The sequence below is a fragment of the Staurois parvus genome, unplaced genomic scaffold (genome assembly GCF_062004578.1).
Source record: "Staurois parvus isolate SC_StPar_1 unplaced genomic scaffold, SC_StPar_1.0 ptg001146l, whole genome shotgun sequence".
Classification (NCBI taxonomy): Eukaryota; Metazoa; Chordata; class Amphibia; order Anura; family Ranidae; genus Staurois; species Staurois parvus.
The window spans coordinates 2,327,465-2,471,643 of NW_028318942.1; the positions used below are offsets into that span (position 1 = coordinate 2,327,465).

Sequence of the window (144,179 nt, forward strand, 5' to 3'; positions counted from 1 at the left end):
TCACCTGACCACACTGACAGTCAGAACACCTTGGCTGTTGTTGCGGCCATCTCCATTATGCAAAGCTTTTTATACATGCTATGTCTGTGAGTATGTTTTTATCTTTTACACCTTTGAATATATTTTGGATAATGCTCTAGGTGTTTGCCCCACCTGTCTGCTCTTTTCCCAGTGGTCGATTTACCCCATCTGAGGAGGTCTGCATCCCCGAAGCATTATCTGTAAGCCACTCCTGTCCTAGTTCCCTTGGCCTCTCTTTGGCAAATTATTTCCTGGAGAGCTGGAAAGTACACACGGTTTTCCTATTAGACAACCCAGCAAACTCTTACTTCACACACTAAAAAAAAAAAAAGAAACAGCTGTATATTAAATATTTATATGCAAAATAAAATTGTCAATACAGTAAAACAAAAATAGCAATATAAAAAAACTAAAATACAAGTGACTAAAACCCACTCTAGTCCCCCTTTAAGCAGACATGATCTTCACATTACCTTTAGTGAAATTAAAATCTGTTAATGCAATACAGCATATCAAAATAAAGACCAACAAGCAAGATAATATTCATAGCCTTACCGTTTATTATTCTTAGCAGATAAATGTATGGGAAATACTTGTTGAGTATACCCCATTACTACTGGATATACAAACGAGAATGTATGGGAGATACTTGTTGAGTATACACCATTACTACTGGATATACAAACGAGAATGTATGGGAGATACTTGTTGAGTATACACCATTACTACTGGATATACAAACGAGAATGTATGGGAGATACTTGTTGAGTATACCCCATTACTACTGGATATACAAACGAGAATGTATGGGAGATACTTGCTGAGTATACACCATTACTACTGGATATACAAAGGAGAATGTATGGGAGATACTTGTTGAGTATACACCATTACTACTGGATATACAAAGGAGAATGTATGGGAGATACTTGTTGAGTATACACCATTACTACTGGATATACAAACGAGAATGTATGGGAGATACTTGTTGAGTATACCCCATTACTACTGGATATACAAAGGAGAATGTATGAGAGATACTTGTTGAGTATACCCCATTACTACTGGATATACAAAGGAGAATGTATGAGAGATACTTGTTGAGTATACCCCATTACTACTGGATATACAAAGGAGAATGTATGAGAGATACTTGTTGAGTATAAACCATTACTACTGGATATACAAACGAGAATGTATGGGAGATACTTGTTGAGTATACCCCATTACTACTGGATATACAAAGGAGAATGTATGGGAGATACTTGTTGAGTATACACCATTACTACTGGATATACAAACGAGAATGTATGGGAGATACTTGTTGAGTATACACCATTACTACTGGATAAACAAAGGAGAATGTATGGGAGATACTTGTTGAGTATACACCATTACTACTGGATAAACAAAGGAGAATGTATGGGAGATACTTGTTGAGTATACACCATTACTACTGGATATACAAATCCATGTGAATGTGTTTCTGTTTTTTTTTGTTTTTTTTTAATAGATCAATGAGAGAGTAAAACAAAAAGTTCTAGGTATTATTTAAATATGGATTTAATTGACGACATTGACCTTTCTTTAATTACAGTTAAATAGAAGAGCAACAGATGGCACAAAGAGAAAATCTACCGGTTCTGGAAGTAAGCTGGCATCACTACAGGACCCAATGTGAATTTGATGGAGCATGTATACAAAAGTTCACACATTTGTACATACAGTACATTTATAATGAATAAATCTACATCGGATCATGTTCGTGTTTGCAATTACTTTTAAAATGACAAAATAACAATTGGTAATTTTGTCCCAATTGATATCTACCCTTTGGTATTTTGATTGGCTTTGTCAGGAATATGGGAGCTAATTTTGGCATCTTATGGTTTTAGTTTGATTTACATTCATTCTATAGTGATAATTCTTGTAACTATTTCTTTATGTTTCCCTTTCGTACTTATTATTTTGAAGGAGTAGCTGGATATTTCTTTTGTGCTGTATATGACAGTCTGAACTGATTTTTCCCTTTTCCTCATTAAAAATAAAATATATTAAAGCATTGATCCTTCTGTGTTATTATTTTTGAGTGACATAGTCCCTGTTTCCTCAAGATGCAGCCTCACTTAACCATTATCCGCCCGGCCAATGGCTGTTTGGCAACTTCAAAAGTGCTTCGGCATTCCGGGTGCACGCCATTTGGCATCCTCCCGCACATGTGCAGTTTGCGCTCCTGCAGAGCCGCGTAGCGGCGCGATCTGTCACCGGCCGTGTACCTCGGACACGGCCGATGACAGATCTGAGTACCGGCCCCCGTTGCTGGTACCATGTGACCTGCTGTGACCAATCACAGCAGGTCACATGACAGTTGTATACAATGGATGGCTTCATTCATGCCATCCATTGTATACTAGTGCCTAGCTGTGAATGGTCACAGCTAATCACATGCACATGTCATGTGATTAGCTGTGACCAAGTCACAGCTAAGCACAAAAAAAAACCTGAATGAATCGATTTCATTCAGGTAAATGCTTGCTTATAGCAAAGTAATTCTTTGCTATAAGCAAATTGTGTAAAAAAAAAAAAAAATACAAATCACTTCCCCAAAGTAGTACAATGTTACTATGGTAACATTGTACTACTTTGGTCATAGTAAAATATGAAAAAAAAAATCTTAAAAAAAAATAAAAATAAAAAATAAAAAATGAAAAATTATAAAAGAAAAAAAAAAATATATATATTTTTTTTTTCATACTGTCACCAGTCAGTGTCCCTGTTCACCGCCATGCCAGTTATATGATGATGCTGTACTGCACTGGTGACAGTATGTAAAAAAAAAATAGTGAAAATAACTTTTTTAATTCTCCGAAAAATTATGACAAAAAAAATACAACTTCAAAAAACTCGCTATGCCTCTTATGAAGTACGTCGGACTGTCTACTCTGCAAAAAGGGGTCATTTGGGGGATATCTGTACTATTCTGACATTCTTGGACCTCAAGAAATTAGATTGGCTGTCAGTACTTCAGGATTGATCAATATTCAGATATATACCATAGATTGTGAACTCTATAACTTTCCTACAAACTAAATAATACATCCTAATTTGGGTTATTTTCACCAAAGACATGTAGCAGAATACATCTCGGCCTAAATTTATGAAGAACAATTATTTATTTGTAAACTTTTATAACAGAAACAAAGAAAAACTTTTTTTTTTCCAAATTTTTTTTTTTTTTGTTAATGTAGCAAAAAATAAAAACCCCAGCGGTGATTAAATACCACCAAAAGAAAGCTCTAGTTGTGTGAAGAAAATGATACAATTTTAGTTTGGGTACAATGTTGTATGACCGCGCAATTGTCATTCAAAGTGTGAGAGCGCTGAAACCTGAAAAATGGCCTGGGCAGGAAGGTGTAAAATTGCCCGGTATTGAAATGGTTAACCTCCCTAGCGGTCTGATTCTGATTTCTGTGCTGAAATCAGTAAATTTTTTTGCATGGAAATATGTCTTTTTTTATTGTAGGCCTGTAATTTTTAGGAATAACTCACTGACATCTGTCCGAACAAGAGTCTAGTAAACATCCCGGGTAGGATAAAACTTGAAACACGAAATCATAAATTATAATTTCATAAATAATCATAAAAATAATAATATAATAATTTTAATTCAATAATATAATCAAACCAAAAACACTGAAATTTGAAATATAGCGCCAAATTCTCACATCGCTGAGCAAAGTCGCAAAATCGTTTTCAGTGTCTGATGACGAATTTCCCCCACAAATCATTATCACTCAATTCTGCAAGTGGTTCTGATTTACTATCGCTGTTCTCTAGCCGGTCTAAAACCGCTTTTGACCTAAAGGGACGCTTTTTGGACGCCATGGACTTTTTTAAGTTTCCAGGCAGAAAGAACAGTCAAAATGCAGGCAGGGCGCAGGACAAAGCACTCGGGACAAAATATATGTGAAATGGTTTGATACAGGAATGTTTTACTATGTCAAATTAATTTCTAAGAAAATGACAGTTTCTAAAAATTTTTAAATTTGCCGCCGTTCCAGCCCCCATACGTCCCGACGTTTGCAGGGACCGGAACACGGAATCCAGATGCCGGCATTGGCCAGAGGAGATGGCCGGGGACGCTGCAGGGGACACATCGCGGGAGCGCAGGACAAAGTACGCGCTGCAGGGAATCCCTGAGCAGTGCCGCATGGTAAGCCCGAGTGTAGCTCGAGGTTACTGCTTTGGTACCGAAACTTTACCTTGAGCTACACTCGGGAATACCACCAAGGAGGTTAAAGTGAACATTAAAATGCAAAGTCCATTTATTCGGTCCAGCTCCTTCCTCTGTGAGATGCACTGCCAAATGGTAGATGAAAAATGAACCTGTAAAACAATAAGGTAGATTATGTACTTATCGGACCTAGGGGAGGGTGAACTCACATTCCTTCTAGTAAAATCCCAGGAAAAGCAGAGCAGCCAAAACCTTGCAAGAAAATCTTCCTGTACAGTAATTGAGTGTCTTCTTGTTAGATTAGGGGTACTTATCACTTCCCAGCAATCTTGCAAAAAGAATAGGGCCATCACACCATGCAAGGTGGAACAAGGGATGAAGAAAGCATGGAATCCAAGTTTCTTATTTACACATGCGGGCGGGGCCAATTGGTTGGAACCCAAGGTAGAGAAAAGGCACACCAAGACCAAGTAGAATGGCACAGTTATTATTTGGTTAAGTGGAAGTAACAATTAGGTGGAGAACAGCAGCAAGGTATTTTCTTAACACTCTCAAGCAAGTTGGTAACAGCTTCTCACTGACACAGCCACTCTCAGCAATGTTATTGGCACAGCAGACTAGTCATAACCAGGGGCGGACTGACAACTCATGGGGCCCCCGGGCAATAGGGGATCATGGGGCGCCTGTGTCCTTGCCCAAACTCAAAAAAGCCTATGAAAAAGGTACCAGAAGCATCTCATGGGGCCCCCTACTGACCCCGGGCCCTCGGGCAGTGCCCGAGTTTCCAAATGGTCAGTCCGCCCCTGGTCATAACACTTATGGTGACACCTTGATGCGGCTTACATTACCGGAACAGCATCTGGTTTTAGAGGGGCGGATGTCAGCACATAGGATGGCTTCTAGCAGGGTGCCATGTGCTCAGTCATGTAGCTTCCTGACTTCAGAGTTTCTGGCCACAAGGGTCACACAGTAGACTTTCTGAGGCCAACAGAAAAAACATGACTGCCAATTAAAGAGGCAGAGAGTGCTGCCAGCCTCTTCTCAGAAAAAGACAAAAACTTGGCTGAGACAGAGCAGCTCACTTATGATGTCCTCTGAGTCCTCAGAGACAGTACAAATCACAGCTCATATGTTAAAAAACAAAATTCCTCAGTCCTGCTGTTCATTGCTCCCCTCACAGTCACCACAACAAAAATTCTTGAATCAATTACCTCAAAATCAGCCGGGGCAATCCCAGGTATTGTCCCACATGTTGCAATGACCACCTAAAGGGTTCCTGGATTTTTAAGGTCCTCCTAGCATTGCTATTGGTAATATGGCCTACAGCTGCCCCAAAGCAGTCACAACATCCACTCTGAGACAGGTTCTTTTTGGGGGTGGGGGCTTTGGGGCGGGGGTGGTGAGGTCGGGGAAGTGGATTTTGAGTTCAGCTGAATGGGGGTTTTTTAGGGTGGGGGGATTGAGGGTGGGGTGGTGAGTTCGGGAGGGCTGTTTTTGAGTTCGGCTGAAATAGTTTTTTTTTTGGGGTGGGTGGAGTGGGGCGGGGGTTGGTGAGGTCAGGGGAGGGGCTGTTTTTGAGGTCGGCTGAAATAGGTTTTTTTTGGGGGGTGGGGGGAGTGGGGCGGGGGTGGTGAGGTCGGTGGGGCGGATTTCGAGGTCGGCCGAGATTGTTTTTTTTTTTGGGGTGTGGGCAGATGGGCAGGGGTGGTGAGGTCGGGAAGGTGGATTTTGCGATCAGCTGAAATAGGTTTTTTTTGGAGTGGGATGAGTGGGGTGGGGATAGTGAGGTCGGGAAGGTGGATTTTGAGGTTGGATAAAATAGTTTTTTTTTGGTGTGGGGGGATTGGGGCGGAGGTGGTGAGATCGGGGGGGGGGCTGTTTTTGAGGTCAGCTGAAAAAGTTTTTTTTTTTGGTGGGGAGAGTGGGGCGGGGGTGGTGAGGCCGGGGCGGGGGGCAGATTTTGAGGTCGGCTAAGATAGGTTTTTTTTTGGGGTGGGGGTAGTGGGGCAGGGGTAGTGAGGTCGGGGAGGAGGATTTTGAGGTCAGCTAAAAAAGTTTTTTTTGGGATGGGGATGAGGTCGGGGGAGCGAATTTCAAGGTCGGCTGAAATAATTTAATTGGGATGGTGGTGAGGTTTGGGGGGACGGGTTTTGAGGTCAGCAGATTTTTTTTTTTTTAGGTGGTGAGTTCGGGGGGGCAGGTTTCAAGTTCGGCTGTGATAGTTTTTTTGGGGGGTGGGGGGTGTTGCAGGGGTAGTGAGTTCAGGGGGTAGGTTTCTAGGTCGGCTGAGATTGTTTTTTTGGGGGTGGGGGGGTGGGGCTAGGGTGGTGAGCTCGGGGTGAAGGGTTTCAAAGTCGGCATAGATGTTTTTTTTGGGGGGGGTTGGGGGTGGTTCAGGGGTGGTGATTTCGGGGGGGGGGGTTTCGAGGTTAGCTGAGATAGTTTTTTGGGGGTTGTCAGGGTGAGGCGGGGAAGATGAGGTCAGGGGCGGGTTTTGAGGTCAGGTGAGATAGTTTTTTTGGGGGATTGTGGGGGTGGGGCGGAGTGTTGAGGTCGGAGAGGCTGGTTTTGAGGTCGGTGGAGATAGGTTTTTTTTTGGGGGGGTGGGGGTGGGGCGGGGGTGGTGAGGTCGGAGGGGCTGGTTTCGAGGTCTGCGTAGATAGGATTTTTTTTGGGGGTGGGGTGGGGTGGGGCGGGGGTGGTGAGGTCGGAGGGGCTGGTTTCGAGATCTGCGGAGATAGTTTTTCTTTGGGGTGTGGGGGTGTTGTGGGGGTGGTGAGGTCTCGGGTCGGGTTTTGAGGTCAGCTGAGATAGTTATTTTTTTGGTTTTAGGGGAAGTGGCATGGGTGGTTAGGTCGGGAGGGCAGGTTTTGTGGTCGGCTAAGATAGGTTTTTTTTTTTGCGGGGGTGGTGAGGTTGGGGTGGTGAGGTCAGGGGGTGGGTGTCGAAATCGGCTGAGATAATTTTTTTTGGGTGGTGGTGAGGTGGGGGGGCGGGTTTCTAGGTCGGCTGAGATAGTTTTTTTGGGGGGGTGGGGCGGGGGTGGTGACTTCTGGGGCGAAGGTTTTGAGGTCGGCTGAGATACCTTTTTTTTGGGTGGTGGGGTTGTGGGGAGGGGCTGGTGAGGTCAGGGGGAAGGGTTACGAGGTCAGCTGAGATAGGTTTTTTTTTTTGGGGTGGGGCGGGGGTGGTGATTTTGGTTGGGCGGGTTTTGAGGTCGGCTGAGATAGTTTGTTTTGGGGGGTGTGTGGGAGGGATGGGGAGGCGTGTTTTGAGTTCGGCTGAGAAAGGTTTTTTTGTGGGGTGGGGCGAGGGTGGTGAGGTTGGGAGGACGGGTTTCGAGGTCGGATGAGATGGTTTGTTTTTTTGAGGTGAGGGGTGGTTTGGGGGTGGTTAGTTCGGGGGGCGGGTTTCGAGGTCAGCTGAGTTTTTTTTGGGGGGGGGGGTGGTGTGGGGGTGGTGAATTTGGGAGGGGCGGGTTTCGAAGTTGGCTGAGATAATTTTTTTTGGGGTGGTGGGGGGGTGGGGCGGGGGGTGAGGTCTGGGGGGTGGATTTTGAGGTCGGCTGAGATAGTTTTTTTTGGGGTGGGGTTTTGGGGCAGGGGTGGTGAGGTCGGGGTGCCGGTTTTGAGGTCGGCTGAGTTTTTTTTTGGGGGGGTGGGTGGTGGGGCGAGGTTGATGAGGTCAGGGGGGTGGGTTTCAAGGTCAGCTGAGATAGGTTTTTTTGTGTGGGAGGAGGGCGGGGCAGGGGTGGTGAGGTCGGCTGAGATAGTTTTTTTTTGGGGTAGGGGTGGTGAGGTCGGAGTGGCGGGTTTTGAGGTCGGCTGAGATAGTTTTTTTTGGGGTGGGGTTGGTAAGGTCGGAAGGGCGGGTTTTGAGGTCGGACGAGATAGTTTTTTTTGGGGTGGGGCAGGGGTTGTGAGGTCGGGGGGGCGGTTATTAGGTCGGTTGGTTGGTTGCCCCCTTAGGCAACCCTGGTATGTGTGTGCTGTTTGTGGATGCCTCAACTGGGCCAGCTGAGAGGACTGGTTGCTTAGAGTTACTGGAGCTGGTTAAGGGGGCCTGTCATCCATGGTGTTTGTCTGGTATCGCATAGAGAAAGTGTCTGGAGGGCATTGGACATAGGCAGCCAATCATCTGAAGACATTTGTGAGTACAGACAAGTGTGAGCGATCCTAGAGATTGTGTGTTTTGCAACTCTTTTGGTGTGTTAAAGAGTCAGCTGTGTTTAAAGGGGGCATAGTGTTCAGTGTCCTGAAGAGCTTCGTCTATGTAATTCATGGTGAAAGGACTTTGCTTGGACTGTCCAGAGAGGAAGATTGATCCCCTCAAGTTGCTGCTTAAAAAGAAGTTCCAGGCTCCCCCCCCAAAAAAATGAAAAGTCAGCAGCTACAAATACTGTGGCTGTTGACTTTTTATTTGACCCTTGGATGACCAATAGTAGTGGGCCCTCCTACAGTGATCACATCGAACACACTGGGTTTAAGCCCAAATCTACATTCCATCCACATTGGGCAAAAGGCAATTACATCTCCTCCTTTTATTAAGTGGTATATGCATACTTCAGAACAATGGGCCACAGATCTAGCCTAGAAAATTGTGCCCAAATGACCCCGAGGGACAAACACTCGTTGGAATTATTAAAAAAGAATTCTGATGTGGTCATTAGACAGGTGGATAAAGGAGGGGGTTTAGTCATCATGGATAAAGAGGCCTATTTGGCAGAGGCATACAGACTTCTGGGTGACACGGATACGTATGAACGACTTTCTGGAGATCCTATTATAATTTATAGAGCCACTCTCAAAACTTTATTGGACACTGCAGTCAAGGAAAAAATTCTTACCAAACAAGAGTTGGCGTTCCTTTATAGACCTTTCCCAATGACATCTCACTTGTATCATATCCCTAAGATACACAAGAATGCCACAAACCCTCGGGGAAGGCCCATTATATCAGGGATTGACAGCCTCACCAGCAATTTGGGCAACTACATTGATCACTATTTACAGAGGTTGGTAGTAGAGTTACCCTCTTATGTGAGGGATTCAGGTCATATATTGGAAATTCTCTCTAATTATCGGTGGGAAAACAGCTACAAGTGGGTCTCCTTAGACGTGTCATCTCTATACTGTATATGAGTATTCGTCATGAATTTGGTCTTCAGGCAGTACAACACTTCCTAGCCATGGACCACTCTTTACATCCCTCCAAGATCACGTTCCTCTTAAGATGCATTGAGTTTACCCTCACCCATAATTATTTCACCTTTATGGAAAAATTCTATAGGCAGACCAGAGGCACAGCCATGGGAGCAAATTTGCCCCTGGCTATGCTAACATTTTTATGGGATTTTGCGAGCAGAATTACATCTGGCAACATAACCCATTTGGTGCGAATTTAGTACTATACACTCGGTACATAGATGATATCCTCATCATATGGGATGGTGACCTTACCAGACTAAAGGAATTAATTTCCTATTGTCAATCCAACCCATAGGGGATTGAATTCACCTATGTGGTAGATGATTACAACATTGTGTTCCTAGATTTGGAACTAAGAGTGGGATTTGATTCACGGATAATTTCCAAGACGCATTTCAAACCCACACCCGGGAACGCATATTTCATGCTAAGAGTCACCATCATCCCAGATGGATTAAGAACGTCCCTTTTGGGCTATTCTGCAGACTAAGGAGAACATGCACCCTTTCACAAGATTATGACACTCAGAGTATGCTTTTGAGGAAAACATTTCTAGAAAAGGACTATGCAGCCACCAATATTGAGGAGGCATATCATAAATATAGATCATTTTATTCTGAGACTAACATTCCATCTGTCGATTCCCATGTTGTAGTGAAGGCCAATGCTCCCAAAACCGATAGGGAAACACACAATGCCGCTTTCTGCACAAGATACAATCAGAAGGCTTTTAATATTCAGAGGATTTTGAATACATATTGGGGCATTTTGGCCCAAGACCCTCACCTTTCTGCACACCTGCCGTCTCGGACTGAAGTCATCTTCCGATACCCACGGGATCTGAGGAGCATGATTGCTCCCAGTAGGGTCAAATCCACCAAAACACGGCCTATTTCTGTATGGAATACTATCTTTGTTTGTGCTCCTGCTGGCCCGGTCTATATCCCACTGTTAGGTGTCTTTCATTTACCTATTCTATATAGAATTTCATGTCATATTTTCATGATTTTCATGATTTTTATTTTTTCCATTTTTATTTACTATTTTTATCTTTCTATTCTATATAGTATTTCATGTCATATTTTCTTGATTTTTATTTTTTCCATTTTTATTTATATTCTTTCCATTTTTATTCATATATTTTTTTTCAATTATATTATTTATTTCATTTTATTTAATTATTTATTGTATATTGCAATGTTTGCCATTCATTGGTGGCGCCTTTCCGGCGCCACTCGGGGAGTCTCACTTTCCTTTCATTTCATCCTTAGAATGATGTGCATTTGGATCAGTGTTGGGCGGCCTGGCTCCCTGGCACATGCACGGTCCATGCTTGGGTGCAGCGCGCGTGCGCTGTTCACATGTGGTGTGGTGCGCATCGCGGTCTGTGTGACATGTGGCGCGCATGCACCGACGGGCCGCGTCGCGCCCGCATCATGGAGCCTGATATGACCCTGCCTACCAGCATGGCGGAGTGTTTGGACGCCTCGCTGGTTCCATTCACTTCATCTATTTTTCAGTTGTCCTATGGTGTCTTGCACATGTTCATGTTCACCGGGCAACGGCCGCATTGTTTGTACACTGCCTTCCATCCATTGCTGTGCAGCGTCCTGGCGTTCAATATGTATGGCAGTCTGTATGTATTTTATAACATAAATCAAAAATGCAGCGCTACAAAACCAAGATACTTAATGAAGACAAATAGATGATTCATGTGAATAAATGACTGAACAAACGTGATAGTTCATAAAATAGGGTGACTTTTAGTGTTCTCCTCTCTGTTCTGCACTCCTGGTGCTCAGGCGTTTGTGCAAAATAGTGCTGAAAGAATGCACACTCACCAGAACGCCCAGGGAAATGAGCGTTTTGTTAATATGTATTCCCCTCAGGGACATCAGCTGGTCAGGATAGGGTAGTATGCTAGCCTCCCTCAAGAGCTCCTGGATGTTTCTGTGTGATCCCTTGGTAGGTAGCCTGTGGACTTCTCCTTGAAGATCACATACGTTCCTTACCCAGCGATGACTGCAAATGAATACTATCCAAGGGAGTCAAAACAAGGACGCCTCCATAGTGTAGTAGGTGATTACAAAGGGTTTTATTAACAAATAAAGCATCCAAGGTACACAGCGGTGTATATAAAACAACGGACTGACCGTCCAATGGTAAAGATGGCCGCCGGAGCTCCACGATGCTCCGGCGGCGTGACGGCACGGCGTTCCTGGCTCCTCCTACGCGTTTCGTGCACACGCACGTCGTCTGGGGGGATTTGCCAATGAACGCCGAGCCGTGCGTCGTCCATTTATATGCTAGGCGCATGCGCAGTAAAGAAGGCGCCATATTCTAGAAGTGTGAACTGAAGACATCCAGATACCGATATGGGCACCATTTTTCGTTGGTTTTATTGCTTATACATACTGTTACAACAACAGCATGTATAGCCAGCCGGCTGTCATTATCAATAACAGCACTACAACCCCATAAAGGTCTCTCTTCGGTATTTAATCCAAACGCCAATTTCATATATATTAATTTTATATGGTAATGAGGTAGGTGCCTTCCAATTAACCAAATTAAAGGGCAAATCGATAGTATATATAGCACTAGCATATAAACCACTTCATAAAAATCCATATACATATAGTGTTCATTAACATTAAAACCAGGGTAGCTACTAATAAGCAATAAAAAATAATAAAAACACTGGACATACATAAGTCCATACTAAAAAATATACATAAAATTATAAAATGGTGCAGATGGCTATATCCTTTTAATTGTTTTTGTTAGCCAGTCCCAATCAGTGACACTAAAATATATAAAAAGCTAAACCAAGGTACAATAAGAAGAAAATTACGATAAAATCATATCATCACATCCTATTCTCTTAGTATGGCGATAAACATACATAAAATACAGTGGAAAGAGGATCCATAGAGTTCTAACTATTATTAATAAAACAATTTAGATCTATGTCTATATTATGGCCTTTTGGGTGTAGAGTCTGAAGCTCATATATCCAGCGTGTTTCAAGTTGTGAGACCCCCCGCAATTTGTTTACCCCCCTCCAATGGGGTTGTACTATATCTATCCCAACAAACTGTAAAGATGATGGGTCATTATTGTGCTTACGTTTAAAGTGATAAGACAATGAGTGATCTGTATACCCCTTTTTAATGTTGTTGATATGTTCTCTCAGCCTATCGCGTAGGCGTCTGGTAGTACGTCCCACATACTGGAGTTTGCAAGAACATTCAAGGAGATATACTACATTTTTGCTATAGCAGGTTATACATTTGTCTAATTTATACGTTCTTCCTGTAGTACATGAAGAAAAAGTGAATTGTTTCTGTTTCCTTACGTTATTCGTCGTACAAATAACGCACTTGTTACAAGGAAAAAAACCTGTTATGTTTGGTGCAAACGAGATCTTTTCTGGGGGGTTAATAACATTTGGTGCTAATCGGTGTCTCAATGCTGTAGCCTTTTTATATATAACCTCCGGCTTTGCTGGAAGAATTTTAGAAAGGATGGGATCCGCCAACAAGACATTCCAATTTTTATTGATAATGTGTTTAATGGCCCTATGCTGTATAGAATATGTGGTTAAAAAAGGGCAAGATAGTGCCTTACTGGTCATTCTTTTATCCTCCAGTAATGCACTCCTGTCCATATTAGCCACTTGTTGGATAGTGTCATCAATTTTATGCTGAGGATATCCTTTTTCCAGGAATTTCATTTTTAAAGTGTCAGCTTGCATGTAATACGTATCCAATTTAGTACAATTCCTGCGGATTCTTGTAAATTGACCTTTCGGAATGTTTGCAAGCCACGCAGGGTGGTGACAACTTTCTAGCGGGATGAAACTATTCCTATCGGTTTTTTTGAAGAAGGATTCAGTAATGACCATACCATTATCATTAAATAATGTCAAGTCCAAGAAATGAATATCTGTACAGATATTCATTTCTTGGACTTGACATTATTTAATGATAATGGTATGGTCATTACTGAATCCTTCTTCAAAAAAACCGATAGGAATAGTTTCATCCCGCTAGAAAGTTGTCACCACCCTGCGTGGCTTGCAAACATTCCGAAAGGTCAATTTACAAGAATCCGCAGGAATTGTACTAAATTGGATACGTATTACATGCAAGCTGACACTTTAAAAATGAAATTCCTGGAAAAAGGATATCCTCAGCATAAAATTGATGACACTATCCAACAAGTGGCTAATATGGACAGGAGTGCATTACTGGAGGATAAAAGAATGACCAGTAAGGCACTATCTTGCCCTTTTTTAACCACATATTCTATACAGCATAGGGCCATTAAACACATTATCAATAAAAATTGGAATGTCTTGTTGGCGGATCCCATCCTTTCTAAAATTCTTCCAGCAAAGCCGGAGGTTATATATAAAAAGGCTACAGCATTGAGACACCGATTAGCACCGAATGTTATTAACCCCCCAGAAAAGATCTCGTTTTCACCAAACATAACAGGTTTTTTTCCTTGTAACAAGTGCGTTATTTGTACGACGAATAACGTAAGGAAACAGAAACAATTCACTTTTTCTTCATGTACTACAGGAAGAACGTATAAATTAGACAAATGTATAACCTGCTATAGCAAAAATGTAGTATATCTCCTTGAATGTTCTTGCAAACTCCAGTATGTGGGACGTACTACCAGACGCCTACGCGATAGGCTGAGAGAACATATCAACAACATTAAAAAGGGGTATAAAGATCACTCATTGTCTTATCACTTTAAACGTAAGCACAATAATGACCCATCATCTTTACAGTTTGTTGGGATAGATATAGTACAACCCCATTGGAGGGGGGTAAACAAATTGCGGGGAGTCTCACAACTTGAAACACGCTGGATATATGAGCTTCAGACTCTACACCCAAAAGGCCATAATATAGACATAGATCTAAATTGTTTTATTAATAATAGTTAGAACTCTATGGATCCTCTTTCCACTGTATTTTATGTATGTTTATCGCCATACTAAGAGAATAGGATGTGATGATATGATTTTATTGTAATTTTCTTCTTATTGTACCTTGGTTTAGCTTTTTATATATTTTAGTGTCACTGATTGGGACTGGCTAACAAAAACAATTAAAAGGATATAGCCATCTGCACCATTTTATAATTTTATGTATATTTTTTAGTATGGACTTATGTATGTCCAGTGTTTTTATTATTTTTTATTGCTTATTAGTAGCTACCCTGGTTTTAATGTTAATGAACACTATATGTATATGGATTTTTATGAAGTGGTTTATATGCTAGTGCTATATATACTATCGATTTGCCCTTTAATTTGGTTAATTGGAAGGCACCTACCTCATTACCATATAAAATTAATATATATGAAATTGGCGTTTGGATTAAATACCGAAGAGAGACCTTTATGGGGTTGTAGTGCTGTTATTGATAATGACAGCCGGCTGGCTATACATGCTGTTGTTGTAACAGTATGTATAAGCAATAAAACCAACGAAAAATGGTGCCCATATCGGTATCTGGACTTCTTCAGTTCGCACTTCTAGAATATGGCGCCTTCTTTACTGCGCATGCGCCTAGCATATAAATGGACGACGCACGGCTCGGCGTTCATTGGCAAATCCCCCCAGACGACGTGCGTGTGCACGAAACGCGTAGGAGGAGCCAGGAACGCCGTGACGTCACGCCGCCGGAGCATCGTCGAACTCCGGCGGCCATCTTTACCATTGGACGGTCAGTCCGTTGTTTTATATACACCGCTGTGTACCTTGGATGCTTTATTTGTTAATAAAACCCTTTGTAATCACCTACTACACTATGGAGGCGTCCTTGTTTTGACTCCCTTGGATAGTATTCATTTGCAGTCATCGCTGGGTAAGGAACGTATGTGATCTTCAAGGAGAAGTCCACAGGCTACCTACCAAGGGATCACACAGAAATATCCAGGAGCTCTTGAGGGAGGCTAGCATACTACCCTATCCTGACCAGCTGATGTCCCTGAGGGGAATACATATTAACAAAACGCTCATTTCCCTGGGCGTTCTGGTGAGTGTGCATTCTTTCAGCACTATTTTGCACAAACGCCTGAGCACCAGGAGTGCAGAACAGAGAGGAGAACACTAAAAGTCACCCTATTTTATGAACTATCACGTTTGTTCAGTCATTTATTCACATGAATCATCTATTTGTCTTCATTAAGTATCTTGGTTTTGTAGCGCTGCATTTTTGATTTATGTTATTTTAAAGGTGTATGGTTACCTGATGTACAGCTGCTGCAAATAGGTGCGCTCGTGTGCACATTTTTCTTTACCTGTATGTATTTTATGCATTATACAGGTTGCTGTTCGTTACATGACATTATATGCCACTTTGATTGTTTTGGTGTTTTTTCTTTTGTTTGTTTTTTTTTTGTTTGTTTGTTTGCTCTGTCATTGGGCCGTTGGGAGTGGGTGGGAGGGTCTATTTCACCCTCCTTTTGGCATTTCTTTGGTATATAGGCTTGTGGCCAGTAGGTTCATTTCTAGCTCTGAGGAAGGGGGTTCAGCTCCTGAAACGCGTTAAGTTATCCGCATCAAAGACACGGCACTTTTGCGATTGTTTTTGTAGACCACATACACTGCTTTTAATATCGTTGGTTTGTGAGTATACATCCAATTGTCTATTTAATAAACACGTGGTATACCACGGTAATGCACGATGAGAGTGAACCCTTGTCTGTTCTTTTTTATATAAGGACACTTACCTGTCATGGGGTCTAGCGCCATTGTCAATGGGACTAGTTCTTCACTAGCCTCTGGCTTCCCAGCTCTGGCATCTTCAGTAAGGGAAACTGGAAGTGAAGCCTTTCATGCCTTTTGTGATGGGTCCCATAGTCTTCTGGGACCTGGGAAGTGTCCCAGAAGGCTGCAGGGCGAAGATTGGGGGTCAGAAGTGGGAGCAGGCTAAATCCATTTAACACCTAGTCTATCCCTTTTTTTGTGCAAGGACGTAGCTCATAGTTCTTCAGAAGAGAAAGTGTGCATCTATTTGTATATAGTTTTGGAGTATTCCACTCAATTCTGTATCCCCATCCAAGTTACTCAAAAATAAAAACACCAAAAAGAATACCCCCTGTACTGTTCATTGAGACAAAAGAATGACAGACCATGTGCCTGGCTGCGGGGCAACTACTGGGAAAAGAATTCTGGGCAATCAAAAACAAATGTTATGTAACCACTAAACAGCTCATCCACTCCCTCATCATATCACGACTCGACTACTGCAACTCCCTCCTCACTGGCCTGCCTCGCCGCTGGCTATCCCCGCTTCAGTCCATCCTGAATACGGCAGCCAGACTCATTCACCTTTCCAACCGCTCCATCTCCGCCACCCCCCCTCTGCCAATCCCTCCACTGGCTTCCGATTGCGCAACGGATCAAATTCAAAATCCTAACACTGAAGTACAAAGCCGTCCACCACACTGCCCCGAACTACATCGCCGACCTAATATCCAAGTACCACCCAACACGCACACTCCGATCCTCACAAGACCTCCTTCTCTCTAGTTCCCTGGTCTCCTCCTCCCATGCCCGCCTCAAGGACTTCTCCAGGGTGTCACCCATCCTCTGGAACTCCCTGCCCCAACCCATCAGATTATCACCTACTCTCCTCACCTTTAGGCGCACCCTGAAAACCCATCTCTTCAGGGAAGCCTAACCCACCCCCTGCTAACTTGCCGACCTCCTCCACTCTTCCTACCACTCCATCCCCCACAGCTATCTCCTCCTGTGCCACCATCCCCTCTCTCCTAGATTGTAAGCTCGAAAGAGCAGGGCCCTCGATCCCCTCATGTTCGATCCCCTCATGTTTTGCATTGTATTGTTGTTGTTCTGTCACATGTTCTGTCCCCCTTTGTAATGTACAGAGCTGAGCGAACTATTGGCGCTTTATAAATACTGTATAATAATAATAATATTGTATTTTTTATTGATCTGAATCAAAAACTATAGTCTTGAAATGTGCACCTCAAGAGAATTCCAAAAGTTACTCCCCGCAGACTCTCATGTCCATCAAGCCAAGGGATGTGGGGAAGGGGCACTTGTAAGGTACCCTCCCCATGCTGAGAGCATGTGGTATGGTATGGTTCAGGAGAGGAGTTAGCACTCACTGGCCACCATACTTCCCTGGACAGCTAGATAAGGGTCTTGTATGGAACTTGGGGATTTGGCCACACAATTTCTTTGTTTTGTGTTTTTTTTTTTGTTCCCTACTTGTGCAGATTTAGGCAAGCATGTTATTTAAATGAATTGTGTATTTTCAATGTTGCTCTTAAAACCTGATTAAACAAAAGTTCCATGCTGAACAGTATTTAAAATTTTTTTGCACTAGTACGTGTCCCCCAAGGCAGTGTCTAGCCAGCTACTGTATCTTTTTGATTAATAAAAAACTTGTAAATAGTAAGATTAAGCTCCCACACACTTCAGTGAGGTTTGAGGTGCTAAGTTTGGGGTTTGCAGTTTTTCAATTATTGGGTGAACTTTGCATGGTTCAGCTTTAAAGAAGACCATATGTCTGCTAATACGTGCATACAATGCAGATATACTGTACAGTAAATCTTCACAGATGCACTGATCCCAAAATAAGAACTTACCTCCATAAAAAAATACGTCTTTGAAACGTATCTCTTTCCTACCCTACTCTGTTGTATATGTTTAGATGAATAACACAATAGGTAACTTTTTTCTTTAAGTGTACCAACATCCTATGTATAGCTAATAAACCAGATACAGTTTGAAGAACGTTTGGGACTTTTAGGTACTAAATTTTCTTACAACAAAAAAAAACTTGTTAAAATGAAATTGTCTTGATTGTATCTTTTTTAACCACATTTTTTGCTATTTAGCACTGCACTACTGATAACTGATAATTGCGCAGTCCTGCAATGCTGCACCAAAAAAAAATGTATATCATTTTTTCACAAAAATAGAGTTTTCTTTTGGTTGTGTTTGATCACCACTGGGTTTTTTTATTTCTTGGTATATAAACGAAACAATACCAAAAATGTTGAAAAAAAAACCCCCAATCTTCTCTCTTTATGATTTAAAACATATCCAATAAAAAAATCAAATAATAAAATTTCTTCAAAAAAATGTATTCTGCTACATGTTTTTGGTAGAAAAAAAATCTCAATAAGTGTATATTTATTGGTTTTTGTTAAAGATATAGCGTCCACAAACAATGATATATATACTAGAATTTTTATTTATTTTTAAACTAGTAATGGCGGTGATCATCCTCCTAGCTCCCTTGTTTCCTCCTCCCTGGTCATCTCCAGGACTTTTCCAGAGCCTCCCCCATCCGCTGGAACTCTCTACCCCAATCTATCAGACTATCGTCTACTATGCCCACTTTTAGGCAATCTCTGAAAACCGTTCTCTTCAGGGAACCCTATCCTGCCTTCAGCTAATAACGGAATCTTCTATTCATTCTACCAGTCCATCAGCCATAATTATTACCTTTTGTACCACCAGCCCCTTCCTCTTAGATTGTAAGCTCCCAGGATCAGGCCCTCCTATCCCTCTTGTATTGAACTGTATTGTTGCTGTATTGTCTCCCTTTATTTTGTAAAGCGCTGAGCAAACTGTTGGCTCTATATAAATCCTGTATTATAATAATAATAATAATAATATAGTCAGATTCCAATAACAAACGGACACTAACTGACACTGGGTGGGAATTGACTTACTGACTGACACCAGTCACACTAATACAGTGATGAGTGATAATACTGTACACAGTCACTGTACTAATGACACTTGCTGGAAGGGGTTAACATCTTGGGGTAATCAAGGGGTTAAGTGTGTGCCTAACAAGCATTAATGTGTGTTATATGTGCTGATTTTTGCTAAAAATCTCTTTGTTCCTTCCCCCTGCTGTGCAGGGAAAAGACACACGTCGTTTTTGCCAACACAGGGCTCTGGACTGTGACTGGACAGAACTGATCAGCAGATCCCAGCCATGAATCATTGGCCAAGACCTGCTGACAAAATCCCTCTGTATCTAGTCACAGCGAGAGACTGCGGGGGAGAGGGGGAGCATGCACGTGCCCTGAACCCGGAAGAAGGGAGCAAAATACAGATACATCACTGTGACAGTAGGAGCCGCCCTTTTGCAGTACAATGAGGGTGGTTGGCCCTGAAGTGGTTAAAAAGGAAAGGAGATGAATAGCTCTTTCTATTTCTGTTCAATTACATATACAGCACTCCCTAAATTTTAACATTGCAAATCCTCATGTACAGTATATATGCCCTTAACCATCAGAAATACTCAAAGCATAATGTGTTAAAACTACAGCTGATTTTATATCCACAACTGTGCGATGCAGGAAATTCTCAATATGTTTCCCTTGACCAATGATCCACTTCTTCAGGACTAACACAGAGGTATCTGCAATGAAAATCACAATGGAAATTCAATTTCTTACATTAATGTATTTCTGTAGATATAAGAACAAATACTGTATATCGAAACTAATTCTTAGTACTTACTTAAACCTAAACCTAGTACTTAAACTTAAACCTAGGCGGCATTCCCCAAGATCTAGGAATTTATTGTGATATCTCTTTATAGACTCTGGTAATCCTTAATGAGCTCCAATATGATGAGACAGGTAATAACAGAAGATTCCTAGTACCAAATGTACATGGGGTAGGGGAGTACTAAAGGATAGTGATAGGAAAATATTGTAAGTTCCTAAAGGGTATGTTGTAGGCTCTGCAGGTCAGGGCTTCTGGAGCCCTCCCACCCTTCTAGAAACTGCTGGTACTTTTTAAAAGAGGGGTGGATTTGCATGTTTGATGGAATCTGGCCAGTCCCCAGGCAGGAGGTCTGGCATGGTGGCTAGGTCAGCCTTTAAATGTGAGAGGGCCTGATGAATAGGGGAGTAGGGTGGAAGATGGAGTGAAGAAGTACTGCTGGTGAGGAGCCAAGGAGGGCACACCAGAGGAGCGGGTCTGCCTACAGGCTGAAGCTGGACAGAAGGACCTCCACTGTCCCACAGTCTACCCAGGAGAGACAGCCTGTAAGCAGGAAAGGAGCCAGCCCAGCATAAGGCCTGAAAACAGCTTCAACAATTAAGCTACATAAACAGAACAGTGTGAGTACTTCTACACTCTTTGGGCTAAAGAAGGGAGAGGGCGGTCAAGTGCAATACCCAACTAGTTCTCTCTGGGACTACTCAATTTGTTTGTCTTGGAATCCCTTGCTCACAGACACTCTCAAGACAGCCAAGTAGAAGAGGAAATTTTCATCTAGGGTTTGAGGAGGTTCACTAAAGGGGACCAAGTGCTCCTTACCAAGACTGTGTGCTGATTTTTGTTCTTTTTGTGCTAAGAAATTGTTCTCCAGGTTTTTAAACTTCATTGGACATCCTATACACCCCTAGACCCCATCCAAGTTGTGAACCTCTAATAAAACAACAAAAACAAAGCAAGCTCATGGACTGTTTACTGACTTTGGATGAAAGTGTGGAAAATGCAATTTGCCTGGGTGAGCAGAGCTTAGGAGAACCCAAAGTCTTAAGAAAATAGCTTTACACAGAATTTTCTACGATAGTAAGTTTTCATTTTGGGATCAGTGCATTTGTGCAGCTTTATATCTGCATTGTATGCACAGACATAGCAGACATATGGTCTTCTTTAAAGCTGAACTTCAGACAGTAGTGATGAGTGAACCAAGCAAAAATCACTGAACAACTAAAAAAAACTGCAAACCCCAAACGTAGTGTGCCAACCTCACAGAAGTGTATGGGATCATAATCTTGCTAATTGCTATAAAAGCACCTTGAGGAAAGAGGGACTATGTCACTCAAAAATAATAACACAGATGGATCAATGCTTTAATATATTTTATTTTTATGAGGAAAAGGGAAAAATCAGTTCAGACTTTCATATAAAGCACAAAAGAAATGTCCAGCTACTCCTTCAAAATAATAAGTACGAAAGGGAAACATAAAGAAATAGTTATAAGAATTATCACTATAGAATGAATGTAAATCAAACTAAAACCATAAGATGCCAAAATTAGCTCCCATATTCCTGACAAAGCCAATCAAAATACCAAAGGGTAGATATCAATTGGGACAAAATTACTAATTGTTATTTTGTCATTTTAAAAGTAATTGCAAACACGAACATGATCCGATGTAGATTTATTCATTATATATGTACTGTATGTACAAATGTGTGAACTTTTGTATACATGCTCCATCAAATTCACATTGGGTCCTGTAGTGATGCCAGCTTACTTCCAGAACCGGTAGATTTTCTCTTTGTGCCATCTGTTGCTCTTCTATTTAACTGTAATTAAAGAAAGGTCAATGTCGTCAATTAAATCCATATTTCAATAATACCTAGGAGATTTTGTTTTACTCTCTCATTGATCTATTAAAAAAAACAAAAAAACAGAAATACATTCAAATGGATTTGTATATCCAGTAGTAATGGTGTATACTCAGCAAGTATCTCCCATACATTCTCCTTTGTATATCCAGTAGTAATGGTGTATACTCAACAAGTATCTCCCATACATTCTCCTTTGTATATCCAGTAGTAATGGTGTATACTCAACAAGTATCTCCCATACATTCTCGTTTGTATATCCAGTAGTAATGGTGTATACTCAACAAGTATCTCCCATACATTCTCGTTTGTATATCCAGTAGTAATGGTGTATACTCAACAAGTATCTCCCATACATTTTCGTTTGTATAACCAGTAGTAATGGCGTATACTCAACAAGTATCTCCCATACATTCTCCTTTGTTTATCCAGTAGTAATGGTGTATACTCAACAAGTATCTCCCATACACTCTCCTTTGTATATCCAGTAGTAATGGTGTATACTCAACAAGTATCTCCCATACATTCTCCTTTCTATATCCAGTAGTAATGGTGTATACTCAACAAGTATCTCCCATACATTCTCCTTTGTATATCCAGTAGTAATGGTGTATACTCAACAAGTATCTCCCATACATTCTCGTTTGTATATCCAGTAGTAATGGTGTATACTCAACAAGTATCTCCCATACATTCTCCTTTCTATATCCAGTAGTAATGGTGTATACTCAACAAGTATCTCCCATACATTCTCCTTTGTATATCCAGTAGTAATGGTGTATACTCAACAAGTATCTCCCATACATTCTCCTTTGTATATCCAGTAGTAATGGTGTATACTCAACAAGTATCTCCCATACATTTTCGTTTGTATAACCAGTAGTAATGGTGTATACTCAACAAGTATCTCCCATACATTCTCCTTTGTATATCCAGCAGTAATGGTGTATACTCAACAAGTATCTCCCATACATTCTCCTTTGTATATCCAGTAGTAATGGTGTATACTCAACAAGTATCTCCCATACATTCTCCTTTGTATAACCAGTAGTAATGGTGTATACTCAACAAGTATCTCCCATACATTCTCCTTTGTATATCCAGTAGTAATGGTGTATACTCAACAAGTATCTCCCATACATTCTCCTTTGTATATCCAGTAGTAATGGTGTATACTCAACAAGTATCTCCCATACATTCTCCTTTTTATATCCAGTAGTAATGGTGTATACTCAACAAGTATCTCCCATACATTCTCCTTTGTATATCCAGTAGTAATGGTGTATACTCAACAAGTATCTCCCATACATTCTCCTTTGTATATCCAGTAGTAATGGTGTATACTCAACAAGTATCTCCCATACATTTTCGTTTGTATAACCAGTAGTAATGGTGTATACTCAACAAGTATCTCCCATACATTCTCCTTTGTATATCCAGTAGTAATGGTGTATACTCACCAAGTATCTCCCATGCATTCTCGTTTGTATATCCAGTAGTAATGGTGTATACTCAACAAGTATCTCCCATACATTCTCCTTTGTATATCCAGTAGTAATGGTGTATACTCAACAAGTATCTCCCATACATTCTCCTTTTTATATCCAGTAGTAATGGTGTATACTCAACAAGTATCTCCCATACATTCTCCTTTGTATATCCAGTAGTAATGGTGTATACTCAACAAGTATCTCCCATACATTCTCCTTTGTATATCCAGTAGTAATGGTGTATACTCAACAAGTATCTCCCATACATTTTCGTTTGTATAACCAGTAGTAATGGTGTATACTCAACAAGTATCTCCCATACATTCTCCTTTGTATATCCAGTAGTAATGGTGTATACTCACCAAGTATCTCCCATGCATTCTCGTTTGTATATCCAGTAGTAATGGTGTATACTCAACAAGTATCTCTCATGCATTCTCCTTTGTATATCCAGTAGTAATGGTGCATACTCAACAAGTATCTCCCATACATTCTCCTTTGTATATCCAGTAGTAATGGTGTATACTCAACAAGTATCTCCCATACATTCTCCTTTGTATATCCAGTAGTAATGGTGCATACTCAACAAGTATCTCCCATACATTCTCGTTTGTATATCCAGTAGTAATGGGGTATACTCAACAAGTATCTCCCATACATTCTCCTTTGTATATCCAGTAGTAATGGTGTATACTCAACAAGTATCTCCCATACATTCTCCTTTGTATATCCAGTAGTAATGGTGTATACTCAACAAGTATCTCCCATACATTTATCTGCTAAGAATAATAAACGGTAAGACTATGAATATTATCTTGCCTGTTGGTCTTTATTTTGATATGCTGTATTGCATTAACAGATTTTAATTTCACTAAAGGTAATGTGAAGATCATGTCTGCTTAAAGGGGGACTAGAGTGGGTTTTAGTCAATTGTATTTTAGTTATTTTACATTGCTATTTTTGTTTTACTGTATTGACAATTTTATTTTACATATAAATATTTAATATACAGCTGTTTCTTTTTTTCAGTGTGTGCAGTAAGAGCTTGCTGGGTTGTCTAATAGGAAAACCGTGTGTACTTTCCAGCGCTCCAGGAAATAATTTGCCAAAGAGAGGCCAAGGGAACCAGGACAGGAGTGGCCTATAGATAATGCTTCGGGGAAGCAGACCTCCTCAGACGGTGTAAATCGACCACTGGGAAAAGAGCAGACAGGTGGGGCAAACACCAAGTGCATTATCCAAGAGTTATTCAAAGGTGTAAAAGACAAAAACATACTCACAGACATAGCATGTATAAAAAGCTTTGCATAATGGAGATGGCCGCAACAACAGGCAAGGTGTTCTGACTGTCAGTGTGGTCAGGTGACTGACGCATTTCGGGGACGAGTAGCTCTGAGGAAAGGGACTCGTCCCCGAAAAGCATCAGCCACCTGACCACAATGACAGTCAGAACACCTTGCCTGTTGTTGTGGCCATCTCCATTACGCAAAGCTTTTTATACATGCTATGTCTGTGAGTATGTTTTTGTCTTTTACACCTTTGAATATATTTTGGATAATGCAGTAGGTGTTTGTGCCACCTGTCTGCTCTTTTCCTTGTCTAATAGGAAAGCCTAGTGCTGTACTTGTTTAATGAAATGGAAGATCATTCAGCTGTGCGTGTAACTTGAGATCCTGCTATTAAAATCTGTATTTACACCATAGCAGTATAAAAAAATGTATGCAACATTTTTTTTATTAAACTAGCTAAAAGAGATAAAAAAAGTGTTTTTTTTTAAATTATCTTTTGCTCCTGATCATAATAAATAACTACAAGCACAGGTAACCTTATAAAACGTCAGTTGTGTTCATGTAGTCAGATCTGACCATAGACCTGCAGAGTCAGGGAAGCACAACGAATGTGTAGTTCAAGAAAGCTGGAAGTACAACCTACATTTGTGATGAGCCAACATGGCTGCCCCTTATGTACACATAACTACAAACTATTAAAACATACGAGATTTCTAAAATTATACTAATACGATTGTTTACAGTAAGCTTATCATATGTATGTATATAAAATCCTGCATTGAATTGTTGCCATGTGACTGGCTGATTAGCAATTTGTGTTACCAAGCAATGAAACAAGTGTACCTAATAAACTGGCCAGTGAGTGTAATTCAAGGTAAATGTGCTTTTTAACCAAATGAGACTTCTATTTTCCTTTAATTTCCATTGCTAATATTAGACATAAGCAGATAGCTACTCACTGAAGGTGTAGGAGATTTGGAAGCCCTTCGCCTGGTCAGACGCGTCACTGTGGAATACGAGAACCATAGAATTGCCTTTGGAGTACAACACAGGGATGCTGAGATCACCACAGAATGGACCCCTTTGTTTACCATCCATGAAGAGTTTTAGATAGTCATGTATACAGAACCTGGCATACTCTACATGGAAATCACTGATGGTCAGAGCAATCTGAAAAAGAAATAAAATTATGACTAACATGACACCATATCACCAATCTACAACTGTCAATCTACTTTCTATGTCATTCACCTGTGTACAATAGACTCAAGAAACTGATCAGCACCCTCCCTTCCTCTCCCTTGTGGTCCTGTTACTCCCAATCAGGATGGCAGGAATTAGCCCAGGGCTGCAAAGTCATGTATAGCTTGAAAAACAGCTTACAAGGTCACACCGCCATTGATCAACCAGTTTCACAAAATACCATCTGCACTTCATGCCATCACTGGGAAATCATCCAGAAAGTCTTGATGGTGTTTACTAAAGGCAAATATATGGTTCACTCTTCAAGAGCAGTTGCTCCAGAGCTTAGTAAATGAGCTTTGCTGACTTCCATCATCCAATCATGTGCAAGCAAAATGCAGGGGTTTTTTTTATTGTCTTTGAACATTATTGGGTATTTTTTGCAAAGTGAAGCTTTACCTCATTTACTAAGCTCGGGAGCCACTGTACTTGCAGAGTGCAACTGCAGTTTGCAAAGTGCAGTGTCTATTTGCCATTAGTAAATCATCTTCATAGTCCTAGAGAAATCTACTTTAGATTTACCAACAGCCATGTAGCGTAATGCTCTCACCCAGGGTTTCTTTACCAGGGTTCCTCCAGAGGTTGCTAGGGGTTCCTTGAGCGATGAGCAATTTCTGCCTTTGAGATAAATGCCTTCTGACACCATTAATATGTTCAACTGCCTGTAAGGGGGTAACTCTTTCCAATGACTACAAATGTGAGGAGCATTCTTCCCATTGACCATCAGATTAATGTGTCATGAGTTGTAGATATAGTAATTTTTAGCAGGGGTTCCCTGAGACTGGAAAGTTATTTCAAGGGTTTCTATGTGTTGAAAAGGTTAGGAAAGGCTACTCTAAACAATACATTCCATTTACATTCATTCAGGTAGGCCCTAGTGAATGCTGCTGAATTTAAATGGGTTTGTACATTTAGACTAATGTGTCTGTCCAAGATTAAAGTTTTGTTTGTGTGTCAATTTTAGAAAATTATGGTGTCCAGTAATTAGGGAGAATTATTGAGGTATCTTGTTTACCTTATATCCAACAGGAGCTGTGATGGTGTAGTTACAGTTCATGTATGGACTGTAGTTCCCTGGATAGCCCGGAGATGCAAAGCTGCCTTGAGAGTTAAAGAAGGTTCCTCCACACTGAACTGTGAGAATATAGATATAGTAAATACAGTAAGGAGATCTATAATAGTACGAAGGTCTTCAAAATGTTTCAGCACATATATATCTGTATATATATATATTTTTTTTTAAAGTGTGGAAACCTTTTGAAGAACCCCCATATATGGCATCATTTTATGTTTATGTATGTATTGTATATGCATTGTTCATCCTCTCTTTCAGAGTTCCAGGTTAGTCTTTTTCTGGGACTCCACTCTCCAACCCTCATGGCAGAATGCAGACCTAGTGATCTGCCTCTCAGGACCAAATACTGCATCGGTGCAAGAAGGGAGAGAGCCACATGCTCTACCTTACCCAGAAGTGTAGTGATGAGAGGTTACTGTAGTTGAGGGCTACCATGCAAACCTACTATTTTGTCCTAAATTGGGAAAGTACATCAAAGCCCCAATTTGTGCTGCTGTAAAATTTATTGATCCTGCTCTCCCCCATTGCACTGCTTGAGTTAAATGCTTCTTTAGTCTACAAGGAGATAAATACGTTGAAATGCTTACCATATTTCTCCCTCCCACAGGCTTCCTCCATGCTGTGAGAATGGTCCCTGAAGATGCTTCTTTTTGCTGTTTCTCTAGCCAAAGACTTTCAGATGTCATCAAGTACTACACAGGATCAGCAGTCATGAATTGTTTTTGTACTTATTCCAAACTGCCCTAAGCAAAAGCAAGCATTGATCCCATGCAGTGCTGGGGGAAGGGAGTCTGGTCCCTGCACTCTACCCCAGATAATTTTGAATGACATGGTCAACCCTATAGAAGTCTATGGGGATTTGCCAACCTCTTAGTTTTGCAGTGGGGCAGAGAGCAGGGATATACAGCCAGAGAGATGATTTATACAGCATCTGATCCAAAATAATCCGTAGAGGTAAGTGTTATCACTCCTACAGTGGATCCACATACACATTGAACAATCTGTCAGCAATTTATAGTGCGAGGGCCTGACCGACTGGTTTATTCTGATTGTATATACTAAAGTAAGTGACTTTATGGATTGCTTCAAAGGTTGCAAACAGAAGTTAAAGGACATCAGACTGATGTGTCAATAGTCCCTCCTCGGCCCTACATCTATGATTCTTCAGTGTCTTTCTCTGAAAACTTTTACTACCAATAAAATAAATCAGCATACCTGAGCTATATGTAGCTTGGAAGCCGACCCCGCCAACAGCCCCGTCACTGACAAGCTCGACCAGCATATGACTTGTGGACGCGATGAGTGGAGGGATGGTTATACTGCCGCACATTTTATCCAGCAAAATAGGAGAGTTCTTAGAGGGACCATCATAGATCCTCATGTAGTCAGATTCACAGTTAGGAGAGGACTGGATATTAAAGCTATTGAAATTTAGTGAAGCCTAAAAAGTGACACAAAAGAAAATGTATTATCTACAGTAAACCTTAAGCTTCACATATTTGTAACTGCAAACTGCATTATTACGTAGTTGCAAACTAATGCAATCAAGGACTCAATAAATGCTTGAACCGCTCCTTAATGAAGTGCCCTCTAGGTAGGTAGGCTTTGTTGGGGTTATTTAGACAGAGGCTGGGTAGCAGCCTGGGATGAGTCAGCCTGGGAGTGAGGTAGTGAGTTCACCTTGGGACAGGCTGGGAGGATCTCCAGGTCAGGGCTTCTGGAGCCTTCCCATACTTCTAGAAACAGGAGGAACTTTCTAGAAGAGGGGCAGAGGAGGGGAGGAAGCCTAGATCTGCTTGTTTAGGGGAACTTGGCCATTTCCCAGACAGGAGGTTGGGCATGGAGACCAAGGACAACCCTTAAATGTGGCATAGGCTATGGAGCAGGGGAGTTGGGTTGAAGATGAACTGAGAGAAGGCTGGAGTGTGGAGCATGGGAGGGGGCTCCAGGGAGGGGAACCTATCTACAGGCAGTATGCTGGAAAGGAGGATCTCCACTGTCCAATGTCTCTTAGGGAGGACATTCTGAGCAGCAGGGAAGGAGTCAGCCCAGTGAAAGGCCTGAAAGCAGCTACCAACCCACCATGCTGACAGAACAGGACAACAGTGTGAGTACTCCTATACCCCCTGGGCCAGATAAAGGGAGAGGGTGGCCAGGTGCAAGACCCAACTAGTTCTCATTCAGGACTACTTAAATGCTAGATTTTGGAATCCCTTGCCCAGGAATACCCTCAGAGCAGCTGAGTGAAGAAGAAGGATTCACCCGGAGTCTGGGGAGGCACACCAAGTGGACTTTGGAGCTCCTTAAAGAGACAGTGCTTTATTTTGCAGATCTCACAAACATGTATGTGGATGAAATCCAAATTAAAGTCAGGCACTGTCCCTATCTAACATGAAAAACAAATTATCCCATCTTCCAAACAAGGTAAAGAATGGAATAAAATAAAGGGACTTTGAATGAGTCGAAATTCGATGTATAACCACAGATTAGTAGATAAAACTATATCAAAGTTTTTTATTACAAATAACACTACACAAACATGTTAAAACATCAACCTTAGAGCTGTATACAATATATCATTGGACATATTAAATGCTGGTTTGTATGCCACATGTGAAGAAGTATCTGTTCCGATGATAGAAGAAAGAAGGAGGGCGTTCAGAATCAACACGTTTCACTACCACTGCTTCATCAGGATTCCCACCAGTAGAAGAATTTACTACTACTACTACTACAACAACGTTATAAATCAAAATAAATTTGAATCTACTATATAATCAATATACTATAATAATTATACATATTATAACAATTCAATAACAATGGAGACAATGGAGAAATTGTCTCCATTATCTCCATTGTTATTGAATTGTTATAAATATGTATAATTACTATAGTATATTGATTGTATAGTAGATTTAAATTTATTTTCATTTATATAGTTGCTGTAAATTCTTCTGCTGGCGGGGATCCTGATGAAGCAGTGGTAGCGAAACGCGTTAATCCTGAACGCCCTCCTTCTTTCATCTATAATTCATTGCTGGTAGTTTCTTCAATGAGAAAAATAGGCTTAAACAAGACACATTTGGGGGAAGAAACTTTTAACGGAAGTCTTTAGTTTAATACAATATTGAATAAAGTCGAAGAAACCTTTGATCTAATGCTATTGGGTTGATTTATTAAAGGCAAATAGACTGTGCACTCTGCAAGTACAGTTGCTCCAGAGCTTAGTAAATGAGGTAAAGCTTCCCTTTGGCTAGAATACCCAATCACATACAAGGAAAATAAAAAAAACAGCTTTTTTTTCTTGCACATGATTGGATGATGGAAGTCAGCAGAGCTTCTGCTCATTTACTAAGCTCTGGAGCAACTGCACTTGCAGAGTGCAATTGCACTTTGCAAAGTGCAGTCTAATTGCCTTTAGTAAATCAACCCCTACGTCTTTGGATGTTGCAATATCATTACTATTGGTAACATACTTGTAAGACCCATGTTGTTCCTGCTAAAATCTCCATTCCAACAATCTCCTCACTACCAGATGTGGGGTAAAAGAAATTTAGCACATCAGAGTGGCCAGCATAGACTCCCAGCCATGAAGTGGTCATGATAGTCTGAAGACTATAAAGTGTGCCATATTGAAGGGAAGTATTATTTCAACATATGGAGACATTGGTGGTTAAAGCAGAATGAGGTTCAGAGACATTACATCTTACAGGGCCTACTCCCAACCTCTGGCCTAGCCATAACGTCAAACCACCACCATCTCTAAAAGTCTTTCACCGTGGCAAAATAGAACAAGACAAAGCGCTGTAGTCTTATATTTATTTCAATGTACAAAAGTGTGATGTTCAGGTAGGTAGTATTTGGAACATTTCCTTGGCTGTACACTAGGCAAGTCTCATTTTTTTTAAAAGGTAAATTTCAGGTGATCTACAAAACAATCTTCAGATGGGAGTTTGTTTTCACAGCTAAGTTGCTAGACATTTAGGGGTTTATTTACTAAAGCTGGAGAGTCCAAAATCAGACTCCCTTCTGCATAGAAACCAATCAGCTTCCAGGTTTCATTGCCAAAGCTTCATTGAACAAGCTGAGGTTAGAAGCTGATTGGTTTCTATGCAGAAGGAAGTCTGATTTTGGACTCTCCAGCTTTAGTAAATAAACCCCTTAAGGTCAACATTTTGCATGTCTTCATTCCTGTTTCCTTACCTGCCCTGATGAAGCCCTGATCAACCAAACGCAGTCAGCATTATCAGGATAAGCAAAGGGATAGTTGGCAGAAGTGAAAATTCCTGTATTACTATTAAGCAAAGTAGAGCAGACATCTGAGAAGTAAGAAATAGACATATACATTGTATTTAGTTACTGGAGGAATAGATTAATAATCATATTAATAATGGATTTGTGGGAAACAGGAGAGGGGGTATTAACCTTCTATTAGATTAAAACTGCTGTCGTTTTGAACTTATAATCAAATAAACCTTGAGCTTAACCCCTTTATGATGAAAAAGTAATCCTTCAACGGATAAGTTCACATTTTGACCAAAAATAATAAATGCACATATTTTTGCAGGTAATAAAAATGTATTTTTAATATCATGTGTAGGAGGAACCTGTAAAGTATTGCTCCAGTGACTGGTGGATTGCTGGTGCCATGCAGGTCTCTTTCAGACCTGTCAGCATATCTCCTTGCCAGTACGGGATGTACGGGCACGCAGATATACTGACAGGAAGATACAATGAACTACTATGGTGCTCCACAGCGCCATGGAAGTTCATTGAGAGCTTCAAACCCACAGCCGCTAAGGCTATCGGGACTTGTGGTTCATTCATTCACAGAAAACTGAGTGAATGACAGGGCTAGCTGAGCCCCACATGGCCACACGGTTTTTAAAAAGTGACAGCTGGTACGGGGAACTTCTGCCCTTACTGCTGTCACCGGGCAGTGGGCAGTGGCTACAGCAATTTGGAACATATTACAAGTTCCCCCTAAATGAATTTGATATGCATGGGATTACCACTTATGAGTACATTATTTTTTGTGTGCCCCCCTAGTTGGGCCCAGAAATAAAAGTGAACATTTTGTTTTTGTTAAAACATTTTTTTCCAAACTGTAAAAATTAAGTTAAAATGCAATTATAAAAAGTATAATTTCTAATGTTTAAAACTCAAAAAATTGGAATGTACAGAAACTTACTGCATTGATAAAGTCGGTTAATTTTAAGGACATCCAAGGCACTCAGCCCAATTCTCTGTCCAATAGGCACATTGGGGTCAGGCTTGGGGACAATTGTGGGTTGGTTTGAAGTGTTGGTGAATGCATAGCTGGAAAGTGTTGAATGGAGATAAAATCGACATATTACCATTAAAATATGTTCTCATTTATGGGTAATTCAATAGCTAACACAAAAGTCATGACTTACGCATCATAATGCATCACTGAACCGTAGTCATATGGACTGCCCAGGTTATTGGTGTCCGCTTTAGCAAAATCACCCTGGTATCCTGTAACAAGACAAAAGCAGTGGTAATGTCTCTTTTTAGAAAACAAGGCTAAATTCTCTTTGTGTAAATGTCCCCATTACCTTCAGAGATATACTGGTAATTGATGTCAACATAATTGTCACGATCACTTCTGGCGTGTTCATGGTGGAAGCCCAGGGCATGTTGTAGTTCATGTTGTATAATCCCCCTATAGACGCAGCCACCACCCAATGAAACTGTCTGCCTTCCACCAGTTCTTCCAATATATGAGTAACAGCTAAAAATAGTAAATATACAGTTCAAAAGAGTTATGCTTTAATATAATTTAGGAACTAAAGACAACTGGTTTAATTGACACAATGATTGAATCTGAGCTACAGAAAGAAAGCAATCAACATCAGTTTGTACTAAGCCTTTAAACTTTCTAACTCATAACGGCAGGTGTATCCCTATACATGAGCCCAACTCTAGTAAGGACTATGGTGTTTGGGAGATAAGTAACATTGTGCTGGCTCCAAGTACTGGATCCACTGCCCACTTTTGGACAGATGCAGTTTGTTTTATTTTGATTGTAACTATGGGTTTTTTAGGTGGAATCCTTTGAGTTTGTTGACACTCAGCCCTACTCCCCCTCAGTCACTACCATTCTTCTACTAGCTACTCAATGTATGCAGTGCTGGGATACAAATCCTACGCCCCTGTGCTGTTTCTGCTAGGTACAAAGAGAAAGGAGACCACCAAGAACACCTTGTTGTTGGCCTGTGACTTTCCTTTATATCTACAAATGTACAGAGGAGTTCTATAGTGTTTTTGGAGGAAATAGAAAAAGAGGAACTGTCATGCACAGATAGGTGCAGTAAAGTATAAGGTGTTAAAGTTTTAGATGCTCCCTACCGTCTAACTATATGTAGAGAAATCTATCGGACAATAGACAAGACAACCTTACCCATCTTCAGGTGAGATGTTGAGATAATTGTCTCCCATTGTAAAAGGCACAAACCTCACACAAGTCAATGACTCAAACTCTGTCATGGCGAGTGCAATCATATTCAGGTCATAGGGACCTGGAAACAGAGATAGAAGGTTGGGTTTCTACAAATAACAAATAGCAATGAATGTTTCACTGTAAGAGAATGAAGAGGGAACTCACTGTATTTGGATGATATGATGTAGGGAACAGGAACAATGCCATCATCGCTTTTAGGCCAAAGGCAAGAAGTACAGTTGATGGCGCTGCGGTCAGTCTGTATCAGAATGTCACCTCCATACAGGAGTGTTTCACTATCTAAAAATACAAAGTTTGCTTACAGTTAATGCACTAAAATGTATTAGATTTAACCTGCCCATACACTGTGAGCTGACTGAAGTTTGCAATATGGGTGGCTGTGCTGGCTCTGAAGAAGAAGGGATCTCCCTTTGAAACTCGTCAGCTTCACCCGGACAGTCTCCCCTCTCGATGGGATTCGCACGTGTCTCCTATTCCAGTGTTTCGATTTTGGATTTTATATGCCTTATATATTGCCAATTTTGTGAGTATATATTTTAATTCAATAAATTCACTCTTTTTTGCTGAGGTAATGCTCAAGGTTGGTGCGATTTTGTTTTTGTTCTTCTTTACAGTTTATATCGGGCTTTCCCAGCCTTGTGTTAGAGCTGCACAACCTTTGATGGGTTAATGGACAAACTTTCCATCCGCCCACTACTGATCTGGGTCCCTGAGCGCAGGAAGTGTTGTTTTTGTTTTTGCTGGCCCCCTTCCACCTGACGAACTTTGATTGAAAATTCAAAGAATCCAGACAGAAAATTTTCAAACTAACAGCAGCTGCACCTAATCAGATGCAGTACAATACAAGTACAGGGGCGGACTGACCATTGGGGAACTCGGGCACTGCCCGAGGGCCTGGGGTTAGTAGGGGGCCCCATGAGATGTCCCTGGTACCTTTCATAGGCTTTTTTGGGTGTGATTTGAGTGTGGGCGAGGACACAGGGGCCCCATGATCCCCTATTGCCTGGGGGCCCCATGAGTTGTCAGTCCACCCCTGAATGTAGGAGTATACAACAGAATACAATAGGCACAGAGGGAGACTTGTACATCTGGAGGAATCTGTTAGACTCAACTTTTTTCATTAGAATTCCCTATTGTCTATTGGATTGCAGGATGGCCCTAGTACTCTCATATTGCAGTAAAGAATCCTATGATTTAGAATAATTACCTTTATTAGCGTGCAATATCTTGCTGAAGATCCCTTCATGGACTTCTGAGCCTCTACTCTTTGAGGCTACAAATACAAAATACCCATTAGGCACATTTTGTCAAATAATTGCAACCAAAAAAAAAAGTGAATAATTTTGTGTAAATTTTGAGCCCATTATAAAAATGTAATTATATAATAATAAAAAAGGGTAGCTCTAAAAAACTGGCCCTGATTTGTGAAACTTCTGGTTGGATAACCTTTTAAACTTGTAGTTTGTGGGTGAAGTTCCCTGAATGCCATTATAACCATCACCTAAGTTAAGGGGAGAAGGCTTTAAAGAGACCCTGTTGCAGGACCATTATTTTTAATAAAAAACATACATATGATTATAAGTGCATTCAACATATTTTAGGCATACCATTAACTATAAAAACCTCCCTTGTGTAAACAGCCGAAAGCTCGGCCGGAGTTGCATCTTGTACGTGATGTCAGCATAATCAGAGCTTTTGCTCAAGTGACATTTTATAGCTTTCCTCTTTATTCCTCCACTGGTCAGCTATATAAAAGTTTATGAGGGGAGGGACAGAGATGCTGGGCCAGCACAGACAGTAATTGGACACTCCCAGAAGAGGAGAAGGCTATGAGAAGCAATACGGGAGAGGACTGTGCTATGGAAAAGACTCTCAGATTAGTCACATTTTCATTACAAGTTCAAAGCCACATTACATGTGAATATTAAATCATTTATGTAAATAAACTACTGCAAATAAGCTTTTAAAATAATTGATTTATTATGATTTTATCTGCATTGTTTTTAATTGGTGAAAGGGTCTCTTTAAGGTAAGGGATCTTTACCCTCAGGGCTATTAAAATGTGGAATAGTCTTCCTCAAGGGTGGTTCTAGATGGACAAAGAAAAATTATTTTAAAGATTCTCTGATTGGGCTGATCAGGACCAATGGAGTTTTTATTTTTAGGAATTAAGATTTCGGATTAGGAATTGTATCAACAAAACATCTAAAAGAGAACAGAAAGAAAACAAATTTCTATTCTTTAAAGAAGAATGTTAAAAAGCTTACCAGCTTTGTTCACTCCAGGTAGATGGTACTGAAAATGGAATGTTTTGTATCAATATCTTATTTCAAATTAATGCAATGATAACAGATAACAACCCCCCAATCTCCATCTGTCAGAGTCCTCCTCAACCCTCCTGCAAATTTCTCAGCATTAGGGTAATATCCTTTTTTAAACAGATGTTATCACAACAGTCATCATTGGAAGATTATACCGTACCCTCTGCTCAACTATAATATTATGGATTTCCCATCACTTTCTGTCCTAGTGGCAATGGCCAGGACAATGGTCTAATCTCCCTACAGGGGACCCAGGCAGTAACAAGAAACTGACTGTTAAAATCTGCCAGGATTCCTGACCCCTCACCACTTTATTCAAAACTAAAGGGAAACAATTTTTGTTAGCGTTACACTTCACTACTAGCTAATATTGTCAGTAACTGATTAGATATTATACTTTCCTAAATCTAGTTTTCCCCTGTCCCCTGTACTGTTCATGCCAGATCATCATCTCACCTGTATTGGTGCCGATAGAGGTAGACTGGTCACCAGCCCCGTAACACAGCCCAGAAGCAGGAGGAAGACCTGGTCATTCATCTTGTTCAGAATTCTCCTTCCCTGTAATGTGAATTATCTTCTCTCGGAAGCTTGGTGTGACACATTCATCCTCTGGATCACCTTTTATACAGTTACCAGAGAAGATCTGACCAATCATGGGACAGGAAAGCAAATTTTAAGCATGACCTAGGTGGACGTTTCAGGGAATTAGAAATGTATAATTATTTTACGTGTGACATTATGGTTATTATTACCTAATTATTATCTTGATATCTCGCTGTCCAATTTGTAATTGATTGTCATGGTCTCACGATAATTGTCTATAATGATATAGAAAGGTTCTTGTATAAGTGATATAATCATCAACTGTTTTTTCCAGCTTAAATCTAAATGAATGGGGACCGGCAATGCATTGTTAGGGTCATGGTTATACCGATTGTACAAGATAATTCATTACTACAGTGCCACGAGCAAAAACCCATAGTAGACCAACAGAGATAATCCCTTTTCTAATATGAAACTTGATCCTACAAAAAAAACCTGATTGCTTAATCTGAGTAAACCTGGTCTTCACCAGAACTTCCACAGGCTACAGTTGAGTATTTAGTTATAATTTATTCCAGGTATATTGCACCATCAGTTCAGGCAGTGATTTAGATACTATACATTCCCGTCAGTTCTAGCTCTGAAGAAGATCACAATCTCACATACTAGGGACACATACCAATGCTTGATTACTGCCAGTACCAGTACAAGGCTCAGTCAGCACCAATGCCTGTTTACAGCCAGTACCCACGTCTGATTAGAAACAGTACCAGTACTTGACAACCAGTACCAGTGCAATCCATTACCAATGCCTGATTACAGGCAGTACCAGTGACAACCCCTATCGACGCCAGATTATAACTAGTACCAGTGCTCTATTATAAGTGTTACAGGGTGCTGCGCTACTTAAAGAATAATAAGTTAAAAAAATGTAATTCAATAATGTAATCAAACCAAAAACACCGAAATTTGAAATATAGCGCCAAGTTCGCACATTATTGAGCTTAGTCACAAAATCGGTTTCAGTGCCTGATGACGAATTTCCCCACGAATCATTATCACTCAATTCTGCAAGTGGTTCTAATTTACTATCGCTGTTCTCTAGCCGGTCTAAAACCGCTTTTGACCTAAAGGGACGCTTTTTGGAAGCCATGGACTTTTCTCAGTTTCCACGCAGAAGGAAGAGTAAAAATGCAGGCAGGGCACAGGACAAAGCACTCGGGACAAAATGTATGTGAAATGGTTTGATACAGTAATTTTAGTATCAGATTTTAGTGTATTGAGTGAATGTCCCGTACGTCCCGATGCTCGCAGGTAACGGAACCCGGATGTTGGCATCGGCCGGAGGACATGGCCAGGGAAGCTGCAGGGGGGACATCACGGGACCGCAGGACAAGGTAAGTGCTCGAGGGATCCCAGAGCAATGCTGCAGGGTAAACCTCAGTGTAGCTTGGGGGTTACCGCTTCTGGTACTGACAGTTAACCCCGAGCTACACTCGGGAATACCGCCAGGGGGGTTAAGTAGCGCAGCACCCTGTCATGCTTATTATTGATTTTTCACTATTTTGGAAATAGTTAGGTGTCTGCGGCCACTTTATTTATTTTTTGGGGGTCATTTGGGGTAGGAAGGTAGCTCAGGAGGATCATCTCTATACTATGCCAGTTCTCTATTACAGACAGTTATTCCAAAAACCTGTGGAAAAATTAGTTTCAAAAATACTCACCATGCCTCTTAAGTAAGTGGTATTCCCTATTAGCTTCTAAATTTCTTTTTAATATTCAAATTGTCCCCTAATATGAAGAGTATCTGCAGACAGAAGACTATAAAGCCCTGGTACCCAACCTGTGATTTGGAAGTCACATGTGGCCCTTTGGTACTTATTGTGGGGCCCTCAGGATCCTTGTAGACAGAAGATGTTTTTGTGCTTGCTCAATAAATTGACGGAAAAATATTTTTAGAACGGGCTTCTGATAGATAAATAGTAAGTTTTATTTGTTTCACACAATTTGACTTTTTTTCTCTGCTGTCCATCCCTTTTCTCTTTTTGTGTTTTTTTTTAATCTTTTATAATGGATTTTGTTGAAGGAGATATTAAATGTGGCACAAGTCATGAAGGGGCTGTGGGGAGGACAAATATGAAAGCACTGATTTGTAAAAGGAATATAATAGCCGTGATCTCCATCAATGACATATAATGTTTCTTCAGTCTATGACTGTCTGCTCAAGCATGTCTGCAGTCCCCAGCAACTCCAATCTCCAGTCAGTCTCTAACCATCACCTGTTTACATATTCTGACTATGGGGGTCAATTCATTAGGAGTTAAAAAAAACGACTGAAAAAATGGGCAGCACAGTGGTTACATGGTTATGGGCAAAACAGTGGTTACATGGTTATGGGCAAAACAGTGGCTAAATGGTTAGCACTTTCGCCTGCCAGTACTAGGGTCTTTGGTTTGAATCCCAGCTACAGCACCTCCTGCCTGGAGTTTGCATGTTCTCCCTGTGCCTGCGTGGGTTTCCTCCGGGTACTCCGGTTTCCTGGCACACTCCAAAGACATGCTGGTAGGTGAATTGGCTCCGGTCTAAATTGTTCCTAGTATGTGTATGTTTGAATGTAAGTTAGGGACCTTAGATTGTACGCTCCTGGTGGGTTAGGGACTGATGTGAATGTACAATATATATTGAAGGACTGCGTAAATTGATGGCGCTATATAAGTACCTGGAATAAATAAATAAAAAATGTGTTAAAATAATTCATGTGGTTAATCTTTTGCAAATGCGCAATTCACAAAGAATTGTGCGGTAAATAATTCTTGTGGTAAAATTAGTAATTACCGCATATTTTGAAGTTGCAATTTATCGCACGGTAGCTGGTTGTTGAGGAGGCCAGCCGCGGCGTCCTTAACAATGGTTGACTCATCAGCTGTCAGCGGGTTTCCAGCTGACAGCTGAATGTAAACAAAACATGCCGGCAATTAAAAATTATGAAGAATAAATAGCGTGGGGGGTCCCTCATCCATGCCAGGCCCTTGGTGCCTGGTAAGGATTTTAAGGTAAACCTCACGCCAACATTAAAAAAAAAGTCCCTCAGGTCTGGTGTGGATTTTGGGGGAACCCCACACCAAATTTTTTTTTAAAAATGGTGCTGGGGTCCCCCCAAAATCCATACCAAACCTAAGGGTCTGGTATGGATTTGGGGGGGACCCAACTCTTTTTTTTTTGTTTTGACATAGGGTTCCCCTTAAAATGCATACCAGACACAAAATGCCTGTTACGGATTGGGGGGACTCCCACGCTGCATCTGAAAAAATATCGCCAACAAAACCCTGGTGATAAATATCACATCTTTTTTTTATCATTCTGTTCCATTTGTGAATTGGACTTAACAGCTTACCGCATGTTTTTTGCAATATTTACTGACATTTTTCATTCTGTGTTAAATATCACAAAATCACGATTTTTTTTTATTTGTGAATTGAGCATTTTTCTAACCGCATGTGATAATTTATGCAAATGAGGCACATGACCTTGTTATTGCATGTGGTAATCTTTAGTGAATTGACTCCAATTTCCTGTAGCGTGTCTGTAGGATTACATTCCTTGAAAGTTATGGAAACACAGAAACTTGCCTTGGATCAGAATGAAGCTGAATGGTTGTATAACCAGAAATGAGTTGTATCATACATAAAAAGTTACACAGAGCAATGAAACCAATACAAACAATATAAATGATTTGGAACATACCCTGGAGGTGTAGCTGGTTGCTAAACACTGAATACTATCTATGGCTATTGGCCATGCTGCCACCTTCTGCTAGGCTTGGGGAACCAGAAACTGCAAAAAAAGAAAGAGAAAGAGAAGCGCCAAACAGCCTCACAGTGTAGTAATATTTTATTCAGTAAAGAAATCTTAAAATCTGTAAATATTGCACTCACAGGTCAAGAAGGATAATGGGCATACAACCGAGCAGAGAAAGTCCCATAAGAAGAGGATCAGTTAGCTCCAGCTGTCGCTAATGAACCGGCCACCACCGCTGCAGGGGAGACGCTAATAATGCTGGATAGAATGGATGCCTCTGCACAGGATCACCCATTGATTTATGATGTAATATTTTTTATTTGATTATGAATTTTCTGTTCCAAATCATTCCAGACGTGCTGATATTGGATCAATAATGATAATCGACATTTCATTTTACTTCAATCTATTTATAATCAATTATATTCTATATATATATATATATATATATATATATATATATATATATATATATATATATATATATCTAGCAATATTTTATTTCATTCATGTATTAGATTTTTTTTCTTTTTATCACTATCCACATTATGGATATGGTTTCATTTTACCTTACTCTCTTCCCCATGATAAATACATTCTATCTGGGAACTACCTATGGAACAGCCCGGTCCACCATGCTGTTCTTTAAGTACAGTATAGCATATATCACTTATACAAAAGGGTTTTCTATATATGAAATTTATTTATTCACATATATATTTTGATTTGCAAATTACATCTGAAATAAGCCAGCACACCTCATATTCCTGTGTAGAAGCGGAAAACCCAGATACTCCTGCGCTTAGGGATGGACTCAATGTCATTAGGACCTCATAACGAAATTCTTGGGATATGCACGCCTTGCTGCGCTCAAAAGACCGGGGGAGTCCAAATATACTGAATAGAGAAAAACAAACAGAGGGCGCACCGGCCTAGTGCATTGCCTTAAAAATGTCTTTATTAAATGTTAATTGACAATCTGTGAGTACAATGTCTACCTTTCACCTCATATTCCTATAGGTATGCTCATATGTAATATATATATATATATTTTTTATTAATTTTTTTAATAATAGCAAGAAAAAAAAAACTTAGGAAAAATATTGATATGAAACTTATTTACATACATTTGTTAATAATATATTTTTTTAAGTCCAGAGTTACTATCCATGAATGTATTTGTCATTGCATAGAGATTAAATTATATCAAATTATTGTATATACACACATAAGGATTACCCATCACAATGCCATCAATTGGTTATTTCGTTTGCTCTATTTTTATGTATTTTGTAACTCAAACTTAATATGCAATAGATTTTTCATATGCTGCATAGATCACACAACAACCGGCAGCATCTGGTAGGATGACTAAGGGTGATTACCCACACTATGTGGCACTATATAACGCATTACATTGTTTCACCTGTTTCACTTTGTTGATATCACATAGTATGTATGCAGCTTTTTAATATTTTGGTATACACTAGTGCAGTGCACTTATTGGTATATACTGTATCTACCATCACTGCTGGACAAGTATTTAAATTTCGGAGGTTGCTGTTAGTTTGACAAAGAAAGGATATAATTTACTGTCTGTATTTTATGATTCTTTATGGTTGATCCCAAGCAGCAAGAGATTTGCATGGCAATCCTGTGTAGAGCTGTCCTTTCCAGCCAGCTTCTCCCCCGCAGTGATGGTGGCCGGCTCATTAGCGGTGGCTGGAGTTGGCTGCTCGGATCCACTGGGTATAGGACTTTCTCTGCTCGGTTATATGCCTATTCTCCTTGACTTGTGAGTTCAATATTTACTGGTTTTGACATTGCTTTAGTGAACAAAATATTATTACACTATGAGGCTGTTTGCCACCCCTCTATCCCTTTTGTTTTTTTTACTGAAGATTATGCCCCTTGGTTATGTCAGGAACAGCACTTGAGGCCCCCTATATCAATTTGACCACCATTGATAAAAAGGGTATTTCTTTCTAGATCATTTTAGTATCACTGTGAGAGTGCATTTTTGTACTTACCTGTAAAATCCATTTCTTGGATTAGGCGTTTGAAAAAGCAGCTTTATTAACCCTTACACATAAGGGGTATGCACCACCTACAGGGGATTGGACACTGGCAAAAAATACAGGAAATTCTCTCCTATAGAATCCCTTTCCTGCAGGAAGTATCTCAGTTTTGTAGCATGCCATACACCCCAACATGGAGGGGAAGGACCTCTGTGTCTCCTGATATACTAAAAAAAATGGATTTTACAAGTACATAAATCCAGTTTTCTCTATCTTACATCACGGGATGTGCGCCGTCCATGATGGTGATCTTTCAGAATCTGTCTGGTCCATCCTTGTAGTGATGGATAGGGAGGAGAAAAAGCAAAGAAAATTTCAAATTCCTGAATTGGTGGAGCGGCTTTTGGGAGCCCTTACAACTGAGGATTGCGAGAGGTAAGTACAGCTGGGAACCGGGGTGGGGAGGTGGTCAGGTGTTAGGTCACGTTTACATATTTTCTGTGAAGGCGAACTAACCCTTTAAAGATTTACATATACACTGCTCAAAAAAATGAGAGGAACACTTTGAAAACACATCAGATCTCAATGGGAAAAAATCCCCTGCTGGATCTCTATATTGATATGAACTGGGTAATGTGTTGGGAACATAAGGATGCCCCATCGTTTGATGGAAATACAAATTATCAACCTACAGAGGACTGAATTCAAAGACACCGAAAATCAAAGTGAAAAAATGATGCAGCCTTCTAGTCCATTTTGCTGAAATTTCATTGCAGCAACTCAAAATGGTCCTCAGTAGTTTGTATGGCCCCCATGTGCTTGTATGCATGCCTGACAATGTCGGGGGAGGCTCCTAATGAGACCACGGATGGTGTCCTGGGGGATTTCCTCCCAGATCTGGACCAGGGCATCACTGAGCTCCTGGACAGTCTGAAGTGCAACCTGGCAGCATCGGATGGACCGAAACATGATATCCCAGAGGTGTTCTATTGGATTTAGGTCCGGCTAGCGTGGGGACCATTCAATGGTATCAATTCCTTCATCCTCATAAAAATGCCTGCATACTCTCGCCACATGAGGCCGGGCATTGTCGCGCACCAGGAGGAACCCAGGGCCCACTGCACCATGGTAGAGTCTGACAATGGGTCCAAGGATTTCATATTGATACCAAATGGCAGTCTAGCCTGTAGAGGTCTGTGTGTTCCTCCATGGATATGCCTCCCCAGACCATCACTGACCCACCACCAAAATGATCATTCTGAACGATGTTACAGGCAGCATAACCTTCTCCGCGGCTTCTCCAGACCCTTTCACATCTGTCACATGTGCTCAGGGTGAACCTACTCTCATCTGTGAAAAGCACAGGGCTCTAGTGGCGGACCTGCCAATTCTGGTGTTCAATGGTAAATGCTAATCGAGCTCTATGGTGCAGGGCAGTGAGTACAGGACCCACTAAAGGACTTTGGACCCTCAGGCCACCCTCCATGAAGTCTGTTTCTGATTATTTGCTCAGAGACATTCACACCATTGGCCTGCTGGAGGTCATTTTGTAGGGCTCTGGCAGTGCTCATCCTGTTCCTCCTTGCACAAAGGAGCAGATGCCGGTCATGCTAATGGATTAAGGACCTTCTACGACCCTGTCCAGCTCTCTTAGAGTACCTGCCTGTCTCCTGGAATCTCCTCCATGCTCTTGAGACTGCTGGGAGACACAGCAAACCTAGAAATGGCATATATTGATGTCCCATCCTGGAGGGGTTGGACTGCCTGTGCAACCTCTGTAGGGTCCAGGTATGGCCTCATGCTACCAATCGTGACACTGACCGTAGCCAAATGCAAAACTAGCGAAAAACAGTCAGAAAAGATGAGTAGGGAAAAAATGTCAGTGGCCTCCACCTGTAATTCCCATAATCCATAAGAGAACAGATCATTATCTAGGCATGCAACCTAGCTGGCTAGGAAAGTGTGTGTGTTGGGGGGGGGGGAGTGAGTATTAACTCCTCTCCTAAACCATACCAGGTCACATGTAATTTGGAGGGTACCTTGCATGTTGATGGGGACAAAGGCCTCTTCAACATATCCCTGGATTGATGGATATGAGGGTCTATGAGGAGGGAGTTTTGGAATCTGGAAGCACTTTAAGGACTTCTGTGGTGTTAGGCAAAGGTTTGGCTTGAGTGAATGGACTAAATCTGGCCATTTAATTCCCTCATTTGGCTGACCTCAAACAGCTAGAGCTTGTGTTAAACCCTTCATCTGCCCAAACCCAAATACAATTCATATTAACAAGGAGCAGGCTGATAACATATTATAATAATTAGGGCTGGGAGATTTTTAGTTGGCATTTCCCAATAGTGGTTACAATTACGCTATGCTTACTGCAGTGCAGTTCTTTTCAATAGAATATACCTCATGGGGGTTTAAATCTGTACTCAGTGTGAAATTTAATACATGATCTATAGATTTCAAAGTTCTATAATTCACACTATGTAAAAAATTGTTACATTCCCCTATGAGTTGATTTCTAAATGTCTTAGAATTCTTTTATAGATGATAAACTCTCTTTGGGTGTATATTTCAAGGCTACAAATTTTGATTGAGATAAAAAAAAATATTCATAAATGTTTTTTTATTTCATTTATTTTAATATTTTGCACACAATAAGCTTTTTGAATCTTTCTAGGGTATTCTGTAGGGCCAGGACAAAATGTTTTGTGCCTGCATTTAGAATTTATTGCTTACTATCAAAAGGAATAATTTTCAACTTTTGTATTTTTTTTTCTAATCTGAGATGCTGGCTAATGAAAACCTAGCCCGGGTGACGACGGTGCTGGACCCCTGGACAGGCAAGTGTCCTCATATTAAAGTATTTTTAGCTGCTGACTTTTAATTTTTCTTTTATGTGGGGGGAGACTGGAACCCCTCTTTAAGTCCAATGCTGGTCATGGCTTGAAGGCACACTATTAATGCTTTTCATTTTCAGCTTAAAGCTAAATTCCAGGTATTGATATCTTTTCATACAACTTTGTTACATTTTTCTAGCTTGGACCAATGTAAGTATACTGTACATGTTCCATACCTTGAAGCTGGAAATCACTGTATTAGCAACCACTACTACAGTGATCCTGACTGTCTTCCACATCCCATGCCAAGTGGTTGCCCTACAGTGTAGTGAATACAGGGGATCACTTGATAGGCATGGTGCCATTCAGAGAACACTTTGCATGTTCTTAATGGATGCAAAACATTCTTGATTGGAAAAGGTGAACATCGTGACACGTGACAGTACATGACCCAGAAGTAACAATCATTGTAGCAGTGGAGACTCTTACAGTAATTTTAAGCTTGTAGGGCGGATTGGCCAGGTATGGAATATACAGACATACATAGGTCCAAGCAGGACCAATGTAACTATGCAAAAATATTCTGGAATTCTCCTGGGCCATGAAAGGGCCTAAATGGGGTTTTCTTCACTGTTTTGGGTAATCTGTACACCCTGTCAATCTCTCCTCTGGACTTTGAGCCAATAAAACCTGCAAGTAAAGATTGACAGAGTGGATGTTGTGACTGCTTTGGGGCAGCTGTAGGCCATATTACCAATAGCAATGCTAGGAGGACCTTAAAAATCCAGGAACCCTTTAGGTGGTCATTGCAACATGTGGGACAATACCTGGGATTGCCCTGGCTTATTTTGAGGTAATTGATTCAAGAATTTTTGTTGTGGTGACTGTGAGGGGAGCAATGAACAGCAGGACTGAGGAATTTTGTTTTTTAACATATGAGCTGTGATTTGTACTGTCTCTGAGGACTCAGAGGACATCATAAGTGAGCTGCTCTGTCTCAGCCAAGTTTTTGTCTGTTTCTGAGAAGAGGCTGGCAGCACTCTTTGCCTCTTTAATTGGCAGTCATGTTTTTTCTGTTGGCCTCAGAAAGTCTACTGTGTGACCCTTGTGGCCAGAAACTCTGAAGTCAGAAAGCTACATGACTGAGCACATGGCACCCTGCTAGAAGCCATCCTATGTGCTGACATCCGCCCCTCTAAAACCAGATGCCGTTCCGGTAATGTAAGCCGCATCAAGGTGTCACTATAAGTGTTATGACCAGGGGCGGACTGACCATTTGGAAACTCGGGCACTGCCCGAGGGCCCGAGGTCAGTAGGGGGCCCCATGAGATGCCCCTGGTACCTTTTTCATAGGCTTTTTTGAGTTTGGGCAAGGACACAGGGGCCCCATGATCCCCTATTGCCCGGGGGCCCCAGGAGTTGTCAGTCCGCCCCTGGTTATGACTAGTCTGCTGTGCCAATAACATTGCTGAGAGTGGCTGTGTCAGTGAGAAGCTGTTACCAACTTGCTTGAGAGCAACCTTGCTGCTGTTCTTCACCTGTTAATTGTTACTTCCACTTAACCAAATAATAACTGTGCCATTCTACTTGGTCTTGGTGTGCCTTTTCTCTACCTTGGGTTCCAACCAATTGGCCCCACCTGCATGTGTAAATAAGAAACTTGGATTCCATTCTTTCTTCATCCCTTGTTCCACCTTGCATGGTGTGATGGCCCTATTCTTTTTGCAAGATTGCTGGGGAGTGATAAGTACCCCTAATCTAACAAGAAGACACTCAATTACTGTGCAGGAAGATTTTCTTGCAAGGTTTTGGCTGCTCTGCTTTTCCTGGGATTCTACTAGAAGGAATGTGAGTTCACCCTCCCCTAGGTACGATAAGTACATAATCTACCTTATTGTTTTACAGGTTCATTTTTCATCTACCATTTGGCAGTGCATCTCACAGAGGAAGGAGCTGGAACGAATAAATGGACTTTGCATTTTAATGTTCACTTTAACCTCCTTGGTGGTATTCCCGAGTGTAGCTCAAGGTAAAGTTTCAGTACCAAAAGCGGTAACCCCGAGCTACACTCGGGCTTACCATGCGGCGTTGCTCAGGGATTCCCTGCAGCGCGTACTTTGTCCTGCGCTCCTGCGATGTGTCCCCTGCAGCGTCCCCGCCCATCTCCTCCGGCCAATGCCGGCATCTGGATTCCGTGTTCGGGTCCCTGCAAACGTCGGGACGTGCGGGGGCTTGAACGGCGGCAAATTTAAAGTTTTTTAGAAACTGTCATTTTCTTAGAAATTAATTTGACATAGTAAAACATTACTGTATCAAACCATTTCACATATATTTTGTCCCGAGTGCTTTGTCCTGTGCCCTGCCTACATTTTGACTGTTCTTTCTGCCTGGAAACTTAGAAAAGTCCATGGTATCCAAAAAGCATCCCTTTAGGTCAAAAGCGGTTTTAGACCGGCTAGAGAACAGCGATAATAAATCAGAATCACTTGCAGAATTAAGTGATAATGATTTGTGGGGAAATTCGTCATCAGACACTGAAAATGATTTTGCGACTTTGCTCAGCGATGTGCGAACTTGGCGCTATATTTCAAATTTCAGTGTTTTTGGTTTGATTATATTATTGAATTAAAATTATTATATTATTATTTTTGTGATTATTTATGAAATTATATTTTATGATTTCGTGTTTCAAGTTTTATTCTATCCGGAATGTTTACTAGACTCTTGTTCGGACAGATGTCAGTGAGTTATTCCTAAATATTACACCCTACAATAAAAAAAAGACATATTTCCATGCAAAAAAATTTACCGATTTCAGCACAGAAATATGGACATAATCAGACCGCTAGGGAGGTTAAGTGAAGCTGCACCTTGAGGAAACAGGGACTATGTCACACAAAAATAATAACACAGATGGATCAATGCTTTAATATATTTTATTTTTATGAGGAAAAGGGAAAAATCAGTTCAGGCTGTCATATACAGCACAAAAGAAATATCCAGCCACTCCTTCAAAATAATAAGTACGAAAGGGAAACATAAAGAAATAGTTATAAGAATTATCACTATAGAATGAATGTAAATCAAACTAAAACCATAAGATGCCAATATTTGCTCCCATATTCCTGACAAAGCCAATCAAAATACCAAAGTGTAGATATCAATTGGGACAAAATTAATAATTGTTATTTTGTCATTTAAAAGTAATTGCAAACACGAACATGATCCGATGTAGATTTATTCATTATATATGTACTGTATGTACAAATGTGTGAACTTTTGTATACATGCTCCATCAAATTCACATTGGGTCCTGTAGTGACGCCAGCTTACTTCCAGAACCGGTAGATTTTCTCTTTGTGCCATCTGTTGCTCTTCTATTTAACTGTAATTAAAGAAAGGTCAATGTCGTCAATTAAATCCATATTTAAATAATACCTAGGACATTTTGTTTTAATCTCTCATTGATCTATTAAAAAAAACAAAAAAACAGAAAAACATTCAAATGGATTTGTATATCCAGTAGTAATGCTGTATACTCAACAAGTATCTCCCATACATTCTCGTTTGTATATCCAGTAGTAATGGTGTATACTCAACAAGTATCTCCCATACATTCTCCTTTGTATATCCAGTAGTAATGCTGTATACTCAACAAGTATCTCTCATACATTCTCGTTTGTATATCCAGTAGTAATGGTGTATACTCAACAAGCATCTCCCATACATTCTCGTTTGTATATCCAGTAGTAATGGGGTATACTCAACAAGTATCTCCCATACATTCTCGTTTGTATATCCAGTAGTAATGGGGTATACTCAACAAGTATCTCCCATACATTCTCGTTTGTATATCCAGTAGTAATGGTGTATACTCAACAAGTATCTCCCATACATTCTCGTTTGTATATCCAGTAGTAATGGGGTATACTCAACAAGTATCTCTCATACATTCTCGTTTGTATATCCAGTAGTAATGGTGCATACTCAACAAGTATCTCCCATACATTCTTGTTTGTATATCCAGTAGTAATGGTGCATACTCAACAAGTATCTCCCATACATTCTCGTTTGTATATCCAATAGTAATGGTGTATACTCAACAAGTATCTCCCATACATTCTCGTTTGTATATCCAGTAGTAATGGTGCATACTCAACAAGTATCTCCCATACATTCTCGTTTGTATATCCAGTAGTAATGGGGTATACTCAACAAGTATCTCCCATACATTCTCCTTTGTATATCCAGTAGTAATGGTGCATACTCAACAAGTATCTCCCATACATTCTCCTTTGTATATCCAGTAGTAATGGTGTATACTCAACAAGTATCTCCCATACATTCTCCTTTGTATATCCAGTAGTAATGGTGTATACTCAACAAGTATCTCCCATACATTCTCGTTTGTATATCCAGTAGTAATGGTGTATACTCAACAAGTATCTCCCATACATTCTCGTTTGTATATCCAGTAGTAATGGTGTATACTCAACAAGTATCTCCCATACATTCTCGTTTGTATATCCAGTAGTAATGGTGTATACTCAACAAGTATCTCCCATACATTCTCGTTTGTATATCCAGTAGTAATGGGGTATACTCAACAAGTATCTCTCATACATTCTCGTTTGTATATCCAGTAGTAATGGTGCATACTCAACAAGTATCTCCCATACATTCTCGTTTGTATATCCAGTAGTAATGGTGCATACTCAACAATTATCTCCCATACATTCTCGTTTGTATATCCAGTAGTAATGGTGCATACTCAACAAGTATCTCCCATACATTCTCGTTTGTATATCCAGTAGTAATGGTGCATACTCAACAAGTATCTCCCATACATTCTCGTTTGTATATCCAGTAGTAATGGGGTATACTCAACAAGTATCTCCCATACATTCTCGTTTGTATATCCAGTAGTAATGGTGCATACTCAACAAGTATCTGCCATACATTCTCCTTTGTATATCCAGTAGTAATGGTGCATACTCAACAAGTATCTCCCATACATTCTCCTTTGTATATCCAGTAGTAATGGTGTATACTCAACAAGTATCTCCCATACATTCTCGTTTGTATATCCAGTAGTAATGGTGTATACTCAACAAGTATCTCCCATACATTCTCGTTTGTATATCCAGTAGTAATGGTGTATACTCAACAAGTATCTCCCATACATTCTCGTTTGTATATCCAGTAGTAATGGTGTATACTCAACAAGTATCTCCCATACATTCTCGTTTGTATATCCAGTAGTAATGGTGTATACTCAACAACTATCTCCCATACATTTATCTGCTAAGAATAATAAACGGTAAGACTATGAATATTATCTTGCCTGTTGGTCTTTATTTTGATATGCTGTATTGCATTAACAGATTTTAATTTCACTAAAGGTAATGTGAAGATCATGTCTGCTTAAAGGGGGACTAGAGTGGGTTTTAGTCAATTGTATTTTAGTTTTTTTATATTGCTATTTTTGTTTTACTGTATTGACAATTTTATATTACATATAAATATTTAATATACAGCTGTTTCTTTTTTTCACTGTGTGAAGTAAGAGCTTGCTGGGTTGTCTAATAGGAAAACCGTGTGTACTTTCCTGCGCTCCAAGAAATAATTTGCCAAAGGGAGGCCAAGGGAACCAGGACAGGAGTGGCCTACAGATAATCCTTCGGGGAAGCAGACCTCCTCAGACGGGGTAAATCGACCACTGGGAAAAGAGCAGACAGGTGGGGCAAACACCAAGTACATTATCCAAGAGTTGTTCAAAGGTGTAAAAGACAAAAACATACTCACAGACATAGCATGTATAAAAAGCTTTGCATAATGGAGATGGCCGCAACAACAGCCAAGGTGTTCTGACTGTCAGTGTGGTCAGGTGACTGACGCATTTCGGGGATGAGTAGCACTGAGGAAAGGGACTCGTCCCCGAAAAGCATCAGCCACCTGACCACACTGACAGTCAGAACACCTTGCCTGTTGTTGTGGCCATCTCCATTATGCAAAGCGTTTTATACATGCTATGTCTGTGACTATGTTTTTGTCTTTTACACCTTTGAATATATTTTGGATAATGCAGTAGGTGTTTGTGCCACCTGTCTGCTCTTTTCCTTATCTAATAGGAAAGCCTAGTGCTGTACTTGTTTAATGAAATGGAAGATCATTCAGCTGTGCGTGTAACTTGAGATCCTGCTATTAAAATCTATATTTACACCATAGCAATATAAAAAAATGTATGCAACATTTTTTTTATTAAACTAGCTAAAAGAAATAAAAAAAGTGTTTTTTTTAATTATCTTTTGCTCCTGATCATAATAAATAACTACAAGCACACCTTATAAAAAGTCAGTTGTGTTCATGTAGTCAGATCTGACCATAGACCTGCAGCGTCAGGGAAGCACAACGAATGTGTAGTTTAAGAAAGCTGGAAGTACAACCTACATTTGTGATGAGCAAACATGGCTGCCCCTTATGTACACATAACTACAAACTATTAAAACATACGAGATTTCTAAAATTATACTAATACGTTTGTTTACAGTAAGCTTATCATATGTATGTATATAAAATCCTGCATTGAATTGTTGCCATGTGATTGGCTGATTAGCAATTTGTGTTACCAAGCAATGAAACAAGTGTACCTAATAAACTGGCAAGTGAGTGGAATTCAAGGTAAATGTGCTTTTTAACGAAATGAGACTTCTATTTTCCTTTAATTTCCATTGCTAATATTAGACATAAGCAGATAGCTACTCACAGAAGGTGTAGGAGATTTGGAAGCCCTTCGCCTGGTCAGACGCGTCACTGTGGAATACGAGAACCATAGAATTGCCTTTGGAGTACAACACAGGGATGCTGAGATCACCACAGAATGGACCCCTTTGTTTACCATCCATGAAGAGTTTTAGATAGTCATGTATACAGAATCTGGCATACTCTACATGGAAATCACTGATGGTCAGAGCAATCTGAAAAAGAAATAAAATTATGACTAACATGACACCATGTCACCAATCTACAACTGTCAATCTACTTTCTATGTCATTCACCTGTGTACAATAGACTCAAGAAACTGATCAGCACCCTCCCTTCCTCTCCCTTGTGGTCCTGTTACTCCCAATCAGGATGGCAGGAATTAGCCCAGGGCTGCAAAGTCATGTATAGCTTGATAAACAGCTTACAAGGTCACACCGCCATTGTTCAACCAGTTTCACAAAATACCATCTGCACTTCATGCCATCACTGGGAAATCATCCAGAAAGTCTTGATGGTGTTTACTAAAGGCAAATATATGGTTCACTCTTCAAGAGCAGTTGCTCCAGAGCTTAGTAAATGAGCTTTGCTGACTTCCATCATCCAATCATGTGCAAGCAAAATGCAGGGTTTTTTTTTATTGTCTTTGCACATGATTGGGTATTTTTTGCAAAGTGAAGCTTTACCTCATTTACTAAGCTCGGGAGCCACTGTACTTGCAGAGTGCAACTGCAGTTTGCAAAGTGCAGTGTCTATTTGCCATTAGTAAATCATCTTCATAGTCCTAGAGCAATCTACTTTAGATTTACCAACAGCCATGTAGCGTAATGCTCTCACCCAGGGTTTCTTTACCAGGGTTCCTCCAGAGGTTGCTAGGGGTTCCTTGAGCGATGAGCAATTTCTGCCTTTGAGATAAATGCCTTCTGACACCATTAATATGTTCAACTGCCTGTAAGGGGGTAACTCTTTCCAATGACTACAAATGTGAGGAGCATTCTTCCCATTGACCATCAGATTAATGTGTCATGAGTTGTAGATATAGTCATTTTTAGCAGGGGTTCCCTGAGACTGGAAAGTTATTTCAAGGGTTTCTATGTGTTGAAAAGGTTAGGAAAGGCTGCTCTAAACAATACATTCCACTTCCATTCATTCAGGTAGGCCCTAGTGAATGCTGCTGAATTTAAATGGGTTTGTACATTTAGACTAATGTGTCTGTCCAAGATTAAAGTTTTGTTTGTGTGTCAATTTTAGAAAATTATGGTGTCCAGTAATTAGGGAGAATTATTGAGGTATCTTGTTTACCTTATATCCAACAGGAGCTGTGATGGTGTAGTTACAGTTCATGTATGGACTGTAGTTCCCTGGATATCCCGGAGATGCAAAGCTGCCTTGAGAGTTAAAGAAGGTTCCTCCACACTGAACTGTGAGAATATAGATATAGTAAATACAGTAAGGAGATCTATAATAGTACGAAGGTCTTCAAAATGTTTCAGCACATATATATACCTGTATATATATATTTTTTTTTAAAAATGTGGAAACCTTTTGAAGAACCCCCATATATGGCATCATTTTATGTTTATGTATGTATTGTATATGCATTGTTCATCCTCTCTTTCAGAGTTCCAGGTTAGTCTTTTTCTGGGACTCCACTCTCCAACCCTCATGGCAGAATGCAGACCTAGTGATCTGCCGCTCAGGACCAAATACTGCATCGGAGCAAGAAGGGAGAGAGCCACATGCTCTACCTTACCCAGAAGTGTAGTGATGAGAGGTTACTGTAGTTGAGGGCCACCATGCAAACCTACTATTTTGTCCTAAATTGGGAAAGTACATCAAAGCCCCAATTTGTGCTGCTGTAAAATTTATTGATCCTGCTCTCCCCCATTGCACTGCTTGAGTTAAATGCTTCTTTAGTCTACAAGGAGATAAATACGTTGAAATGCTTACCATATTTCTCCCTCCCACAGGCTTCCTCCATGCTGTGAGAATGGTCCCTGAAGATGCTTCTTTTTGCTGTTTCTCTAGCCAAAGACTCTCAGATGTCATCAAGTACTACACAGGATCAGCATTCATGAATTGTGTTTGTACTTATTCCAAACTGCCCTAAGCAAAAGCAAGCATTGATCCCATGCAGTGCTGGGGGAAGGGAGTCTGGTCCCTGCACTCTACCCCAGATAATTTTGAATGACATGGTCAACCCTATAGAAGTCTATGGGGATTTGCCAACCTCTTAGTTTTGCAGTGGGGCAGAGAGCAGGGATATACAGCCAGAGAGATGATTTATACAGTATCTGATCCAAAATAATCCGTAGAGGTAAGTGTTATCACTCCTACAGTGGATCCACATACACATTGAACAATCTGTCAGCAATTTATAGTGCGAGGGCCTGACCGACTGGTTTATTCTGATTGTATATACTAAAGTAAGTGACTTTATGGATTGCTTCAAAGGTTGCAAACAGAAGTTAAAGGACATCAGACTGATGTGTCAATAGTCCCTCCTCGGCCCTACATCTATGATTCTTCAGTGTCTTTCTCTGAAAACTTTTACTACCAATAAAATAAATCAGCATACCTGAGCTATATGTAGCTTGGAAGCCGACCCCGCCAACAGCCCCGTCACTGACAAGCTCGACCAGCATATGACTTGTGGACGCGATGAGTGGAGGGATGGTTATACTGCCGCACATTTTATCCAGCAAAATAGGAGAGTTCTTAGAGGGACCATCATAGATCCTCATGTAGTCAGATTCACAATTAGGAGAGGACTGGATATTAAAGCTATTGAAATTTAGTGAAGCCTAAAAAGTGACACAAAAGAAAATGTATTATCTACAGTAAACCTTAAGCTTCACATATTTGTAACTGCAAACTGCATTATTACGTAGTTGCAAACTAATGCAATCAAGGACTCAATAAATGCTTGAACCGCTCCTTAATGAAGTGCCCTCTAGGTAGGTAGGCTTTGTTGGGTTTTTTTAGACAGAGGCTGGGTAGCAGCCTGGGATGAGTCAGCCTGGGAGTGAGGTAGTGAGTTCACCTTGGGACAGGCTGGGAGGATCTCCAGGTCAGGGCTTCTGGAGCCTTCCCATACTTCTAGAAACAGGAGGAACTTTCTAGAAGAGGGGCAGAGGAGGGGAGGAAGCCTAGATCTGCTTGTTTAGGGGAACTTGGCCATTTCCCAGACAGGAGGTTGGGCATGGAGACCAAGGACAACCCTTAAATGTGGCATAGGCTATGGAGCAGGGGAGTTGGGTTGAAGATGAACTGAGAGAAGGCTGGAGTGTGGAGCATGGGAGGGGGCTCCAGGGAGGGGAACCTATCTACAGGCAGTATGCTGGAAAGGAGGATCTCCACTGTCCAATGTCTCTTAGGGAGGACATTCTGAGCAGCAGGGAAGGAGTCAGCCCAGTGAAAGGCCTGAAAGCAGCTACCAACCCACCATGCTGACAGAAAAGGACAACAGTGTGAGTACTCCTATACCCCCTGGGCCAGATAAAGGGAGAGGGTGGCCAGGTGCAAGACCCAACTAGTTCTCATTCAGGACTACTTAAATGCTAGATTTTGGAATCCCTTGCCCAGGAATACCCTCAGAGCAGCTGAGTGAAGAAGAAGGATTCACCCGGAGTCTGGGGAGGCACACCAAGTGGACTTTGGAGCTCCTTAAAGAGACAGTGCTTTATTTTGCAGATCTCACAAACATGTATGTGGATGAAATCCAAATTAAAGTCAGGCACTGTCCCTATTATCTAACATGAAAAACAAATTATCCCATCTTCCAAACAAGGTAAAGAATGGAATAAAATAAAGGGACTTTGAATGAGTCGAAATTCGATGTATAACCACAGATTAGTAGATAAAACTATATCAAAGTTTTTTATTACAAATAACACTACACAAACATGTTAAAACACCAACCTTAGAGCTGTATACAATATATCATTGGACATATTAAATGCTGGTTTGTATGCAACATGTGAAGAAGAATCTGTTCCGATGATAGAAGAAAGAAGGAGGGCGTTCAGGATCAACACGTTTCACTACCACTGCTTCATCAGGATTACCACCAGTAGAAGAATTTACTACTACTACTACAACAACTTTATAAATCAAAATAAATTTGAATCTACTATATAATCAATATACTATAATAATTATACATATTATAACAATTCAATAACAATGGAGACAATAGAAAAATTGTCTCCATTATCTCCATTGTTATTGAATTGTTATAAATATGTATAATTACTATATTATATTGATTGTATAGTAGATTTAAATTTATTTTCATTTATATAGTTGCTGTAAATTCTTCTGCTGGCGGGGATCCTGATGAAGAAGTGGTAGCGAAACGCGTTAATCCTGAACGCCCTCCTTCTTTCATCTATAACCGGAATTCATTGCTGGTAGTTTCTTCAATGATAAAAATAGGCTTAAACAAGACACATTTGGGGGAAGAAACTTTTAACGGAAGTCTTTAGTTTAATACTATATTGAATAAAGTCGAAGAAACCTTTGATCTAATGCTATGGGGTTGATTTATTAAAGGCAAATAGACTGTGCACTCTGCAAGTACAGGTGCTCCAGAGCTTAGTAAATGAGGTAAAGCTTCCCTTTGGCTAGAATACCCAATCACATACAAGGAAAATAAAAAAAAACTGCTTTTTTTTCTTGCACATGATTGGATGATGGAAGTCAGCAGAGCTTCTGCTCATTTACTAAGCTCTGGAGCAACTGCACTTGCAGAGTGCAATTGCACTTTGCAAAGTGCAGTCTAATTGCCTTTAGTAAATCAACCCCTACGTCTTTGGATGTTGCAATATCATTACTATTGGTAACATACTTGTAAGACCCATGTTGTTCCTGCTAAAATCCCCATTCCAACAATCTCCTCACTACCAGATGTGGGGTAAAAGAAATTTAGCACATCAGAGTTGCCAGCATAGACTCCCAGCCATGAAGTGGTCATGATAGTCTGAAGACTATAAAGTGTGCCATATTGAAGGGAATTATTATTCCAACATATGGAAACATTGGTGGTTAAAGCAGAATGAGGTTCAGAGACATTACATCTTACAGGGCCTACTCCCAACCTCTGGCCCAGACATAACGTCAAACCACCACCATCTCTAAAACTCTTTCACCGTGGCAAAATAGAACAAAACAAAGCGCTGTAGTCTTATATTTATTTCAATGTACAAAAGTGTGATGTTCAGGTAGGTAGTATTTGGAACATTTCCTTGGCTGTACACTAGGCAAGTCTCATTTTTTTTAAAAGGTAAATTTCAGGTGATCTACAAAACAATCTTCAGATGGGAGTTTGTTTTCACAGCTAGGTTGCTAGACATTTAAGGTCAACATTTTGCATGTCTTCATTCCTGTTTCCTTACCTGCCCTGATGGAGCCCTGATCAACCAAACGCAGTCAGCATTATCAGGATAAGCAAAGGGATAGTTGGCAGAAGTGAAAATTCCTGTATTACTATTAAGCAAAGTAGAGCAGACATCTGAGAAGTAAGAAATAGACATATACATTGTATTTAGTTACTGGAGGAATAGATTAATAATCATATTAATAATGGATTTGTGGGAAACAGGAGAGGGGGTATTAACCTTCTATTAGATTAAAACTGCTGTAGTTTTGAACTTATAATCAAATAAACCTTGAGCTTAACCCCTTTATGATGAAAAAGTAATCCTTCAACGGATAAGTTCACATTTTGACCAAAAATAATAAATGCACATATTTTTGCAGGTAATAAAAATGTATTTTTAATATCATGTGTAGGAGGAACCTGTAAAGTATTGCTCCAGTGACTGGTGGATCGCTGGTGCCATGCAGGTCTCTTTCAGACCTGTCAGCATATCTCCTTGCCAGTACGGGATGTACGGGCACGCAGATATACTGACAGGAAGATACAATGAACTACTATGGTGCTCCACAGCGCCATGGTAGTTCATTGAGAGCTTCAAACCCACAGCCGCTAAGGCTATCGGGACTTGTGGTTCATTCATTCACAGAAAACTGAGTGAATGACAGGGCTAGCTGAGCCCCACATGGCCACACGGTTTTTAAAAAGTGACAGCTGGTACGGGGAACTTCTGCCCTTACTGCTGTCACCGGGCAGTGGGCAGTGGCTACAGCAATTTGGAACATATTACAAGTTCCCCCTAAATGAATTTGATATGCATGGGATTACCACTTATGAGTACATTATTTTTTGTGTGCCCCCCTAGTTGGGCCCAGAAATAAAAGTGAACATTTTGTTTTTGTTAAAACATTTTTTTCCAAACTGTAAAAATTAAGTTAAAATGCAATTATAAAAAGTATAATTTCTAATGTTTAAAACTCAAAAAATTGGAATGTACAGAAACTTACTGCATTGATAAAGTCGGTTAATTTTAAGGACATCCAAGGCACTCAGCCCAATTCTCTGTCCAATAGGCACATTGGGGTCAGGCTTGGGGACAATTGTGGGTTGGTTTGAAGTGTTGGTGAATGCATAGCTGGAAAGTGTTGAATGGAGATAAAATCGACATATTACCATTAAAATATGTTCTCATTTATGGGTAATTCAATAGCTAACACAAAAGTCATGACTTACGCATCATAATGCATCACTGAACCGTAGTCATATGGACTGCCCAGGTTATTGGTGTCCGCTTTAGCAAAATCACCCTGGTATCCTGTAACAAGACAAAAGCAGTGGTAATGTCTCTTTTTAGAAAACAAGGCTAAATTCTCTTTGTGTAAATGTCCCCATTACCTTCAGAGATATACTGGTAATTGATGTCAACATAATTGTCACGATCACTTCTGGCGTGTTCATGGTGGAAGCCCAGGGCATGTTGTAGTTCATGTTGTATAATCCCCCTATAGACGCAGCCACCACCCAATGAAACTGTCTGCCTTCCACCAGTTCTTCCAATATATGAGTAACAGCTAAAAATAGTAAATATACAGTTCAAAAGAGTTATGCTTTAATATAATTTAGGAACTAAAGACAACTGGTTTAATTGACACAATGATTGAATCTGAGCTACAGAAAGAAAGCAATCAACATCAGTTTGTACTAAGCCTTTAAACTTTCTAACTCATAACGGCAGGTGTATCCCTATACATGAGCCCAACTCTAGTAAGGACTATGGTGTTTGGGAGATAAGTAACATTGTGCTGACTCCAAGTACTGGATCCACTGCCCACTTTTGGACAGATGCAGTTTGTTTTATTTTGATTGTAACTATGGGTTTTTTAGGTGGAATCCTTTGAGTTTGTTGACACTCAGCCCTACTCCCCCTCAGTCACTACCATTCTTCTACTAGCTACTCAATGTATGCAGTGCTGGGATACAAATCCTACGCCCCTGTGCTGTTTCTGCTAGGTACAAAGAGAAAGGAGACCACCAAGAACACCTTGTTGTTGGCCTGTGACTTTCCTTTATATCTACAAATGTACAGAGGAGTTCTATAGTGTTTTTGGAGGAAATAGAAAAAGAGGAACTGTCATGCACAGATAGGTGCAGTAAAGTATAAGGTGTTAAAGTTTTAGATGCTCCCTACCGTTTAACTTTATGTAGAGAAATCTATCGGACAATAGACAAGACAACCTTACCCATCTTCAGCTGAGATGTTGAGATAATTGTCTCCCGTTGTAAAAGGCACAAACCTCACACAAGTCAATGACTCAAACTCTGTCATGGCGAGTGCAATCATATTCAGGTCATAGGGACCTGGAAACAGAGATAGAAGGTTGGGTTTCTACAAATAACAAATAGCAATGAATGTTTCACTGTAAGAGAATGAAGAGGTAACTCACTGTATTTGGATGATATGATGTAGGGAACAGGAACAATGCCATCATCGCTTTTAGGCCAAAGGCAAGAAGTACAGTTGATGGCGCTGCGGTCAGTCTGTACCAGAATGTCACCTCCATACAGGAGTGTTTCACTATCTAAAAATACAAAGTTTGCTTACAGTTAATGCACTAAAATGTATTAGATTTAACCTGCCCATACACTGTGAGCTGACTGAAGTTTGCAATATGGGTGGCTGTGCTGGCTCTGAAGAAGAAGGGATCTCCCTTTGAAACTCGTCAGCTTCACCCGGACAGTCTCCCCTCTCGATGGGATTCGCACGTGTCTCCTATTCCAGTGTTTCGATTTTGGATTTTATATGCCTTATATATTGCCAATTTTGTGAGTATATATTTTAATTCAATAAATTCACTCTTTTTTGCTGAGGTAATGCTCAAGGTTGGTGCGATTTTGTTTTTGTTCTTCTTTACAGTTTATATCGGGCTTTCCCAGCCTTGTGTTAGAGCTGCACAACCTTTGATGGGTTAATGGACAAACTTTCCATCCGCCCACTACTGATCTGGGTCCCTGAGCGCAGGAAGTGTTGTTTTTGTTTTTGCTGGCCCCCTTCCACCTGACGAACTTTGATTGAAAATTCAAAGAATCCAGACAGAAAATTTTCAAACTAACAGCAGCTGCACCTAATCAGATGCAGTACAATACAAGTACAGGGGCGGACTGACCATTGGGGAACTCGGGCACTGCCCGAGGGCCTGGGGTTAGTAAGGGGCCCCATGAGATGTCCCTGGTACCTTTCATAGGCTTTTTTGGGTGTGATTTGAGTGTGGGCGAGGACACAGGGGCCCCATGATCCCCTATTGCCCGGGGGCCCCATGAGTTGTCAGTCCGCCCCTGAATGTAGGAGTATACAACAGAATACAATAGGCACAGAGGGAGACTTGTACATCTGGAGGAATCCGTTAGACTCAACTTTTTTCATTAGAATTCCCTATTGTCTATTGGATTGCAGGATGGCCCTAGTACTCTCATATTGCAGTAAAGAATCCTATGATTTAGAATAATTACCTTTATTAGCGTGCAATATCTTGCTGAAGATCCCTTGAGGTACTTCTGAGCCTCTACTCTTTGAGGCTACAAATACAAAATACCCATTAGGCACATTTTGTCAAATAATTGCAACCAAAAAAAAAAGTGAATAATTTTGTGTAAATTTTGAGCTCATTATAAAAATGTAATTATATAATAATAAAAAAGGGTAGCTCTAAAAAACTGGCCCTGATTTGTGAAACTTCTGGTTGGATAACCTTTTAATCTTGTAGTTTGTGGGTGAAGTTCCCTGAATGTCATTATAACCATCACCTAAGTTAAGGGAGAAGGCTTTAAGGAGACCCTGTTGCAGGACCATTATTTTTAATAAAAAACATACATATGATTATAAGTGCATTTAACATATTTTAGGCATACCATTAACTATAAAAAACCTCCCTTGTGTAAACAGCCGAAAGCTCGGCCGAAGTTGCATCTGGTACGTGATGTCAGCAGAATCAGAGCTTTTGCTCAAGTGACATTTTATAGCTTTCCTCTTTATTCCTCCACTGGGCAGCTATATAAAAGTTTATGAGGGGAGGGACAGAGATGCTGGGCCAGCACAGACAGTAATTGGACACTCCCAGAAGAGGAGAAGGCTATGAGAAGCAATATGGGAGAGGACTGTGCTATGGAAAAGACTCTCAGATTAGTCACATTTTCATTACAAGTTCAAAGCCACATTACATGTGAATATTAAATCATTTATGTAAATAAACTACTGCAAATAAGCTTTTAAAATAATTGATTTATTATGATTTTATCTGCATTGTTTTTAATTGGTGAAAGGGTCTCTTTAAGGTAAGGGATCTTTACCCTCAGGGCTATTAAAATGTGGAATAGTCTTCCTCAGGGGTGGTTCTAGATGGACAAAGAAAAATTATTTTAAAGATTCTCTGATTGGGCTAATGGAGTTTTTATTTTTAGGAATTAAGATTTCGGATTAGGAATTGTATCAACAAAACATCTAAAAGAGAACAGAAAGAAAACAAATTTCTATTCTTTAAAGAAGAATGTTAAAAAGCTTACCAGCTTTGTTCACTCCAGGTAGATGGTACTGAAAATGGAATGTTTTGTATCAATATCTTATTTCAAATTAATGCAATGATAACAGATAACAACCCCCCAATCTCCATCTGTCAGAGTCCTCCTCAACCCTCCTGCAAATTTCTCAGCATTAGGGTAATATCCTTTTTTAAACAGATGTTATCACAACAGTCATCATTGGAAGATTATACCGTACCCTCTGCTCAACTATAATATGATGGATTTCCCATCACTTTCTGTCCTAGTGACAATGGCCAGGACAATGGTCTAATCTCCCTACAGGGGACCCAGACAGTAACAAGAAACTGACTGTTAAAATCTGCCAGGATTCCTGACCCCTCACCACTTTATTCAAAACTAAAGGGAAACAATTTTTGTTAGCGTTACACTTCACTACTAGCTAATATTGTCAGTAACTGATTAGATATTATACTTTCCTAAATCTAGTTTTCCCCTGTCCCCTGTACTGTTCATGCCAGATCATCATCTCACCTGTATTGGTGCCGATAGAGGTAGACTGGTCACCAGCCCCGTAACACAGCCCAGAAGCAGGAGGAAGACCTGGTCATTCATCTTGTTCAGAATTCTCCTTCCCTGTAATGTGAATTATCTTCTCTCGGAAGCTTGGTTTGACACATTCATCCTCTGGATCACCTTTTATACAGTTACCAGAGAAGATCTGACCAATCATGGGACAGGAAAGCAAATTTTAAGCATGACCTAGGTGGACGTGTCTGGGAATTAGAAATGTATAATTATTTTATGTGTGACATTATGGTTATTATTACCTAATTATTATCTTGATATCTCGCTGTCCAATTTGTAATTGATTGTCATGGTCTCACGATAATTTTCTATAATGATATAGAAAGGTTCTTGTATAAGTGATATAATCATCAACTGTGTTTTCCAGCTTAAATCTAAATGAATGGGGACCGGCAATGCATTGTTAGGGTCATGGTTATACCGATTGTACAAGATAATTCATTACTACAGTGCCACGAGCAAAAACCCATAGTAGACCAACAGAGATAATCCCTTTTCTAATATGAAACTTGATCCTACAAAAAAAACCTGATTGCTTAATCTGAGTAAACCTGGTCTTCACCAGAACTTCCACAGGCTACAGTTGAGTATTTAGTTATAATTTATTCCAGGTATATTGCACCATCAGTTCAGGCAGTGATTTAGATACTATACATTCCCGTCAGTTCTAGCTCTGAAGAAGATCACAATCTCACATACTAGGGACACATACCAATGCTTGATTACTGCCAGTACCAGTACAAGGCTCAGTCAACACCAATGCCTGTTTACAGCCAGTACCCACGTCTGATTAGAAACAGTACCAGTACCTGACAACCAGTACCAGTGCAATCCATTACCAATGCCTGATTACAGGCAGTACCAGTGACAACCCCTATCGACGTCAGATTATAACTAGTACCAGTGCTCTATCATAAGTGTTACAGGGTGCAGCGCTACTTAAAGAATAATAAGTTAAAAAAATGTAATTCAATAATGTAATCAAACCAAAAACACCGAAATGTGAAATATAGCGCCAAGTTCGCACATTATTGAGCTTAGTCACAAAATCGGTTTCAGTGTCTGATGACGAATTTCCCCACGAATCATTATCACTCAATTCTGCAAGTGGTTCTAATTTACTATCACTGTTCTCTAGCCGTTCTAAAACCGCTTTTGACCTAAAGAGACGCTTTTTGGAAGCCATGGACTTTTCTCAGTTTCCACACAGAAGGAACAGTAAAAATGCAGGCAAGGCACAGGACAAAGCACTCGGGACAAAATGTATGTGAAATGGTTTGATACAGTAATTTTAGTATCAGATTTTAGTGTATTGAGTGAATGTCCCGTACGTCCCGATGCTCGCAGGTAACGGAACCCGGATGTTGGCATCGGCCGGAGGACATGGCCAGGGAAGCTGCAGGGGGGACATCACGGGACCGCAGGACAAGGTAAGTGCTCGAGGGATCCCAGAGCAATGCTGCAGGGTAAACCTCAGTGTAGCTTGGGGGTTACCGCTTCTGGTACTGACAGTTAACCCCGAGCTACACTCGGGAATACCGCCAGGGGGGTTAAGTAGCGCAGCACCCTGTCATGCTTATTATTGATTTTTCACTATTTTGGAAATAGTTAGGTGTCTGCGGCCACTTTATTTATTTTTTGGGGGTCATTTGGGGTAGGAAGGTAGCTCAGGAGGATCATCTCTATACTATGCCAGTTCTGTATTACAGACAGTTATTCCAAAAACCTGTGGAAAAATTAGTTTCAAAAATACTCACCATGCCTCTTAAGTAAATGGTATTCCCTATTAGCTTCTAAATTTCTTTTTAATATTCAAATTGTCCCCTAATATGAAGAGTATCTGCAGACAGAAGACTATAAAGCCTTGGTACCCAACCTGTGATTTGGAAGTCACATGTGGCCCTTTGGTACTTATTGTGGGGCCCTCAGGATCCTTGTAGACAGAAGATGTTTTTGTGCTTGCTCAATAAATTGACGGAAAAATATTTTTAGAACGGGCTTCTGATAGATAAATAGTAAGTTTTATTTGTTTCACACAATTTGACTTTTTTTCTCTGCTGTCCATCCCTTTTCTCTTTTTGTGTTTTTTTTTAATCTTTTATAATGGATTTTGTTGAAGGAGATATTAAATGTGGCACAAGTCATGAAGGGGCTGTGGGGAGGACAAATATGAAAGCACTGATTTGTAAAAGGAATATAATAGCCGTGATCTCCATCAATGACATATAATGTTTCTTCAGTCTATGACTGTCTGCTCAAGCATGTCTGCAGTCCCCAGCAACTCCAATCTCCAGTCAGTCTCTAACCATCACCTGTTTACATATTCTGACTATGGGGGTCAATTCATTAGGAGTTAAAAAAAACGACTGAAAAAATGGGCAGCACAGTGGTTACATGGTTATGGGCAAAACAGTGGTTACATGGTTATGGGCAAAACAGTGGCTAAATGGTTAGCACTTTCGCCTGCCAGTACTAGGGTCTTTGGTTTGAATCCCAGCTACAGCACCTCCTGCCTGGAGTTTGCATGTTCTCCCTGTGCCTGCGTGGGTTTCCTCCGGGTACTCCGGTTTCCTGGCACACTCCAAAGACATGCTGGTAGGTGAATTGGCTCCGGTCTAAATTGTTCCTAGTATGTGTATGTTTGAATGTAAGTTAGGGACCTTAGATTGTACGCTCCTGGTGGGTTAGGGACTGATGTGAATGTACAATATATATTGAAGGACTGCGTAAATTGATGGCGCTATATAAGTACCTGGAATAAATAAATAAAAAATGTGTTAAAATAATTCATGTGGTTAATCTTTTGCAAATGCGCAATTCACAAAGAATTGTGCGGTAAATAATTCTTGTGGTAAAATTAGTAATTACCGCATATTTTGAAGTTGCAATTTATCGCACGGTAGCTGGTTGTTGAGGAGGCCAGCCGCGGCGTCCTTAACAATGGTTGACTCATCAGCTGTCAGCGGGTTTCCAGCTGACAGCTGAATGTAAACAAAACATGCCGGCAATTAAAAATTATGAAGAATAAATAGCGTGGGGGGTCCCTCATCCATGCCAGGCCCTTGGTGCCTGGTAAGGATTTTAAGGTAAACCTCACGCCAACATTAAAAAAAAAGTCCCTCAGGTCTGGTGTGGATTTTGGGGGAACCCCACACCAAATTTTTTTTTAAAAATGGTGCTGGGGTCCCCCCAAAATCCATACCAAACCTAAGGGTCTGGTATGGATTTGGGGGGGACCCAACTCTTTTTTTTTTGTTTTGACATAGGGTTCCCCTTAAAATGCATACCAGACACAAAATGCCTGTTACGGATTGGGGGGACTCCCACGCTGCATCTGAAAAAATATCGCCAACAAAACCCTGGTGATAAATATCACATCTTTTTTTTATCATTCTGTTCCATTTGTGAATTGGACTTAACAGCTTACCGCATGTTTTTTGCAATATTTACTGACATTTTTCATTCTGTGTTAAATATCACAAAATCACGATTTTTTTTTATTTGTGAATTGAGCATTTTTCTAACCGCATGTGATAATTTATGCAAATGAGGCACATGACCTTGTTATTGCATGTGGTAATCTTTAGTGAATTGACTCCAATTTCCTGTAGCGTGTCTGTAGGATTACATTCCTTGAAAGTTATGGAAACACAGAAACTTGCCTTGGATCAGAATGAAGCTGAATGGTTGTATCACCAGAAATGAGTTGTATCATACATAAAAAGTTACATAGAGAATGAAACCAATACAAACAATATAAATGATTTGGAACATACCCTGGAGGTGTAGCTGGTTGCTAAACACTGAATACTATCTATGGCTATTGGCCATGCTGCCACCTTCTGCTAGGCTTGGGGAACCAGAAACTGCAAAAAAAGAAAGGGAAAGAGAAGCGCCAAACAGCCTCACAGTGTAGTAATATTTTATTCAGTAAAGAAATCTTAAAATCTGTAAATATTGCACTCACAGGTCAAGAAGGAAAATGGGCATACAACCGAGCAGAGAAAGTCCCATAAGAAGAGGGTCAGTTAGCTCCAGCTGCCGCTAATGAACCGGCCACCACCGCTGCAGGGGAGACGCTAATAATGCTGGATAGAATGGATGCCTCTGCACAGGATCACCCATTGATTTATGATGTAATATTTTTTTATTTGATTATGAATTTTCTGTTCCAAATCATTCCAGGCGTGCTGATATTGGATCAATAATGATAATCGACATTTCATTTTACTTCAATCTATTTATAATCAATTATATTCTATATATATATATATATATATATATATATATATATATAAATCTAGCAATATTTTATTTCATTCATGTATTAGATTTTTTTTCTTTTTATCACTATCCACATTATGGATATGGTTTCATTTTACCTTACTCTCTTCCCCATGATAAATACATTCTATCTGGGAAATACCTATGGAACAGCCCGGTCCACCATGCTGTTCTTTAAGTACAGTATAGCATATATCGCTTATACAAAAGGGTTTTCTATATATGAAATTTATTTATTCACATATATATTTTGATTTGCAAATTACATCTGAAATAAGCCAGCACACCTCATATTCCTGTGTAGAAGCGGAAAACCCAGATACTCCTGCGCTTAGGGATGGACTCAATGTCATTAGGACCTCATAACGAAATTCTTGGGATATGCACGCCTTGCTGCGCTCAAAAGACCGGGGAGTCCAAATATACTGAATAGAGAAAAACAAACAGAGGGCGCACCGGCCTAGTGCATTGCCTTAAAAATGTCTTTATTAAATGTTAATTGACAATCTGTGAGTACAATGTCTACTTTTCACCTCATATTCCTATATGTATGCTCATATGTAATATATATATATATATATTTTTTATTAATTTTTTTAATAATAGCAAGAAAAAAAAAACTTAGGAAAAATATTGATATGAAACTTATTTACATACATTTGTTAATAATATATTTTTTTAAGTCCAGAGTTACTATCCATGAATGTATTTGTCATTGCATAGAGATTAAATTATATCAAATTATTGTATATACATACATAAGGATTACCCATCACAATGCCATCAATTGGTTATTTCGTTTGCTCTATTTTTATGTATTTTGTAACTCAAACTTAATATGCAATAGATTTTTCATATGCTGCATAGATCACACAACAACCGGCAGCATCTGGTAGGATGACTAAGGGTGATTACCCACACTATGTGGCACTATATAACGCATTACATTGTTTCACCTGTTTCACTTTGTTGATATCACATAGTAAGTATGCAGCTTTTTAATATTTTGGTATACACTAGTGCAGTGCACTTATTGGTATATACTGTATCCACCAACACTGCTGGACAAGTATTTAAATTTCGGAGGTTGCTGTTAGTTTGACAAAGAAAGGATATAATTTACTGTCTGAAGCACGTATTTTATGATTCTTTATGGTTGATCCCAAGCAGCAAGAGATTTGCATGGCAATCCTGTGTAGAGCTGTCCTTTCCAGCCAGCTTCTCCCCCGCAGTGATGGTGGCCGGCTCATTAGCGGTGGCTGGAGTTGGCTGCTCGGATCCACTGGGTATAGGACTTTCTCTGCTCGGTTATATGCCTATTCTCCTTGACTTGTGAGTTCAATATTTACTGGTTTTGACATTGCTTTAGTGAACAAAATATTATTACACTATGAGGCTGTTTGCCACCCCTCTATCCCTTTTGTTTTTTTTACTGAAGATTATGCCCCTTGGTTATGTCAGGAACAGCACTTGAGGCCCCCTATATCAATTTGACCACCATTGATAAAAAGGGTATTTCTTTCTAGATCATTTTAGTATCACTGTGAGAGTGCATTTTTGTACTTACCTGTAAAATCCATTTCTTGGATTAGGCGTTTGAAAAAGCAGCTTTATTAACCCTTACACATAAGGGGTATGCACCACCTACAGGGGATTGGACACTGGCAAAAAATACAGGAAATTCTCTCCTATAGAATCCCTTTCCTGCAGGAAGTATCTCAGTTTTGTAGCATGCCATACACCCCAACATGGAGGGGAAGGACCTCTGTGTCTCCTGATATACTAAAAAAAATGGATTTTACAAGTACATAAATCCAGTTTTCTCTATCTTACATCACGGGATGTGCGCCGTCCATGATGGTGATCTTTCAGAATCTGTCTGGTCCATCCTTGTAGTGATGGATAGGGAGGAGAAAAAGCAAAGAAAATTTCAAATTCCTGAATTGGTGGAGCGGCTTTTGGGAGCCCTTACAACTGAGGATTGCGAGAGGTAAGTACAGCTGGGAACCGGGGTGGGGAGGTGGTCAGGTGTTAGGTCACGTTTACATATTTTCTGTGAAGGCGAACTAACCCTTTAAAGATTTACATATACACTGCTCAAAAAAATGAGAGGAACACTTTGAAAACACATCAGATCTCAATGGGAAAAAATCCCCTGCTGGATCTCTATATTGATATGAACTGGGTAATGTGTTGGGAACATAAGGATGCCCCATCGTTTGATGGAAATACAAATTATCAACCTACAGAGGACTGAATTCAAAGACACCGAAAATCAAAGTGAAAAAATGATGCAGCCTTCTAGTCCATTTTGCTGAAATTTCATTGCAGCAACTCAAAATGGTCCTCAATAGTTTGTATGGCCCCCATGTGCTTGTATGCATGCCTGACAATGTCGGGGGAGGCTCCTAATGAGACCACGGATGGTGTCCTGGGGGATTTCCTCCCAGATCTGGACCAGGGCATCACTGAGCTCCTGGACAGTCTGAAGTGCAACCTGGCAGCATCGGATGGACCGAAACATGATATCCCAGAGGTGTTCTATTGGATTTAGGTCCGGCTAGCGTGGGGACCATTCAATGGTATCAATTCCTTCATCCTCATAAAAATGCCTGCATACTCTCGCCACATGAGGCCGGGCATTGTCGCGCACCAGGAGGAACCCAGGGCCCACTGCACCATGGTAGAGTCTGACAATGGGTCCAAGGATTTCATATTGATACCAAATGGCAGTCTAGCCTGTAGAGGTCTGTGTGTTCCTCCATGGATATGCCTCCCCAGACCATCACTGACCCACCACCAAAATGATCATTCTGAACGATGTTACAGGCAGCATAACCTTCTCCGCGGCTTCTCCAGACCCTTTCACATCTGTCACATGTGCTCAGGGTGAACCTACTCTCATCTGTGAAAAGCACAGGGCTCTAGTGGCGGACCTGCCAATTCTGGTGTTCAATGGTAAATGCTAATCGAGCTCTATGGTGCAGGGCAGTGAGTACAGGACCCACTAAAGGACTTTGGACCCTCAGGCCACCCTCCATGAAGTCTGTTTCTGATTATTTGCTCAGAGACATTCACACCATTGGCCTGCTGGAGGTCATTTTGTAGGGCTCTGGCCTCATGCTACCAATCGTGACACTGACCGTAGCCAAATGCAAAACTAGCGAAAAACAGTCAGAAAAGATGAGTAGGGAAAAAATGTCAGTGGCCTCCACCTGTAATTCCCATAATCCATAAGAGAACAGATCATTATCTAGGCATGCAACCTAGCTGGCTAGGAAAGTGTGTGTGTTGGGGGGGGAGTGAGTATTAACTCCTCTCCTAAACCATACCAGGCCACATGTAATTTGGAGGGTACCTTGCATGTTGATGGGGACAAAGGCCTCTTCAACATATCCCTGGATTGATGGATATGAGGGTCTATGAGGAGGGAGTTTTGGAATCTGGAAGCACTTTAAGGACTTCTGTGGTGTTAGGCAAAGGTTTGGCTTGAGTGAATGGACTAAATCTGGCCATTTAATTCCCTCATTTGGCTGACCTCAAACAGCTAGAGCTTGTGTTAAACCCTTCATCTGCCCAAACCCAAATACAATTCATATTAACAAGGAGCAGGCTGATAACATATTATAATAATTAGGGCTGGGAGATTTTTAGTTGGCATTTCCCAATAGTGGTTACAATTACGCTATGCTTACTGCAGTGCAGTTCTTTTCAATAGAATATACCTCATGGGGGTTTAAATCTGTACTCAGTGTGAAATTTACTACATGATCTATAGATTTCAAAGTTCTATAATTCACACTATGTAAAAAATTGTTACATTCCCCTATGAGTTGATTTCTAAATGTCTTAGAATTCTTTTATAGATGATAAACTCTCTTTGGGTGTATATTTCAAGGCTACAAATTTTGATTGAGATAAAAAAAAATATTCATAAATGTTTTTTTATTTCATTTATTTTAATATTTTGCACACAATAAGATTTTTGAATCTTTCTAGGGTATTCTGTAGGGCCAGGACAAAATGTTTTGTGCCTGCATTTAGAATTTATTGCTTACTATCAAAAGGAATAATTTTCAACTTTTGTATTTTTTTTTCTAATCTGAGATGCTGGCTAATGAAAACCTAGCCCGGGTGACGACGGTGCTGGACCCCTGGACAGGCAAGTGTCCTCATATTAAAGTATTTTTAGCTGCTGACTTTTAATTTTTCTTTTATGTGGGGGGAGACTGGAACCCCTCTTTAAGTCCAATGCTGGTCATGGCTTGAAGGCACACTATTAATGCTTTTCATTTTCAGCTTAAAGCTAAATTCCAGGTATTGATATCTTTTCATACAACTTTGTTACATTTTTCTAGCTTGGACCAATGTAAGTATACTGTACATGTTCCATACCTTGAAGCTGGAAATCACTGTATTAGCAACCACTACTACAGTGATCCTGACTGTCTTCCACATCCCATGCCAAGTGGTTGCCCTACAGTGTAGTGAATACAGGGGATCACTTGATAGGCACTGTGCCATTCAGAGAACACTTTGCATGTTCTTAATGGATGCAAAACATTCTTGATTGGAAAAGGTGAACATCGTGACACGTGACAGTACATGACCCAGAAGTAACAATCATTGTAGCAGTGGAGACTCTTACAGTAATTTTAAGCTTGTAGGGCGGATTGGCCAGGTATGGAATATACAGACATACATAGGTCCAAGCAGGACCAATGTAACTATGCAAAGATATTCTGGAATTCTCCTGGGCCATGAAAGGGCCTAAATGGGGTTTTCTTCACTGTTTTGGGTAATCTGTACACCCTGTCAATCTCTCCTCTGGACTTTGAGCCAATAAAACCTGCAAGTAAAGATTGACAGAGTGGATGTTGTGACTGCTTTGGGGCAGCTGTAGGCCATATTACCAATAGCAATGCTAGGAGGACCTTAAAAATCCAGGAACCCTTTAGGTGGTCATTGCAACATGTGGGACAATACCTGGGATTGCCCTGGCTTATTTTGAGGTAATTGATTCAAGAATTTTTGTTGTGGTGACTGTGAGGGGAGCAATGAACAGCAGGACTGAGGAATTTTGTTTTTTAACATATGAGCTGTGATTTGTACTGTCTCTGAGGACTCAGAGGACATCATAAGTGAGCTGCTCTGTCTCAGCCAAGTTTTTGTCTGTTTCTGAGAAGAGGCTGGCAGCACTCTTTGCCTCTTTAATTGGCAGTCATGTTTTTTCTGTTGGCCTCAGAAAGTCTACTGTGTGACCCTTGTGGCCAGAAACTCTGAAGTCAGAAAGCTACATGACTGAGCACATGGCACCCTGCTAGAAGCCATCCTATGTGCTGACATCCGCCCCTCTAAAACCAGATGCCGTTCCGGTAATGTAAGCCACATCAAGGTGTCACTATAAGTGTTATGACCAGGGGCGGACTGACCATTTGGAAACTCGGGCACTGCCCAAGGGCCCGAGGTCAGTAGGGGGCCCCATGAGATGCCCCTGGTACCTTTTTCATAGGCTTTTTTGAGTTTGGGCAAGGACACAGGGGCCCCATGATCCCCTATTGCCCGGGGGCCCCAGGAGTTGTCAGTCCGCCCCTGGTTATGACTAGTCTGCTGTGCCAATAACATTGCTGAGAGTGGCTGTGTCAGTGAGAAGCTGTTACCAACTTGCTTGAGAGCAACCTTGCTGCTGTTCTTCACCTGTTAATTGTTACTTCCACTTAACCAAATAATAACTGTGCCATTCTACTTGGTCTTGGTGTGCCTTTTCTCTACCTTGGGTTCCAACCAATTGGCCCCACCTGCATGTGTAAATAAGAAACTTGGATTCCATTCTTTCTTCATCCCTCTGTTCCACCTTGCATGGTGTGATGGCCCTATTCTTTTTGCAAGATTGCTGGGGAGTGATAAGTACCCCTAATCTAACAAGAAGACACTCAATTACTGTGCAGGAAGATTTTCTTGCAAGGTTTTGGCTGCTCTGCTTTTCCTGGGATTCTACTAGAAGGAATGTGAGTTCACCCTCCCCTAGGTACGATAAGTACATTATCTACCTTATTGTTTTACAGGTTCATTTTTCATCTACCATTTGGCAGTGCATCTCACAGAGGAAGGCGCTGGAAATGGACTTTGCATTTTAATGTTCACTTTAACCTTTCCCGAGTGTAGCTCAAGGTAAAGTTTCAGTACCAAAAGCGGTAACCCCGAGCTACACTCGGGCTTACCATGCGGCGTTGCTCAGGGATTCCCTGCAGCGCGTACTTTGTCCTGCGCTCCTGCGATGTGTCCCCTGCAGCGTCCCCGCCCATCTCCTCCGGCCAATGCCGGCATCTGGATTCCGTGTTCGGGTCCCTGCAAACGTCGGGACGTACGGGGGCTGGAACGGCGGCAAATTTAAAATTTAAAATTTTTTAGAAACTGTCATTTTCTTAGAAATTAATTTGACATAGTAAAACATTACTGTATCAAACCATTTCACATATATTTTGTCCCGAGTACTTTGTCCTGTGCCCTGCCTACATTTTGACTGTTCTTTCTGCCTGGAAACTTAGAAAAGTCCATGGTATCCAAAAAGCATCCCTTTAGGTCAAAAGCGGTTTTAGACCGGCTAGAGAACAGCGATAATAAATCAGAATCACTTGCAGAATTAAGTGATAATGATTTGTGGGGAAATTCGTCATCAGACACTGAAAATGATTTTGCGACTTTGCTCAGCGATGTGCGAACTTGGCGCTATATTTCAAATTTCAGTGTTTTTGGTTTGATTATATTATTGAATTAAAATTATTATATTATTATTTTTGTGATTATTTATGAAATTATATTTTATGATTTCGTGTTTCAAGTTTTATTCTATCCGGAATGTTTACTAGACTCTTGTTCGGACAGATGTCAGTGAGTTATTCCTAAAAATTACAGCCTACAATAAAAAAAAGACATATTTCCATGCAAAAAAATTTACCGATTTCAGCACAGAAATATGGACATAATCAGACCGCTAGGGAGGTTAAGTGAAGCTGCACCTTGAGGAAACAGGGACTATGTCACACAAAAATAATAACACAGATGGATCAATGCTTTAATATATTTTATTTTTATGAGGAAAAGGGAAAAATCAGTTCAGGCTGTCATATACAGCACAAAAGAAATATCCAGCCACTCCTTCAAAATAATAAGTACGAAAGGGAAACATAAAGAAATAGTTATAAGAATTATCACTATAGAATGAATGTAAATCAAACTAAAACCATAAGATTCCAATATTTGCTCCCATATTCCTGACAAAGCCAATCAAAATACCAAAGTGTAGATATCAATTGGGACAAAATTAATAATTGTTATTTTGTCATTTAAAAGTAATTGCAAACACGAACATGATCCGATGTAGATTTATTCATTATATATGTACTGTATGTACAAATGTGTGAACTTTTGTATACATGCTCCATCAAATTCACATTGGGTCCTGTAGTGACGCCAGCTTACTTCCAGAACCGGTAGATTTTCTCTTTGTGCCATCTGTTGCTCTTCTATTTAACTGTAATTAAAGAAAGGTCAATGTCGTCAATTAAATCCATATTTAAATAATACCTAGGACATTTTGTTTTAATCTCTCATTGATCTATTAAAAAAAACAAAAAAACAGAAAAACATTCAAATGGATTTGTATATCCAGTAGTAATGCTGTATACTCAACAAGTATCTCCCATACATTCTCGTTTGTATATCCAGTAGTAATGGTGTATACTCAACAAGTATCTCCCATACATTCTCCTTTGTATATCCAGTAGTAATGCTGTATACTCAACAAGTATCTCTCATACATTCTCATTTGTATATCCAGTAGTAATGGGGTATACTCAACAAGTATCTCCCATACATTCTCCTTTGTATATCCAGTAGTAATGCTGTATACTCAACAAGTATCTCTCATACATTCTCGTTTGTATATCCAGTAGTAATGGTGTATACTCAACAAGCATCTCCCATACATTCTCGTTTGTATATCCAGTAGTAATGGTGTATACTCAACAAGTATCTCCCATACATTCTCGTTTGTATATCCAGTAGTAATGGGGTATACTCAACAAGTATCTCCCATACATTCTCGTTTGTATATCCAGTAGTAATGGTGCATACTCAACAAGTATCTCCCATACATTCTCGTTTGTATATCCAGTAGTAATGGGGTATACTCAACAAGTATCTCCCATACATTCTCGTTTGTATATCCAGTAGTAATGGTGCATACTCAACAAGTATCTCCCATACATTCTCGTTTGTATATCCAATAGTAATGGTGTATACTCAACAAGTATCTCCCATACATTCTCGTTTGTATATCCAGTAGTAATGGTGCATACTCAACAAGTATCTCCCATACATTCTCGTTTGTATATCCAGTAGTAATGGGGTATACTCAACAAGTATCTCCCATACATTCTCCTTTGTATATCCAGTAGTAATGGTGCATACTCAACAAGTATCTCCCATACATTCTCCTTTGTATATCCAGTAGTAATGGTGTATACTCAACAAGTATCTCCCATACATTCTCGTTTGTATATCCAGTAGTAATGGTGTATACTCAACAAGTATCTCCCATACATTCTCGTTTGTATATCCAGTAGTAATGGTGTATACTCAACAAGTATCTCCCATACATTCTCGTTTGTATATCCAGTAGTAATGGTGTATACTCAACAAGTATCTCCCATACATTCTCGTTTGTATATCCAGTAGTAATGGTGCATACTCAACAATAATCTCCCATACATTCTTGTTTGTATATCCAGTAGTAATGGTGTATACTCAACAAGTATCTCCCATACATTCTCGTTTGTATATCCAGTAGTAATGGTGCATACTCAACAAGTATCTCCCATACATTCTCGTTTGTATATCCAGTAGTAATGGGGTATACTCAACAAGTATCTCCCATACATTCTCGTTTGTATATCCAGTAGTAATGGTGCATACTCAACAAGTATCTGCCATACATTCTCCTTTGTATATCCAGTAGTAATGGTGCATACTCAACAAGTATCTCCCATACATTCTCCTTTGTATATCCAGTAGTAATGGTGTATACTCAACAAGTATCTCCCATACATTCTCGTTTGTATATCCAGTAGTAATGGTGTATACTCAACAAGTATCTCCCATACATTTTCGTTTGTATATCCAGTAGTAATGGTGTATACTCAACAAGTATCTCCCATACATTCTCGTTTGTATATCCAGTAGTAATGGTGTATACTCAACAACTATCTCCCATACATTTATCTGCTAAGAATAATAAACGGTAAGGCTATGAATATTATCTTGCCTGTTGGTCTTTATTTTGATATGCTGTATTGCATTAACAGATTTTAATTTCACTAAAGGTAATGTGAAGATCATGTCTGCTTAAAGGGGGACTAGAGTGGGTTTTAGTCAATTGTATTTTAGTTTTTTTATATTGCTATTTTTGTTTTACTGTATTGACAATTTTATATTACATATAAATATTTAATATACAGCTGTTTCTTTTTTTCACTGTGTGAAGTAAGAGCTTGCTGGGTTGTCTAATAGGAAAACCGTGTGTACTTTCCAGCGCTCCAAGAAATAATTTGCCAAAGGGAGGCCAAGGGAACCAGGACAGGAGTGGCCTACAGATAATCCTTCGGGGAAGCAGACCTCCTCAGACGGGGTAAATCGACCACTGGGAAAAGAGCAGACAGGTGGGGCAAACACCAAGTACATTATCCAAGAGTTGTTCAAAGGTGTAAAAGACAAAAACATACTCACAGGCATAGCATGTATAAAAAGCTTTGCATAATGGAGATGGCCGCAACAACAGGCAAGGTGTTCTGACTGTCAGTGTGGTCAGGTGACTGACGCATTTCGGGGACGAGTAGCTCTGAGGAAAGGGACTCGTCCCCGAAAAGCATCAGACACCTGACCACAATGACAGTCAGAACACCTTGCCTGTTGTTGTGGCCATCTCCATTACGCAAAGCTTTTTATACATGCTATGTCTGTGAGTATGTTTTTGTCTTTTACACCTTTGAATATATTTTGGATAATGCAGTAGGTGTTTGTGCCACCTGTCTGCTCTTTTCCTTGTCTAATAGGAAAGCCTAGTGCTGTACTTGTTTAATGAAATGGAAGATCATTCAGCTGTGCGTGTAACTTGAGATCCTGCTATTAAAATCTGTATTTACACCATAGCAGTATAAAAAAATGTATGCAACATTTTTTTTATTAAACTAGCTAAAAGAGATAAAAAAAGTGTTTTTTTTTAATTATCTTTTGCTCCTGATCATAATAAATAACTACAAGCACAGGTAACCTTATAAAACGTCAGTTGTGTTCATGTAGTCAGATCTGACCATAGACCTGCAGCGTCAGGGAAGCACAACGAATGTGTAGTTCAAGAAAGCTGGAAGTACAACCTACATTTGTGATGAGCCAACATGGCTGCCCCTTATGTACACATAACTACAAACTATTAAAACATACGAGATTTCTAAAATTATACTAATATGTTTGTTTACAGTAAGCTTATCATATGTATGTATATAAAATCCTGCATTGAATTGTTGCCATGTGATTGGCTGATTAGCAATTTGTGTTACCAAGCAATGAAACAAGTGTACCTAATAAACTGGCAAGTGAGTGGAATTCAAGGTAAATGTGCTTTTTAACCAAATGAGACTTCTATTTTCCTTTAATTTCCATTGCTAATATTAGACATAAGCAGATAGCTACTCACAGAAGGTGTAGGAGATTTGGAAGCCCTTCGCCTGGTCAGACGCGTCACTGTGGAATACGAGAACCATAGAATTGCCTTTGGAGTACAACACAGGGATGCTGAGATCACCACAGAATGGACCCCTTTGTTTACCATCCATGAAGAGTTTTAGATAGTCATGGATACAGAATCTGGCATACTCTACATGGAAATCACTGATGGTCAGAGCAATCTGAAAAAGAAATAAAATTATGACTAACATGACACCATGTCACCAATCTACAACTGTCAATCTACTTTCTATGTCATTCACCTGTGTACAATAGACTCAAGAAACTGATCAGCACCCTCCCTTCCTCTCCCTTGTGGTCCTGTTACTCCCAATCAGGATGGCAGGAATTAGCCCAGGGCTGCAAAGTCATGTATAGCTTGAAAAACAGCTTACAAGGTCACACCGCCATTGTTCAACCAGTTTCACAAAATACCATCTGCACTTCATGCCATCACTGGGAAATCATCCAGAAAGTCTTGATGGTGTTTACTAAAGGCAAATATATGGTTCACTCTTCAAGAGCAGTTGCTCCAGAGCTTAGTAAATGAGCTTTGCTGACTTCCATCATCCAATCATGTGCAAGCAAAATGCAGGGTTTTTTTTTATTGTCTTTGCACATGATTGGGTATTTTTTGCAAAGTGAAGCTTTACCTCATTTACTAAGCTCGGGAGCCACTGTACTTGCAGAGTGCAACTGCAGTTTGCAAAGTGCAGTGTCTATTTGCCATTAGTAAATCATCTTCATAGTCCTAGAGCAATCTACTTTAGATTTACCAACAGCCATGTAGCGTAATGCTCTCACCCAGGGTTTCTTTACCAGGGTTCCTCCAGAGGTTGCTAGGGGTTCCTTGAGCGATGAGCAATTTCTGCCTTTGAGATAAATGCCTTCTGACACCATTAATATGTTCAACTGCCTGTAAGGGGGTAACTCTTTCCAATGACTACAAATGTGAGGAGCATTCTTCCCATTGACCATCAGATTAATGTGTCATGAGTTGTAGATATAGTCATTTTTAGCAGGGGTTCCCTGAGACTGGAAAGTTATTTCAAGGGTTTCTATGTGTTGAAAAGGTTAGGAAAGGCTGCTCTAAACAATACATTCCACTTCCATTCATTCAGGTAGGCCCTAGTGAATGCTGCTGAATTTAAATGGGTTTGTACATTTAGACTAATGTGTCTGTCCAAGATTAAAGTTTTGTTTGTGTGTCAATTTTAGAAAATTATGGTGTCCAGTAATTAGGGAGAATTATTGAGGTATCTTGTTTACCTTATATCCAACAGGAGCTGTGATGGTGTAGTTACAGTTCATGTATGGACTGTAGTTCCCTGGATATCCCGGAGATGCAAAGCTGCCTTGAGAGTTAAAGAAGGTTCCTCCACACTGAACTGTGAGAATATAGATATAGTAAATACAGTAAGGAGATCTATAATAGTACGAAGGTCTTCAAAATGTTTCAGCACATATATATATCTGTATATATATATTTTTTTTTAAAAATGTGGAAACCTTTTGAAGAACCCCCATATATGGCATCATTTTATGTTTATGTATGTATTGTATATGCATTGTTCATCCTCTCTTTCAGAGTTCCAGGTTAGTCTTTTTCTGGGACTCCACTCTCCAACCCTCATGGCAGAATGCAGACCTAGTGATCTGCCGCTCAGGACCAAATACTGCATCGGAGCAAGAAGGGAGAGAGCCACATGCTCTACCTTACCCAGAAGTGTAGTGATGAGAGGTTACTGTAGTTGAGGGCCACCATGCAAACCTACTATTTTGTCCTAAATTGGGAAAGTACATCAAAGCCCCAATTTGTGCTGCTGTAAAATTTATTGATCCTGCTCTCCCCCATTGCACTGCTTGAGTTAAATGCTTCTTTAGTCTACAAGGAGATAAATACGTTGAAATGCTTACCATATTTCTCCCTCCCACAGGCTTCCTCCATGCTGTGAGAATGGTCCCTGAAGATGCTTCTTTTTGCTGTTTCTCTAGCCAAAGACTCTCAGATGTCATCAAGTACTACACAGGATCAGCATTCATGAATTGTGTTTGTACTTATTCCAAACTGCCCTAAGCAAAAGCAAGCATTGATCCCATGCAGTGCTGGGGGAAGGGAGGTCTGGTCCCTGCACTCTACCCCAGATAATTTTGAATGACATGGTCAACCCTATAGAAGTCTATGGGGATTTGCCAACCTCTTAGTTTTGCAGTGGGGCAGAGAGCAGGGATATACAGCCAGAGAGATGATTTATACAGTATCTGATCCAAAATAATCCGTAGAGGTAAGTGTTATCACTCCTACAGTGGATCCACATACACATTGAACAATCTGTCAGCAATTTATAGTGCGAGGGCCTGACCGACTGGTTTATTCTGATTGTATATACTAAAGTAAGTGACTTTATGGATTGCTTCAAAGGTTGCAAACAGAAGTTAAAGGACATCAGACTGATGTGTCAATAGTCCCTCCTCGGCCCTACATCTATGATTCTTCAGTGTCTTTCTCTGAAAACTTTTACTACCAATAAAATAAATCAGCATACCTGAGCTATATGTAGCTTGGAAGCCGACCCCGCCAACAGCCCCGTCACTGACAAGCTCGACCAGCATATGACTTGTGGACGCGATGAGTGGAGGGATGGTTATACTGCCGCACATTTTATCCAGCAAAATAGGAGAGTTCTTAGAGGGACCATCATAGATCCTCATGTAGTCAGATTCACAGTTAGGAGAGGACTGGATATTAAAGCTATTGAAATTTAGTGAAGCCTAAAAAGTGACACAAAAGAAAATGTATTATCTACAGTAAACCTTAAGCTTCACATATTTGTAACTGCAAACTGCATTATTACGTAGTTGCAAACTAATGCAATCAAGGACTCAATAAATGCTTGAACCGCTCCTTAATGAAGTGCCCTCTAGGTAGGTAGGCTTTGTTGGGTTTTTTTAGACAGAGGCTGGGTAGCAGCCTGGGATGAGTCAGCCTGGGAGTGAGGTAGTGAGTTCACCTTGGGACATGCTGGGAGGATCTCCAGGTCAGGGCTTCTGGAGCCTTCCCATACTTCTAGAAACAGGAGGAACTTTCTAGAAGAGGGGCAGAGGAGGGGAGGAAGCCTAGATCTGCTTGTTTAGGGGAACTTGGCCATTTCCCAGACAGGAGGTTGGGCATGGAGACCAAGGACAACCCTTAAATGTGGCATAGGCTATGGAGCAGGGGAGTTGGGTTGAAGATGAACTGAGAGAAGGCTGGAGTGTGGAGCATGGGAGGGGGCTCCAGGGAGGGGAACCTATCTACAGGCAGTATGCTGGAAAGGAGGATCTCCACTGTCCAATGTCTCTTAGGGAGGACTTTCTGAGCAGCAGGGAAGGAGTCAGCCCAGTGAAAGGCCTGAAAGCAGCTACCAGCCCACCATGCTGACAGAACAGGACAACAGTGTGGGTACTCCTATACCCCCTGGGCCAGATAAAGGGAGAGGGTGGCCAGGTGCAAGACCCAACTAGTTCTCATTCAGGACTACTTAAATGCTAGATTTTGGAATCCCTTGCCCAGGAATACCCTCAGAGCAGCTGAGTGAAGAAGAAGGATTCACCCGGAGTCTGGGGAGGCACACCAAGTGGACTTTGGAGCTCCTTAAAGAGACAGTGCTTTATTTTGCAGATCTCACAAACATGTATGTGGATGAAATCCAAATTAAAGTCAGGCACTGTCCCTATCTAACATGAAAAACAAATTATCCCATCTTCCAAACAAGGTAAAGAATGGAATAAAATAAAGGGACTTTGAATGAGTCGAAATTCGATGTTTAACCACAGATTAGTAGATAAAACTATATCAAAGTTTTTTATTACAAATAACACTACACAAACATGTTAAAACACCAACCTTAGAGCTGTATACAATATATCATTGGACATATTAAATGCTGGTTTGTATGCAACATGTGAAGAAGTATCTGTTCCGATGATAGAAGAAAGAAGGAGGGCGTTCAGAATCAACACGTTTCACTACCACTGCTTCATCAGGATCCCCACCAGTAGAAGAATTTACTACTACTACTACTACAACAACGTTATAAATCAAAATAAATTTGAATCTACTATATAATCAATATACTATAATAATTATACATATTATAACAATTCAATAACAATGGAGACAATGGAGAAATTGTCTCCATTATCTCCATTGTTATTGAATTTTTATAAATATGTATAATTACTATAGTATATTGATTGTATAGTAGATTTAAATTTATTTTCATTTATATAGTTGCTGTAAATTCTTCTGCTGGCGGGGATCCTGATGAAGCAGTGGTAGCGAAACGCGTTAATCCTGAACGCCCTCCTTCTTTCATCTATAATTCATTGCTGGTAGTTTCTTCAATGAGAAAAATAGGCTTAAACAAGACACATTTGGGGGAAGAAACTTTTAACGGAAGTCTTTAGTTTAATACTATATTGAATAAAGTCGAAGAAACCTTTGATCTAATGCTATTGGGTTGATTTATTAAAGGCAAATAGACTGTGCACTCTGCAAGTACAGTTGCTCCAGAGCTTAGTAAATGAGGTAAAGCTTCCCTTTGGCTAGAATACCCAATCACATACAAGGAAAATAAAAAAAACAGCTTTTTTTTCTTGCACATGATTGGATGATGGAAGTCAGCAGAGCTTCTGCTCATTTACTAAGCTCTGGAGCAACTGCACTTGCAGAGTGCAATTGCACTTTGCAAAGTGCAGTCTAATTGCCTTTAATAAATCAACCCCTACGTCTTTGGATGTTGCAATATCATTACTATTGGTAACATACTTGTAAGACCCATGTTGTTCCTGCTAAAATCTCCATTCCAACAATCTCCTCACTACCAGATGTGGGGTAAAAGAAATTTAGCACATCAGAGTTGCCAGCATAGACTCCCAGCCATGAAGTGGTCATGATAGTCTGAAGACTATAAAGTGGGCCATAATGAAGGGAAGTATTATTTCAACATATGGAGACATTGGTGGTTAAAGCAGAATGAGGTTCAGAGACATTACATCTTACAGGGCCTACTCCCAACCTCTGGCCTAGCCATAACGTCAAACCACCACCATCTCTAAAAGTCTTTCACCGTGGCAAAATAGAACAAGACAAAGCGCTGTAGTCTTATATTTATTTCAATGTACAAAAGTGTGATGTTCAGGTAGGTAGTATTTGGAACATTTCCTTGGCTGTACACTAGGCAAGTCTCATTTTTTTTAAAAGGTAAATTTCAGGTGATCTACAAAACAATCTTCAGATGGGAGTTTGTTTTCACAGCTAGGTTGCTAGACATTTAAGGTCAACATTTTGCATGTCTTCATTCCTGTTTCCTTACCTGCCCTGATGGAGCCCTGATCAGCCAAACGCAGTCAGCATTATCAGGATAAGCAAAGGGATAGTTGGCAGAAGTGAAAATTCCTGTATTACTATTAAGCAAAGTAGAGCAGACACCTGAGAAGTAAGAAATAGACATATACATTGTATTTAGTTACTGGAGGAATAGATTAATAATCATATTAATAATGGATTTGTGGGAAACAGGAGAGGGGGTATTAACCTTCTGTTAGATTAAAACTGCTGTAGTTTTGAACTTATAATCAAATAAACCTTGAGCTTAACCCCTTTATGATGAAAAAGTAATCCTTCAACGGATAAGTTCACATTTTGACCAAAAATAATAAATGCACATATTTTTGCAGGTAATAAAAATGTATTTTTAATATCATGTGTAGGAGGAACCTGTAAAGTATTGCTCCAGTGACTGGTGGATCGCTGGTGCCATGCAGGTCTCTTTCAGACCTGTCAGCATATCTCCTTGCCAGTACGGGATGTACGGGCACGCAGATATACTGACAGGAAGATACAATGAACTACTATGGTGCTCCACAGCGCCATGGTAGTTCATTGAGAGCTTCAAACCCACAGCCGCTAAGGCTATCGGGACTTGTGGTTCATTCATAAAAAGAAAACTGAGTGAATGACAGGGCTAGCTGAGCCCCACATGGCCACACGGTTTTTAAAAAGTGACAGCTGGTACGAGGAACTTCTGCCCTTACTGCTGTCACCGGGCAGTGGGCAGTGGCTACAGCAATTTGGAACATATTACAAGTTCCCCCTAAATGAATTTGATATGCATGGGATTACCACTTATGAGTACATTATTTTTTGTGTGCCCCCCTAGTTGGGCCCAGAAATAAAAGTGAACATTTTGTTTTTGTTAAAACATTTTTTTCCAAACTGTAAAAATTAAGTTAAAATGCAATTATAAAAAGTATAATTTCTAATGTTTAAAACTCAAAAAATTGGAATGTACAGAAACTTACTGCATTGATAAAGTCGGTTAATTTTAAGGACATCCAAGGCACTCAGCCCAATTCTCTGTCCAATAGGCACATTGGGGTCAGGCTTGGGGACAATTGTGGGTTGGTTTGAAGTGTTGGTGAATGCATAGCTGGAAAGTGTTGAATGGAGATAAAATCGACATATTACCATTAAAATATGTTCTCATTTATGGGTAATTCAATAGCTAACACAAAAGTCATGACTTACGCATCATAATGCATCACTGAACCGTAGTCATATGGACTGCCCAGGTTATTGGTGTCCGCTTTAGCAAAATCACCCTGGTATCCTGTAACAAGACAAAAGCAGTGGTAATGTCTCTTTTTAGAAAACAAGGCTAAATTCTCTTTGTGTAAATGTCCCCATTACCTTCAGAGATATACTGGTAATTGATGTCAACATAATTGTCACGATCACTTCTGGCGTGTTCATGGTGGAAGCCCAGGGCATGTTGTAGTTCATGTTGTATAATCCCCCTATAGACGCAGCCACCACCCAATGAAACTGTCTGCCTTCCACCAGTTCTTCCAATATATGAGTAACAGCTAAAAATAGTAAATATACAGTTCAAAAGAGTTATGCTTTAATATAATTTAGGAACTAAAGACAACTGGTTTAATTGACACAATGATTGAATCTGAGCTACAGAAAGAAAGCAATCAACATCAGTTTGTACTAAGCCTTTAAACTTTCTAACTCATAACGGCAGGTGTATCCCTATACATGAGCCCAACTCTAGTAAGGACTATGGTGTTTGGGAGATAAGTAACATTGTGCTGACTCCAAGTACTGGATCCACTGCCCACTTTTGGACAGATGCAGTTTGTTTTATTTTGATTGTAACTATGGGTTTTTTAGGTGGAATCCTTTGAGTTTGTTGACACTCAGCCCTACTCCCCCTCAGTCACTACCATTCTTCTACTAGCTACTCAATGTATGCAGTGCTGGGATACAAATCCTACGCCCCTGTGCTGTTTCTGCTAGGTACAAAGAGAAAGGAGACCACCAAGAACACCTTGTTGTTGGCCTGTGACTTTCCTTTATATCTACAAATGTACAGAGGAGTTCTATAGTGTTTTTGGAGGAAATAGAAAAAGAGGAACTGTCATGCACAGATAGGTGCAGTAAAGTATAAGGTGTTAAAGTTTTAGATGCTCCCTACCGTTTAACTTTATGTAGAGAAATCTATCGGACAATAGACAAGACAACCTTACCCATCTTCAGGTGAGATGTTGAGATAATTGTCTCCCGTTGTAAAAGGCACAAACCTCACACAAGTCAATGACTCAAACTCTGTCATGGCGAGTGCAATCATATTCAGGTCATAGGGACCTGGAAACAGAGATAGAAGGTTGGGTTTCTACAAATAACAAATAGCAATGAATGTTTCACTGTAAGAGAATGAAGAGGGAACTCACTGTATTTGGATGATATGATGTAGGGAACAGGAACAATGCCATCATCGCTTTTAGGCCAAAGGCAAGAAGTACAGTTGATGGCGCTGCGGTCAGTCTGTACCAGAATGTCACCTCCATACAGGAGTGTTTCACTATCTAAAAATACAAAGTTTGCTTACAGTTAATGCACTAAAATGTATTAGATTTAACCTGCCCATACACTGTGAGCTGACTGAAGTTTGCAATATGGGTGGCTGTGCTGGCTCTGAAGAAGAAGGGATCTCCCTTTGAAACTCGTCAGCTTCACCCGGACAGTCTCCCCTCTCGATGGGATTCGCACGTGTCTCCTATTCCAGTGTTTCGATTTTGGATTTTATATGCCTTATATATTGCCAATTTTGTGAGTATATATTTTAATTCAATAAATTCACTCTTTTTTGCTGAGGTAATGCTCAAGGTTGGTGCGATTTTGTTTTTGTTCTTCTTTACAGTTTATATCGGGCTTTCCCAGCCTTGTGTTAGAGCTGCACAACCTTTGATGGGTTAATGGACAAACTTTCCATCCGCCCACTACTGATCTGGGTCCCTGAGCGCAGGAAGTGTTGTTTTTGTTTTTGCTGGCCCCCTTCCACCTGACGAACTTTGATTGAAAATTCAAAGAATCCAGACAGAAAATTTTCAAACTAACAGCAGCTGCACCTAATCAGATGCAGTACAATACAAGTACAGGGGCGGACTGACCATTGGGGAACTCGGGCACTGCCCGAGGGCCTGGGGTTAGTAGGGGGCCCCATGAGATGTCCCTGGTACCTTTCATAGGCTTTTTTGGGTGTGATTTGAGTGTGGGCGAGGACACAGGGGCCCCATGATCCCCTATTGCCCGGGGGCCCCATGAGTTGTCAGTCCGCCCCTGAATGTAGGAGTATACAACAGAATACAATAGGCACAGAGGGAGACTTGTACATCTGGAGGAATCCGTTAGACTCAACTTTTTTCATTAGAATTCCCTATTGTCTATTGGATTGCAGGATGGCCCTAGTACTCTCATATTGCAGTAAAGAATCCTATGATTTAGAATAATTACCTTTATTAGCGTGCAATATCTTGCTGAAGATCCCTTGAGGTACTTCTGAGCCTCTACTCTTTGAGGCTACAAATACAAAATACCCATTAGGCACATTTTGTCAAATAATTGCAACCAAAAAAAAAAGTGAATAATTTTGTGTAAATTTTGAGCTCATTATAAAAATGTAATTATATAATAATAAAAAAGGGTAGCTCTAAAAAACTGGCCCTGATTTGTGAAACTTCTGGTTGGATAACCTTTTAATCTTGTAGTTTGTGGGTGAAGTTCCCTGAATGTCATTATAACCATCACCTAAGTTAAGGGAGAAGGCTTTAAGGAGACCCTGTTGCAGGACCATTATTTTTAATAAAAAACATACATATGATTATAAGTGCATTTAACATATTTTAGGCATACCATTAACTATAAAAAACCTCCCTTGTGTAAACAGCCGAAAGCTCGGCCGAAGTTGCATCTGGTACGTGATGTCAGCAGAATCAGAGCTTTTGCTCAAGTGACATTTTATAGCTTTCCTCTTTATTCCTCCACTGGGCAGCTATATAAAAGTTTATGAGGGGAGGGACAGAGATGCTGGGCCAGCACAGACAGTAATTGGACACTCCCAGAAGAGGAGAAGGCTATGAGAAGCAATACGGGAGAGGACTGTGCTATGGAAAAGACTCTCAGATTAGTCACATTTTCATTACAAGTTCAAAGCCACATTACATGTGAATATTAAATCATTTATGTAAATAAACTACTGCAAATAAGCTTTTAAAATAATTGATTTATTATGATTTTATCTGCATTGTTTTTAATTGGTGAAAGGGTCTCTTTAAGGTAAGGGATCTTTACCCTCAGGGCTATTAAAATGTGGAATAGTCTTCCTCAGGGGTGGTTCTAGATGGACAAAGAAAAATTATTTTAAAGATTCTCTGATTGGGCTGATCAGGACTAATGGAGTTTTTATTTTTAGGAATTAAGATTTCGGATTAGGAATTGTATCAACAAAACATCTAAAAGAGAACAGAAAGAAAACAAATTTCTATTCTTTAAAGAAGAATGTTAAAAAGCTTACCAGCTTTGTTCACTCCAGGTAGATGGTACTGAAAATGGAATTTTTTGTATCAATATCTTATTTCAAATTAATGCAATGATAACAGATAACAACCCCCCAATCTCCATCTGTCAGAGTCCTCCTCAACCCTCCTGCAAATTTCTCAGCATTAGGGTAATATCCTTTTTTAAACAGATGTTATCACAACAGTCATCATTGGAAGATTATACCGTACCCTCTGCTCAACTATAATATGATGGATTTCCCATCACTTTCTGTCCTAGTGACAATGGCCAGGACAATGGTCTAATCTCCCTACAGGGGACCCAGACAGTAACAAGAAACTGACTGTTAAAATCTGCCAGGATTCCTGACCCCTCACCACTTTATTCAAAACTAAAGGGAAACAATTTTTGTTAGCGTTACACTTCACTACTAGCTAATATTGTCAGTAACTGATTAGATATTATACTTTCCTAAATCTAGTTTTCCCCTGTCCCCTGTACTGTTCATGCCAGATCATCATCTCACCTGTATTGGTGCCGATAGAGGTAGACTGGTCACCAGCCCCGTAACACAGCCCAGAAGCAGGAGGAAGACCTGGTCATTCATCTTGTTCAGAATTCTCCTTCCCTGTAATGTGAATTATCTTCTCTCGGAAGCTTGGTTTGACACATTCATCCTCTGGATCACCTTTTATACAGTTACCAGAGAAGATCTGACCAATCATGGGACAGGAAAGCAAATTTTAAGCATGACCTAGGTGGACGTTTCAGGGAATTAGAAATGTATAATTATTTTACGTGTGACATTATGGTTATTATTACCTAATTATTATCTTGATATCCCGCTGTCCAATTTGTAATTGATTGTCATGGTCTCACGATAATTTTCTATAATGATATAGAAAGGTTCTTGTATAAGTGATATAATCATCAACTGTGTTTTCCAGCTTAAATCTAAATGAATGGAGACCGGCAATGCATTGTTAGGGTCATGGTTATACCGATTGTACAAGATAATTCATTACTACAGTGCCACGAGCAAAAACCCATAGTAGACCAACAGAGATAATCCCTTTTCTAATATGAAACTTGATCCTACAAAAAAAACCTGATTGCTTAATCTGAGTAAACCTGGTCTTCACCAGAACTTCCACAGGCTACAGTTGAGTATTTAGTTATAATTTATTACAGGTATATTGCACCATCAGTTCAGGCAGTGATTTAGATACTATACATTCCCGTCAGTTCTAGCTCTGAAGAAGATCACAATCTCACATACTAGGGACACATACCAATGCTTGATTACTGCCAGTACCAGTACAAGGCTCAGTCAACACCAATGCCTGTTTACAGCCAGTACCCACGTCTGATTAGAAACAGTACCAGTACCTGACAACCAGTACCAGTGCAATCCAGTACCAATGCCTGATTACAGGCAGTACCAGTGACAACCCCTATCGACGCCAGATTATAACTAGTACCAGTGCTCTATCATAAGTGTTACAGGGTGCAGCGCTACTTAAAGAATAATAAGTTAAAAAAATGTAATTCAATAATGTAATCAAACCAAAAACACCGAAATGTGAAATATAGCGCCAAGTTCGCACATTATTGAGCTTAGTCACAAAATCGGTTTCAGTGTCTGATGACGAATTTCCCCACGAATCATTATCACTCAATTCTGCAAGTGGTTCTAATTTACTATCACTGTTCTCTAGCCGGTCTAAAACCGCTTTTGACCTAAAGAGACGCTTTTTGGAAGCCATGGACTTTTCTCAGTTTCCACACAGAAGGAACAGTAAAAATGCAGGCAAGGCACAGGACAAAGCACTCGGGACAAAATGTATGTGAAATGGTTTGATACAGTAATTTTAGTATCAGATTTTAGTGTATTGAGTGAATGTCCCGTACGTCCCGATGCTCGCAGGTAACGGAACCCGGATGTTGGCATCGGCCGGAGGACATGGCCAGGGAAGCTGCAGGGGGGACATCACGGGACCGCAGGACAAGGTAAGTGCTCGAGGGATCCCAGAGCAATGCTGCAGGGTAATCCTGGGTGTAGCTTGGGGGTTACCGCTTCTGGTACTGACAGTTAACCCCGAGCTACACTCGGGAATACCACCAGGGAGGTTAAGTAGCGCAGCACCCTGTCATGCTTATTATTGATTTTTCACTATTTTGGAAATAGTTAGGTGTCTGCGGCCACTTTATTTATTTTTTGGGGGTCATTTGGGGTAGGAAGGTAGCTCAGGAGGATCATCTCTATACTATGCCAGTTCTCTATTACAGACAGTTATTCCAAAAACCTGTGGAAAAATTAGATTCAAAAATACTCACCATGCCTCTTAAGTAAATGGTATTCCCTATTAGCTTCTAAATTTCTTTTTAATATTCAAATTGTCCCCTAATATGAAGAGTATCTGCAGACAGAAGACTATAAAGCCCTGGTACCCAACCTGTGATTTGGAAGTCACATGTGGCCCTTTGGTACTTATTGTGGGGCCCTCAGGAGCCTTGTAGACAGAAGATGTTTTTGTGCTTGCTCAATAAATTGACGGAAAAATATTTTTAGAACTGATTTCTGATAGATAAATAGTAAGTTTTATTTGTTTCACACAATTTGACTTTTTTTCTCTGCTGTCCATCCCTTTTCTCTTTTTGTGGTTTTTTTTAATCTTTTATAATGGATTTTGTTGAAGGAGATATTAAATGAGGCACAAGTCATGTTAAGGGGCTGTGGGGAGGACAAATATGAAAGCACTGATTTGTAAAAGGAATATAATAGCCGGGATCTCCATCAGTGACATACAGTCATGGCCGAAATTGTTGGCACCCTTGATATTTTTCCTGAAAATCAAGTATTTCACACAAAAAAGGTATTGCATTAACACATGTTTTGCTATACACATGTTTATTCCCTTTGTATGTATTGGAACAAATATAAAACAGAGGCAGAAAAGCAAATATGACATAATGTCACACAAAACCCCAAAAATGGGCTGGACAAAAGTATTGGCACCCTTAACTTAATATTTGGTTGCACACCCTTTGGAAAACATAACTGAAATCAGTCGCTTCCTATAACCATCAATAAGCTTCTGACACCTCTCACCCGGAATTTTGGACCACTCTTCCTTTGCAAACAGCTCCAGGTCTCTCTTATTGGAAGGACACCTTTTCCCAACAGCAATTTTAAGATCTCTCCACAGGTGTTCAATGGGATTTAGATCTGGGCTCATTGCTGGCCACTTCAGAACTCTCCAGCGCTTCTTTGCCATCCATTTCTGAGTGCTTTTTGACGTATGTTTGGGGTCATTGTCCTGCTGGAAGACCCAGGATCTTGGACGCAAACCCAGCTTTCTGACACTGGGCCCTACAGTGCGACCCAAAATCCTTTGGTAATCCTCAGATTTCATGATGCCTTGCACACAGTCAAGGCACCCAGTGCCAGAGGCAGCAAAACAACCCCAAAACATCATTGAACCTCCACCATATTTTACCGTAGGTACTGTGTTTTGTTCTTTGTAGGCCTCATTCCGTTTTCGGTAAACAGTAGAATGATGTGCTTTACCGAAAAGCTCTATCTTGGTCTCATCTGTCCACAAGACGTTTTCCCAGAAGGCTTTTGGCTTACTCAAGTACATTTTGGCAAACTGTAGTCTTGCTTTTTTATGTCTCTGTGTCAGCAGTGGGGTCCTCCTGGGTCTCCTGCCATAGCGTTTCATTTCATTTAAATGTCGACGGATAGTTCGCGCTGACACTGATGCTCCCTGAGCCTGCAGGACAGCTTGAATGTCTTTGGAACATGTTTGGGGCTGCTTATCCACCATCCGGACTATTCTGCGTTGCAATCTTTCATCAATTTTCCTCATCCGTCCACGACCAGGGAGATTAGCTACAGTGCCATGGGTTGCAAACTTCTTGATAATGTTGCGCACTGTGGACAAAGGCAAATCTAGTTCTCTGGAGATGGACTTGTAACCTTGAGATTGTTGATATTTTGCCACAATTTTGGTTCTCAGGTCCTCAGACAGTTCTCGTCTCCTCTTTCTGTTGTCCATGCTTAGTGTGGCACAGACAGACACACAATGCAAAGGTTAAGTGAACGTCTCTCCTTTTTATCTGCTTTCAGGTGTGATTTCTATATTGCCCACACCTGTTACTTGCCCCAGGTGAGTTTACAGGAGCATCACATGCTTGTAACATTCTTATTTATCCGCAGTTGTGAAAGGGTGCCAATACTTTTGTCCAGCCCATTTTTGGAGGTTTGTGTGACATTATGTCGAATTTGCTTTCTTTCCTCCCTTTTTTTGTTTTGTCCCAATACACACAAAGGGAATAAACATGTGTATAGCAAAACATGTGTTAATGCAATACGTTTCGTGAGAAATACATGATTTCCTGGAGAAATATCAAGGGTGCCAACAATTTCGGCCATGACTGTATATAATGTTTCTTCAGTCTATGACTGTCTGCTCAAGCATGTCTGCAGTCCCCAGCAACTCCAATCTCCAGTCAGTCTCTAACCTTCCCCTGTTTACATATTCTGACTATGGGGTCAATTCATTAGGAGTTAAAAAAAAGGCTGAAAAAATGGGCAGCACAGTGGTTACATGGTTATGGGCAAAACAGTGGCTAAATGGTTAGCACTTTCACCTGCCAGTACTAGGGTCTTTGGTTTGAATCCCAGCTACAGCACCTCCTGCCTGGCGTTTGCATGTTCTCCCTGTGCCTGCGTGGGTTTCCTCCGGGTACTCCGGTTTCCTCCCACACTCCAAAGACATGCAGGTAGGTGAATTGGCTCCTGTCTAAATTGGCCCTAGTATGTGTATGTTTGAATGTAAGTTAAGGACCTTAGATTGTACGCTCCTGGTAATTTAGGGACTGAAGTGAATGTACAATATATATTTAAAGCACTGCGTAAATTGATGGCGCTATATAAGTACCTGGAATAAATAAATAAAAAATGTGTTAAAATAATTCATGTGGTTAATCTTTTGCAAATGCGCAATTCACGAAGAATTTTGCGGTAAATAATTCTTGTGGTAAAATTAGTAATTACCGCATATTTTGAAGTGGCAATTTATCGCACGGTAGCTGGTTGTTGAGTAGGCCAGCCGCGGCGTCCTTAACAATGGTTGACTCATCAGCTGTCAGCGGGTTTCCAGCTGACAGCTGAATGTAAACAAAACATGTCGGCAATTAAAAATTATGAAGAATAAATAGCGTGGGGGGTCCCTCATCCATGCCAGGCCCTTGGTGCCTGGTAAGGATTTTAAGGTAAACCTCACGCCAAAATTTAAAAAAAAAGTCCCTCAGATCTGGAGTGGATTTTGGGGGAACCCCACACCAAATTTTTTTTAAAAATGGCACTGGTGTCCCCTCAAAATCCATACCAAACCTAAGGGTCTGGTATGGATTTGGGGGGGACCCAACTCCTTTTCTTTTGTTTTGGCATAGGGTTCCCCTTAAAATCCATACCAGACCCAAAATGCTAAGTTAAGGATTGGGGGGACCCCCACTATGCATCTGAAAAAATATCGCCAACAAAACCCTGGTGATAAATATCACATCTTTTTTTAACATTCTGTTACAATTGTGAATTGGACTTAACAGCTTACCGCATGTTTTTTGCAATATTTACCGACATTTTTCATTCTGTGTTAAATATCGCATAATCGTGATTTTTTTTTTTATTTGTGAATTGAGCATTTTTTTAACCGCACGTGATAATTTATGCAAACGAGTCACATGACCTTGTTATTGCATGTGGTAATCTTTTTGTGAATTGACTCCAATTTCCTGTAGCGTGTCTGTAGGATTACATTCCCTGAACGTTATGGAAACACAGAAACTTGCCTTGGATCAGAATGAAGCTGAATGGTTGTATAACCAGAAATGAGTTGTATCATACATAAAAAGTTACACAGAGCAATGAAACCAATGAAACCAATGCAAACAATAAAAAGTATTTGGAACATACCCTGGAGGTGTAGCTGGTTGCTAAACACTGAATACTATCTATGGCTATTGGCCATGCTGCTGCCTTCTGCTAGGCTTGGGGAACCAGAAACTACAAAAAAAGAAAGAGAGAGAGAAGAGCCAAACAGCCTCACTGTTTAGTAATATTTAATTCAGTAAAGAAATCTTATACAACCGAGCAGAGAAAGTCCCATAAGAAGAGGGTCAGTTAGCTCCAGCTGCCGCTAATGAACCGGCTACCACAGGGGAGACGCTAATAATTCTGGATGGAAAGGATGCCTCTGCACAGGATCACCCATTGATTTATGATATAATATTTTTTATTTGATTATGAATTTTCTGTTCCAATCGTTCCAGACGTGCTGATATTGGATCAATAATGATAATCGACATTTCATTTTTACTCCAATCTATTTATAATCAATTATATTCTATATCTTTCAATATTTTATTTCATTCTTGTATTAGATTTTTTTTCTTTTTATCATTATCCACATTATGGATATGGTTTCATTCTACCTTACTCTCTTCCCCATGATAAATAAATTCTATCTGGGTATTACATATATTTATATATATTTTTTTTTATATTTTTTTTTTAATATAAAACTTTTATTTATTTTTTTATAGCGAGAAAAAGGAAAAATATTGACATGAAACCTATTTACATACACTTGTTTTTCATATATTTTTTAAGCCCAGAGTTACTATCCATGAATTCATTTATTGTCATTGCATAGAGATTAAATTATATCAAATTATTGTATATACATACATAAGGATTACCCATCACAATGCCATCAATTGGTTATTTGGTTTACTCTATTGTTACGTATTTTGTATGGCAGCATCTGGTAGGATGATTAAGGGTTATTACCCACACTATATGGCACTATATAACGCAGCATATTGTTATTTCACCTGTTTCACTTTGTTAATATCACATAGTATGTCTTCAGCTTTTTAATATTTTGGTATACACTAGTGCAGTGCACTATTTAGTATATACTGTATTTACCAACACTGCTGGAAAAGCATTTAAATTTCGGAGGTTGCTGTTAGTTTGACAAAGAAAGGATATAATTTACTGTCTGAAGCACGTATTTTATGATTCTTTATGGTTGATCCCAAGCAGCAAGAGATTTGCATGGCAATCCTGTGTAGAACTGTCCTTTCCAGCCAGCTTCTCCCCCGCAGTGATGGTGGCCGGCTCATTAGTGGTGGCTGGAGTTGGCTGCTCGGATCCACTGGGTATAGGACTTTCTCTGCTGGGTTATATGCCTATTCTCCTTGACTTGTGAGTTCAATATTTACTGGTTTTGACATTGCTTTAGTGAACAAAATATTATTACACTATGAGGCTGTTTGCCACCCCTCTATCCCTTTTGTTTTTTTACTGAAGATTATGCCCCTTGGTTATGTGAGGAACAGCACTTGAGGCCCCCTATATCAATTTGACCACCATTGATAAAAAGGGTATTTCTTTATAGATCATTTTAGTATCACTGTGAGAGTGCATTTTTGTACTTACCTGTAAAATCCATTTCTTGGATTAGGTGTTTGAAAAAGCAGCTTTATTAACCCTTACACATAAGGGGTATGCACCACCTACAGAGGATTGGACACTGGCAAAAAATACAGGACATTCTCTTCTATAGAATCCCTTTCCTGCAGGAAGTATTTCAGTTTTGTAGCATGCCATACACCCCAACATGGAGGGGAAGGACCTCTGTGTCTCCTGATATACTAAAAAATGGATTTTACAAGTACATAAATCCAGTTTTCTCTATCTTACATCACGGGATGTGCGCCGTCCATGATGGTGACCTTTCAGAATCTGTCTGGTCCATCCTTGTAGTGATGGATAGGGAGGAGAAAAAGCAAAGAAGATTTCAAATTCCTGAACTGGTGGAGCAGCTTTTGGGAGCCCTTACAACTCAGGATTGCGAGAGGTAAGTACTGCTGAGAACCGGGGTGGGGAGGTGGTCAGGTGTTAGGTCACGTTTACATATTTTCTGTGAAGGTGAACTAACCCTTTAAAGATTTACATATACACTGCTCAAAAAAATGAGAGGAACACTTTGAAAACACATCAGATCTGAATGGGAAAAATCCCCTGCTGGATCTCTATATTGATATGAACTGGGTAATGTGTTGAGAACATAAGGATGCCTCATCGTTTGATGGAAATAAAAATGATCAACCTACAGAGGACTGAATTCAAAGACACCGAAAATCAAAGTGAAAAAATGATGCAGCCTTCTAGTCCATTTTGCTGAAATTTCATTGCAGCAACTCAAAATGGTCCTCAGTAGTTTGTATGGCCCCCGCCTGCTTGTATGCAAGCCTGACAATGTCGGAGGAGGCTCCTAATGAGTGCGCGCTGGTGCCTTACCTCCCCATCATCCTTACGACTGCGCCATACCTTTGCAACCCAGTGCCACTCCTCCGCGTGGCAGGGTGTATCCTCTTTCAGTTGCGGAGAATCAGGCCATGGAGGAGTACGTTGCGGATGCACTTTCCAGGGGGCACTTTCATAAGTCTACTTCCCCAGCAGGAGCGGGCTTTTTCTTCGTAAAGAAGAAGGGTGGTGAATTGAGGCCTTGCATTGATTATAGGGGTCAAAAACAGCCCCCCCCCGACCTCACCACCCCCGCCCCACTCCAAAAAAAAAACCTATCTCAGCCAACCTCGAAATCCGCGTCCCCCGACATCACCACCCCCGCCCCACCCCCCCTACCCCGCAAAAAACCTATTTCAACCGACCTCAAAAACAGCCCCCCCGACCTCACCACCCCCGCCCCACTCTCTCCACCCCAAAAAAACCCTCTTTCAACCGCTATTCGAAATCCGCCTCCCCCGACCTCACCACCCTGCCCCACTCCCCCCACCCCCCAAAAAAACCTTTTTCAGCCGACTTCGAAATCCGCCTCCCCCGACCTCACCACCCCGCCCCACTCCCCCCACCCCCCAAAAAAAAACCTCTTTCAGCCGACTTCGTAATCCGCCTCCCCCGACCTCACCACCCCGCCCCACTCCCCCCACCCCTAAAAAAACCCTTTTTCACCCGACCTCAAAATCAACCCCCCAACCTCACCACCCCGCCCCACTCTCCCCACCCCAAAAAAACCTATTTTAGCCGACCTCGAAATCCACCTTCCCCGACCTCACCACCCCCGCCCCCCCAAAAAAAAAAACTATCTCAGCTGACCTTGAAACCCGCCCCCCCGACCTCTCCACCCCCGCCCCATCCCCCAAACCAGAAAAAAAAATTTTCAGCCGACCTCGAATCCCGCCCCATCGACCTCACCACCCCCACCCCACTCCCTCACCCCAAAAAAAAACAAACTATCTCAACAGACCTCGAAACCTGCCTCCCCGACCTCACCATCCCCGCTCCACACCCAAAAAAAAAAAAAAAAACTATCTCAACCGATCTCGAATCCCGACCTTCGACCTCACCACACCCGCCGCACCACCACACCCCCAAAAAAATAACTATCTTAACCGATCACAAAACCCATCCCCCCAACCTAACCACCCCACACCCCAAACCAAAACAGAAACTTTCTCAGTTGACCTCAAAACCCTCCCCCCCGACCTCACTCACTACCCCCGCCCCACCCCCCAAACCAAAACAGAAGCTATCTCAGTTGACCTCGAAACCCACCCCACGACCTCACCACCCCCGCCCCACCCCCCAAACCAAAACAGAAGCTATCTCAGTTGACCTCGAAACCCTCATCCCCGACCTCACCACCCCCGCCTCACCCCCCAAACCAAAACAGAAGCTATCTCAGTTGACCTCGAAACCCGCCCCCCTGACCTCACCACCCCAACCCCTCACCCCAAACCAAAAAAAAACAAAAAACTATCTCAGCCGACCTCGAAACCCTCCTCCCGACCTCACCACCCCCGCTCCACCCCCCCAAAAAAAACAAAAAACTATCTCAGACAATCTCACATCCCGCCTCCCCCAACCTCAACACCCCTGCCACACCCCGCAAACAAACAAAAAAAACTATCTCAGCCGACCTCGAAAAGCAGCCCCTCACACTCACCACCCACGCCTCACCCACACCCCCCCAAAAAAACCCTATCTTGGCCAACCTCGAAACCCTTCCCCCCCCCGACCTCACCACCCCCGCCTTACCTCCTAAACAAAAAAAAAAAAAAAAAAAAAAACCTATCTTTGCAGACCTTAAAACCCACCCCTTCAACCTCACCACCCCTACCCCACACCCCCAAATAAAAAGACTATCTCAGCCGACCTCAAAACCCACCCCCCGACCTCACCACTTCCGCCCCTCCCCCCTAAAACGAAAAAAAAAACAAACTCTCAGCCGACCTCGAAACGTACCCCCTGAACTCACTACCCCCGCCCCACCCCCACACCCCAAAAAAAAAAAATCTTAGCCGTCCTCGAAACCCTCCCCCCTGACCTCACCACCCCCGCCCCACACCCCAAAAAAACCTATCTTAGCCAACCTCGAAACCCACCCAACAACCTCACCACCCCCGCTCAACCCTCTCAAACCAAAAAAAAAAAAAAAAAACTATCTCTGCTGACCTTGAAACTCGCCCCTTCGACCTCACCACCCCCTCCTCACCCCCACACCTCCAAAATAAAAGACTATCTCAGCCGACCTCGAAACCTGCCCCCCTGAACTCACCACCCCCGCCCAACCCCACACCCCAAAAAAAAAAAATCTCAGCTGATCTCGAAACAGCCACCCCAACCTCACCACCCCCGCCCCACCCCCCAAATGAAAAAAAAAATAAGCCGACCTCGAAACCCACCCCCCCCCCGACCTCACCACCCCCACCCCACCCCCCCCAAACCAAAAAAATAAAACTCTCAGCCGACCTCAAAACCTGTCCCTCTGACCTCACCACCCTCGCCCCACCCCCACACCCCCAAAAAAAATAATCTTAGCCAACCTTGAAACCCGCCCCCCCCCGAACTCACCACCTCCCCCTTACCTCCCAAACAAAAACAAAAAAAAACTAACTATCTCAGCCGATCTCGAAACCTGCCCCCCTGGACTCACCTCCCCCGCCCCACCTCCCCAAATGAAAAAAAAACTATCTCAGCTGACCTAGAAAACCTGCCCCCACGACTTCACCACCCCCCACCCCAAAAAAAAAAAAAAAAAAAAACTATCTTAGCTGACCTCGAAACGCGCCCCCCCCCCCCCCCGACCTCACCAACCCCCCAATCCAAAACTATCTCAGCCTTTCTCGAAACCCACCCCCCAACCTCACCACCCTTGCCCCACCCCCTCAAACCAAAAAAAAAAAGATCTCAGCCGACCTTGAAACCCGCCCCCCGACCTTACCTCCCCCGCCCCACCCCCCCAAACCAAAGAAAAAAATTATCTCAGCCGACCTAGAAAACCCGCCCCCACGACCTCAGCACCCCCGCCCCACCCCCACTGTCAGGGATCCTACCAGCGGTAGCCTCTAGCGCTCCACAGAGCGGCATCCCCCAAGGCGTGGAATCTATGCCCCAACCTGCTTGTTCACCAGGGCCCCTCATGGTGGGGATGGACTTGGAGCAGGCCGAGACCAGGTCCCGGCCCTTGGGCTCACCCAGCTGCGGTAGAAGCACCGTTGGAGGTGTATAGCAGGTGAGAGCCTGATGTGAGGAGGTAACAAGAGCAGCGTCGGGCAGGCCGGATCGGTAACGGTGGTGGCAGCATGGTACAAAATCAGCAGGCAGAGGGATAAACAGGTCTCAAGCCGGGTTCGGTAACAGGAGATCAGAATGTACAGGGTTAAGCAGGAGAATGGTCAACCAAGCCAGGGATCAGAGCAGGAGACGGACAGCAAATCAGGGTCAGGCAGGGTCGGCAACAAGACAATCTACAATGCAGGAACTCAGGATACAGGTAAGACCATACGGCAACTAAACACAGTCCTGACCTGTTTTAAATAGGGCGCCCTGTGCCCTGATTGGTGCCAGGCTCACGTCCGCGATTGCGAGTGCGCATGTGCGAGCGCCGCTGCAATCGCGGGTGCCCTGGTCCCAATGCTCGCACGCTAGTGTGGCCTGGCACACCGCGCATGCGCAGACTTGAGCGTGATCGTGGCCAGCTCTGGGGTCCCTGACACCCACACCCCCAAAAAAAAAAAACTAACTTAGCCGACCTCGAAACCCGCCCCCCTGACCTCACCACCCCACCCCCCAAACCAAAAAAAAAAACTCTCTCAGCCTTCCTCAAAACCCACCCTCCAACCTCACCACCCCCGCCCCACCCCCCCAAACCAAAAGAAAAAAACCATCTCAGGTCGACCTCGAAACCCGCCCTCCTGACCTCACCACCCCCGGGCCCACCCCCACACCCCCACACCCCCCAAAAAAAAAAACAATCTTAGCCAACCTTGAAACCTGCCCCTCGACCTCACCACCTTGCCCCACCCCCAAACAAAAAAACTCTCAGCCGATCTCGAAACCCGCCCCCCTGACCTCACCTCCCCTGCCTTACCTCCCCAAACAAAAAAAAAAAAACTATCTCAGCCCCCATGACCACAGCATCCCCGCCCCACCCCCCCAAAAAAAAAAAACTATCTTAGCCGACCTCGAAACCCACCCCCCTGACCTCACCACCCCCCGCCCCACCCCCCCAAAAAAAAAAAAAAACTATCTCAGCCTTCCTCGAAATTTGCCTTCCAACCTCACCACCCCTGCCCCACCCCCCCCAAACAAAAAAAAAAAGATCTCAGCCGACCTCGAAACCTGCCCCCCCTCCCCGACCTCACCACCCCCACACCCCAAAAAAAAACAAAACAACTATCTCAGCCAACTTGAAACCCACCTCCCCGACCTCAACACCCCCACAACCCAAAAAAAAAAAAAACTATCTCAGCCGACCTCCAAACCCACCCCCCCGGCCTCACCTCTAGGAGAGGCCGTTGGTTATTGTCCTGTAGGCTGATGGGGAGGTGGTGTTCACAGTGTTGTTGCTTTGTAGCGAGACACAGCGATTTTCTGAAGCCTGTGGCTGCTTTTCTGCAGTCTTTGCTTATGAATTTTGGTCTCCCACTGGTATGAATTCATTGGGTTTTTTTTGTTCAACAGCGACTGTATCTGCCCCTATTGTGGACAGTTTCCCCTTTGTTGGGGAATATTTCTTCCAACCAAATTTGAATATTTTTTTGGAGCCATCCCCATATAGGTGGATTAAAATTGTTGTGAGAGGTAGGTTGATATTTCACAGGAGCTATATATTTTTTGTATTATACTATACTTGCAGCATTACCCACTCGTCCCCCTGCTTGATCCGTACGAGGTTGTACGCCGCCCTAAGGTTGAGTTTGGTAAAGACCGTTCCTCCCCTGAGGCGGTCCAACAACTCGGTAATCAATGGGATAGGGTAGGCATTCTTGATGGTGATTCGATTGAGACCCCTATAATCGATGCAAGGCCTCAATTCACCACCCTTCTTCTTTACAAAGAAAAAGCCCGCTCCTGCTGGGGAAGTAGACTTACGAATGTGCCCCGGGAAAGTGCATCCGCAATGTACTCCTCCATGGCCTGATTCTCCGCAACCGAAAGAGGATACACCCTGTCACGCGGAGGAGTGGCACAGGGTTGCAAGGGTATGGCGCAGTCGTAAGGACGATGGGGAGGTAAGGCACCAGCGCGCACTTTGTCAAACACGTCCAGGTACTCCCCATAGTCGGTGGGCAACACAGAGTCCGAGGAGGCATACAACACCTTAACCGGCCCACGGATGCACCCGGCCCCACGCTGTGGAGACCACGAGAGAATCTCGGCCATTCGCCAATTAAAGGTTGGATTGTGCTTCTGGAGCAAGGGATACCCCAAAACCACGGAATAGTGCAGGGAAGAAATCACCTGAAAACAGGCCAACTCCCTGTGAACAGCCCCAATAGCTACTTCAACGGGCAGGGTCTCGTGGGTAACCTACGGCGGTTGCAGGGGCCTGCCATCTATTGCCTCGAGAACCAATGGGGTAACTCGAGCCTGCAGTGGAATGGAGTACAGGGCAGCAAACGAGCTGTCCATAAACAACCCGCTGGCCCCAGAGTCTACTAACGCATGGGCCGTCACCGAGCCCTTCGCCCAAAAGAGGACAACGGTGATCAGTGGTTTATCTTTGCGGGACGCCGGGGACGAGGAAACGCCACCCAAGATCTGTCCCCAACAGGATCTCAGGTGCAAGCGTTTCCCGGACGGACCGGACAGGACTGCCGAAAGTGCCCACCAAGGCCGCAGTACAGGTAGCGACCCTCCTGACGCTGAGCGGCCCGCTCCCCTTTGGAAAGGCGAGCAAACCCCAGCTGCATGGGCTCACCGCCAGACAGGCCATCCCCAGGAGGCGTGGGAGGAGAGGGAGGAACGGGTGGGACAGAAAACGCAGGCGCCAGTCGGTTGGGAGGCCTCCGCAGGCGCTCCTTGAGTGAAGGCCTCTCCCTGAGCCTGGTGTCAATCAGGATTAGGAAGGAAATTAGTGTTTCCAGCTCCACAGGCAGTTCCTTGGCTGCAATCTCGTCCTTCAACGCATCTGAAAGGCCATGAGAAAAAGCAGCCACCAGAGCCTCATTGTTCCAGTCCACCTCTGCCGCCAGGGTACAAAACTCTATTTTTTTTTATTTATTTTTTTTCCGCAAACGTGCAAACTACAACGAAAAACCCGTAAGTGTTTCACAAAAAAGTGCAAGTGCAAAAACACCACACAAAAACTGCACTTAGGGGTGTGCTTTGTCCTACCCCCGAAGGGGTTGGACCACTACCCTGATCCCCCGGGGCACGAAGCTCCTGACAGGGACAAGGTTCCCATTTGGTCCTCCTGGCCAAAAGGCCTGGTGGACCACCATTCCTTATTCCCAGCCGAAGCCGGACATCCAGTACTAGGCCAGGGGGTTCTCCCGAAGAGAAAACCCCCTAGGGACAGGGGAGGAAGGAACCAAAAGGCCACACATCCTCCCCCTAGACTTCAGGGCAGGCCCGAGGACCCACACCCTCCATCATGTGAAGAAAACACACACATAAGTAAAAAGTGACAAATGTGGGAGTGTAAAAATAAATAAATAAATAATTAAATAAATCTATAAAAATAATAAAAAAGTGGTACCGTGCCAAATTGTGCACAGACCAGGCCCTGAGGCCCGTAGCAAAAATTGCCCTGGTCCTAGCCAAAAGGCCTGGTCCTTAGGGCGCTGTGCAAAAAGAATGTAAAAACAATGACCATGTGCCATGTTCACACAGTGGGGTTCCACACCCAGGTGTTACTAGTGGCACCCCTGAGAGCGTCTACTCAGGGGGCACCGAGTTTGCGGACTTTCTGCCTCCTCAGCCCCTGGCCAGACCAAGGTAGATCCGTCCAAATCAGGAGGTACTGGGTCTTTCCAGTTTTCCCGGAGGAATTACTCCCAGGGCCCCAGCTTAACGTGTGGCGCTCCCCGGTTTCTGTCCCTCCGGTACTAGCCTTCCGGACCCCCATCATACCAGTGAGGGTACTATACAACAGCCATCCCCGCAAAGCTAGAATGGCCGGGAGCACCCCCACTGGACACTGATAAGAACAGATACTACACTTGATCTTAGCCAAAAGGCCGTGAACCCTGATGCATGGACATGAGCAGCTTAACAGCCGAGGCGGAGCGAGCCGGCACATCGAATACCCTACGGAAGGCGTCGATAAAACCGGAAAACTAGTGAATCACCGGTCACTCCTCTCCCATAAGGGATTTGCCAGGGCCAAGGCCTTGTCTGAGAGCAGCGAGATTAGGAAGCCCACCTTTGACCTCTCAGTAGGAAAAGCGTGGGGTATTAACTCAAAATTAATGCCCACCTGGTTGAGGAACCCACGACACTGACTCGGCTCACCCCCAAAGTGCTGTGGAAGAGGGGCTGAACCAGTCATACCTCTGGGCACCGCGGGCACAGCGGCAGCCGCAGCGGTAGGCGCAACAACCAGAGCAGCAGTGGGGGCGACCACCAGAGTGACAACCAGCCTAATAGCACCAGGAGCAAGGTGCGCGGTGCGTGCAAGCAGAGTCTGCAACGCCTGAGTGAACTGATCCAACAAGAGATCCTGTTGATCAAGTCTGGCGACTAACATGGGAAGCGAAGGCATACCTGCACCGCCAGGATTCATGGCATTCGTGTAATGTCAGGGCAGGAGCTGTGGAATGGACAAGCAGGCCTAATGGCAGGATCACACACCGACTGACGACAACCACCACCCACAGACTGGAGTCCCTCAGGGCGCGGAGTCTAAGCCCCAGGCTGCCCTTCACCAGGGCCCCTGATGGTGGGGATGGACTTGACGCAGCCAGGGACCAGGTCGTGGCCCCCGAGTAACCCCAGCTGTGGTAATGGCCGCCGCCAATGGCGTATAGCTGGTGGGAACCAGATAAGAACGATAGCGTAGTTGAACAGGCCGGGTCGATAACAGCGGGATAGACAGTACAGAGCGGTAGCCAAGAATACACAGGTCACAAGCCGGGTTCAGCAACGGGGGGTCAGAAAAAAGGATAAGGCTGAGAATAGTCAGTCAAAGCCGAGTCAGTTTCCAGGAGAGCCACGAGAGTAGAACAGGAGCTTGCAACAACACAATAATACAGGACACGAATGCAAAGAGCAAGTGCAGACAACAGGCTTAAATATGATCAACCACACCCCTCTGGGGGATGGACCGCAGAGGCCTGAAAGCATAAAAGACTCCCTCCATGCTTTGCAGAAACCCAAGATGGATGCCAGCACATGGAGCAGCAGCACCTCTGGGAAAAGGTAGGACCTTGACATGTTTTGATTCAGAAGTGTTCTATTTTTACTCTTATTGAATTTTTTGGATTTTTAATTTTGATTAATAATAAAAATTGTAAATTTTAGCTTTTTTGTTGTAATTATTATAGATGTCACCTTAAAAAATCCCGTTATCTCCCTTGAATTTGGGAAGGTTCCTCTTTTTTTTCCCCACTCTCCTTTTTTCTTGGTATTCATAGAGAAGCCAGATTTCCGTTGACTTCCTCTACCGCTACGGTTGAGTGCCACCTACACTCAGGTTCCTTCCTTAAGTGACATATCAGCATGGATGTCACTCCACTTCCTCAAACTCAATCTTTCCAAAACTGAGCTCTTAGTATTCCCCACAGCCCGTGCCCCCCCCCGACTTCTCCATCAAGATCAATAACACAATCATCAGTCCCTCCCCTTATGCCAGGGTACTAGGTGTAATCCTAGACTCCCATCTGTCCCTTCAGCCCCAAAACCAATCACTGTCCAAATCTTGTAGACTTCACCTTCGCAACATCTCCAAGATACGCCCGTTCCTAACCTTGGAAACCACTAAGCAATGTATTCACTCCCTTGTTGTATCTCGCCTTGACTATTGTAACTCCCTCTTCATTGGCCAACCTCATCGCAGGCTATCCCCTCTTCAGTCTATCATGAATGCTGCTGCCAGACTCATCCACCTTACTAACCGTTCTGTATCTGCCACCCCTCTCTGCCAATCCCTCCACTGGCCTCCACTCAGTGTCCTCCTCCCCTCTCTGCCAATCCCTCCACTGGCTTTCCATTGCCCAACGGATACAATTCAAAACACTAACAATAACATATAAAGCCATTTATAACTCTGCCCCAAATTACATCATTATTATTATTATTATTATACAGTATTTACAGTATATAGCGCCTAAAGGTTTGCTCAACGCTGTACATTATAGTGGGGGACAGAACATGAGATAATACAGCAACAAACAATACACGAGGCGTACAAGGGCCCTGCTCTTTCGAGCTTACAATCTAGGAGGGAGGGGATAGTGGCACAGGAGGAAGTGGCTGTGGGGGATGGAGTGGTAGGAGGAGTGGAGGAGATCGGCTGTTAGGTGAGGGTAGGGTAGGCTTCCCTGAAGAGATGGGTTTTCAGGGTGCACCTAAAGGTGAGGAGGGTAGGTGACAGTCTGATGGATTGGGGTAATGAGTTCCAGAGGATGGGGGAAGTCCTGGAGAAGTCCTTCAGTCGGGCATGGGAGGTGTAGACCAGGGAGCTAGAAAGCAGGAGGTCTTGTGGGGAGCGAAGATTACGGGTTGGGTGGTATTTGGGTATCAGGTCGGTGAGGTAGTTTGGGGCAGCGTTATGAATGGCTTTGTATGTCAGTGTATGTATGTATGTATGTCAGTGTTAGTAGTTTGAATTTGATGCGTTGGGCAATCGGGAGGCAGTGGAGGAAATGACAGAGGGGGGTGGCAGAAGCGGAGCGGTTGGTAAGGTGGATGAGTCTGGCCACAGAGTTCAGGATAGACTGAAGCGGGGATAGTCTGTGGTGAGGTAGGCCGGTGAGGAGGGAGTTTCAGTAGTCCAGGCGTGAGATAATAAGGGAGTGAACGAGTTGTTTAGTAGTGTCTGGGGTTAGAAACGTACGTATTTTGGAGATGTTGCGGAGGTGAAGCCTGCATGAGCTTGCCAACGATTGGACATGGGGTTGGAAGGACAGGTTTGAATCTGTAGTGACACCTAGGACTTTGGCTTGCGGGGAGGGACTGATGGTGGTGTTGTTGGTCGTGATGGAGAGGGTGGGGAGCGCGGGCTGGGGGGAAAATTAGGAGCTTGGTTTTGGAAAGGTTCAGTTTGAGGAAATGTGTCAGAGCCTGGGATCGAACCTGGACCTTCTGTGGTGGGAGGCAATGTTTATTCTCACTGAACCACCTGGAATGCTAGATAGCTTCCTTGACAATTCTTTGGATGATCCTGCCTTGGCCCTGTTTTGTCTTGAACTTTGAACTCCTTGCTCCTCCCATGAACTTCCTATAAGAGACAGGTCCATGCATTTCCTCCTTGCCAGATTATTGTCCCTTCCCAGCCAATATCCCGCTCATCATTCCTGCTGCTGTCTACATCTTTGTTACCGACCTTTGGCTTGCTACTGACAACGATTTTGCCTCATCCTATCTACTACCATTCGTGACCGACCCTTGGCTTGTGACTTACTCTGCTTCTGTTTGAGCCCTAAACTGTTTGATCCGCTATTGGCTTCCAGCTTGCTCATTCCCTGGTGGGGTGATCCTGAGATCTGCGACCTAGTATTAACACGCAGCCCAATCCATTTCCACCATTAGGAGCTCTGGTGAAAACCGGTTAATACTTAGACCCCACACCTCAGGTGAGCCTGTGTCATTCCCAGGGTGACCCGCTGGTGTACCTATCCTGCTGGTTTCAGGTAAGCCTTACACTGCTGTAGCAACTGGTCTCTGAACCTGACCCAGACTGCGACAGAAAAATCTGGCCCAAAACATGGAGGCCGCTATAGCAAATGCCATGACTCCTGTCAGGCAGCAAATTTCAGAGCTGCAAGAGTTTGGTATTACCTACCAAAAGAAATTTTCTGAACTGCAAGGTGTAGTAGAGAGGCAACAGGGAGAGATTCAGTCTCTAATGTTTGTTATTGGGCTTCTGACTGGGGAAGCTTGGGCCTCCCCTTATATAGAGCAAAACCATGGCATGTTGAATGATTTTGATACCTTTTTGACCGCGCTGAATCAGGTTTTTGATGATCCCAACCGTTGTGCTACTGCCAAAGCAAAATTGCATAGTCTGCGGCAGGGTAGACGCTCGGTCATTGAATACACAGCCAAATTCAGAAGTTGGATGGCAGATACCACTTGGAACCCTGCAGCACAAAAGAGCCAGTTCCGCCATGGGCTTTCTGAACAGGTAAAGGATGAGCTTGCCAGAGTAGATATTCCTAATGATCTTGAGGAATTCATCCAATTGTGTATCCAAATTGATCAAAGATTTACAGAAAGGAGGAAGGAGAGGTTGGGAATGTTTGGAGGTAAAAGGGGCATGCATCTCTCTGCTAGTCCATTTGTTCAGCAGGATTCAAGAGTCTCTCTGGGTTCTAACACTCCTGAGCCTATGCAGGTTGATGCCATCAAGAGATCCATTTCCATTCAGGAGAAAGAGAGAAGACGTTCAGAGAATTTATGTCTATATTGTGGGGATTCTGGTCATTATGCAATTAATTATCCTAACAAGGTTAGTAGAACAATTGCTGTGACTGATGTGATTGCGCCTGAACAAATAAACTCTATAAGCCAGTCTGTCTCCCCACTGATTCCTGAAGAGAATAAAGTGAACTCCCTGCTTTCTCACTTTGTTATCCCCATTAAACTTGTATCTGAAGGCCGTGAAATTTCCTGCTCAGCTATGCTGGACTCCAGGGCTGGGGGGAACATATAGAGTTTGCCCACAACTATAATATTCAAGCCAGAAATACATTTACCCCTATTGATATGGAGAGTTGATGGGTCACACTTATCTTCAGGTCCTGTTACCCATAAAACGGTTCCCCTGAAACTGTTATTTCAGGCTGACCATTGTGAGGCCATCAGCTTTCAGCCAAGTTTCACCCAAGTTTCCCATCATCCTGGGCATTCCTTGGTTCTCCACTCACAATCCTTCCATTAACTGGGGAGCACGGACTATAGATTTTATGTCCCCCCCACAGTGAAAAACATTGCAAAAAACCTTGCCAACCAAGTTCATCACCGACCAAGGAAGTGCAAGGTGATATAGTGGCTACCCAGTGATATGACAACTTGCCCACACATTACCATGAGTTCCGGGATTTCAGTGACAAGAAAAATGCAGACCAATTACCCCCTCATCGCCCATAATATTGCCCCATTGAGCTGATCCCAGGGGCAGAAATAACTTTTGGATGCCTTTTCAATCTGTCAGAACCTGAATTAAAAGTACTCAGGGTGTGGATCGATGAGAATTTGGAGAAGGGCTTTATTTGACACTCAACTTCTCCTGCGGAGGCAGCCCTGTTCTTTGTTGAAAAGAGAGACTCCACCTTGCTTCCATGCATTGACTACAGAGACATGAATAAAATCACTATTAAAAACCGCTATCCATTACCCTTGATTTCTGAAATATTGGAAAGACTTCGTTCTGCCAAGATCTTTACCAAGCTTGATCTATGAGGGGCATATAACCTTGTCCGCATTCATCAAGGAGACCAATGGAAGACCGCCTTCAGAACTAGGTATGGGCATTTTGAATCCTTGGTGATGCCGTTTGGACTTTGCAATGCCCCTGCAACGTTTCAGCATTTTATCAACGATGTTTTTCGTGATCTGTTGGACCAATTTGTAATTGCCTATCTGGATGATATCCTTATCTTTTCCGATAATTGGGAGGAGCACCGCAAACATGTTTGCACAGTCTTTGAAAGATTAAGGAAAAATAAACTTTAAATTAAATTGGAGAAATGTGAGTTTGAACAAACCCAGATCCAGTTCTTAGGCTATATCATTTCTCCAGAGGGGGTGAGCATGGATCACGAGAAGATCAAAGCAGTGGTAGATTGGTCAGCCCCTGGAAATGTTAAGGAAATTCAACGTTTTTGTCGGGTTTGCCAACTTCTACAGAAAATTTATAAGAAACTTTTCTAGAGTGATAGCTCCAATCACACAGCTGACGAAGAAAGGGGTACCCTTCGTGTGGACCCCTGAGGCATGAGCTGCATTTGAAAAGCGGAAGACTCTTTTCACTTCTGCACCAATTTTGGTACATCCCGATCCTGAACTACCCCTTATAGTGGAAGTAGATGCTTCCAATTCTGCCGTGGGAGCTATCCTGTCTCAGCAAAGTGATGAAAAGATGCAGCTTCACCCTTGTGAATAATTTTCTCGTTTGATGTCCTCAGCCGAAAGAAATTACGACATTGGGAATAAAGAGCTACTGGCAATTAAGGAAGCCTTTTCTGATTGGAGGCATCTGCTAGAAGGGGCTAATCATCCTGTAACTGTTCTCACTGACCATAAAAATCTGGAATTTATTCGTTCGGCCAAGAAATTGTCTTCTAGACAAGCACGCTGGTCTTTATTCTTTTCCAGATTCAATTTTATTATAACATATCGACCGGGATCGAGGAATGGTAAGGCTGATGCCTTATCAAGGATGCTGTCCGAGCCTCCCCTGGAGGGCAATTCCGAATGTTCTATCCTAACACAAAAGAACTTCCTAGGGCCACAAGTGCAAAGACATTCTTGGGCCTTCTCAAAGAAGGGTATGAGAATGACCCACTTCTCAGTGATCCTCCTAGGGACATAAACCTTGAGTACAGGAATGGATTTTGGATTCAAGGACATCATCTTTATGTACCTGAATCTGTTTGTGTGGAAGCTCTCAAGTTGGTTCATGATTCCAAACTTGCTGGGCATTTTGGAGTTGCTAAGACCGAAGAACTGTTATCACGTTCCTTTTGGTAGCCGGGGTACAAGAAGGATGTCAAACGCTATGTGGCCTCATGCTTGACCTGTGCACGCAATAGCATCCCTCAAGCCTCTCCTTTGGGGTTGCTTCAGCCACTCCCGGTTCCATCAAGACCATGGGGGTCTATTTCTATGGATTTTGTGGTGGATTTACCTCCCTCAAAGGGAATGACCACCATTTTGGTAGTTGTTGACCGTCTCACAAAAATGGCGCATTTTGTTCCAGTTAACGGGGTGCCCACTGCTGAACAGACTGCAGAACTGATGGTTCGAGAAGCCTTTAAACTGCATGGAATCCCTGATGATGTGGTGTCTGACAGAGGGGTGCAGTTTACTTTGAAATTCTGGAAAAGCTTTTGCTCAGCCTTGGGTGTTACAATCAATCTGTCCTCAGCTTTTCATCCCCAGTCTAATGGTCAGACTGAGAGAACTAATCAAACAATGGAACATTATCTTTGATGCTTTGTCACTTATCTTCAGGATGACTGGGTGGACTGTCTTCCCACTGCAGAGTTTGCATACAACAATTCTAAACATACGTATAATAATAACAGTGCTTTTATTGCAGTCTGTGCACTTGTGTTCCGGGGACAATTGCACCCCTCCAATTCTTGTATAGAATTATACAGTAGTAGGTGTCACAGGGACAGGAATAGAGGCAATATCTGCCCAGAGTGCTTACATTTAAAACAATAACTAAAAAACAGGTTAAGAAATGTCACCAGCACACCAAGGATTCCTCAAGAATGGGTCCAAAGCTTTCATTGGTCATATGATAAGCACAAGGCAATGCTTCGAAGCCATGCAAAGCCCCCTTCTTCAGGCCTCACTTGCCTGATGAAGGGGCCCTGCGTGGTTCCAAAACGTTTCCTTGTGTTTATTATGTGACTACAAATTGACACTTTGGACCCATTCTTGAGGAATTCTTGGTGTGCCGGTGACATTTCTTCACTTGGGCTGTCTACGGATCTCGGCCTGTAGTCACTACAGCATCCAGCTATACTGAATAGCCATCTGCAGGAACATGTGCATTGGGAATACTGGGTTTGTAATTAAAAAACAGGGTACATTGAAACATTTTGCAAAGTGTTAGATCCAAACCCCACAGTGCGGACTGGGACAAACTAGCCATGCGGGAAAGCAACCCTCGCATCTCTGACTCATATGTACAAATAAATGTAAAAATATATGTTAAAATTACTTTTTTACATGTTAAAAAAAATCTGAAGAATATATTTTAAAAAAATATATTTTTAAACATATTTTTTATATATTTTGTAATATATAAAAAAACGGATTTCAACATGCAGTATGTGTATGTATATATATATATATATATATATATATATATATATATATATATATATTATTATACAGGATTTATATAGCACCAACAGTTTGCGCAGCTCTTTACAAAATGAAGGTAGACATTACAGTTACAATGTAATTTGGTACAAGAGGAAACAGAGGATATATATATATTTGAAATATATTGAATACGGCCAAAATTGTAGTATTTCAAATATATGTCAATATATTTGGAAAGAATATTTTTAAAATATATTTAAAATATATTTTTCTTCCATGTGGGTTGTACAGGCAAAAGTTATTCTAAAGAGTCTAATTAATATGTGTTCAGTTTTAAAGGGATGAGGTGGCAATCCTAGTATAGCCACTAGCGATAATTACAGCCATCCCCGCCAGGAGAATACAATGGATCGGCGGGAGGGATTCCCCTGTCAACACTGACTGGTTGCAGGAAAGAAATTCGCTCAGTGTATGGACTGCTTAAGGCAGGCTATATACACCCACCGGCCACTTAATTAAGTACACCTCTCCAATTGCTTGATAACACAAATTGCTAATCAGCCAATCACATGGCAGCAACTCAATGCATTTAGGCATCTGGACATGGTGAAGACGACTTGCTGAAGTTCAAACCGAGCATCAGAATGGGAACGAAAGGGGATTTATGTGACTTTGAACATGGCATGGTTGTTCGTGCAAGACGGGTGGTCTGAGTATTTTAAAAAAACTGCTGATCTGCTGGGATTTTCACGCACAACCATCTCTAGGGTTTACAGAGAATGGTCTGAAAAAGAGAAAATATCCAGAGAGCAGCAGTTGTGTGGCTGAAAATGCCTTGTTGAGGTCAGAGGAGAATGAGCAGACTGGATCAAGATGATAGAAAGACAACAGTAACTCAAATAACCACTCGTTACAACCAAGGTATGCAGAATACCATCTCTGAATGCACAACACATCGAACCTTGAAGCAGATGGGCTACAGCAGCAGAAGACCACACAGTAGCACAGTGTACATAATTAAGTGACCTGTGAGTGTATTATGCAATTTTCTTTCCTTCCATTGTAGAAGGAATACCCCCATATCAGGGGGGGCATTTGACAGGTAGTGAGGAGGTAGTCACCTCCTTTCCGTCTGCTGCATATACACCCTCATCTGCTGCCTTTGCAGCTTAAAGTGAAATTAAATTCTGGTTTAAGAAAATACACTCACCGGCCACTTTATTAGGTCCACCTTGCTAGTACCCGGTTGGACCCCCTTTTGACTTTAGAACTGTTTTAATTCTTCATGGTATAGATTCAACAAGGTGTTGGAAACATTCCTCAGAGGTTTTGGCCCATATTGACATGAGTTACTGTTGCCTTTCTATCACCTCCAACCAGTCTGCCCATTCTTCTCTGACCTCTGACATCAACAAGGCATTTTCCTCCAAATACCACTCACTGGATATTTTCTCTTTTTTGGACCATTCTTGGACCCAGTAGATCAGCAGTTTTTGGAATACTCAGACCAGGCCGTCTGACACCAACAACCATTCCACTTTCAAAGTCACTTAAATTTCCTTTGTTCCCCATTCTGATGCTCGGTTTGAACTTTGGCAAGTCGTCTTCCCCACGTCTAGATGCCTAAATGCATTGAGTTGCTGCCATGTGATTGGCTGATTAGCAATTAGTGCTATCAAGCAATTGAACAGGTGGACCTAATAAACTGGCCAGTGAGTGTATATCCTATTCAACTATGTATCATTAACTCAGAAAAGTCCCTTCTATTGCTTTCAGCCTCCTCCAATTCTTTGTTTTTCTTAGTTCTGATCTCACTTCCTGTTACGGGATGGCTATGTTCGTTTTTTATGGTCCCACTATAGGATGGTAGCCACCTTCTCTTGCTGTCTCCCAAGGTAGACTATGGACTATGGAATCAGTAGTGCACTGTTCTTTCAGATGACACAACTGTATGGTTTTACTGCTATTCCTCCAACGTTAAAGTGTACACGAGGCCTAAGAGTAAAACTATTTTTTATCCCCAAAAAATGTTATTCTACTTACAGTACTCAATAAAAAAAAACTTTTAATAAAAATTTTGTTCCACTTTTTACTGTATTATATTATATAAATAAAAATGTTTTCGTGTTAACACCTCTGTCAGTTTTTTTTTTATGTTTTTGCTCATTTTCACTGTTAATGTTGCACGAATTTCAGAGCCAGTGGAAAGGAATGCCGATGGTCATATCATGCAGAGTGTGAAACAAACACAAAACTTTTAGAAAGCTAAATTTCTGCATCTCACAGCAGCCATTATGCTTTCTACCACTACAAGCTATATGATAGCCTCAAGTCTCCCCCTTCACCAACTTATACTCACCAATCCATGCTCCTTCAGACGCCCACTTCATCAGAACCCACTTATCCATTATCTTTGTTGGGAGTATTTGACCTCCCCCATGTGACAGGCTTATTTCAGAGTGGCCAATCACCAGGCATGAACACTGTCATGTAAGGAGGAGCAGTGACACCATTTCCTTGGGTAAGCACCTACACACCATCCAACAAGCCAAGGGAAGGCTATCACCATTCAGGATGTCACTTTAACCAATTCAATACCCGGCAATTTTACACCTTCCTGCCCAGGCCATTTTTCAGGTTTCAGCGCTCTCACACTTTTTGACAATTACGCGATCATACAACACTGTACCCAAACTATCATTTAGGATGTATTTTTTAGTTTGTAGGAAAGTTATAGAGTTCACAAACTATGGTATATATCTGAAAATTGATCAATCCTCAAGTACTGACAGCCAATCTAATTTCTTGAGGTCCAAGAATGTCAGAACAGTACAGATATCCCCCAAATGACCCCTTTTTGCAGAGTAGACAGTCCGACGTACTTCATAAGAGGAATGGTGAGTTTTTTGAAGTTGTATTTTTTTGTCAGAATTTTTCGGAAAATGAAAAAATAACAAAAATTAGTTTCACTCTTTTTTTTTTTTACATACTGTCACCAGTGCAGTACAGAGTCATCATATAACTGGTATGGCGGTGATCAGGGACACTGACTGGTGACAGTGTAAAAAAAAAAATTTTTCTTTTTATTTTTTTTATTATTTAAAATTTTTTATTACATTTTTTTTCTTTTTTTTAAGATTTTTTTTCATATTTCACTATGTCCAAAGTAGTACAATGTTACCATAGTAACATTGTACTACTTTGGGGAAGTGATCAGTTTTTTTTTTTTTTTTTTTCTTTTACACAAGTTGCTTATAGCAAAGAATTACTTTGCTATAAGCAAGCATTTACCTGAATGACATTGATTCATTCAGGGTTTTTTTTTGTTCTTTTTTGTGCTTAGCTGTGATTTGGACACAGCTAATCACATGACATGTGCATGTGATTAGCTGTGACCATTCACAGCTAGACACTAGTATACAATGGATGGCATGAATGAAGCCATCCATTGTATACAACTGTCATGTGACCTGCTGTGATTGGTCACAGCAAGTCACATGGTACCGGCAACAGGGCCGATACTCAGATCTGTCATCGGCCGTGTCCGAGGTACACGGCCAGTGACAGATCGCGCCGCTGCGCGGCTCTGCAAGCGCGCGAACTGCGCATGTGCGGGAGTACGCCAAATGGCGGCCTCCCGGAAAGCTAGTGCATTTTTTCGGAGGCCATACGGCTATTGGCCAGGCGTCAAATGGTTAAATAGTCAAAAATTTGGACATTGAAGAGAAAAAAATGGCTTTATGCAGAAGTATGTTATCTCCAATGAAGAAATTGCATTAGTAAATGACTGTTAGTTGTGTAACAGTTCAGTTGGGTGAAACAGCTAAGGCAGTGGTTTTCAACCTTATTGATACCAGGGCCTGGTAAACTCTTCCCAAACCTTCCATGCCCCAACAATAAAAAAAAAAAGTTTATACACACACATCAAAAGAATGGGAATACAAAAATATATAGTTATGTAGTGGAAGACTCTGGATGGGGCTGAGTGTTACTGCTGTGGTGGGGTTGTTGTAGAGAAGGTTGGGGGAGAGACTTGGTGAAGGTTTCTGGAAGGATCTGGGGGAAGTTGTGGAGGATGGAGTCTCTGAAAGAATCTGGAGGTCTCTCTAAAAGTCTGCGTAATTTGCAGGAGCTGGGGTTCACTATGGGACACTGTTGGAGTTCGGGGGCACTATAGGGGCTGATGGCTCCGTGGTAAGCTAGGAGGCACTGTGGGGATTGTGCAGCACTATGGGGGCTGGAGGCTCTTTGCAGCCTAAAGTGAAATTAAATTCTGGTTTAAGAAAATACACTCACCGGCCTGGGGTCGCTTTGTGAGTTTGAGGGGCACTGCAATGGCACTATGGAAGGTTTAGGAGACAGTGGACACTCCCATAGTTCAGCAGTTATTTATTAAAACAACATTCCATGTGCATTTGTGTTTCTGGCTTTTGAAGTTTTTATCCTTTGGTATTAATAAATAACATTTCTGCACTATGGGACTGTCCTCTCTCTTTTAATTACCAGAAGCGTGGTAAGAAGAAATCCATCGCATACCGGAGGTATCACTGGTGTCCTTATTTATTGGGAAGGATATCCACAAGCTTGACATTGACCACCCTCATCTAGGACCACTTTCAAACGTGTTTCACTTATAGGACTTAGTCGTAGAGGTCTCAAGCTTGTGAATATCCTTCCCAATTATTATGGACACTAGTGATCCCTCCGGTGTGCGGTGGCTTTCTTCTTAACACTTAGTCTGCACATGGAGACAGTTCCTACAACCCTCAGTTTCAAGCAGCATTGCCGAGAAGTGGCTTTATGTCTAAGCACCACAATATTGGGAGCGTTATCCTTATATGGAGGGATTATCTGGAGTTTGCCATCTGCTTGGAGTCTTATGTGCACATTGACCTCTATAAATGCAGTGAGGACTTACAGTTTGGTAGGTGTGCACTTGAATTGCCTAGGGACAGTGGTGATCTTCACGAGTGAAGCTCCTCTTTCCTATTCTGACATGAACACATCTGGTGAGTGGTGGTAGCATTTATCTATCAAAGCTGAATGTTTATGTAAGCAGATGATAGGGGAAAGGAAGTCTCACTTTTGGTTCTGCAACTGCGGTTTACTAAGGAGATCCAATTGCCCAAAATAGTAAGCTGATCAACAAAAGGCAGAATACTTTGGATGGGAGCAACAGGCAAAGGTCAGCATATTGCCATTGTATAGCAACTGTACAGGCCCCAAGGATTTCAATATATATTCTGCTTCTGAATTCTTAACCACCAGGGACAATATTTACCTTAAAGCTGAACTTCAGGCAAATATTAAAAAAAGTAAAAATAAATGGACATCTGTATTGTTTAGTACATAATTAAATATATTTTTAAATACAAGCAGTGTAAGTACTTTAATTTGCCTTGGTATTAGCCACTTACAGCGATTTAACAAAAATATGGAAACACCGGGTAAAAGAACAAAATTGTTACCTAATAATGGTATTGGACCATCTTTGGCATCCGAGATGGCCTAAATTCTCCTGGGAATTGACAAATATAAAAGTCTTGGATGGTGGATAATGGAATCAACCATAATGGCTCTATGATATTGAGGTCTGGCAACTACAGCGCCCAGGTAAGGTGTGAGAGTTCACGATTTGACACCAGCTTTGTGAATTGGAGCATTATCATCTTGGTAAATGGCTCTGTCTTCAAGAAACAATGTCTGCACCATGGGGTGCACATGGTTTGCCAAAATTTGTACATAGTTGCTGGCAGTGACTCTACCTTTCCAGGTTGATGATGGGGCCTGCAGAATACCAAGATATGGCTGCCCAAACCACGATTTCCCCACCACTATGCTTTACCATTGGCACAAGACAGTCCTGGATGTTAGCTTGGGACAGCGTTCGCCACACATAAACAGGTTCGGTGATTGGGAACAGTTTGATTCCTCTGACCATATTACAGTCTGCCATGGATCGACAGTCCACGTTTTATGGGTGTTGCACCACTCTCTCCTCTTCTGAGCATTAATATCGTTCACTAGAGTTCCTTCTACACAGTTTTTGTTGACACAGGCTGTGGAAGACTGAGATTCAGGCCCCCCTTACCCTCATGGGATGGTGGCAGCAGAAGTTTCAAGCCCCCCATTGATTCATCAATCAATGGGGGGGTATGATAGGTCAAAAAAGGTCAGCCTATTGGGAATGTTCTGGAAGTTCTGGGGGGTTCTCTAGGGTAGGTCATTTAAGGTCACCTGACCCCCAGAACATTCCAGAAATTCCCACAACCCCTATTTAAGCAGGAGGCTGGGAGTGGGGGGAGGTCTTTGCCAGTCACCAGAGGGATATTTAAAGAGCACCCCACTGATTTTGGCTGATTTTCTTTACAGTTATAAAAGCTTTATAGATTAAAAGAGTTATGGTGAAATGTTTCTATTTGTGAAAAACAATAAACAAGACTGCGGCCATTATAAATCCAGTTTGGTGTGTCTAGTGTTCTTTGTATGTTTGGAGTTTATGCCACCTACTGTCCCATGTTATATCACTTCCGCTTTCAACAAGAAACTTTCACATCTACAAATCATGTAGTGTTTACAAATTTTTGTATAACCCCTGTTCATCCCCACTAAAGTGGAGCTCAGACTAGGAGTGAAAGAAGAAGCACAAAGAGCCAATCAGCGATGTTGTGGTGTTAACAAAGGGAACGCTGATAGGAGGAGAAAGCAGAGTGACCAAGAGATGAGTGCATCAATCTGCTGCTTCTTGAACTGTCCAGTCGCAGGCTAGGGGAGGGATGAGACTTTTCAGTGTTACATAAAGTGGTTGTAAAGGCTGAAGGTTTTTACCTTCAAGCATTCAACGCATAAAAGTAAAAATCTTCTGTGTGCTTCTCCCCCCCACAGGCCTAATACTCACCTGAGCCCCCTCTCAATCCAGCTATGTGCATCATCTGTCTTGGGTCTCTCTCTCCTCATTGGCTGAGCCCTTGGCTCCCACTCCTGTCAATCACCGCTATTGAGCCAATTAAGAGAGAGTGGAGGGCGGGGTTGAGCCACACCTCTATGTGCTTGGGAGCGCACACACACACTAGTGCCTCCATAGCAAACAGCTTGCTATTGGGGGCACTAGTCAAGGGAGAGGAGCCAGTAGTGATGAGGATCTGGGCTGTTCTGTGCAAAACCAATGCACAGAGCAGGTAAGTATGTTTGTTATTAAAGATAAAAAAAATCTCGTCTTCTGCCCTGCCAGACAGAGCTGTCCTTGTGGTAGAGCTGTGCAATTGAGTTTTTCCAAGTAAAACTGGTAAACCCAGTCATCTTCCATACAAGCCCAGCCCTAAGTATGTCCGTGTGATTGTGGTAGGGGTAATAAAATGTACAAAGCAGCAAAGACTGGTATGAATGGTTTCATTTTTTTTTGAAAGGGAGTTACCAGCCTGCTTGTGGTCAGTGTGAGCGAACAGATGGTAGATAGAAACTTGTCTCAGTCATAGCAGACATTCATCTCTTGCAGGTCACAGAAGCTATGAAACCTCTGGTACTGCTCATCCTATTCTGTAAGTATTGGAATTTTCTATATTTTTATGTCCCGTAGTTTTATCCATGAAATGCCCAACAAAGGACAATGAACAAGATGCATCTAACAATGCAATCTTATCAACTGGATCGTTCTTAGAAATATATTTTGTTCAGTGATTTCATCCGTAAATCAAGCATTTATGTTTCATACAAATTTTTTACTGAAGACGGTGAATTATGTTTCCCAATAATTTAAAGAGACCTTGTCATTGAGATGCCATGCCCACTCTGAAAAAACCTTTACAGATGCAACTCATCAGGCTGTAGTGTGGCGTTTTTCCTACAGGACCCAACAAGGCAAACACAAGACGTTCTTCTTTATGGACTATGGATTGTCTACAGGAAGGGTGAAGAATGTGCTGTTTGGGGGAGTCTTGATTTTCATGAAGACCTCAATCATTTATCCATTACTTGGTGTCACTGCCAGCTGATCCTTTCAGGACACAAAGTCATAAATCTGTTCCTCCTTTTAGTTTATATCAAAGCTTCATAGATATCAATTGTATCAGTTTCAACAACAGGGTTTGAAAGCTATTGAACGGATGAGATCAAACTTTTTCTTGCATCTATGCCATCCAGTTTTGGATATTGTGAAGGCCCTTATAGGACAATGGAAAGCAATTTTTGAAGGCATAGACGTGGCAGAAGGAAAGCCTGTAAAGCATTGCACCAGCGTTCAGTAGATCGCTGATATCTTGCAGGTCTCCTGTAGACCTGTCAGAACATCTGCTTGCCATACAGTATGTTCTTTGAAGGAAACTTCATTGTTCATTGAAAACTACAAGCAGACAGCCACTGAGGCTGCTGGGACTTGTAGGCACTCATTCACAGAACTCCGTGAATGAGCGACGCGGCCGTGTGGGTGGAGCCCCACACGGCCACGGTATGTTCAAATCTGACAGATAGTACAGGGAGAAGTTTCCCTGTACTATCTGTCGGGGGGGGGGGGCTGTGGCTATGGCAACATGCTCCACCCTAAAAATAGGTGGAACATGTAACATGTTCCAAAAGGTGAACCTATCCTTTAAGGATTCCCATCTGTATGAAAATTGTAGAAACAAAAACATCGAAGAGTGATTGTAGAAAAAGACAAAGTGGTCCATCAAATCTGCCCCATTAATCTATGTTTGTCCCAAGCATATCTTATTTCACTTGCTGTTGACTGACTCACTACCTCTGCTGGAAGTCTTTTCCAAGCATCAACTACTCTTTCTACAAAATAAAACTTTCTAAGATTAGTTTTGAACGTTCCTCCTGCTAGTCATGTCCCCGTGTTCTTGATCTTAGCCTCATATTGAAAATGCTGTCTTCCTGAGCCTCATTCACACCCTTCATGTATTTAAAGGTTTCAATTATATCTTTCCTTTCCCTTATTTCCTCCAGACTGTACATATTTTGTATTTTGGATCAGCAGATTTATAATGTGTCTGCAGTGGATCAGCAGTGTATTTATATACTACAGCAGAGTTCTCCCATTTATGAGGATCATCATAAGCAATGCAATGTTGGGTGAATCCAATATATGATCATTGTGCGCACATCTACATGCATATGTGGAGCTACTTATACATCAATGAACTGAAACTTTAAAAAATGGGCACCCTGACAACTTTGGTCTATAAACTATATCAGGGGTCTTAAAACTGTAGACGAGGGCTTGATGTGGCCACTCGCTTGCTTTTATCTGGCCCTTAGGGCACTATTGCTCCCACTGACACCAGAGATGGAGAACTAATTCTTCCAATGACACCAAAATTGGGATACAATTCCTGCCACTGATACCATAGATGAGGAACTAATTCTTCTGCTGGCACCAATGATGGGGCACTATTCCTTTCACTGATACAAGGCACTATATCTTCTGCTGAAACCAGAGATGGGGAACTAATTCTCCCACTGACACCAACACTGGAATACTATTCCTTCCACTGATACCATAGATGGGGAACTAATTCTTCAGCTGACACCAATGATGGGGCAGTATTCCTTCCACTGACACCAATGATGGGGCACTATTCCTTCCATTGATGCAAGGCACTATTCCTTCCACTGAAACCAGAGATGGGGAACTAATTCTCCCACTGACACCAACACTAGGATACTATTCCATCCACTGATACCATAGATGGGGTACTAATTATTCCACTGACATCAATGAGGAGGCAGTATTCCTCCCATTGACACCAATGATGGGGCACTATTCCTCCCTCTGTCACAAATTATGTAAGATTTTTAATCACACACTAACCATAGCCTATGCCATTGTTTACTCCCATCTATGCCAGAGCATTTTCTACTCCCAGTGGCTACAGTTTGGCTCCCTAAAATTTGAGGCATTAAACTGGCCCTTTGTTTTGAAAATTTGGAGACCCCTGAACTATATTATAATTCTATCATTTGACTGATCAGAAATAAAAAGAAATCCTTTATATACTGTGACTTTGAGCAAAGTGGATTACAAACAATGTGTTGAGAAACCCAGTTGACATTTGACAGCACCTACAAGGCTCCTGTCATGTTTTGACCTCCAGTTGCAGGAACCCTAACCAGACCCACCATCAAAGATCTGACACAGGAGAAGGCACTTCCCTAGAAACTCATTGGCTCCATGAAATTTCAATAAGCTTTTTTAAAAGGATATAACTTCAAGTGTGTCCACCTTCCATAGCGGGCACGCCTCTACACCTATCCCAGACTGGATCCAGAGAAATTTGTCAATATTTATTATTGTGTTCTATGAGGAGACCCATCCAGTTTAAATGCCATAGTAGAGATTGGACTAAGAGTTAAATTTTTTTATTTATAAATACAATGTGAAAATGATATCCAAAAACGCCCTTAAACCTACACTGATTTCAAATTGGAAAAAACTTTCAACCCCTGAAAGCTTAAAATCAAATAAACAGGTCCAAAAGAGAATCTACCCTCTTTTACCAAATAATCTACCTATATGTATAACAACAAAACTTTCCCCATATAGTTATATACGTAAACTAACACAAAATCATAAAGTCCAGTGTCTCAGTGATCAAAACCAAATCATAAAAGTCCAGTGTCTCGATAATCAAAAAATGGTAGAACTAAAAAAGATGTATTTCTTGCAGTGTTGATTGTGTTCAATGATTTTTGTGAAAAACCTCAAAAATAAAGAAACTCACAATAGTGCATTACCATAACATAATCAAAAAAAAAAATAAAATATATATATATATATATATATATACACCTATATATACGCATACATGCAAACACAAATGTGTATCATAAAATTGTGCAACACTAAGTGGTATAAAATAGTGAAACACTTGTGAAAACCTTCCAAATAGGTAATAAAACACTCGTGCTCAAAAATTATAAAATCCTGAAGTGATCCACTCAGTGAGATTCCTACCCACACGTGACACTTCTAGTGAGTAAGGCCAATATACCCTTACCAACAGTGGAAAGAACCCACGCCTTAATAGTATAATTTGTAGAAATCCTCCAAAGGAACTTTCTCCTCCTTCACTTATTGTTAGGATAATGTTATAATGCCATCCACATTCACAGGTCTATGAAGCATGACGTACCTCCATGTATATTCAGAGTAGTAACATTTTAATGAATCTGCTTGCATTTAAAATTAGAATTTGCGATTTGGACAAACCCCACTGTGTGGGGATTACCAGGCAGTTACCACAGTTTCCCAGGCAGTTCACACACGAGTATCCAGCGATTCCCCAACAAAGATGGCCGCTGTAACACTTCCGGTTCCTGCTCCTTGCGTATGACGTCACTTCCTCTTGACGCGTTTCGTCACTTCCGGGACTTAATCATAAGAGAGAGAGACGTCCTGACACCTGGCCGCAATAAGTATCTCTCCTCAATTGACTGACGATACTCCGATCGCCATATTGGAACAGGGAAACATCGCCCTTACTAAACCGCACAGCCTACTAACAGGAAATGAGCTCCCTATACAATCGGAAACTAGGAGCATATCTAGTGGGACCGCATACAATATAACGGCTATATCCAATAATCCAAATCCAGAAAATTACATTAATGTATATCTTAACTAATCATGATTTCACATTGAATACAACTGATGAATTAAAACATTGATAAAAACATTATTTTATTTAATATCCCCTACTTTCTGTATATCCTGACAAACATCTCATATAGTAAACTATATCTAGACTAATAATAAAGTGCAGCGCTTAACCAGGTGAGGAAGACAATAAGTAAGTAACCACAGTGAGTGCTTAACCAAGTAAAAAAGTCAATGTGTAGGTATCTGCAGTAAATCACTGCATGGATGCGAATTCCCACGGCCTCCACTCTGTCAAAATAGTAGAAATGCGCACTCACCGGAAACGCATAGGATATGCGCATGTGTGATTATGCATCACAGGCAATGGGAACATCAGAGGTTAGGCAGCCAGGCATCTCCCTCATGGTGGGTCATCACAGACTCTTTGATAAGGTCCAGGGGTCCCCTTAAGGTCAGCCAGGTGTAGTAAAGGAATCTCCTCTCAGGATGGCAAAAGTGTTTTCACTGTGGGAATGAAAGCTCCAATAGGAGCCCCAGAGACAGATGCCAGAAATAGTGTAGTATGTCCAAAAATCAGTGCTTTATTGAAAAAGGTAACAGGGCAGTAACAGGGCAGTATGCATGTAAATCATATATTAACATAGATATGCAGCAGTACTGACCCTTGATAGTGATGACCGCCGGGCCTCCTCGTGGCTCCGGCGGTGGAATGACGTCACGCTCTGCACAGCTCCTCCTAAGGCCTTTCGTGCTACAGGCACATCATCAGAGGGGAGGCTGTACAGGAGCGTGACCGACGTCAGTGTTAACACTGACGTCGGTCACGCTCCTGTACAGCCTCCCCTCTGATGATGTGCCTGTAGCACGAAAGGCCTTAGGAGGAGCTGTGCAGAGCGTGACGTCATTCCACCGCCGGAGCCACGAGGAGGCCCGGCGGTCATCACTATCAAGGGTCAGTACTGCTGCATATCTATGTTAATATATGATTTACATGCATACTGCCCTGTTACTGCCCTGTTACCTTTTTCAATAAAGCACTGATTTTTGGACATACTACACTATTTCTGGCATCTGTCTCTGGGGCTCCTATTGGAGCTTTCATTCCCACAGTGAAAACACTTTTGCCATCCTGAGAGGAGATTCCTTTACTACACCTGGCTGACCTTAAGGGGACCCCTGGACCTTATCAAAGAGTCTGTGATGACCCACCATGAGGGAGATGCCTGGCTGCCTAACCTCTGATGTTCCCATTGCCTGTGATGCATAATCACACATGCGCATATCCTATGCGTTTCCGGTGAGTGCGCATTTCTACTATTTTGACAGAGTGGAGGCCGTGGGAATTCGCATCCATGCAGTGATTTACTGCAGATACCTACACATTGACTTTTTTACTTGGTTAAGCACTCACTGTGGTTACTTACTTATTGTCTTCCTCACCTGGTTAAGCGCTGCACTTTATTGTTTTAAGGTCATATTGATATATTTCTGAGGCACTGTGGTTGCCTATAGTGTTCTAGCTGCTGACATTGTTAGAGAGCGCTCCCTATCTTGTATACCTATATCTAGACTAATAGCTACTCCCTTAGCACCCCCTGCTGGTCACGATAAATATTATCATCTCATCTAAAATATAAATATCCTACTAAATAGCACATAAAGTTATGATTAATTTTAAATATGAATTGTTTCTTTTTTAACCTAAAAAGCTAGGAGAATATTTATTTTTAAATATTTATATAATTAACTACATTAAAATTAAAACTAAAATAAAATAAAATTACAACAGAACATTTATTATAATTTAAAAATTAGAAATAAAACAATTAAGGTCTAAATCCACATTTAATCCTCTAGGTCTAAGTGTTCTTAATTGGAATATCCAGAATGTTTCATTTTGTGATAAAATTTTAATTTTATCACTCCCTCTCCAGTGAGCTTCTATAGAGTCAATACCACAGAATTTAAGGGTCCCTGGATCGCAATTATGGGTATCCCTAAAATGTCTGGAGAGACAGTGGTCTTTTTTACCTTTTCTAATGTTATTAACATGTTCGCTCAATCTTTTATGAAGGGGTCTTGACGTTCTGCCCACATATTGTAAGTGGCATGGACATTCTAATAAGTATGTAACAAATGTCGAATTACAAGAAATAAACTTTTTTATTTCAAAACTCTTTCCTGTATTTTGGGAAGTAAATTCTTTAATAGATCTATTATAAATACCTGTTGTTTTACATATGGAACATTTTTTACAGGGGTAAAATCCTTTAAGATTAAACATATTCATCTTCTTTTTCCTGGGGGGAGAAATGACATTTTTTACTAAAATATCCCTTAAATTGTTTGTTCTCCTATAGATAAAAGTAGGTTTTTCCGGTATTACCTGGCCCAAAATTCTATCCTTTTTAATAATTGGCCAGTGTTTATTAAAAATAGATTCTATCTCTTTATATTGGCAATTATAACTCGATATGAACGCATAATCCACCCTTTTATTTTTCTCTTTTATTTGTTTAGATTGATAACTCACTTTTTGATCTCCAATATAATTCTTACTAATTTCAAACCTAATTTTTTCTAACTTAGTAGGATCATAACCTTTCTGGACAAACCTGTCCTTAATTAACTCTGATTGTTCTATATAATCCTTCAGTCTGGAACAATTCCGCATGATTCTAACAAACTGACTTTTGGGTATACCATTTATCCAAATAGGGTGGTGACAGCTATTAATCGGTATAAAGCCATTTCTGTCTGTTTCCTTAAAATATGTTTTAGTAAAAAGAAAGTCATTTTCTTTAAAAATATTAAGATCTAAAAAATTAATCGACATAAGATCCACCGTAAACGAAAAACCTAAATTATATTCGTTATTCTCTAAGATTAAAAAGAACTCTTTTAATGATTGTAGGGAACCTTCCCACATAACCAAAATATCATCAATATAACGTTTCCACAGTATGAGTTCCTTCCTTCTATTTTTAAAAATGTCCTTCTCCTCCCATTTTGCTAAAAATATATTGGCAAGGCTGGGCGCAAACTTTGCGCCCATTGCAACCCCTTTTTTTTGTATAAAGAATTCTCCATTATACCAAAAATAGTTCTTATCTAAACAGAATTCAAGTAGCTGGATGATAAACTTTCTCTGCTTAATATGAAGATCAGAGAAGTTTTTCAAAGCCCATTTGATGGCTTTAATGCTTGGATTAGGTCCCTATCTAAAGTACACAAATTTCCTATTGAGTGTCCTTGTGGCCCCTGTTCCATTGGGAGTAAGAAAACTGTATATGCCTCTATTTGGATGAGAATGTTGGAATCTTTTATATATTTTTTACAATATACAGCATGTTTGCTATATATTGAGTATACAGGACTATGTGCAAACATTTATGTATTTTTTAATCACTGTACTTTTTGAAAATGAATTAGAAATATTTATTTAATGCACATATATCGAACACATCTGAGTCATTATTTTTAACTGAGATCTTCTGTGTAAGGTGCAAATTTAGAGACCAACCATTCTTGTAAGAGTCATTTTAAAAATAGTTTATTGAGTGAACATGTCACGGTCTGGGTCAGGTTCAGAGACCAGTTGCTATAGCAGCGTAAGGCTTACCTGAAACCAGCAGGATTGCTACACCAGCGGGTCCCCCTTGGAATGACGCAGGCTCACCTGAGGTGCGGGGTCTAAGTATTAACCGGTTTTCACCAGAGCTCCTAATGGTGGAGATGGATTTGGCTGCGTGTTAATACCAGGTCGCAGATCTCAGGATCACCCCACCAGGGAATAAGCAAGCCGGTAACCGATAGAGGATCAAACAGGTTAGGAATCAAGCAGAAGCAGAGTCAAACAAGCCAAGGGTCGGTCACAAATAGTAGTAGATGAGGATGAGACTAAATCGTAGTCAGTAACAAGCCAAAGGTCGGTAGCAAAGGTGTAGACGGCAGCAGGAGAGATAAGCGGGATATAGGCTGGAAAGGCACAATAATCTGGTAAAGAGGAAATGCAGAGACATGGATTTTATCAGGAAGTTCACGGGAGGAGCAAGGGGTTCAAGGTTCAAGACAAACAGGGCCAAGGCAAGATCATCCAAAGAATTCTCAAGGGAATTGTCCAGCATCCCAGGTAGCTCAGTGAGAAGAAACATTGCCTCTCACTGCAGAAGGCCCAGGTTCGATTCCAGGCTCTGACAGTACTCCCCTCCTCACAGGACGTTCTAGGACCAGGCTTGTGGAGAAACCTCTGGTAGAATTCTCTTGTTAATCTAGGAGCATGAACATTTTCCTCAGGTTCCCAAGAATTCTCCTCTTGCCCATATCCTTCCCATTGGACAAGATATTGCAATTTTCCTCTAAACATCCTAGAGTCAAGAATCTTCTCCACCACGTATTCTTCTTCACTCTGTACTTCAACAGGTGGAGGAGGTGGAAGAATTCATCCAGAGAAAGGATTTTCATGAAACGGTTTGAAAAGTGATACGAGAAAAACAGGGTGAATTTTCATACTGTCAGGAAGTTTTAAGCAAAAGGTGACTGGGTTGATCTGAGCAGAAATCTGGAAAGGTCCCACAAACGTTTGGCCCAACTTTGTAGATGGAACATGAACCTTCAGATTTTTAGTAGATAGCCAAACCTTGTTGCCCACATGAAAGGTAAGAAGTGATCTGCGATGACTGTCGGCAGCCTTTTTAGAACATTCCTGAGCCTCCCCCAAGGTCTCGATCAACTTCGTCTGAATCTCCTGCAATGTAGTTAATCTGTTGGCAACAGCAGGAATTTGAGTTGCGATAGGGAGATCAGGAAAAAAAACTGGATGATACCCGATATTGAGGAAAAAAGGGCTTTGGGAGGTGGAGCTATGTTTAGCATTGTTATAGGCAAACTCTGCCGTAGGTAAATAGTCCACCCAGTCATCCTGAAGATAACTGACAAAACACCGAAGGTACTGTTCCAAAGTTTGATTGGTCCTCTCAGTCTGACCATTAGACTGTGGATGAAAAGCAGAGGATGTCAGGGCAGGAGCTGAGGAACGGACAGGCAGGCCTAACAATGTAACGCACTGGCTGACGACAACCACCACCCACAGACCGAAGTCCCTCAGGGCGCGGAGTCTAAGTCCCAGGCTGCCCTTCACCAGGGCACCTGATGGTGGGGATGGACTTGACGCAGCCAGGAACCAGGTCGCGGCCCCCGAGACACCTCAGCTGCGGTAATGGCCGCCGCCAATGGCGTGTAGCTGGTGGAAGAGACAAAAGAGTAGTCAGACAAGCCGGGGTCAACAACAACAGGACAAAACAGTACAGTACAGCAGACGAGAGTCACAGGTCACGAGCCGGGTTCAGCAGCAGAGGGTCAGATCAAAGGAGAATACAAAGAATAGTCAAGTCACAAGCCAAATCAGATACCAGGAGAGTCACGAGAGTCAGAACAGAGTAATAGCAACACAAAGACACAAGACACAAGTGCAAAGAGCATGTGCGGGCCACAGGCTTATATGTCATCAGCCACACCCCTCTGGGGGATGGACCACAGAAACCTGAAGGCATAAAAGGATTCCCATAATGCACAACAGAATCCAAGATGGATGCCAGGACATGGAGTAACATAACCTCAGGGAAAAGGTAGGACCTTGACAGTACCTCCTCCTCAAGGGCCCCTCCCCCTCCGCGGCTCAACAAAAGGTTTCTGAGGAAAGCGGGTATGAAAAGCGCGGAGGAGGGCAGGAGCATGGACATCCGCGGAAGGAACCCAGGAACGCTCCTCGGGACCATAACCGCGCCAATGAACCAGGAACTGTAATCGACCACGCACCAATCGAGAGTCCAGGATCCGGCTCACCTCATACTCCTCATGACCGTCAACCCGGACAGGACGGGGCCGAGGAAGAGAGGTAGTGAAGCAATTGCAAATCAGAGGTTTCAACAGGGAAACATGAAAGATATTGGAGATCCGCATCCCAGACGGAAGGCCAAGGGCATAGGCCACCGGATTCACTTTGCGGAGAATGCGGAAAGGACCGACAAAACGGGGAGCTAGTTTGGGTGTGGGCACCCGAAGATTGAGGTTGTGAGTGGACAACCACACCCGATCGCCGACCTGGTATGAAGGAGCGGGCAACCGTCTGCGATCAGCCTGGAACTTCTGGCGCTGAGCTGAGTCCCTCAAGGCCCTCTGGATCTGCCCCCATGAAGAACGCAGGGCAGCAAGATGGTTCTCCACAGCCGGAATGTCCTGTGGTGAGAACCTCTCAGGTAATACCGCGGGTTGGAACCCATAGTTGGCCATGAAGGGAGACATCCCGGTGGAGGACTTGACCGCCGAGTTCCTGGCAAACTCTGCCCACGGCAGGAGATCGGCCCAATCGTCCTGATGGTCTGAAATATAACACCGAAGGAATTGTTCTAAGGCCTGATTGGAACGCTCCGCAGCCTCATTGGACTGCGGGTGGTAGGCTGAAGAAAAGGAGAGACTAATACCCAACTGGGAGCAGAATGCGCGCCAGAATCTGGACACGAACTGACTCCCGCGGTCTGAGACAATCACCTTAGGTAACCCATGCAGGCGAAAAATCTCCCTTGGAAAAGACCGTGGCCAGTTCTTGCGCTGTGGGTAATTTCCTGAGTGGAATGCAATGGCACATCTTGGAAAACCGATCGACGATCATGAGGATGACCGTATGACCCCGAGACACCGGGAGGTCTACAATAAAGTCCATCCCTAGATGTGACCAAGGACGCTCCCCATTGGGAATGGGTTGCAGAAGACCCAAAGGGAGATGCCGTGGAGACTTATTCTGGGCACAGATCGAACATGCCGCTACATAAGAGGCAATGTCGGCACGGAGGGTTGGCCACCAGAATAAGCGAGAGACGACCCAACACAGCTGGTTCTTCCCCGGATGCCCGGCAGTTTTGGCGTTATGGTAGGTATGCAGCAGGCGGGTGCGCAATCCCCCGGGGTATGAAACATCTACCCTCCGGCTTCCCGGGAGGAGCATCAGTTTGCGCCGCCAAAATCTGCTCCCCAAGGGGAGAGGTCAGACTGGTGCGAATGGCAGCCAGGATCTGATCTGGAGGTATAAGTGAGATTGGCTCAGAGTCCTCCCTGGACAACTCAGAGTATTGCCGTGATAACGCATCAGCCCTGACATTCTTGGAACCAGGCAAATATGAAACCACATAGTTGAAACGTGACAAGAACAGAGCCCATCTGGCCTGGCGGGGTGTCAATCTCTTGGCCTCCGAAAGATAAGTCAGGTTCTTGTGATCGGTAAGAATGAGGACCGGAACCGCGGAACCCTCGAGCAGGTGCCTCCATTCCTTGAGAGCCAGAATGATGACCAACAAATCCCGATCTCCAATCTGGTATTTGCACTCAGCCGAGGAAAGCTTCCTGGAGTAGAACCCGCAGGGAAGTAGGGGTCCATCGGGTGACCGACGCTGAAACAGGAGAGCCCCTACTCCCGTCTCGGAAGCATCAACTTCGAGGACGAAGGGCAACCCAGGATTGGGATGCGAAAGAATCGGATCCGAAGCAAAGGCAGCTTTCAGAGCCTCGAAAGCTATGATGGCCTCGGATGGCCACTCGTGAGGGTTACTCCCCTTCTTGGTTAGGTCAGAGAGAGGCTTTGCCAATGTGGAGAAGTTCCTGATGAACTTCCGATAGTAGTTGGCAAAACCCAGAAAGCGCTGAATGGGCCGAAGACCATTGGGACGAGGCCACTGCAGAACCGCCGCAACCTTCTGAGGGTCCATAGAAAATCCCTCTGCGGAAATTATGTAGCCCAAAAAGGCAACCTGGGATCGATGGAACTCGCACTTCTCGAGTTTACAAAAGAGTCCGTTCTCACGCAATCGTTGCAGCACCTGCTTGACATCCTGGACATTGGACTCCATGGAGGTAGAGTAAACCAAGATGTCATCCAGGTAAACCACTACGCACTGCTGCAACAAATCACGAAGGACATCGTTTATGAATTCCTGAAAAACCGTGGGCGTGTTACACAATCCGAAGGGCATCACCAGGTATTCGTAGTGCCCAGTTCTGGTGTTAAACGCGGTCTTCCACTCATCCCCCTGTCTGATCCGTACGAGGTTGTACGCCGCCCTAAGGTCGAGTTTGGTAAAGACTGTTGCTCCTTTAAGGCAGTCGAACAACTCAGAAATCAAAGGAATAGGATATGCATTTTTAATGGTAATCCGATTGAGACCCCTATAATCAATGCAGGGCCTCAATTCCCCACCTTTCTTCTTTACGAAAAAAAAAAACCCCGCTCCTGCTGGGGAAGCAGACTTTCGAATGTGCCCCCGGGAAAGCGCATCCACAACGTACTCCTCCATGGCCTTATTCTCCGCAACCGAGAGAGGGTACACCCTGCCACGTGGAGGAGTGGCCCCGGGTTGCAAGGATATGGCGCAGTCGTAAGGATGATGCGGTGGTAAGGTACCAGCGCGTACCTTATCGAACACGTCCCGGTACTCCCCATAGTCGGTGGGCAACGCAGAGTCCGAGGAGGCACACAATACCTTAACCGGCCCCCGGATGCACCCGACCCCACACTGTGGAGACCATGAGAGAATCTCGGCTGTTTGCCAATTAAAGGTTGGATTGTGCCTCTGGAGCCAGGGATACCCCAAAACCACCGAATAGTGTGGGGAAGAAATCACCTGAAAACAGGCCAACTCCCTGTGAACAGCCCCAATGGCTACCTCTATTGGCAGAGTCTCGTGGGTAACCTGCGGCGGTTGCAGGGGCCTGCCATCTATTGCTTCGAGAACCAATGGGGCAGCACGAGCCTGCAGGGGAATGGAGTGCTGCGCAGCAAACGAGCTGTCCAAGAACAACCCACCGGCCCCAGAGTCTACCAACGCCTGGGCCGTCACCGAGCCCCCCGTCCAAGAAAGGACCACGGTGATCAGTGGCTAATCCTTGCGGAATGCCGGGGACGAGGAAACTCCACCCAAGATCTGTCCCCGACATGATCTCAGGTGCGAGCGTTTCCCGGACGGACCGGACAAGACTGCCGAAAGTGCCCACCGAGGCCACAGTACAGGCAGCGACCCTCCCGACGCCGAGCGGCCCGCTCCCCCTCGGAAAGGCGAGCAAACCCCAGCTGCATGGGTTCCCCACCAGACAAGCTATCCCCAGGAGGCGTGGGAGGAGAGGGAGGAACGGGTGGGACAGAAAACGCAGGTGCCAGTCGATTGGAAGGCCTCCGCAGGCGTTCCTTGAGTGAAGGCCTCTCCTTGAGCTTGGTGTCAATCAGGATCAGGAAAGAGATGAGCTCCTCCAACACCACAGGCAGTTCCTTAGCTGCAATCTCGTCCTTCAATGTGTCAGAAAGACCATGAGAAGACGCAGCCACCAGAGCCTCATTGTTCCAACCGACCTCTGCCGCCAGGGTACGAAACTCTATAGCGTACTCGGCCACGGTCCGTGAACCCTGATGCATGGTCATGAGCAGCTTGGCCGCCGAGGCGGAACGAGCCGGTACGTCGAATACCCTACGGAAGGCATCGACAAAACCGGAAAAATCTTGAATCACCGGGTCGTTCCTCTCCCATAAGGGATTTGCCCAGGCCAAGGCCTTGTCTGAGAGTAGTGAAATTAAGAACCCCACCTTTGACCTCTCAGACGGAAAGGCGTGGGGTATTAATTCAAAATAAATACCCACCTGGTTGAGGAACCCACGACACTGACTCGGCTCACCCCCAAAGCGCTGTGGAAGAGGGGCAGAACCAGTCATACCTCTGGGCGCCGCTGATGCAGCCATCGAGGTGGTGGACGCAATAGGCGGAGAAGCAGCGGGAGAGACCACCGGAGCGACTACCGGCCTAATAGCACCAGGAGCAAGGTGTGCATTGCGTGCAAGCAGATTTTACAACGCCTGAGCGAACTGACCCAACAGGTGATCCTGTTGATCGAGTCTGGCGACTAGCATTGGGAGCGAAGGCGTGCCTGCACCGTCAGGGTTCATGGCACTTGTGTAATGTCAGGGCAGGAGCTGAGGAACGGACAGGCAGGCCTAACAATGTAACGCACTGGCTGACGACAACCACCACCCACAGACCGAAGTCCCTCAGGGCGCGGAGTCTAAGTCCCAGGCTGCCCTTCACTAGGGCCCCTGATGGTGGGGATGGACTTGACGCAGCCATGAACCAGGTCGCGGCCCCCGAGACACCTCAGCTGCGGTAATGGCCGCCGCCAATGGCGTGTAGCTGGTGGAAGAGACAAAAGAGTAGTCAGACAAGCCGGGGTCAACAACAACAGGACAAAACAGTACAGTACAGCAGACGAGAATCACAGGTCATGAGCCGGGTTCAGCAACAGAGGGTCAGATCAAAGGAGAATACAAAGAATAGTCAAGTCACAAGCCGAATCAGATACCAGGAGAGTCACGAGAGTCAGAACAGAGTAATAGCAACACAAAGACACAAGACACAAGTGCAAAGAGCATGTGCGGAAAACAGGCTTATATGTCATCAGCCACACCCCTCTGGGGGATGGACCTCAGAGACCTGAAGGTGTAGTGGATTGTGATTGACAGTCCACGTTTTATTAGATGATCAGTAAAATGACAATTTTATAGTCTTGCTACATTCTGTTTCTTGCTCTTTAAATTCCTTACTCTCTTAAGTAAACAATCAGATATAGGTTGACAGAACAATGATGATAATTAAGATGGCGCCTTCATCCGGAGTCTCACCCTTGGTGACTCATTAGGAGAAAAGTATCTTTTAATGTAAACAACCCCCATAAAAGGGAATGAGTCGTTTTGGGGACAATGATTGGAAGATATCAACACGGATGGACGAACACGCAGAAACCCAGTGGACTTTTCACCCAATCAATGTATATGCTTTGCCTGCATCATATGTCCTATAAATGATACTGTTAGTTCCTCAATAAAACAGAATTTTAGGAAGTTGGCAAACTGCGAAGTGTCAGTGTCTTACTTCCACGTGCACGTATTCTCATATTAATTTGGCTCACTGGTAGATCACGATAAATGGTCTGTAAGTGACCTAGTCCAAGACATTTGTCGCCCAGCGTGGAGCCCGGGTTCTGAACACGGGATCAGCCAACCCAGAGTGGATGAGGGGGACCGTGGAGCATTCCAGACGCGGAGACTGATCACCTCCGAAAGCGGTAAGTGAATTTTTATGTTTAATAATTCCTTACCTGCGTAGTCTGGAATTGCCCAGCGGGACTACTCACCCGTCTGGCTGTCCATTGATCAGCAAAGTGACAGGTATACTTGCCCGGGGCTCCTTTGAACCCACCTGTCAGTGTAACGTCATCTACCAGTGTGATATGTCTTGTCTTTTGTGTTGTCTGTGTGTACCAGTGTGATTGGTTGGGTTGTTGTTGATGCGCCTGTGAGGGAGGGGAGAATTACGGCAAAATATTCCTCGTCAGGAGTGGACAGGATACACCCTGATTTGAGAGAGGGTGCCGGGAACTCGCAGTCGCAGTGATGGTGACTGACGAGGGGATCTCGTAGTCGCAGTAATGGCGACACGGGGGAAAAAACCACAGCCAGGGATTGGCTTGTGGGGGAAAAAGAAAAAAAAAAAAACCATTTTACTCCTGACAGGCGTGTCTGAAATACTATGTCATGATCACACTGTGTATGTGGATTCATGTTTGGTGTACACCACGAAAGAGTGGGGGTTGGTGAAAGTACTACAAGTAGTGGTACAGTGACAATCGTAGCTCCTGATATATTGGTTTACAGGGTTAATGTACATTATTCTCAGTGTAGCTGAAAAATAGGGAAGTCTCTCTGAAGGAGAAGCAGGGGGGGAAGTGTTGCGTGCTGTCCGTGGGTTCTGTTTAAACCGTCTCACGACACAGCACTTTCAGAACAAGAGAGAGTGACGGCTTTGGGGACCACCTTAGGGTCCCCGGGAGGGAAGTAAAACAAAATGGGACAGAAACTTATAAAGCCAGAGAACAGTTTGTTTGCTTGTGAACTGGTGGAGAAAGCTGTGTAAAGAGAAGAGAAAGAGGGCTTCTAATGAAGCATAACATGTTAAAGACAGCAGAAACTTGGTTTAATGTGGCTCGCACCCTACATCAGGAGGGGTGGGTGGAGCAAAAACTGAATCAGGACGGGGGAGTTGTATATGTATATTACAGGAAAGGAGATGCGCCCGGCAAGGCGCCGCCCCCCTATGATGATGGCCCGTCCTGGAGGTGCGAGGCATGTGGAAATACAGGAAGGCCCCACCCCGAGAGTCCAGATTTTTGCATACCGTGTAGTCAGAACCTCTGGATATGTAAGGGGTGTTCAGTTAAGAATCCTGGGTGGGAGGAGATTTGCAAGGGATGTGACCAGAAGCTGACTATGCAACATCCGATGCTTCCAACTCAGTCACCTCCATTTCCGCCTCCGGCCCCGCCCCTTCCGCTTCCACCCTCATCAAAGATGGCGGCGCCCAGTGAAGCCACCGGAAGCCATGTTGACTCTGGGCTTAGTACACCGATACACCATACACACCTCATGCCAGCTGCCCCCCTTTTGCCCAGTGCTTACTGTCTCTGGCTCCCAACCACCTTCGGCCCTCCACACACCCCTGATGCCTGTAGTACCACCACCACCAAAACAAACAGAGGGTTCAGACCAAGTTGAACTGAAGACACCCACAGAATGGCAGGGCTGGAATTTTACAGATGTGGTAACCCCTACCTCTCTGCCAGACAGAAGAGGATGGGCTCAAGAAAAGACAGTGGCTGCGGCAGTCCGCCAGGGTACCCGAGAGGATGATGCTGTTTCCATTTGTTCCCAACAGAATGATCCGTTCTCAGAAGGCCATGGTCCAGAAAGCAAACCACTCGTTCAACTTCCCCCAACCACACAACCCCATCGTCAAAAATTATCTGTGTATGAGTCTGGAATGGGAGCAGACTCAGCACCTCATCCCTTTTCTTCCACTTACCACAATCCTGTCTATCGCCCCCAAGGATCTGAAGAAGACCATCCCCGCCCCGTGCCCAACCTACCTGATGCTCCTATCATGTATGTGGCTTTCACTCCATCCCAAGCCTCCGCACTAGTCACAACTCTCCCGGACCCGGAGAAACACCCGATGCCTTTTTACCGGTGCATAGCTCAGATCCACAAGACCTATTCCACAGTCTGGAGGGATTTGGTCAGTCTGTGTGAGATCAAGGCTGGGGATGCATATTGGCCTATAATGGAAAAGGATCTCACCAGAGTAAAGCCAAATGAGGACACCACTTATGCCTCGGGAATTTCTTTCTGTGACCAGTTGCAGCAGTGGGACAGAGAGAGACTGGCGGACCAGGCCACCACATTGCAGGACATTGGAAAAGTTCCATACCAGACTAACACAGGTGTTTACAGAGCTGGGATTCAGTGTCCATAACAAGGTACATACTCAAATGCTGGCCTCTGCATTTGTATCAGGACTAAAGGAGTCTGTTCGCAAGGGTTTGATCACTGCCCGTCCAGAGTACCGCACCCTCCACCTGGATATACTGCTGGTGGCAAAAGGTCTGGAAGCGGCCCAGACGACCCGGAAGCCGACACCACTCATGTTGTCAGCTGGAGAGCAGGTCCCCAGAAGAAACCCACTTGTTTGCTTCAACTGTGGAAAACCAGGACATTTCAGAAGGGAATGCAGAGCTCCCAGACGTTCACGACGACTCAATGACTACAACTCAGGGTGGGAAGAGTCTGCAATGCCACCACCTCCACCGCTTCCAGGACCAACACGCACAGGTCCTACCCAAGAACATTTGAACCTTCTCCAATAGGACAGGGGCAAGCCTGTGTCCACTCCCCTTATGACAGTTTCTTCTCATGGATATGGTGCTAGTGGGCCCCTAGCAAAGGTCACTGTTCTCATTGAGGGACATCCTCCGGAAGTTTCAGGCCGCCCCTTGCCAGACCATGTAGAACAGGCCTTACAGGAGCTGCCACTCACTCTTTGGTCCACCGGACCTGAGGATATTGGCCATCTGAAAGTTACTACAGTGTTAGTCCAGCTTAAGCCTGGAGCACCATTGCCACGGAAGCCTCAATACACTCTGAAGCAAGCCCAGATGGACGCCATCTCCAAACAAGTCAATATACTTCTGGAAAACGGGGCATTAATTCCCCGTGTGTCCCCATGCAATACACCCCTTTTCCCAGCAAAGAAAAGAACTCCAAAGGGTGAGCCCACCAAATATCGCATGGTTCAAGAGCTGCGAGCAGTCAATGAGGCAACTATTTTGGAAACCCCCACTGTACCAAACCCCCACACCCTGCTTGCAGGGGTACCTCCCACAGCCCAAGTGTTCACAGTTATTGACTTGGCAAATGCCTTCTTCAGTGTTCCGCTGGACCCCTCTTGTATGTATCTCTTTGCCTTTACCCATGCTGGCCGACAGTATACCTGGAGAGTTATGCCCCAAGGGGCCCAAAATTCGCCAAGCCAATTTACAAAGGCCATGACAACTATCCTCAGCACCTGGCAACAGTCACACCCGGAAGTCATAGTGCTCCAATATGTGGATGACTTGCTCCTATGTGCCACCAACCATTCTGAAGGAAAAATCGCCTCTCTGAGCCTCCTCCACCACCTGGCTGAACAGGCTGCAAGGTTTCTAAGGACAAATTACAGTGGTGCCAAACTTCTGTCATTTTCTTGGGACATTGCATTTCCCAAGCCACTCGTCACCTCACACCGGATAGAGTACGGGCTATCCCGAATGTCCCAATACCTCAGGGACCAAACACCCTGCATGCTTTTCTAGGGTTGGTTTCCTATTGTCGTTCCTGGATCCCAGAAGCTTCCATCTTGATGCAGTCCCTTTATGATGCCCTGAAATCTGAACCCTTTTCCCTGACAGAAGGAGCTGTACTTGATTTCCATCGCCTGAAAAAAGCCATCTCCACTGCACCTGCATTAGGTCTACCAGATTATGATGAGCCCTTCAAACTTTTTGTGGCTGAGAGACAGGGTCATGCAACAGGAGTTCTGGCACAACGCCATGGGGGTCGCCTCCGGCCTCTGGGTTATTACTCCTGCAGGCTAGACCCGGTTGCACGAGGTGGTCCCTCCTGTCTGAGGGCTGTTTTTGCTGCTCATCTTCTTCTGGATAAAACGGCAGATTTGGTCTTAAGACATCCACTCACACTTCTGGCCCCCCATGACATTACTGCAATACTGAACCAAACCCAACCAAAACATCTATCTGCCGCCAGGCATCTGCGACTGCAAGGCTCCCTTCTTTTACCTGATCATGTCACCCTGGTCAGATGCACCCTGCAACTCTTCTCCCTCTTCCAGGGGGGGGGGGTAGGCGAAGCAGAAGAAGACACTGACGACATGGCACCAGAGGATGTGGTACATGACTGTTTGGAACTTATGCAGGCAGAAACTACACACCTACCAACAGTCCATGATACGCCCCTATCAAATCCTGACCTAATACTCTTTGTGGATGGATCCCGCTTTGCAGATAATGCTGGCACCTACCACACTGGATATGCTGTGACTACCGACACAATGGTACTGCAAGCTAGACCTCTTCCACCTTTTATGTCTGCACAAGAGGCTGAACTAAGGGCCCTCACCAAAGCCTGTGAATTAACAAAAGGAAAGACAGCGAACATTTACACGGACTCCCGATATGCACTGGGGGTTGCACTTGATTTTGGCCTAATCTGGAAAATGAGGGTCTTTCTCACGGCAGCTGGGACTCCTGTAAAGCATGGAAAGGCGATCAACCGCCTTATGGAAGCACTCTTACTACCAGCCCAAGTGGCCATACTGAAGGTGAAGGCCCACGGTAAATTGACCACTATGGAAGCAAAAGGAAATCATCTGGCAGACATGGCTGCTAAGCAAGCTGCGGTCAGGGAGCAGGAAGAGGATGAAGAGATGTGCAGTGAGGTGATGCCTGTGCTAATTCATCAGCCCAAGGACAACCAACTCCAGGAAGCCCAGGATAATGCTTCAGAAGAAGAAAGGAAGGAATGGATGCAGAAAGGAGCAGTTGAGGACAAAGGATTGTGGGAGGTGGGGAAGAACGTTTTGCTTCCCAGATCCTTATATCCGGCAACAGTGCAGTGGGCACATGGAGCGTCACATCTGTCCAAGATGCTAATGAACTCTTTGATCAGTAAATACTATGTGGCACCCGGAATTACGGCTTACACAGACAGATTCTGTAAGTCTTGTGTTGTATGTGCCAAGTGCAATCCTGGAAGACCTGAGAAACCTCCAAGCAAACATCTGGCCAGGGCACTAAATCCATTTCAGAGGATCCAGATAGATCATATCCAGATGCCAAAAAGTGGACGATTTGAATATGCCCTAGTGGTGGTGGATATGTTCTCAGGATGGCCAAGAAGCTGCTCACGGAGATAGTCTGCAGATATGGAGTGCCCGAGGTGGTTGAAAGCGATCAGGGACCGGCTTTTACTGCCAATGTTACAAAAGAGATCTGGGGGGCTTTGGGGGTCACACTTGCGTTTCACACACCCCATCATCCCCAGAGTAGTGGGAAGGTAGAGCACCTAAATGGGGTCCTGAAGTCAAGAATGTTAAAAATGGCCCAAGAGGTAGGCATGGGATGGCCAGACAGCTTGCCTATTGCTCTTTTCAGCGTTAGATACACACCAAGGGGAAGTCATGGGTTGTCTCCCTATGAGATTTTGTTTGGGTCCGCCCCTAGACTGGGTACCTACTATCCTCAGCAATACAGTTGCAGTTTGACTCATTGACAAAGTATGTGATATCTTTGACACGTGTGTTGACTAATATCCATGTGCAAGTATTCTCCTCCATTCCAGATCCTGAGGCGGACATAGGAACACACACTTTACAACCTGGAGACTGGGTCTTGGTCAAGAAGTTTCTGCGAAAACATACATTGGAACCCAGATATGACGGTCCTTTCCAGGTGCTCCTGGTGACTGCCACTTCAGTGAAGTTGGAGGGAAAGTCCACCTGGATACACGCCTCACATTGCAAGAAGGTTCCAGCTCCAGAGGACGAGGCCCTGTCCGTGTCACCCACACCACAATGATTGTGTTGCATATCCTTTTTTGGTGGAAATGGGAGGGGGCCAACAGGTGGCCATCACTCACAAGGGTGACTCCACCCAGTTGTGGTGTAACTCATCCAACACACAAGTAGCAACATTTTTCTTCAATCATAGCCTGTGCAAGAACACACCTGTCCCCATTGCCTCCACAATATATATATGTGTTACAGATAATTATTGGGGAGCAGATTGTGGCTACTGGGGATCAGTGGGATGGAACACGAGACCGGTTTGGGGGTATAAGCCACAAAGTGCAGTAGAGCGGAAAGACCGGTATGGAAAATCTCTAATTTCCCGAATGACACTCACTTACCACCCCTAAGGTAGATAGGTGATCCACAAAAATGAACAAGCAATTCACTGTAGCCATCCCCCTTACTCTGACCATAGAGAGTCCGGGAGATCAGGGAACTTACCTTCTAGGGGTGTTATACCCCAGAAGTGGCACAATCCACCATTGTGAGTTCCAACTGAAAGATATATACCTTTCAAAAGAGTGGTTGGCCCCCCTTAATCATTCTCTCCCTTCTCCCAATCCCCACGCCTTCATGCCATAATGCCATTGCACATCCTCTCAGATCCATTACTTAAGGGGCCTCCCAAACCCCCCCATGCAACCAAGCACAAACGAAGTGCCCCGCAAGGGAGTTTTGACCCCCATGTCTATATAGATGCGATAGGAGTCCCAAGGGGGGTACCCGATGAATTCAAGGCCAGAGACCAGGTGGCCGCGGGATTTGAATCCCTATTCCTCTTCATCACTGAGAACAAGAATGTAGATTGGATAAACTACATCTACTATAATCAACAACGATTTGTAAACTACACACGAGATGCCTTAAAGGGGATAGCAGAGCAGTTGGAGGCTACTTCTAACATGGTCTTTCAAAATCGTATGACACTCGATATGTTATTAGCTGAAAAAGGGGGGGTCTGTAAAATGATACCAAAGACCATGACCTGCTGTACGTATATCCCAGATAACACAGGCCCAAATGGGAAGGTGACACTGGCCATCAAGAGGTTGGAGGACCTGTCAAATGAACTTAAGGAAAACTCTGGTGTTACACATCCCTGGGATCAGTGGTTTGGATGGCTGAGTGGCTGGCAGAAAGCCCTCGCCCAAGCAGGGGTGGTTATCCTGGGTATTATCATTCTAATGGCAGTAGTCGCCTGCTGTGTGATCCCTTGCATTAAGAGGCTAATAGGGAAAGCTGTGAACGAGATCTCCCCTACATTCCTGAACTATAACAATGTTGAATTCCCCCGTGAAGAAAGGGAATCCTATACTCCCTTACAGACTATGGCCCCTGATCATCATATTTCAGACTTATAAAAAAAAAAAGGGGAATGCTACAAATTTCCCCCCCCCTAACAGACAACTATAAGCAGGGAAAGACAGTGCCTGACTGTGGCCTTCTCAGGACGTATCGAGACTCTAGGGATGGATTAGCCACTCAGGGGCTCTATATGCATCTTAAAAGAGTTCCAGAGGGAGGGCCACCAGGCAGTTAGAACATCAGAAGATATAGGGACAGTCAGGAATAAAATAGCCATTTTAAGGGGGGATTGTAGTGGATTGTGATTGACAGTCCACGTTTTATTAGATGATCAGTAAAATGACAATTTTATAGTCTTGCTACATTCTGTTTCTTGCTCTTTAAATTCCTTACTCTCTTAAGTAAACAATCAGATATAGGTTGACAGAACAATGATGATAATTAAGATGGCGCCTTCATCCGGAGTCTCACCCTTGGTGACTCATTAGGAGAAAAGTATCTTTTAATGTAAACAACCCCCATAAAAGGGAATGAGTCGTTTTGGGGACAATGATTGGAAGATATCAACACGGATGGACGAACACGCAGAAACCCAGTGAACTTTTCACCCAATCAATGTATATGCTTTGCCTGCATCATATGTCCTATAAATGATACTGTTAGTTCCTCAATAAAACAGAATTTTAGGAAGTTGGCAAACTGCGAAGTGTCAGTGTCTTACTTCCACGTGCACGTATTCTCATATTAATTTGGCTCACTGGTAGATCACGATAAATGGTCTGTAAGTGACCTAGTCCAAGACAAAGGCATAAAAGATTCCCACCATGCTTTGCAGAAATCCAAGATGGATGCCAGCACATGGAGTAACATAACCTCTGGTAAAAAGGTAGGACCTTGACACTAATATTGTCAGTAAGTTATTGGATGTTATACAGATGAAACTCGAAAAATTAGAATATCATGCAAAAGTTCATTTATTTCAGTAATGCAACTTAAACGGTGAAACTTATATATGAGATACACTCGTTACATGCAAAGCAAGATCGTTCAAGCCGTGATTTGTCATAATTGTGATGATTATGGCTTACAGCTCATGAAAACCCCAAATCCACAATCTCAGAAAATTAGAATATCGTGAAAAGGTGCAATATTCTCGGCTCAAAGTGTCCCACTCTAATCAGATAATTAAGCCATAACACCTGCAAAAAGTTCCTGAGCCTTTAAATGGTCTCTCAGTCTGGTTCAGTAGGAATCAAAATCATGGGAAAGACTGTTGACCTGACAGTTGTGCAGAAAAGCATCATTGACACCCTTCATAAGAAGGGAAAGCCTCAAAAGGTAATTGCAAAAGAAGTTGGAAATTTTTTTATTTGTAAAAACTTGCAACCAACATTCAAAATTTCCTTACAAAAATAGAATTTACATAAATAAATAAATAAATAAATACACATACCATATTCTGGTTTTAAACTGAACATAGCATAACAAGTTATTCCTCCAAAGAAGAAGAACACAACATCAACAAGGAAAGGAAACCGAAAGGAACAACCTTTGGCCTCTACGGTCCAGAAATTCACAATGCGAAGGTACCTAGAGACTTTATGCAAACTATATGACATTATATTCAAGCAAGAAAAAGAGGCTCTCGTGACTATACAAAAAAAAAAAAAAAAAAAAAAAAAAAAAACTTATACTATAGGACATAAACCGATTACAACAAGGTTAAGAAACCTGATCTTCAGGCACTTGTGGCCTTTCATCAAAACAGTATTTCCTCAGCAAAATCTAAGGGAGTGAAGGAGATGAAAAGAAAACAGGAAGGATACCAACACCCACGATCAACAGATGGCAGCTACAGGCCTGATATTCCTCCACGCCTTTATCCAAGCCCTTCGCCGCCATCTGTCTCTCTCAAGACCCCGAATTTTCCCAACCTCACCAAGAATGTCACACACCACCACCTGGACCGGAAGGACTTTCTGCCGAAGGGAGACCTGACACCGTGCATTCCATGTGAAGTAGCGGACCACTAGACAGACTAGAAAAAGAGTGTCAAAATCATAACCAGCATGGCTTTCTAATGCTCCATACACCCACTCTGCATAAGACATGCAGTGCAAGAAGGGGATATCCAGAGCCCTTCCCACCTCTTTATACACCTCTACGTTAAAGGGGCACTGAAGCAAGAAGTGGTCCATACTTTCCACTTCACCCCCACACTCCGTCCTCGGACAACCACGGTCATCCAGAGAACGGAACTTCAAGTTCCCCCTCACATAGAGTCTGCCGTGAAACGCGAGCCAGGCCTGGTCCCTAAATTTCAAGGGTATCCGTTCCAAGTTAATCAAGCGCAAACCCTCCCTCATAATATGGCCTGGGCAATCCTTCAAGGCCAGTGGCACATGAAAAGCAGTGGCCACAACCCTCTCACCCAGAACTTTCCTAGAGAGAGACCTGACCTCCCCTGCCGTCACACACCACCGCCTAAGTAATTTCAGGCACAGGGCAGCATAAGTCGAGAGCTTACCATGTCTGACCCTCAGGCTTCTCACTGGACCACCACTCTCCCAACAGCTCAGAAAAGGACTAAACCAGGCCCGAAAAAGGCCCACCCATGCAGGCGGTCTCTCTGCAAGCATGTTACCAAAGTTATGTTTCAAGAACATCAAAGAGAAAAAAACAATTGGGTTGACCATGCCTAGGCCACCCTCCCGCCTGGATAGGTAGGTCACATTCCTCTTAACAAGGTTCAGTCTGCTCCCCCATAACATCTGGAAGAAACAACTGTAGACCCTCGTATAGAGAGACTCTGGCAAGAGACAAACAAAACTAACATATAAAAAGACGGGGACCAGGTAAGTCTTGATCAAATCGACCCTTTCCCTCAAGGAGAGCCGCCATCCTTTCCAGCATCTTACTTTGACCTCGGCATCGGTCAGCTTGGCCTCCCAATTTGATTTGCTGTAATCATCTGCGCCAAATTCAATGCCTAAAATTTTGATCTTTCTCTGAGGCTCCGGGAAGGCATCCGGAAGTGTAAAGCTCTCACCTTCCCTACCCATCCAGAAAGCTTCACTCTTATCCTGGTTGACCTTGGAGCCAGATGCCTCGGAATACTGCTCTATCACCGAGACCACCTCCTGTGCCTCTTCGAACCCAGAGATAAAGACAGAAATGTCATCAGCATAGGCCACGACCCTCCAAGGCAACCTCCCAGAAATGCCCACTGGCGCCCCGCCCAATGCCCCACCATCTAGCCTTCTCACGAAGGGGTCAATGGCAAAGACATAGAGCAAGGGACTCAGCGGACACCCCTGGCGCACCCCAGAGCCAACCTCAAAGGGACGTCCAACCCAACCATTCACCAACATGAAGCTTTCCGCCTCTTTATATAAAGTTTTAAGCCATCCAATAAACCTCCCCTCCAAGCCATACCGGTCAAGAAGATGCCAGAGGTACTCATGGTCAACCCGATCGAAAGCCTTTGCCTGGTCCAATGCTAGCAGATAC

The 144,179-nt window shown here is 42.4% G+C and overlaps 1 protein-coding gene across 4 annotated transcripts; it reads right to left on the reverse strand.

Annotated features, from left to right (window-relative positions):
- Positions 1-25,587: 25,587 nt before the first annotated feature.
- On the reverse strand, positions 25,588-87,782 carry LOC149439237 (embryonic protein UVS.2-like). 4 transcript variants are annotated; one of them, XM_089659298.1, is made up of 28 exons: positions 84,865-84,950; positions 84,020-84,195; positions 83,858-83,939; positions 83,632-83,759; positions 82,644-82,759; positions 79,833-80,058; positions 78,556-78,674; positions 77,258-77,468; positions 60,607-60,672; positions 59,544-59,678; positions 59,340-59,457; positions 58,495-58,670; positions 58,333-58,414; positions 58,107-58,234; positions 57,119-57,234; positions 54,301-54,526; positions 53,025-53,143; positions 51,727-51,937; positions 34,648-34,713; positions 33,585-33,719; positions 33,381-33,498; positions 32,536-32,711; positions 32,374-32,455; positions 32,148-32,275; positions 31,160-31,275; positions 28,169-28,394; positions 26,894-27,012; positions 25,588-25,806 (listed from the first exon to the last, which is right to left on the reverse strand). In XM_089659298.1, exons 1-28 carry the CDS (start codon positions 84,948-84,950, stop codon positions 25,588-25,590), a joined length of 3,906 nt encoding a protein of 1,301 aa, XP_089515424.1. The 4 variants fall into 4 exon arrangements, with proteins under 4 accessions (XP_089515424.1, XP_089515426.1, XP_089515425.1 ...); XM_089659300.1 differs by lacking the exons at positions 51,727-51,937; positions 53,025-53,143; positions 54,301-54,526; ... (13 more) ...; positions 84,020-84,195; positions 84,865-84,950 and adding exons at positions 35,708-35,735; positions 36,218-36,298; XM_089659299.1 differs by lacking the exons at positions 25,588-25,806; positions 26,894-27,012; positions 28,169-28,394; ... (13 more) ...; positions 84,020-84,195; positions 84,865-84,950 and adding exons at positions 61,657-61,684; positions 62,167-62,247 and having other exon boundaries at positions 51,719-51,937.
- Between the last annotated feature and the right edge of the window lie 56,397 nt (positions 87,783-144,179).

Coding starts and splice junctions, on each gene's coding strand:
- LOC149439237 (XM_089659298.1), bottom strand. CDS start 84,950: ATGACAGAGTTTGAGTCATTGACTTGTGTGAGGTTTGTGCCTTTTACA. Junction 58,671..59,339: donor AACATCTCAGCTGAAGATGG/GTAAGGTTGTCT, acceptor TACTATTTTTAG/CTGTTACTCATATATTGGAA. Junction 34,714..51,726: donor CCAAATCTCCTACACCTTCT/GTGAGTAGCTAT, acceptor TTGTATTTGTAG/CCTCAAAGAGTAGAGGCTCA.